The following is a 144179-nucleotide window of genomic DNA, read 5'->3' on the forward strand; positions in this document are numbered from 1 at the left end:
ATCGTATCTCTTAAATGTCCGTCTGAACTTGTCGCTTTCTAGCAACTCTCGCGGAAGTTTTGCATTTAAAAAGCTGATAAAATATTATGACTCAGGTTAATATTTTGTGTCTAATTATTTACTTATGTGGCAAGTAGCCGTGTAATAAGCGGGATAATGTACATCCAGCCGGTTGTTATCTCAGAATAAACCCAGACAGGGTGATCAGGACGGTCTTCAACACACTGTCGGGGTTTATTCTGAGATAACAACCGGCTGGAAGTACATTATCCCTTACTTAACAAATGAGACCTTACTGTAAAGTCACCCCCCACCAAAAAAACACAAATGTTTCAAACTAATTTTTTTATTTTTTAAATTACGAATTATTCTCAAATTACGTTGAGAAACTGACATAAAATGCATAAAAATATATATATTTTAGGTCTGTGCCGCTGCCTTTAACTATGATATATCCGGGTCAAATTGACCCGCAAACAATAATACCAATATTAATTCCGCAACCCATCAGAGTGACGTCATAGAGGGAACAGTTGTGATGGTTGACGGAGAGAGAGTTATGCTGAGGGAAAAAAAATATCAGTTATCAGTTGATTTCAGGAGAAGACACTCTGACAGGGATCAAGCATGACAGAGTGACGGAGACTCTGCAGACAGTCGAGAGGAACCCGAGCCTGAAGCCGTACGTCTGAAACCAGTAGAGCGTCAAGCACATACATGTGATGTGTGGATGTGTGTGTGATAGGATGATCTCCAGAGAAAAGAGCCAATATTTACTGCCCAAACGGATGGATTTGAAGACATAGGAGACAAAGGCTAGTATACTACACAGTATATACTGCCTAAACGCTTCAATAAACATTTCAAACGATAGTATGCTACATGCTCGTAATATTGTACTCAAACTTCAGATCAAGGAATTATCATACACTCTTAGAAGTACAGTTCCAGTGGAGTTCTATATAGAACTATTGACGTAATTTTTAAGAACTCTTAATGCCAAAAAGGTTCTATAAAATGTCTTAAAATAGTCAATAATTGTATCCCTTAAAACTCATTTTCAAGCACCAAAATGACAAATTTAAACATTTTTTCCTTGAAAAATTTTGTTCATACCTTAAAATATCTTGAATGTAACTCGACACCCTTGCCTCATTTAGTATGCACGGTTCTATGAATATGCAAACGAGCCCCGCCTCCACTCACTCACTCAGCTCAGAGATCCACTCGTTGACGATCACACATCTGATTGGTTACAAGGTAGTTGTGAAAATATCTTAATTTGTGTTCAGAAGATGAATGAAAGTCTTATGGTGTTGGAACAACATGAGGGTGAGTTATTACTGACAGAATGTTCATTTTTGGGTGAACTAACCCTTTAAGAGTGTAGTACAAAACCCCCTCCATTAAATGGGTAATCCAAGACATTTTTTGCATGCATTTACCGATCTACAATAAGAAAACACAGACAGTCAAAAAGACAAAAACGATGTATCATCTCATCAACGTTGGAAATGCATGCGTGCACAGAAGAAAGCTAAAGTGAAGGACGGCGGTATAAATAAACCCTCTTTCCAGGTAGTTATCAATCACTGCTGTGTGTTCACTGATCCCGGTCCGCACGATGACTCAGTGCTAGCGAGATCAGCGGTGTCCGTATCCCAGCAGTCACGGGTCACACACACACACACACGCTCCACTGAGCTCTCTGGATAGCAGGAAATGAGGCAGTCAATAGAACCAGGCCCAGGCTGTCGATAGGGGCTCGTGCTTTTCGAGTTTGTGCCCCGCTAAAGAGTCCAGGGCTAATGCGTGTGCCAGCTAATGGAGGGGTGATGTGACCTCTACCTCCACTGAGAAAGCACACACTGCAATGGGAAACCTATTATATACGTGGCTTTAATGCACCTGGTCACACTAGACTTCAAGCGTGCAAAGTGCTTTTGAACAACAGGATATTGTCACACTCTAAAGAACATCATTAGACTTTTTGTGTATCATTTCGAACGTTATTTTTGAAGCGTGCATGCAAGAATGACCTCATAAATTTACTAGGGCTGTGAAACGATTAATCGTGATTGATCACATCCCAAATAAAATGTGTATACTGTTTATTATCATTTTGTATATATAAATACACACACATGCATGTATATTTAAGAAATATTTGCATGTATATACTGTATATATTTATAATTTATATCATATATAAATATTTTATATATAAATAACACATTTTTCTTAAATATATACAAAACAATTATACAAAGTACACACACATATATTGTGCGATTAATCGTTTCACAGCCTAAAAATGTACGTCATTTTAAGCACGTCATTGCGAAATTAATGAAAATCATTCGTAAATATAGTTTTATGTTAGATCTTGAACTGAATGTGACACTTAAGATAAAAATGGTTTTAAAAGCAATTTAGAAATATAATTCGATTTTACGACCGCCATCTTTAAAAGAGGAGAAAAACGAATTCGGGTAAAACTTTCGTAACTGTTTACGCAAGAATAGTTGAGCGAACAACCATAAGAACATCATTCGAGTTTTTGTATATTATTTCGAATGTCATTTTTGAAACGTGCATGCAAGAATGACCTCCTAAATTACATGTGACTTTCTTTTATATTTATATATATTTCTTTCGTAAATATATTTTTATGTAATATCTTGAACTGAATGTGACAATTAAGATAAAAATGGTTTTACAAACAATTTAGAAATATAATTAGATTTCACGACCGCCGTCTATAAAAGAGGAGCAAAATGAATTTGGGTAAATCTATGTAATATTTCAACCTGATCTCACGGGAAAACGTACAAATTCTATGAGGTGGCTAATTCGTACGAATTCATACGACCTCACTCGTACGAATTAGTAATTTTTGCAAAATCGTACATATTTTACGAATTGCCCAATTCGTATGAATTCATACGAATGACCTACCCCTGACCCCGCCCCTAAACCTACCCATCACGTGGGTTTAGACAAATCGTACAAATTCGTACGAGTGAGGTCGTACGAATTCGTACGAATTAGCCACCTTTTTATCATTCGTACGAATTCGTACGAATTGGTCGTGAGATAGTGTTGAACATTTTCAGACTTACAGACTGTAAGTTGATGAGTTGATTTATCCGCGTTTTAATATGCTCTCGTTTACAAAGATTTTTAGATGGATACCGAGGCTTTTTAGGTGGAATCTGCAATCTCTGACCCAGTTTGTTTGCTGGCTGCAATACGCTGTGTTTCCCGCCAACTGGCTTCCCTGGTTGTCGAAATACTATTGGGTGAACTGGCAGTGGGCGGAGTCACACAGACCAAAACAACATCAGACATTCCGACATGGAAAGCACATTTCAAAGTAAAATAACTGGCTGGAGAAGTGTTTTTCAGAGAAACAAGTATGTGAACTCGGAATATTAACATATTATGGTATTTTTCTGCTTTAGTAGAGTGAAAAAGCATAGGCCTACATACCCTTTGCACCTTTGAAAACATCATTAGACTTTTTGGATATTATTTCGAAAGTCATTTTTGAAACGTGCATACAAGAATGACCTGCATATGAATAGACATATCTAAAATGATGCAACAGTATAAGTCTAGTGTGGAAAAACCACACTCTTTTTCTGGGATTTCCGGCTCAAAACTTTTGTTTATAGCTGAATAATTTTTCCAGAGACAGGTTCGCCCTTGCAAGGGCAGTCCTGACTTCGGGGGAAACTTTAAAAAGCTAATTATCTGCAAACTCCATGACGAATTGCTCAGATAACCTTATCCCTGGTGTGGGAAAGAAAAAAAAAGAAAAGTAAGGCCATCAGCAGTTCTTAAAAAGGGCTGCAGCTTCCTTTTTTTCGGGACGGGAACGGAGGAAAGCCAAACCATCCGTAATGTTTTGTCAACCTGGCAATTAGGAGAGATAATGTGCCTAACCAATGTCATCATCACCTGTGCTTTTGAGAGCAGGGAACGTGACTAAATGGACCATGGTTAAAGGAGGATCGGAGGCCAGGTGCTCGGCTGCAGGAACCTGTAATTTGGGCTTTATCCTCATCTTTTTATAGCCATAGGATTTCACAACGGTGGGAAGCGTCCCGTCAGGGCCACATCCTAGTGAAATCCGACTACTATCATATCCCACGGACATGAGAGCAAACAAAAAGCAATCTTTTTCATTCTGCCTCACATCGCAATATAATGGATTTTCAATCACGTTAGAAGTGAAAATTAAAAACGCGTTATTGGCATAACCAGCGGCTGTTGCTAGAAGACTGACAGGAAATAGTGCATCAGCAAGCAAACATCTCAAAAAATGCTTGATATTGAATAATCATCTGCGCTCACACGCAGAGGGAAAATGATTTAGATTCGTTTTATTGACCGAAAGACTGTTAACCGAACAAATTAAGGGCGGGAAAGAGCGCGCTTTGCCTCCCGGCTGCGGGGACTTCAATTACATTTGAGTGCGTGTTTGCAGAACTGTCTGCTGGATTTTTCCTCTTTCCATCTGAGTTTCCACAAATCAATTTGTCATATGCAGGAACATGTATGAGAAGCAATTTATTTTACACTCGCGTGAATTAGACGTTCCCCTATTCCTCTTGTTGACATTTGAGTTCTGGGAGTTAACAATACTCACAGCCTCAGCGTTGCGGGCGAGCGGGTAAAGGTCAATTAATTATCAAAAAATATATTTGAATATGAAAGAGGTAAAGCTCTCAGTTCATAATCTCTCGTGGTTGTTTACATGAAGCTTAGATGAGAGAATTGGTTGGGTATGTTAGTGCTCATGTAACGCCGTAAGCCAATAAGAGCCGTGCGTGTAAATCTCACTCCCCTGGCTTGGAGTGCGTTTCCCGAAATAGCCTAATCGTTAGCCAATTATGGTCGCAAGTCCGTCGTTATCAGCATAGTTCAACGAGTCTGTGTTACCCGAAAACGTAGTCCTAACGAACATTTGCAAACAGCATCGCAAAGTTGTGTGTTTGGAACGACGGTTCTCGACCTGTGATTAGAAGCAGAGTTTCTAGTTTGCATGACATGTGGACTCAATAAATCCTTATCTTGAGCAAAATAAGCAAACTGACATTCAGTACAACCCGTGTCATTTATTTAGAATACATACAAATGTCATTTACGTCTTTTAGTTTGTCAAGAGATTTAAAGCGTTGTTTTTGAAGAGTGCTCATGTGCGAACGTGCTCTAGTGTATAAGAACGAGTCTATGATTGAATCTGGAAATAAAGCAAAATAACTGAGAAAAATGAGAAATAGTCCTCAGATGTCATGTCTGTAATTTATAGCAAAACATCTAGCGTTAATTCGATTCAAATTGATTCATTAAAAGTAGTTGTTACTCCAACACCTGCGTGACATCATTAACCAACGTGGTTGAACGACCACTTTGGGACAATAGGTTTCGGGAAACAGTCGTGACTAGCTAGTTGGTTTCTTCAACGATGTTTGTATTACGGTAGTTAAGCAGCGAGTTACGGCGTTGTATGGGAAACGCACTCCAGAGCGGGTTGAGTAGGACCGGATACATTTGGTGCCGTGACCCGGATTGGGAGTGAGTTTTGGGGGGGAGCGGGTCGAGTAGGACCAGTTTCACTAACATTTTGAGTAGATTTTATTCATAGTGCCCAAATAGAGAAGTGCAGGTTTGACACATTTTTGTAGGCAAAAACACGGAAACAAGTAGCATTTTAGCATTTCCGGTTCTATCGTCCCAGAGTCAATGGGTTTTTTAATACGATTTTGGTTAAATTACCTGTGGTGAACACAAGCTCAAGACACGTACATGTTTTATTCTACAACATACATTTTGTTAAGCTGTTACGTGTCTTGAAAAAGGCGGTTGCTAACAAGTGGCTAAATGGGACTACAGAGGCTGTCGAGGAGATTAAACATCATCACGCCGAACAGATCAACTCTTAGATAAACGGTATTTCAGAGATTTTATTTCAGAGATTTAAGGTGTTGTGCTACTAATGTATTTAACGAGACATAAAGAAATGAATAATCAAACAGGTGACTGAGGTTAACAGCTAGCTAGTCCGTCAGTATCGTAGCTGCTGAGTTGAAATTGAATTTCCAGTGTAAAATAAGGTATAGTGATGTGACGGTGTGTTTGCAGCTTGTTTAAGCAAGCGCACACTATCCAACTGCAGAGCTTTATCACCTCTGATATGAGTGTGTGTGTGTGTGTGTGTGTGTGTATTAGTGCTTAGTGGCACCCCTCCGTATTCTGTGAAATGAAATAGATGGCAATAAGCCGGGATTAGGTTAGAGTCAGGTTTAATTCCAGTTTCCAGAATAACATCCGCCGCGAATCCATGGAGGTGATTGCACAAAGCCGGCACACACAGACTCGAGGTTTGACCACATCCTGAAAGTGTGCGTTTGTGTTCTGCTCATCCATTCACACAGATGGAAGAACAGAAATAAAAGTACTATGGTATTACTATGTCTTTTAATTTATTTTCTTATTGACTATATTTTATGATTTATACTTTTTCTACTTTTTTAATGTTATTCTTGTCTATATTTGTCTGTGTGCTTGGTTTAATGTGAATGAACCACTGAGGAGAAGCACAAACATTTCGTTGCACAGTTGTGCAATGCCAATAAAAGTATTCTATTCTATTCTATTCTATTCTATTCTATTCTATTCTATTCTATTCTATTCTATTCTAATATACCATGGTATATAAATTAATCTACCATGGTTTTTATATGGTGCTCCCAGGTAGTACCATTCTACAAATACCATGGCAGTAACATGGTACAATTAATGTCCAAAACATGGTAATACCATGTTTTTGATCACTTTTGGTATATCAGTACATCCACATTTAAAGTGATTGTTCACATAACCAAATGCATAAATACCATGGTAACACCATTTTTTTTATTAAGAAGTGCCATGCTATTTTAGAAATGATACCGTTAAATGTACTAAATGTAAGAATTTTCATCTATTAATGGCTTTTTTATTGATAATGTTTGAATAGCTTGTAAAAAATAAATAATAAGAGACCTTCCCCGACTTCCTAGGTTATCTATGAAAGCCTGTGAACTGATTTGTATGTGAAGGATTCGGGACGTTTTCCTGGGAAAATCAAAAAGATGTGACGCGCACTCCCAAGCGCATCTCTTCCGTTCAATGACACATGAAATAAATGTTTAAACAATGTTCAGTATAACACACAAAGATCTATTCTGTACTATACTGTCAATGTGTCATGCGGGATTATAGTCTTACATAGTCTAAATGGTCTCAAATATACTTTATAATCAAACTATAATAACTGCAATTTTAATGACCTCATCTGTCGTCATGATGCCGGTGAATTGCAGAGCTGGTGCAAACATATCCACATCTCTATAGATGCTTCATATAAACTTCACTCTCAGCAGCGTGGACGGTGTCGGGATGTTTGTTAAAAGTATATCCATGAATCACGTTCAGTGTGTTAGGAGTGCGAGCACGAGCAATACGTTTGGCTGCAGTTCACTTAATGGCCACATGTGTCGCTAATAACAAGGGTTTCTGAATTCTACATCGCCTTAAATATCATGTTAATACCATTAAATAAATACCATTAATACCATGGTTCATGAATGTGGTAAGTGCCTAAACCTATGTAAATACCGTGGTAAATTTAATTGTAACACCATGGTATACATAAAAACACTACTTTTTTTGGCATGGAATGCAGTTTCAGGCTCATTGGAAACATTAAATACACATTTGATAAATAATTATAAATAATTTATTTTGCTGTGTTTGAGCGCCGTCTCTCTGGGCAACTTTGGCTAAATGAAGGAAGCACTTTTTGCCTTTGAAGATATCCGGCTGGGAAGCAAATGCAGTTTTTTAAGTATAAATCTAATTCTTTTGATGTCTGACATGTTCTCGAGTTAATGTAGATCTTGGCTGCCCTCTCGTGAGAGGAGCGTAATACAGTGAGGCGTTCGGGTCCTGTCAGCCGTCGGAGCGGGGGCCCTTTCGAGAGCGGGGGGCCGACAGATGGAAGATAATAGCATTTCCAAACTTTCCATTTAGAGGATTAAAATGCAGCAGTGGCCACGACCCCCTTCACATTCAGACAGGAGGGACCGCTGAGGCCGGGAACATATGCCTGCTGTGGACAGCACAGCCAGAGGGCCAAAAACACGCGTCCTTCAGCACAATGACCCCGTAATCTCTCTGGCACCGTCCCTTGCTTCCCTCGGTCCCTTCCTCCATCTCTGCAAGCTGTTCGCCTGTAAGGAGAGCTCCAGACCAGCCTCAGAAACAATCATTCGCTTGTGCTCAGTGTTTTTTTTAACTTCTGAGGCCAGATTTTACATTGGAAATTTACAGTTAAAGGATAACTGTCGCCAAAATGCAACCTAGGGTATTTTTGGTAATCTACCCGAGGCAAACTTTCGTTTAAAAGCATAACTAGAATTGAAACGCCACTTTTAAGTTTAACCGTATTTTCGTTTTCGGTCAAATTGCCTTGTGAATGGGAGTGAATGGGGCACGACTATGTATACATCAGAAATCTTTATTTTTAAAACACTAAGAAGGCTCGACACAACATGAAACTGTGCTGGAAGTATCACCAGGGGCTCTACACATGAACTCCAGCATCGAGAACATTGTTTGTGTACACAGAGTTTACTAAAAAGAACGATTTTGAACAACTCACTGTCGCTGTGTCCGCCGACATTTTGACAGTCAAAAATAGTCGATCTCTGAATGCGAATGAACTGACTCTGAATTTATTGTTTCTTATATGAGGATCCTTTTTCAAATACAAGGTCAATATTGGTTTTCACTAACGACAAAACAACAAATTATCCGTGAATTTATATGGAACTAAGCTTTAGGAGCTTTCCATCTTTACTTTTTGACTGTTTTTTGACATTTTTTACGACTTTTTTCACTTCAGAAATAATCTGCCAGTCGTCTTTGAAAAGAGATCAAACTTAAGTCTGTGCTCTACAGCGTTCAATATTTACAACAGTTTAAGTTCAAAAAGTGAATACATGGATTTTAAATACAACATAAATATAATTTAGTACCATAAAATCCCCTAAAAATACAAAATATTAAATAAATAAAAATATTATCTAACTAAAATATAAAATTGAAATAAAAATCCTGTCATTTTTGAGTACCAAAGATGGGTATTTTGAAATACACTTTGTAAGGAAGACGTTTCGACCACAAATGTCACTGGATTAGTATCTAGTGATTGACAGCACATGATTATCAACTAATTCCAGAATGTTTGTATTCTTTAGGTTTTGCTCTAGAACTAAAACGATTAAAATCTTGAAGCTATTTAATATGCTGTCAAGCATTCACAGTTTCTATACACACATTCATCATTATCATAATTAACCCCTTCAGTTCTGAGAGATTTCTTGACCTGTTGTCGTGAATAGATTTGAATGAGGAGATATTTCAACACAACTGAAATGCCACTCCAACAGTTGATGTCCCCTCTAGGATATTCAGATTCATTAAGACGTTTACGAACTGCAACAAACAGAATTACATTAACGCTCTAGACGTCTGTTCCTAAAGAGGGCAAGGATTCGCACTTCATCCTTATCGCATTATTGCTTAATGGAGAATTATGTCAGAGCGTCGTGGCTTTAATTATCTGGCCAGCAAGTCCATTTATAATGTGGTGAGACCAGAAAGAGGCCGCAAAGCCGTAATGAATTTACAAGCCCCCTCGCAAAGCAGGGCTTAAAACACGATTAAGAGCGCTTGAAAATAAAGCAGAAGGAGGCGGGTGGTGTGTTCGTTTCCTTTCAATTAACAAGGAACATAATAAAAACACTCAAACTTTAGTCAAAGGAGATGAAAGTCTCAGTGTGATAACAGGAGAGGTGCAGAGAAAGCTATTTTGGTCAGGCTATTTGATTAGACGTTAATTTGAGGGGAAAAAAGCAAAATCAATGTCTATTGTAAGCAAGTGAAGCAGCTGATGGCATACGAACATCTTAGAGACGCCTATTTGATGTCTGCATCAAGACATATCTCCTGTCAGATGTCATATAGACATTTAGAAGATGTCTTTAAGGTGTTTATCGTTTAGAATGTATGTAAAACTGCTCTTTCTAAGATGTTTATCAGATGTATTTACACTGCAGATGTTTTCCAGATCTCTAGCAGACATCTTACAGACGTAGCTGTGTTATCTAAACTAACTAAAACGTTCACTGTTATTGCATGTGCACGCCACAAGAAAGCAGAATAAAACTCATTTCTCCCATTATAATCAACAAAAGGTGTCTACATTCTTAAGGCCTGTTCATACCAAGGACGATAACTATAACGATAAAGAATAGTTCTAAAAATCGTTCAAGAATAGCAGAGTCCACATCACAACTATAACAATAACAACACAGAGGAATGATATCGTTGGAATCAAATTTCAGAAAGATTTTTTTCCAGCTGATGAAAGATAAAACCATTAACAGCCAATCAGATCTTGACTTTAATGAGTTTGATCATTTAAAGCGGCAGATGAAAAAACTGCAGCACGCTTAGAATTGAAAAACCGAACTATATAGTTGGTGTGGGTCACTAATTGTTATAGTTATCCTTATAGTTATCAATCTTTGTGGGAATGGGCCAGTTCGTACTTGACAGGCGCTCTTGCTTTGGTTCTTTCGCTCTTGCTCAAGAGTTACATTATTATCGCTAACATTAAACTTTATTATTCGATTCAATTACTATTAACATATTGACCTAATGTAAGGGTTAGGCTACTTGTTCAGCAAGACTCACTTCAAACTGTTATTTATAAAAACTTGTTTCCGCCAATTGTGAGATTATAATTCGCAATTCAATTGCAACTGTCGCAAAAGTTTTCGCAGCAAACACATGGTATTAGCAGGTTACAACCTGACCTTAAGAAGACCTTATAATGCTAATGTTTAAAAAATACGCTGAATTGGCGCGTGAAAAATGTTTCGCGTCATAATCAACAGAACGATCCAAGTAAACAAGCGCTCCTAATCAAGATATCTTACCACACACTGGGCAGAATATTAAATTAGACGTTAATTTGAGGGGAACTGCTCGCAGGACATAAGCAGGCAGATGTCAAAGAAAGGCGAGGGGGCAGAGAGGGCTTATATTCCCGGAACAGAGTGAAAGATTTGTTCACACAGCAGCAGCAAATACAATTTTGCAGCCCCCTCCAGCTCCATGGCACCAAACAGGAGAAATATGTTTACTTGTTTTAATTTCTTTTTCATGTAATGTTGACCCTGAGGGCTGCAAATATTTCCCCTGCTCTCGCGCTCTCTACATGGTGATTAAATTCAATTTTATTCAAATGAAATCTCCCACTCCGCGCCGGCACACACACACACACACACACACACAGATAATTAAGGAGCGGAAGCGTTTTCTTGCCTTCCTCGCTCTTCTCTAATTACAATCCTGTGAGAAATACAGAAGGAAACTCAGCGAAACAGAGGTTTCCTCGGAGGGGAACGCGAGCTGACTGACACGCGCTATAATAACCGCGCGCGTGATTACAGTTATGATTACAATATGACCCACAGATACCAGGAATTAGATCATACGGCATATTTATCTACATGTCAGACTGTCATTGAGGTTTATCGCTGCATATCGCTAAAACTGAGGCCACGGCAAGAAAACCTGAGGGCTTTTCGTATCAGTGAAGATCTATCTATCTATCTATCTATCTATCTATCTATCTATCTATCCATCTATCCATCTATCTATCTATCTATCTATCTATCTATCTATCTATCTATCTATCTATCTATCTATCTATCTATCTATCTATCTATCTATCTATCATTTGCTTTCAGTCTTTCTAGCAGGAATCTGAACACCTATGCGAAGGCTAATCCTGTGTATGCAAGAACAGTTATGGCTAATCTCCTATACTGTCTTTTAAGCGCAGAACTAAATTAAATTAATGTGGAGTTTACAACGTTTGTCTTTCTCTTTAGCCTATTTCACAATAAAAAAAAAGACAAATGCAAGCTGAAGGGCGATGGTTTGCTACTTGCTATTGCTAGTCAGAGTATGTGTTATTTATGAGACTCATTCTTAATCATTTGTTAGCTGTTATTTTTGGTTCATTGGAAGACATTTTGTACATCTGCTGAAAGTTTGTTTCATCAACTTCAATGACCTCAAAGCTAATGCTAATAGACATGGACTAAAAGCCACAAAACTCCCATTTTGATTTCATGGGTCTTTCATGGCTTTTCACAGGTTAAAAGGCTAATTGTATCTGAAATGAGGTTTTAAGCAGCAGAATTAGTTGAGGTTGAAGGACACAGAGCCGGTCTGAGAACAGTTTCTCTGTCTGTTATAACTCCAGTCAAAAACAACCAGATGTCAATGGACAGAGTTTTACAGTACAGAAAAGTTTCAGTCTATCTCTGTTGGTTTGTATGGAAAGATTAAGGAATTAGCTGTTACCTAAAAATTAGCTTAACCATGACTTACTTAAAGACTTATGGGTTTTGTGTTAGATAGGCTACTGCAATTAGCTAAAAAAACATAGCTTAAGCATGATTAAAGACGTCTTTTAGGGTTTTGATTTGGTTACTGCAATTAGCTAAAACACTGTGCTTAAACACGATTTCCTCAAAGACTTCTTTTAGGGTTTTGTGTTAGCTACTGCAATTAACTTTATATATAAACAGAACAAATGGCCTCATTTAGATAGCTAAGCAAATGTGTGTGGCTAGCATTTCAGAGACGCTAATAAATTGAGCCGAGCTCGGCGTATCAGATCTCTCATCCACTTCTGGACTAATGGAGCGTTTAGGAGCGTTTGGAGGAGAGGAGCGATTAGTTTGTCGTCCCTGACTGGACAAAGATGCTTCATTAGCATGCCAGTAACTCACGACGCTGTTTTTCATTAAACTTAGAGGACAACTTATATGTCTCTCTCTCTCTCTCTCTCTCTCTGCCTGTCACACACACACACACACACACACACCCACCCACCCACCCAGACTCTTTAGAAAAGACATTTGTATTCAAACAGCGACTGAAAACAACATTCAAACTGTGTGTAACATTGCATACTAGTGCCATTTTTTGCAGTATGCAGGTATACTATGAAATAACACCACTTGAACATAAATTTTACATTCAATAAACTAAATGTTTAGCATTAAATAATGTGTTCTGTTTCACATACTATTAAAAATATAAAAGTTATAATATTGTATACAGTCAAACCAAAAATGATTCAGACACCTATATAATTTTTGATATTTTTTTACTATTGGGTGCAGGACACTATAGTTCATTTATGTAAGGGAGGAAAGCAAAATAAAGTAAACTGTGACATATTATACCCAAAAATTCTTCATTCAGTGACTACCAGTAACATTTATACAAATTTAAGACCAAAAATGATTCAGACACTTTGAGCTGATCGTGATTTGCTGAAGTGTTTTTTCTTTAATCGCTAATGCACTTTTTACGCACAGACTGAACAAAATGAAGCATTGCTTGGTGATTGGTTGAGCTAAACTGGTATTATCTAATTGTGTAGTTAAATTTAACAGCTGACCGATATTCAGCATAATTCATGTGTGAGACAGTCTAACAGAAGGATGGACAAAACCAGTCAAATATCAACTGAGTTCTTGTCATATTTCAATACCATTTTCTAAACTATAGCGAATAAACTGTTCAGTCACAGACGATCCACACTCCAGTCCAGAAGGGGGCGCGTGTGGTAATGCAACACTGTTTGCTAACCGCCACAACCGGAAAAAGAGCAGAAGAAGAAGAGATGATGTACGGATCAACCAAGGGGGTAATCTTTCTGCCGGAAACTGAAGCTTCCCGTGGGCGCCGCCATTGATTAGCGGACCTCCACCTGCTGTTAGCATTCCATAGACTCCCATTCATTTTGGCGTCACTTTGATGGCGAATAACTTCTCATCTGAGGCGTTTAAAGACTCCATTTGTCCATTATTTATTTCTAAAGAAACACGAAAATGTATACAAGGCTCCATTACCTTGTATCTTACGTTATGGCCCCGTAGAAGCAGTTTTTGTAAAAATAGGCTAATGATTGCGTCATAACCACACAACTCTCTGTCGCACAGTAGAGAGATTACCGTATGGACAGGAGGAGAAGCTCGCGGGCAATCGGGGGGACGTGGAGGCAAAATGACAAAATAATTAATCAGAATACTTAGCAAAAGTTTCTCCTGCTCCTAGCTCATGGACACCTCCCACTCACACTCTCCGTCTCTGCAAGTTTCGGAAGGGAATGATTCAGATTTCTCTCGGCACAGCTACTAGAAGACAGACGGTTTGCTCACGTCACATCTACGTCGTCAAGCTCAGTTTGAGTCTGCGCAGTCGCTCAGCCATCAGGAAGTGAGTGCTTCTAATTGACTTTTCTCCGTTGAATCCAATGGGGTCGCTGTGTCCATTTCTTTCACTGTCTATGGTGGTAATGCAACACTGTTTGCTAAGTTCAGATTGAGGCAAGAGCTTGCTAGCAGCCTAAACGCTGAGTTTCGATTCATTCTTGTGACGCGCTCCACAAACTTCACAGAAAGGAAACCGGCACCCTGTTTGTTTTCTTTATTTTACAAAAGCACAATGTTTTGTTTTTATCGTGATCGACACTAGTAGACTCTTTACAGTTTTGAATGATGTCTTACTCTCATCTGTATAACCATAAATGACAGAGTGTTTTAACTTGTTTCCGCCGTTTGGTATTGTGTGATTTGTGGGAGTCTCACTACAGTCCAGTGATGAAATATGCGTGTCCTGGAAATGGGAAAACTCGCCTTCTCCTTGTGGAAAGCTGAAGTCGGCTCTTTTTCTCCTTCTTCTCTGATATCTCGAAAAAGCGTAATCTTGAACTTTGTGCATCCGCCATTGTCACCGCAAAGAAAACTCTTTGCACAAGTTTTCATTTTCATTATCTTATTTATTTTGTATGCTTTTTAGTTTTGTTGCTGATTTTGACCCAATACCAAATATTTTAATCATCCCTTCAAAAAACGATGTGCTATGCAAGAGTGCGTTCTGTCTACTCTTAAGGAGGCTGTTCTGTACCAACGAGGGGACTAAATGCCGCTAGGTGGAACAAACTATAATCTGCTCTACTCTCTGTTCAATATGAGTGAAAAGAAAATTAGCATTGGGGATTTTTAGCTTTTTCCTGTTGAACTGTGGAAACATCACAAGATTACAAATCCAAAACATCCAACTTCAGCTGGTTTTCAGTATCCGCACTTGTAAATCAGCAAAGCTGTTCATTTCCTGTCACATGACAGGTGATCTCACTTGGCCGGCACTAAATTCTCTTTTAGTATTTCACTGCCCTGATACATAATATCAAAGCCTGCCTTGCCTTTCTCTAAATGCATTTTAATATCTGTAATTGCAAATCTGGCACGATCCCAGCGCCCTGTTCTGGACGTAAAGACACAAGTGGAATATCAATGCCGCCCGCCCTGAGAGAGAGAGAGAGAGAGAGAGAGAGAGAGAGAGAGAGAGAGAGAGAGAGACGGGTCAGACCGACACTGTCACTTGCGCTGGCAGAATTTGTCTCAGGCGGGGACTGTAATTAGGGGGGAGCGCGTTCACATCAAACAGCCCCAGGGTCACTAGGGTCACGCAGAAACCCGCGCTCGACACGCCGGCCCCCGTTTCATCTGCTGACTTCAAAAATACTTTCACCAGCATCAAAGATGAAGATCGAGATGCTGATCACGTCTCAGAGCAACACCAGAGAGAGAGAGAGAGAGAGAAAAAAAGAGAGAGAAAGATGGACAGACAGACGGCCGGATAGATAGACAGATAGATAGACGGAGAGATGGACCGATAGATAGATAGATAGATAGATAGATAGATAGATAGACGGAGAGATGGACGGATAGATAGATAGATAGATAGATAGATAGATAGATAGATAGATAGATAGATAGATAGATAGATAGATAGATAGATAGATAGATAGATAGATAGACGGAGAGACGGACGGATACATAGATAGATAGATAGATAGATAGATAGATAGATAGATAGATAGATAGATAGATAGATAGATAGATAGATAGATAGATAGATAGATAGACGGAGAGATGGACGGAGAGATGGACGGATAGATAGATAGATAGATAGATAGATAGATAGATAGATAGATAGATAGATAGATAGATAGACGGAGAGATGGACGGACAGATAGATAGATAGATAGATAGATAGATAGATAGATAGATAGATAGATAGATAGATAGATAGACAGAGAGATGGACGGATGGATAGATAGATAGATAGATAGATAGATAGATAGATAGATAGATAGATGGATGGATGTACGGAGAGATGTACGGATAGATAGATAGATAGATAGATAGATAGATAGATAGATAGATAGATAGATAGATAGATAGATAGATAGATAGATAGATAGATAGATGATAGATAGATGGACAGAACCGTGTGTAAGAAGAACAGACTAGATTGAATCTCAAGTTTACACAACACCATTTCAGCTAAAAATGCTACTTTTGTATGCGTTTTGGCCGATCGTTTAAACAACAACCGCAAATTGGTGTCCTAGAAACGCAAACGTTTGAAAACAGGTTATATGCAAGTTTTTGAAAACGATACCGTTATTATCTTTGTCACTTTTCTTTTATAAAGTGAGGTCGCCATCTACCGGCCTGGCAGCAGAATACAGTGTTTTTAAGCGTTTTCACGGATCCGTGTTGACAATGTTGTCATCTGTACAAGTAGGCCTACATGTTTGTCATGAAACGTTCCCTCAGTGACTCTCATGAATCACGGCGTGTCTTCCGAACAAGTCTATTTATGCAAAGCGGGTTACATGTCTTTAACAGCAGCTTTATTTCCCGCATCTCGGTCTATTATGAGTCGCAGCTGCACGTGTTTGATACACGTCGTGCTCCGTCGGGTTAAAGTCATCGGAGCGTGCTACCACACACACACACACACACTCACACGCAGCAGGTAATGAGCGCAGGTGTCATTTCACATTTCTTCAGTTTGGCCCCTACAGAGTCAGCTGTGTCTCGAAATATCTCCGAGCGTAAGAGGATTCATAACTTTATGAACAGAGTTTGTGTGCGACTGTCTAACCGCGGTGCATTATGGGATCTACAGTGGCGCCAAACAAATCCTGACTGACGTTTCATTTTAGTTGCACAAAACAATTAGACGCTATTTTAAAAGCCTAATTGTTTTTTAATCCGATAAAGGCACATTTAGAACAGCTAAATGTCAATGAAGGTCCAATTTGACAAAACAACTCTCGACCAGATTATTGTTTTTGCCTCGGATGATTCATGGCGTATTTTTCCCAGAGGTTTATTTTTAATAGCTCTGGTCTCCGAGAAAAGCTTTTAATCTGTTCGATTGTGATCATATGCAATTAATAAACAGCAATTTACTGACCTTCAGAAAAGTACTTGGGTGGAGTTTTCAGAAAGCAATTTATAAAAACTTAGCATTTTCAAGAGCAAAAGTGCATTTATGATTGACACCTCTACATGTGCATTATTTTTTCAGTCGTTTGTGATTAATAGATGAAGATGTGAAGAACCATTTTGATGACTAATCTGTGAACTGGTTCAACTGATTCATTACAAAGAACCATAACTCTCACAAATCAGACATCACTTCTTTTTTTGCTATACAAAACTTGCATGCAAGAGCCAAACCTAGTCAATTGAACACTAGAAACTTATTTTTGGTTTTATTCATTTATTATTATTAAATTTTTCATAGCTTTCCCAGGGAAATAAACAGTTGAACACAAAGCACAGTTTCACTTCACATTTTATTAGAATCTTTCCTAGACCTATTTCTGCACAGATAAACATTTGCCATCATCAGTATTCAAGCTGTGGTGGGTTATTATTTCATTAAACTTGCCTCTTGTGAAGTTTCTGTGTTAATGCAAAGCAGAAACCCCAGGAACAGAGGAGTACAAATGCCATCGACACACTGTGTCAAGCCTTAGAGCGGCCGTAGGCGTCACTGACAGGTGGGAAACAACAAACGGTGTCGAGTATCAGTCGTGAGACGAGAACAACGGTTGTCACATCAAACGGAAGGGGGGAAGATGTGCTCGCAACATCGTGAGAGGTTCAAACCTCAGTACGTACTTCGTCCCTATAAGTTCATGACCTTCAAGGTGTAGCTCGGATTAGAAAACATGTTCCAAACAGGTCAAAATGAAAGCAGGATGAAAAAGTAAAGAAAAAGAAGGGCTGTCAACACAATTAAATCACATTTTTTAAACGTCTATTTAATGTTCGACTCGTTAACCGCAATAATGTCTTAACTTGGGGAATTTATGCATTATTTATCCTGCATCTTGGACAATTCTCTGAAATCTTTGGCATGCTAAAGAGATTCTGTCTGGAAAGCGCCTCATCCGAGCGTTTGTTTCTAAATGAATCAGTCAAGTGGGCGAGCGTTAGAGCAAACTCTTAATGCTATCTGGACGACAAACCTCCGAGAACCGCCAATGGAGGCCTTCCAAAACAATAATAGCTCAAATCTACACATCACAAGACAAAACAACAAAAAGGAGAAAAGAAATCCGAAGCGACAACCAGACCCTTTATTTCAATGTGACATGGCATTGGGTAAGACTCTTGAAGATACACTGAAAAATGTTCAGTTTTGTGAGCAGGACGTCTAGTATGTACACCTCACCGTGGGTCACGTGACCCGGAGCGCCCCTCAGTAGTCTAAGACCTCTATAGCACCTTGAGAAGGCTGATTGCGTATCTGTTTAACATCACCTATGACTATATGCTTAAATGTACGCCACTTCAATCTCTTGAATAGAAAGGATAAATTCAACTTATTTATTTTTTCATCTTTCAACATTATGTTGCAAAGTTTCACCAAAATAAAAAATAAAAATCATAACAACAACAACGGTAATTATAATAAAAAAACAGACGAGGTGAATAGTTTCCCATATAAACGTCTACCAAGAATGCTACAAAAACAAATCCAATCATCCGGCGCTGAAAAACCTTTTATCGTTGGTTATAATCGATAGAAGAATACATGATGCACGAATCTATCATAACACGTACGTTTGCGCTAACTGAAAACTGTAGCTTCTGATGCTGTCATAATTGTGATTTTCTTTATACAAATATTAAATCTATATGTGACAAAAGACATTTAAATACTTGTTAAATCCCATGAGCCCTGCTAAAACTTCCTGTGACCCCCTCCCAAAACACTTGAGTACAGAGAAAAATACCTGAAACTGTACAGATTTAGACTGTGTTTTTGATCAGTGACCGGGTAAAGCATGACGTTTTGGCTTGAGTTAGAAAAATATTTTGCAGTCGTTTGAGAAAAAAAATCAGGTATAAAGTAAACAGCACAAACAGTAAATGATTATTTCATCTGAAAACTTTCCTTTAGCATGAGAGGCGGAGAGAGGGATCGTGGAAAGGGGTCCGAAGAATGCGGCGTCCCCCAAGGCTCTGTACTGGGTCCGTTTCAGTCTATAATGACACACATGCGTCCCACATGCACCGTACATGTGTGGGAGACTCAGATTAGCACGACAGCGAATAAATGAAACAAAGACATGCACTGGATGAATTTAAAGTAAGTTAAGCGTTGACGAATAGCTGGTAGCGCAAAGCGGCGCTTCAATACATCGGCTCAACGCCTTGTTCGTCCTCTTCTGGAGGAAAGTCCGTGTTGAGGAGAGACTCCATGTAGGCGATGTAGCTTGAGCTGTGGGTGTAACTCTCGCTGGGTTCTGGGACAGGAAGTGTGGGCGCTGAGACAGGAAGTGATGCGGGTGGCAAGCAAGGGGGGTTGCTGGTGTTCGGAGTAATACTAGCGGGCAAGAAAGTGGTGATTAATTCAGAAGGTAGCGCTGAGGGCTCGATGGCTAGCGTGGGTGGAGGTGTCGGCAGACGCGGGCGTTTTGCGGCCAGCGGTTCGTCTGCCGGTTGGGCCTGAGGTTGTTGTTGGTTCACAGATGCCTGTCGATAAAAAAACAATTATGTTTTATGTAGCTCTCAAAATAGCTGCATTGTTTGTAGGGCTGGGACAATAAATCGATGCATCGTGAATCGAGAAATGTTTCTGGATCGATTCCAATTTAAAAAACTAGCCTAGCGCGCCATCTGCTTTTAAAAACTAGCCTTAGAGCGCCATCTGCTGTTAAAAACTAGCTTTAGAACGACATCTGCTGTTAATAACTAGCCAAGAGCGCCATCTGCTGTTAAAAACTAGCCTTAGAGCGCCATCTGCTTTTAAAAACTAGCCTTAGAGCGCCATCTGCTGTTAAAAACTAGCTTTAGAACGACATCTGCTGTTAATAACTAGCCAAGAGCGCCATCTGCTGTTAAAAACTAGCCTTAGAGCGCCATCTGCTGTTAATAACTAGCCTAGAGCGCCATCTGCTGTTAAAAACTAGCCTTAGAGCGCCATCTGCTGTTAAAAACTAGCTTTAGAACGACATCTGCTGTTAATAACTAGCCTAGAGCGCCATCTGCTGTTAAAAACTAGCCTTAGAGCGCCATCTGCTGTTAAAAACTAGCCTTAGAGAGCCATCTGCTGTTAAAAACTAGCTTTAGAATGACATCTGCTGTAAATAACTAGCCTAGAGCGCCATCTGCTGTTAAAAACTAGCCTAGAGCGCCATCTGCTGTTAAAAACTAGCCTAGAGCGCCATCTGCTGTTCAAAACTAGCCTTAGAGCGCCATCTGCTGTTAAAAACTAGCCTAGAGCGCCAACTGCTGTTAAAAACTAGTCTAGAGCGCCATCTGCTGTTAAAAACTAGCCTTAGGGCGCCATCTGCTGTTAAAAACTAGCCTTAGGGCGCCATCTGCTGTTAAAAACTAGCCTTAGAGCGCCATCTGCTGTTAAAAACAAGCCTTAGGACGCCATCTGCTGTTAAAAACAAGCCTTAGGACGCCATCTGCTGTTAAAAACAAGCCTTAGAGCGCCATCTGCTGTTAAACACTAAGCTCAGAATCGATTCCCGACGCATTAGGAAAAAATTGGAATCAATCCACGAACTGCGATGCATCGATATATTGTCCCAGATCTAATTGTTAGCTTGAAAAACCTCAAGTTTGACAAACATGAAAGCATTTTAATTGTTAAACTTGCACTTTGACTTTAGGTTGATGAATTGTGTGTGCAGAAACATACGATACTCGGCCTGAAGCGAATTAAAACGCTTACCAGACGAGACAAGACCCTCTTGGGCAGCTCCTGGTTGAGAGAGTGAATCTCACTGCGTTTCAGTAAGATCTGCGTCTCGTCATGAAACTCCACCTGGAAAGAAATGCAGTCAGTTTAGATGCTCCAGATCCTTCACTGCTCTTGGAACCAAATTATATGATGCAATCCAAGCTTGTGTCTCAGCGGCCACCTTACTAACACCCTCGGGAAGCAGTTTTCCAGTTATACAAGTACAGCTCCATCTATGTAATAGAAAAATATCTAAATCTACAAACTGTTGGGCTTTTAGCACATTAAATTCAATAATAATTGTGATTTAGTTATGTTTCATCTTTCAGGAAGGGACATAACTGACAATACATAACTCCATGCACCAGGGCTGTCAAAATGGCTGAAAAGCTAAATTCGAATTTCTTTCTTAAATATTAGCAAAATTCGAATTATATTCAAATTCTAAAGGCAATACTTAATATTAGCGGAAAAAAGTACTGTACTGTCTCCTATGCCCACAAAAGGGAGCAAGTGAGCGCAATAAAATGAAGCATTGCATCTTTTATTGAACTTTTGAAACAATTGTTCTTAAATAAAATATAATTTCCTTAATGTGCATGCAAGGAAAATTAGGTTATAATAGTGCATAAAACTGTGTAAGTGCACCAGTAACCTGAGAAAACGCGCTTCAACAGACAGCGTAATGAACTACATTAACACAAAATAGCAAACTGCCATTCAGAAACAATCCATTTCTACTCACTACATTACATATTGTTCATTAAAAACACCAGAGCGAGTGCTGAGCGCTTTCTGTTGACAGTGTTTTCAGCTGATGAAAACACACTCAGCTCTGACCGAAGTGCAGGTTTGGTCAAGCATGTCATTGCACGATTTTTGCCACCAACTGAGAGGGTTTTCATCAGCAGGAAGCCTTTTCCCGCCATTTTTTTATTTAACGACGCTGTCGCACCATGCTATACTGGATAAGCTAACAGAAACAAACCGCGTCAGTTTCCAGCAAACAATTTTTCGTTTAAAAGACGTCTAATAGCCGTTCAAACTCAGCCCAGACGTCTAGGCTAAAACAAGGCCAATTATCAATTTAACAAAGAAATTAAATGAGTGAAGATATGAAATCAAACACCTTGTAATCACTGTTTACTGCTTACATGATGGAATATCACAAGTTATTTTGGCAAAAACGACATGAAACCAAATTCAAGGTTATTTTAGCTAGAAGTGTGTTTACTCATAGCCGGACTCTATCGGGTCTATAGTTAACCTAGACGGTGAAATGAATATTTAAATTTGACGAATATTCAAATTCCAATTTTTATTTGACAGCCCTACCACGCACAGAAATCACTTACGTAATGCTAAACCTAATACTATCACAGTTGAAAGAGCTGTAGAAACTGCATTTAACCCAGAATATTCCTTTACAACTCTTATTTTTGGAACAGAGGAGCAACCAACATAACAAGCTCTGAACTTTCAACCAGTCTGCAATCAACACCCTATTCCAGACCAATTCCCAACAGTTTCAAGACCTGTCAGACTTCCAGACATCCAGTAACAGATCGCCTGGGGTGGTTGGGAGATATTCGGAGCGTCTAGCAAAGGCTAAAGTGACGTCATGGAAGATATCTGTGGTTCTTATGGAGTGTCATGACTCACACGGATCTGATAAATAATGGAGTCTTGTGGCGGCGGAGAGAATCAAACGGTTCGTTAATGCTGACAGAGGAGTCTCTCAAGAGTTCAGCTGAGCAATGAAACACCGTATCATGTGTGTGTGTGTGTGTGTCTGGGTTTTAATGAGAAAGAATCTGACGTGAACCAAAACTAGTTCATCCAATGAGTCAAACAATGTGTTAACAGTCTAGTAAACCTCATTTTAGAAAATGATTTAGCTTTCTGGTAGTTTCGGAGTCACTTTTCCATTCAAATGTGACCCAAATGTAAGGGAAAAACATGGTCCCATCCCTGCACAAGAACACAAAAGCACTTCCTGTGACGGAGTGTCGTGTGTACAAGAAATAGCAGATGAATGGCGGTCTATTCTCGTAGTCTGCGGTCCATCACACCTCATAAGATTCATGTACAGACTCCATAAATCCCCAAAGCGGCACATATGCCTAGTCTTCTCATTTTCCCATTAATCTCTCCTCCCTTTTGCTCAAGACGTCAGCGGCTCCTCTGTGCACAAGGAAAGCGAACTTTACACCAAATGTGGACTCATGAAAGACTCGGAGAAGGGCGGGAATCAAGAGAAATTTAACCAAAAGATTTCGTTTCCTAACCTATAAACCGGGCGATACTGTGGTTATAAATGAATAACTATTTACATTATTTTATTAAAGTCCCCCTGAGGTGAAAATCCAGCTTTTAATGTTGTTTATGTGTCTATGTGGTGTTTTTAATACGCTTTAAGACAAACCATGTGTAAATTCATAAGTCGACTCCATTGCTGAGTATTTTCTCCTTAAAACTGCAGTGAACCAAAGACAGTCTCAAAAACACGCTTTGAAATCGCTGGTGTTTCTGACGTCACAAACTACCTTGTAACCAATCAGATCAACGTGTGATCGTCAACCAGTGGATCTCTGAGCTGAGTGAGTGAGTGAGTGGAGGCAGGGCTCATTTGCATATTCATAGAACCGCGCATACTAAATGGGGCACGGGTGTCGAGTTACATTCAAGATATTTTAAGGTATAAAAAAAAAAATTCACAGGAAAAAACTTTCAAATATGTTGTTTTGGTGATCAAAGATGAGTTTTAAGAGATAACATGATTGACTACAGGGGGACTTTAAATAACTTTACAAAAACCAAACATGAATTAACTGTATTTAAGTAGAAGACAAACTGATAAAACAAACAAACCAAATTCATTGGATAAATAAATACAAAAATAAATGTAAGACGTCACAGTTACCTGGTAGGATCGGTGGACGTGTTCCTTGACAAAAGACGCGTTGAGAATGCGTCCGTCGATTGTCTTGACCACCACAATTTCACCCTGTTCTGGAGGGCCGTTCCGCAGGCAGTCGTGACTCTGAGACAGAAATTAAAGAGACCATAGATCAAATCTGATTGGATGAGCCAAATTAATGCGCCTAACAACCTAGAATCAGATTTCAACCAATCAGGACCAGAACTTAAAGGCCCCCTGAAATCAAAATGTAAGTTTTTTTAACTTCCAGTATGAATATGTTAGCCTTAAGGTTATGAATAAGCCGGTGTGCTTCAAAACAATGACAAAATTCGCATTTAGGAGATATAAGCATTCAAAACGTACAGTCGCTCACTTCCGCTAAAATGGATCACAGATTTTTATGACATCACCGTGGACTTCAGCTTCTCATTACATCTTCTGTCCAATCAAAAGCTCTCTAGAATCTAAAGCTCCGCCCCCTCTGCTATAAGCACCACCTGGCCAAAGCGACCGTTATACAATGGCCGTTATAATAATTTGATCCAATGGACTTGCTGTGTACATTTATGTTTTTAGATTGTACTTATATTTTAATTGACAAACTTTATTTTAATTGACAAACGTAATTACACTGTTGCCACTTCCCTTTAACCAACCCATACCACCACACCTGTCCCTAACCTTACCGGTATCACACCTCAATAGCAGCAACATGAACACAATAAGTACATACATTTTTTATGTAAGTACATAGTACTTAAAGCCACTTAATATAATGTGAGACTATTTGTTGGTGTGTTTAGCTCACCAGCAGGTTCTCAGGGAAGACGTTATCACAGTAGGAGCCGTCGTCAAAGTTGACTTCGTAGTAGTTCTGCGTGCCGATGCCGGTGATGGTGCAGCGATAAAACCAACCGTTGCTGCTCCTCCCGATGACCTCCTGACCCAGAGACAACTCGCGTGAGCTGCTTTTGACCTGCAACAGAGACAAACCTTCAGTTTGAGGAACACACGGTCTCATTTAAAGGGACAGTTCACCCAAAAATGAAAATTAGCCCATGATTTACTCACCTTCAAGTCATCCTAGGTGTATATGACATTCTTCTTTCAGACGAATATAATCAGAGTTAGATTAAAAAATGTCTTGGCTCTTTCAAGCTTTATAATGGCAGTGAATGGCCGTTTCTGTCCATAAAAGTGCATCCATCCATCATAAAAGTGCTCCACACTGCTCTGGGGGGGTTAATAAAGGTCTTCTGAAGTGAAGTGATGCATTTGTGTAAGAAAAATATCCATATTTAAAACTTTAGAAAGTAAAATAATTAACTTCCGGCCAAACGAACATACGGATTCCACTTAAGTCTAAGCGTAACTTATGCGAGTAATGCGACGCACTGGTGATATTTACACTGGATGCACTTTTATGATGGATAGATGCACTTTTATGAAGAATGCACTTTTATGATGGATGCACTTTTATGATGGATAGATGCACTTTTATGATGGACAGATGCACTTTTATGAAGAATGCACTTTTATGATGGACAGATGCACTTTTATGATGGATGGATGCACTTTTATGATGGACAGATGCACTTTTATGATGGATAGATGCACTTTTATGATGGACAGATGCACTTTTATCATGGATAGATGCACTTTTATGATGGATAGATGCACTTTTATGATGGATAGATGCACTTTTATGATGGATGCACTTTTATGATGGATGGATGCACTTTTATGATGGATGCACTTTTATGATGGATGGATGCACTTTTATGATGGATGGATGCACTTTTATGATGGATGCACTTTTATGATGGATGGATGCACTTTTATGATGGATGCACTTTTATGATGGATGGATGCACTTTTATGATGGATGGATGCACTTTTATGATGGATGCACTTTTATGATGGACAGATGCACTTTTATGATGGACAGATGCACTTTTATGATGGACGGATGCACTTTTATGATGGACGGATGCACTTATGATGGACGGATGCACTTTTATGATGGACGGATGCACTTTTATCATGGACGGATGCACTTTTATCATGGACAGATGCACTTTTATGATGGACAGATGCACTTTTATGATGGACAGATGCACTTTTATGATGGACAGATGCACTTGTATGGACTTCAAAACAGATACAGCATTCACTGCCATTATAAAGCTTGGAAGAGCCAAGACATTTTTTAATATGACTCAGATTGCATTCGTCTGAAAGAAGAACGTCATATTCACCTAGGATGACTTGAAGGTGAGTAAACCATGGGAAATTTTCATTTTTGGGTGAACTATCCCTTTAAGTGTGTTATCAAGGCTACGCACCTTCTGATTGGTGTGTTTGTGTTTGTGGCAGGTGACGGACACCACGTACGGCCAATCGGCCGGCTTCATGGCGACTCCGGCGAGGAGGGCACAGGTGACGTGGAAAGATGTGGAGCAGTTGTCCGACGAGCACTGGATACACGCGCCGAAGATCTGCTTAGTCGTCTTGTGGCAGTAGACGCATTTCTGAAAATCGGAACGAGGAAATGTCAATATACAATGTCATTTGCATTACAAATTCCCAGGATAAATAGGATACTCAACTAGATAAAAAAAAGTTTGTCAAGACACAAACTTAGATGTTGGCTTGAGAAAGCCTGACCGGAAAGTGTGAAGAAGTTTGAAGGTTTTCAGGTTGAAGTAGTTTGAAGTTAAAAGTTGTTTTAAAGCTTAGAAATACAGTCCATCAGAAAACAGATAGATAATTGTTAGCATGATTTATCACATTGCTAACATGTGTCTAACCTGATTGAACACTTTGCTAGCAAATTTTAGCATGTTGTTAACATTTTCCTAACATGTATTAGCACAATATTTATGTGATTTAACACACTGTTAGCATGAATGGACACATTGCTAGCACATTTTAACATTGCTAGCATGTTTCTAACATGAATGAACACATTGCTAGTATTATTTAACATTGCTACTATGGTACTAGCATCAATTAACACATACCATCTTTTAACATGTTTGCTAACATAAATTAGCACATTTCTAACATGTTTTAACATGTTGCTTGTATGAATAAGCAAATTTAAATAATACATTGCTATCATGTTTAATAAAAAAGACAAACAAAATAAGGGTAAAAACAACCAAGAAATGAAAGTGAAACAAAAAAATTAAACAAGCAACAAGTAAATGAACCAAAACAAACAAAAAAAAAGTGCAAAAGTATAAACAACAAGGAAAATGTAAACATCAAAAGTCATTTACAACTCTATTAACTATTGTAACTTGACTAACTGCAGGGTTTTCAATGAGGAAAAGTGATTTTATCCATCAGAAAATGAAGCCTGAGGCGAATGCTAAGTCGATGCTAAACAGATATTTAGCTATTGGTTAGCATTATTTTCATGTGTCAGCTGAAAGCGAAAGTCATTTCAAGAGCGCAGCAGCTTACATTTCCATGAAAGATTAGGAAGAGGAACATTTATTACCAGTGAACAACAATAGAAACACCAGAAAGACAGTCGATTTTGACTCAAACACAGAAATAAGGGCTTATTTTGAGGCAAATGAAGTCAACGAGCAGCCGATTGTTTAAAACACTGTGTAATGCGAATATCCTCTGAATGGAAAACATTTCGGCTCATCTTTCCCTCTTTCTTTGTGTCCGTTCTTCCCCGTCTTTCTCCTCTTCTCCTCCCTTTCCACATAAACCACCTCCAAACACGCACACACACACGGCGCACGGACAAGGGGATATCGACGGGAATAAAAATTCTTTATTAAATTGTCAATACTTCATTTCAGCTCCCTGTGGCCAAGCGCTCGTAATGTACGACGGCCTTTCGATGCGGCGCCAGCTCGGAAATATTTCATCGGCGGGTGAAAGGCTCTGATTTATCATTCCTCAGGGAATGATCACAAGACAGGCCAACGGACAAGGGAAGGGAAAAAATATGTGATTTACAAGCATCAACCTCTCAGTTATTTATTCATACATCAAGCCCTGGCGTCCATTTTGTGTTGCAGTGAGCGAGAAGAGACTTTCTTTTAATCCACGAGAATAAATGTTTGATGTTCATATAAACATTTAAAACAAACTACTGACATCGATTTGCTCCAAAACTGCTCTTTTCCACAAGCTGATGTCAGACGTATGAACAGTACGAGAGGTTTATGAAAAGATAAAGTAGAAAAGAAACAAAAATGATGAAGACAAAATAAACTAAAACGGTAAAAACTGAAAAAAAAAGCACAAACAAAAAGTGAAAGGAATAAATAAAGAGAACAAACTGGTGAATGAGCAGCGGGGAAAAAAAATGGGACGAACAAAAGTAGAAGCCAAACAGAAAAAAAGAATGAAAAAACTAAAAGAAAAAGAATGAAAGAAAAAGTACAAAAGAAAAAGAAAGAGCGAACAAAAGAAACAAAACAGAAAAAAGTATAAAAGAAATGAAACAAACAGCAAACGAAACAAAGAATGAAAGAAAAACAAAAAGAGTGAACAAAAGAAACGAAACAAAAAAGTGGAAATAGAAAACAAACAGCAAAAGTTAAAGAATGAAACAAAAAAACAAAAGAAAGTGAACAACAGAAACAGAAAAAAGTAGAAAAGAACAAAAAAAGTACGAAAAACAGTAAAAAAAATCAAAAAAAGAAAGAGCGAACAAAAGAAACGAAACAAAAAAGATGAAATAGAAAACAAACAGCAAAAGTTAAAGAATGAAACAAAAAACTAAAGAAAGTGAACAACAGAAACAGAAAAAAGTAGAAAAGAACAAAAAAAGTACGAAAAACAGTAAAAAAACAAAAAAGAAAGAGCGAACAAAAGAAACAGAAATAACAAACAAAAGTAAAAGAAGAGCAAAAGAAACAAAGAATGCATGAAAAAAGCACAAACGAAAGAATGAAAGCTGGAACAAAATAAACCGAAACAGGAGGAGCACATATGAACGAGCGTTTTTTTGCCTCATCATGTGGTGAACGACACCAGAGGAGATGATGTCACTCATGGTTTGTGTCCTGTGATTGAGCAGCGCTGGTGTGTGTGTGTGTGTGTGTGTGTGTGTGTGTGTGTTCAGATGGAGAAACCTGCCTATATAATCAATGCACTTCATTTAGCACAGCAGAGGAACAACACCTGATTATTCAGCCGTTCCACATCATTAATAATGCATCACTCCCTCCGAGAAAGAGAGAGGAACAACTCAAGAACAAGACAACTGAACAAAAGAAACAAAAATACAATGAACAACACAAAAAGAAACAAAATAATGATCATAAGGGTAAAATAAAACAAAGCACAAATGAAAGAACAAACGAATAAGAAACAGAGAACAAACGTATGAGCAAATATGAATTAATGAAAAAAAAAACAAAAGTAGAAAAATACCAGTGAAAAAAGAAACAAAGAACAAACTAATAAGAAACTGAAAGAACAAACAAAAAAGCATTAATTAATTAAACTAAAACGTGAACAAAAAGAAAGAAAAACATTAAATGGAAGAAATAATGAAAGTAATATAAAGGCAAAAAAGCAAGAAATAAACACATTAGAAATGAAAAAAGAAAAAACGAAACAGTGAAGAGCAAAAAAGAAGGCAAAACAAACAAAAGTAAATGAAACAAGAATAAAATAAAAAATGTGAGAAAACAAACACAAACGAAAGGCCAATAAGAAACAGAAAGAATATCTGAAAACAACAGCAGAAAATGAATGAAACTAATATATGAACACAAATCGAACAAAAAAAAAGAAAAAGGCAAAAGCAAAACAGAATGAAAGAAACAGACAACAAACGAATGAGCGAAAAATTAAGTAAAATAAACAAAAGTAGAAGCCAATCAGAAAAAATACCAACGAAAGAATGAATGAAATAAACAATGAAAAAAAAAAGAAAAATACCAATGAATAAGAAACAAAAAAGTGGAAAATTAAACAAAAACAACGAAACAAAACTATCAGCAAAAGACTGAAAGAAACAATGTGAGAAAACAAACACAAACGAAAGGCCAATAAGAAACAGAAAGAAACGAAAACATCAGCAGAAAACGAATGAAACTAATATATGAACAAAAAATAAAAGAACAAAAACGAAAAATAAAAGCACAAATGTTAGAATGAAAAATCACGAATCAATGGATGCGCATCGAACGACAGAACGGAAGAGTACTAAACAAAGCAAAAAAGGAATTTGCCCCCGTGTGTTTATTTCCAGTGATCTGCACACTCACTCACCAGACTCTTCCTGGTGTCGGGGACAGAGGTCACGTCCACCGGCTCTCGCTCCACAGCGCTGACGAAACGAGCCTCGGCCACAGCCACAGCACAGATCACGTGAACCCACCTGACCACACGAGACAAACGTTCGTTTTACATCGACTGTTTGTTTAGAACATAAGCGTTAAAGGGTTAGTTCACCCAAAAATGAAAATTCTGTCAGTAATTACTCTCCCACGTTGTTCCAAGACTTTCGTTCATCTTCAGAACACAAATTAAGATATTTTCAAGTGGCAACCTCCCCGTCTCTCTCTTGAAACCAACACGGAAGTGAATTAAACCGCAGTTCATCGACTGGCCACTTGAGGCTGGCTGCAGAAGTGAGTCAAATCTGCATCTCCCCCATGTTAAAATACCCAACTTTACAGCAGAAAAACACATGTTTACAGTCTGGTGCAAAAAGTGGCTTTGGTCTATACAGCTAATTCTGCCCTTCATGACAACTGTGAGGGGGTGAATTTTTAATAACTCATCCGTTTACATTATATTAAAGGGATAGTTCACCCAAAAATGAAAATTCTGTCAGTAATTACTCACCCTCATGTTGTTCCAACCGCGTAAGACCTTCGTTCATCTTCGGAACACAAATTAAGATATTTTTGATGAAATCTGAGCCATGTCTCACTCCTCCATAGGCTGCTATGTGACCGAAACTTGCTGGCCCAGAAAAGTCATTAAAGAGATCGTTAATATAGTCCAAGTGACTCCAGTGGCTCAATCTTAAGTATATCAAGTGACGATAATACTTTTTGTGCGCAAAAACAAACAAAAATAACGACTTTATTCCACTATTCATTTCCTTCTCTCTGGACCTCTAGTTGGTTCGCGTAGTGTTTTTGCGCAGCGCGTCTGTGTTACACGTCACCACGTAGGCTCACTATTGGCCGACGCCAGTCATGTGTGTGATGCGTGATGACGTGCAACACAGACGCGCAGCGCAAAAACACTACGAGGCCCAGAGAGAAGGAAATGAAAAGTGGAATAAAGTCGTTATTTTTGTTTGTTTTTGCGCACAAAAAGTATTCTCGTCGCTTGATATACTTAAGATTGAGCCACTGGAGTCACTTGGACTATATTAACGATCTCTTTAATAACTTTTCTGGGCCAGCAAGTTTCGGTCACATAGCAGCCTATGGAGGAGTGAGACATGGCTCAGATTTCATCAAAAATATCTTAATTTGCGTTCCGAAGATGAACGAAGGTCTTACGCGGTTGGAACAACATGAGGGTGAGTAATTACTGACAGAATTTTCTTTTTTGGGTGAACTAACCCTTTAAGCCTTACATTTCTGCATAGTTAAGGGTGTCCACTTTTGAGTGACAGGTGGATTCCCGCTGCTGTGGTCATTAGTCATCATTAGCCGTTTGTCTATTAGCTGTCACGTTACCTCAGCTCAGCTCATTGTCTTACTGTTAAAAAATAAATCAAATTCGGGAGTGAAGCGCTGCCAAGATGGCGACGGTCGGCCACGCCCACTTTAGGCTTCAAAAACGGTCTTCAGAAACCAACGGGTGACGTCACGGACACTACGTCCATATTTTTTTACAGTCTATGGATATTTTTGATTAAATCTGAGAGCTGTCTCACTCCTTCATAGGCTTCTCTGTAATTGAAACTCGCCGGCCCAGAAAGTTAGTAAAGACAATGTTTAAAATAGTCCAAGTGACTACAGTGGCTCAACCTTAAGTTTATCAAGCGACGAGAATACTTTTTGTGAGCAAAAAAAATAAGACTTTATTCAGCTCTTCATGTTCTTCTGTGTGGGCCTCTGAGTGAGTTCACGAGTGTAACAGCGCAGCGCTTCTGGGTTGTACGGCAGAACACACAGAAGAAAATGAATAGTTGAATTAAGTTGTTATTTTTGGGGGGTTTTGCGCACAAAAAGTATTCTTGTTGCTTAATAAACTTAAGGTTGAGCCACTGTAGTCACTTGAACTATTTTAACGATGTCTTTACTAACTTTTTTGGGCCGGCGAGTTTCGATTACCTAAAAGCGTATGAAGGAGTGAGACAGCTCTCAGATTTAATAAAAAAATATCTTAATTTCTGTTCTGAAGATGAACGAAAAGTCTTACAGGGTTGGAACAACATGAGGGAGAGTAATTACCGACAGAATTTTTATTTTTTGGGTAAACTAACTCTTTAACAGATGCCTCGTAATAGAGTTTAAGATATTAGACCTGTCATCTGTGGTTTTCTTCAAAGCTCCTCCTCTTAAACTGCACAAACAGCAGGCCTGCAACCAAGAAAACAATAATCAACGCAACGTTTTAAAGCAACAATAAATGAGTGAAAAGTGTTCAACACTTACGGCTGTCCACTCCATCGAGGTACATCGAGAACACATCCAGCCTTCCTGTTTCGTCTCGGGATTCACTCCATAACAACCTGACGGAAAAGAAAACCGAAAGTTTATTTATTAAACTGTGCGATTCACCAGTGTACGTTACTTTCAAAGATACAACAGTTTCTGGAATTTTCCTATTAAAAAATATCTTTCTCCGACATAGTTTGATACAAAAAGAATGAACAAAGAGTTCAAATTAAGAACAAAAGACAGAAAAAAAGAAACGAACGTAAAAAATTGCCACAAAAAAAAAACAAATAGAAAAACAAAATTAAATAATCGACAAATGAAACTAGAAACAGACAGAACAAACAATTACACAAACTAAATAAGGTAAAAAAGAAATCGTGTGGCGGTCAAAAATGACTGAAATGTTTTATTTTAATGAAATGAATGCACTATATTTCAGTTCGACAGTGTTTTTTTATTTCATATTTTGTACTTTTAAGGGATTTTACAGTAATAAATTATATTTATGGAATAGTTATGATCCATTTATTACCTGTTAATCACCTTTTGCACAGAGACCTGAAACTTAAATTTCAAACTCTACATAATGCAAGTATATATTTAAGATATATTTGCATATATGTATATACTCTCTATATGTATTTAGATTAAATATACATATAAATATTCAATATATAAATAACACATTTTTCTAACATATATACATGCATGTGTGTGTATTTATATATCTACAAAATAATTCTACCAAACACAAACTTTTATACTGGATGCGATTAATCGCGATTAATCGTTGACCAGTACTACAAAAAACATCAAATTTAAACTTCACGTTGAAAAAACGTAATGCTTATGACCGCTATCACTGAACATTCAGCTGGAAATAAGTCATAAGAATGTGTTACGATGGACATTTCAAGTCTCTTTTACTCCTTTTACATTTCCAACCAATTACACAAGCTGTACGCAAACTGAAACCTTCCCATTTGAAACTGAAGGATGACGTTCACACGAGTAGCGTTGCCGTCTGAAGCTGTGTGTCGCCGCGCGGTGTTCAAGAACCCGCTGTTTCCTGTAATTACACCCTTCGATTGCAAGGCACAGGAATGGACTGTGATAGTGAGCGAGCGATCGCTTTAGAAGAAACGCTCCAGCTGGAGGTGAAAGCTCACACAAATGGAAAGCCCGTTTTGACATGCTGTCATTTCCCCCTCGTCCTCGTCTTATCGAAATCACCAGCTTTCAGCGGCTGTGCCCCCCTCATCCGCGCAGGTAAACACCAGCAGCGGGAAGCACGCGTTCAAGCCCAGCTCCAGCCATAATGGCCTCCGCCACGGCACACAGGACACAAACACAGCCTCCGGGCATTAGTTTAATATGCAACACGCACACACGCGCTTATACACGTTCAGGAAAGTCATTTTCATAACCGCTGGAGGAATGTTTGTGAGTTCAAGCGCTTACGAAACCAGGCTAGCAGAAAATAGCATCAAGAAATGAGGAGGCAACGACAGCACAACTAACAAGCTGTCTTTCACTTCACGAGCTGTTCAAGGCTTTGGAAAGCAAACAAGCTAGAGGTGTTGTTGTTGTTTTGTAGTCTTTTTCCCCCCTAGCACGGTTCAACCATTTTGGACGGCGGCTCGTTTCACTTCACGGCCTGTTCTTCGTGGCTTTGGAAGGCAAACAAGCTAGAGATGTTTAGGGCTGGGTATCGAGAACCGTGGATTCGATAAGACGAGCTTATCGTGTGCATTTTAATACGACTTTAAACCATTTAAGCACAAGAAGACCCGCGTGCTGTTTTTGTGTGCTGTGCTAACATCCAAAATGACGCGCGCACAGAAAGCCGCCTCTCATACTGAATAATTGGGCTGGGACGGTACACCTTTCTCCCGATTTGATACTATCACGAAACTTGTGTGCCGATACGATTTGCATTGCGATTTAATATTGCAATTTTTTTAACGCCAGACCATCGGGAAAAGTTAAATCATACACTTATACAGACTGAACATGATGTATAAGATGAGTCATATTTACAAAAACAAATCATTACATCTTTCTGAGTTTTATTTCAGAAGCATCATACAGTACTACATTCTCTTTAATAAATGATTCAATAACAAATACACTTTTTAATAGTCGCCACTTTGTCGTTAAGCGTCAAGTTTAACTACTTCTATTGTTCTCATTTGTAAGTCGCTTTGGATTAAAGCGTATAAATTTAATAACAATAAACAATACTTTCACTAAGTAACAGTAACTGTAGGACATTTTAAATAACTGATGCAGAAATATATACAGTATCACATATATCAGCCATTTCAATCAAACGTGGGTCATCAGGTGAGATTTACGAGGCAGAAATACCTGTTTTATAAGCTGTGCTTCTTTACAGAAAGCTTGAAAGGAGGTGACAGAAACGGTGTGTTTATGAACCAGCGACAGCTTTAATTAGTTTGACAGAGTGAAAACAGAGTGACGGTAAACTGATTAGTGCATCTAAAAGCAGACTAATATACGCCGGCTCATCCCAGAGCAATCACACGACTGCTTCACGCTCAGAGGAACCAACTTAAAACTTAAATACGAGCCGACATACGGCGAGTCGAACTTTCCAATCCGACGACTCTGGAAAGCATCCAAGCGAAACGCTTGAGTTATTTATAATAAATATAATTATATATCACGGCCGAATGCTTCAGGAAAACACAGAAACAAATCAAGCAAAAGTTGAAGTGAAATAGTTTCATCTCAACTGTCATTTTCGTTTAAACGGGCCAATCAGAGCGCGGCGTCGCTCACACACACACACATACATTCTAATTGGCTACGCGGCTTAGACTCGCGCCGAAGAGAAACAAACCACTTTTGGCGTGTGTGTTTTCCTCTTCTGGAGTTGTTTTTTGCCTCTCTAAATAAATAACAGCGCTGAAGTTCAGCCTGACTGACGGTAAATTGGCTGGAGTGACGTCCGGGTCTCCGTAAGAGGCTCTCGAGGGCCCGGCGACGAGATAAAGAGACAATCAAGGGCGTTTATTAGCACACACTCCTGACTGACAGACAGAAATATGTGGATGGGCGTGAAGGCTGAAGATACAAATGTGATTTTGAAGTGAAGTACTTCTTGTTTTAGGAGCATGGCTAAGAGAACAATGCAACACTATTATTATCTATCTGAAAATGTACTGTTCATTTATTAAAAATTATCTAGTGTACATTTCTTTCAGGGAAAAATGTGGTGATTTGACCCAAAAAATGTATTGCATCATAATATTGTAAAGTGTTGGATATATACAATATACACCTTGTTACAGAAAAACTGAAAGGTCCTTTTGACTATAAATATATATATAAAAAAAAAATATATATATATATATATATTACTGTGTTCTAAAAATAGATTAAATATAGATGTTTACTGGAATAGAACGAAAGGAAATTTTCACTCATCGAACAAAAAAAAAACCAATTACTCAAAAATAACAAATAATTTATATTATATTATATTATATTATATTATATTATATTATATTATATTATATTATATTATATTATATTATATATTTTACAGAATTTTATATTTGGCATTCATTTTTACAGGAAAATGTTTTGAATCTTTTGTATATATACATATTGTTATATGCAAGAAAAAAAAGGGTTTGTTTGAGTTGTCCAAAGAAGGACTATTTTTAATGAAAAGTTATTAACAAATAATAATAAATGCAAGTCATTATTATTATTATTATTATTATTCACATTACATACTTATATTTATATTCACATTATATAAATACATATATTTATTCTTAATGATAAATAAACAATAATTAAAAATATAAATAAGTTATTAATCTGCACGGCATCGCTTTTTGAAAACCAGCAAAGAAAATTTCTCTCTCTCTCTCTCTCTCTCTCTCTATATATATATAAAATAAATGGTTTTATTTAGTCCAGCGGTGGCTATTGTCCAACAAGCTTCTACTTAACAAATCCAAATCATATTTAATGCTTTTCAAAAAAAAATGCCCAATCCTTCATCTGAAAATTCACTCAAAATTCAATTTCTTGATCAAACTCCCATAAAACCTACTAGGCAGGTCAAGTATCTTGGCCTTTGGCTGGACTCTGATCTTTCTTTTAGCACTCATGTACATAATATAACTATTAAGCTCAACTGCTCACTTAGAATTTTATACCAATCAATTACCGTATTTTCCGCACTATAAGGCGCACCGGATTATAAGGCGCACCTTCAATGAATGGCCTATTTTAGAACTGTTTTCATATATAGGGCGCACCGAATAGAAGATACTGCAGTCAAACGTTTGACTGGGTTTGCGTTATGCAGTGGTCACCAAGCCTAAGATAACATCCAAATCCAAATGTAAACCAAGATCTACCACTTGCAAAAAATTATGAAAAAACAAGTGGCTGAGCTGTAAAACCTTGTTTATACTCGACGCGTCCGCATGAGCAGACGGATATTAGTACATCTCATCATCACCCAGTTTGCGCGTCTAAATCAGTTGTATGGTCTGGTGTTCAGTCTAAAACAAAACAGTTGCGTCAGGTATAAATGCCTCGTCTGTTTGGGGAGGTGCGCGCTCCAGTGCCAGGCGAAAGTATAAACAAGGTTTAAGTCAGCGGTTGTTTTACAGACATTAATATAAGGCGCCAGATCCATATATAAGGCGCTCCGGTTTACAAGGTCGTTTTTTGAAAAAATTAAAGGCTTTTAAAGGTGCATTAAGCAACTTTTCATGTTAAAAATACCCGTTTTTCTAACCCATACATGCTTAAACAATTGCCTGATGGGCTGAATGAGCCCTTCTCTGATCACTGAGATTCCCTCTATAATCCTGTACAGTAAAATAAATAAGAGGGATTCGGGACGGAGTCGACTGGGCGTGACGTCATGCGCGTTCGCGCTCACCTGGCTATGTCTGGCAGGTTTGTGTATTCGCCGCCATTATCCGCATCAGCGAAGACAACTCGAGCGACTTTGGCAAACGTAGAAGATGGATTCAAAGAGACCGGCTTCTAGTTCATCCCAAACCCCAACGCAAACTCCACGTAACCGCGTGCACAACTCTGGTTGCAGTTTCGCGTGTCGCCAGAAGGGGGCATAGTTCTGCAAAAACTCAGAGACTTGCGCAATGCACCTTTAAGTGCGCCTTATAGTGCGGAAAATACGGTAACTTGTTTATCAACTTTTATTGCCAATCTTGGACTATGCCGACACTGTATACCAAAATACTACAGCCTCCCGCCTTCAGTCTCTTAACACTGTCTACAATAGCCTGTGTAGATGTATCCTCCGCTGCCCCTACAGAACACACCATTGTGAAATGTACCATCAACTGTATTTTTAAATGTATTTATATGGACTATCCTTCCTATTTAAAACAATATCTAATTCCATTTAGATCATTTTATAACTTGCGACACAATAACCAAATCTATTTTCTCATTCCTCAAATCAATAAAGAAATAGGAAGATATGCATTTCAACATAAAGCACCGTATGAGTGAAATAACCTTTCCCATGTTTAAAAATGCCCTAGCTCAACATTTTCAGAATACATGCAATTGTTTTAAAAATTTTTTTTTTTTTTTGTGCTGGTTTGAGGGCACAGGTCAGGACAGACGCTGCATTATCGGTGGTCACTACTGCTTTACAGTGGTTACCACTGAAAGAGTTGATATCCTTAAAATGGATTAAATGGAACCTATTTTAAGCATGGTGCATTAATCCTTTACATGTATGTGTGCATGCGTGTTTACTGTTGTCTAGATGTGTGTTCAGTACATGTGTTTACTCTGTAGAGCGATGAGTGAGCAACCTTTGGAGAGTCTTGTATGAGTGAATGTCTTGTTTGTATGAGTTATGTATTATATATTTCTGCACTTACCATTATCATATTGTGTTTTCTGTTTAATTTGACTGCCGCTGTAAGGTCAATGTCAATTTTTGTACCTGGACTCGAAAACGAGATGGTTCATCTCAAGGGGTTATTCCTCTTCAATAAAATGTCAAATTTTGATTGATTTGATTGAGTTATTAACTTAGGGGGCCGCTAGCACGACACCGCTTAAACTGTCTGTTCTGCAGAGCGTTTGGATCATGAGAGAGATGCTGAACTCACTGGCGTGGACCTGAAGGCCACAGCTTTCACAGGACAGGAGAACGCTGGTGCCGTCGTCACCGATGTGGGAGTTCGCCGGCAGGGGTTCAGTGTTTTCGGCACCGGCGCTGAAGCACATCTCCGGAACCAGCGGACGGGTTCGACACCCGACCCGGGACGTGTCCGAGACGTGGAACGAGTCCTTTACCGGCTAAACACACAAAAAAACACACGAGAGAGATGAGCATGCTGAAGTGGACCTACAGTCAAACTAGGGCTGGGCGATTTTGCCTAAAAAAAAAATCTTCGATTTTTAAAGAAAAATTCGAGTTTCGATTCGATTTTCGATTTTTTTTTTTCAATAAACTTAAAAAATGACTGCAGACATCAGATATTGTGTGAAAAGTGCAACTTTATTGCTATGACTGTCCTCAAGAGTTAAAATGCGTAGAATCCCAAAACAAAAAGTAAATGAGGCTCTGTCATTTAACAATTTCAAGCTTTAACCACTGATCTATATAGAATGACATTATATAGATCAGTGGCTTTAACCCAGGTTTAAGCAAAAGTGCAACAACTTCACAGTAGCTTAAATTTTCTGTTCAAGAAATCAGATAATTACAAATTTTGTAACATATAACATTACAATTAAAAAAATAAACTCTTCTCAGTATAGTGTGAACTGTGAATATAAAAAATGAAACATGCATGTGGCAGACATAGCCTGCTCAAAGAGTGAACAAATGTAAACTTTTATCTATAACAACAAAACACCTTGCTTTTCGACAGAATAAATTGGCAGCATGTCTGTGGCAATATAAAACGTGATCGCCTCTGTAATCGCTTTCCATCGCGCTCCGTTCTTATAAGGCACACAGTTTGTAAAGCTCTCAGGTAGTGTAATTTGCTTTTAGCAGGTGTGTTAGAGGAGCCGTTTTCGCTACGGAGCCGGCTGCACTTCTCCCATTCTTCGCGATATTTATTCCTCAGGTGCCATGTTGTTTTGATTGTGTTACGCGCTTCTTTTAGTATCTATGGTTACGCGGGGCGGGGGCCGGCTGGCTCATATCGCGCTATGGTAACGCACAAGGACGAAACGCGGAAAAGTCCGAAAAAACTATTGTGGCAAAAAAACTCGAGTTTGCAAAATAAAAATCGTTTTACACTACAAAATCGATAAATCGATTAAATCGATTTTTTGCCCAGCCCTAAGTCAAACCAAAACTTATTCAGACATCTTCATTTCTCACATTATCACAGTTTATTCGCTATAGTTTAGAAAATGGTAATAAAACTCATTTCACTGGTTTTGTCCATCCTTCTGTCTCACACATGAATTATGTTGTTAAATTGAACTACACAATTAGATAATACCAGTTTAGCTCAAGCAATGCTTCATTTAGTTCAGTCTGTGTGTAAAAAGGTCGCATTTGTCAGCAAAACATGATCAGGTCAAAGTGTCTGAATCATTTTTGGTCCCAAATGTTTTTAAACATCACTGGTAGTCACTGTATGAAAAATATTTGGGTATAATATGTCACAGTTTACTTTATTTTGCTCTCCTCACTTACATAAATGAGCTTTTATCCTGCTTTAGTAAAAAATATCACAAATTATTGAATGCTCAAACAAACATGATTGATTTCTCATATTTGACCGTTGCAGCTCCTCTCTTCTCAGTCTGTCAGTAACGCTGGGTTTAGTTCCTGTGCTCTGATTGGCTGGCGGGAGCAGGGTGCTGTGATTGGTCGACAGAGAAGCGCTCCTCACCTGTGTGTAGGGGCAGAAGAGCGTGCACACGGCGCAGTGCGGCTCGATGGTCGCCATCGCTGCGTTGAACTGCTTCTCGGCGAGGAAGTTCGGCAAGCAGTTCTGCAACAGGTTCTGCCACAGATCCTTCTTGGTCTCCGGTACCGAGCCTCCGCTCGCTAGAAGTCCTGAGTACAGCTCTGCAGGAGCACAGAGAGACCACACACACACACACACACACACACACGTGAGATACACTGCAAACGAAACGCTTCAGAAGAGTAACACAGAAATAACACAGAAATAACACAGACAAAGAAATGAAACAAAGAAATTTGCGGGTGGGACGAGCTGTGTCTGTTCTGAAGTCCATAAAAGTGCATCTATCCATGAGATGTGTGTGTGTGTGTGTGTGTGTGGAGGTGTGTGTTTGTGTGTGTGTGTGTGTGTGTGTGGAGGTGTGTGTTTGTGGACATGTGTGTGTTTGTAGACATGTGTGTGTTTGTGAAGAAGTGCGTGTTTGTGGAGATGTGTGTTTCTGTGGAGATGTGTGTTTGTGGACATGTGTGTGTTTGTGAAGATGTGTGTGTTTGTGGAGATGTGTGTGTTTGTGGACGTGTGTTTGTGGACGTGTGTGTTTGTGGAGATGTGTGTGTTTGTGAAGATGTGTGTGTTTGTGGAGATGTGTGTTTGTGGAGATGTGTGTGTTTGTGGAGATGTGGAGGTGTGTGTTTGTGGACATGTGTGTGTTTGTGAAGATGTGTGTGTTTGTGGAGATGTGGAGGTGTGTGTTTGTGGAGATGTGGAGGTGTGTGTTTGTGGACATGTGTGTGTTTGTGAAGATGTGTGTGTTTGTGGAGATGTGTGTTTGTGGACGTGTGTTTGTGGACGTGTGTTTGTGGACGTGTGTTTGTGGACGTGTGTTTGTGGACGTGTGTTTGTGGAGATGTGTTTGTGGACGTGTGTTTGTGGAGATGTGTGTTAGTGGAGATGTGTGTTCGTGGAGATGTGTGTGTGTGGAGATGTGTGTGTTAGTGGATGTGTGTGTTTGTGGAGATGTGTGTGTTTCTGGAGATGTGTGTGTTAGTGGATGTGTGTGTTTGTGGAGATGTGTGTTTCTGAAGATGTGTGTTTCTGAAGATGTGTGTTTCTGAAGATGTGTGTGTTAGTGGAGGTGTGTGTGTGTGGAGATGTGTGTTTGTGGAGATGTGTGTGTTAGTGAAGGAGTGTGTTTGTGAGATGTGTGTTTGTGGAGATGTGTGTTTGTGGAGATGTGTGTTTGTGGAGATGTGTGTTTCTGAAGATGTGTGTTTCTGAAGATGTGTGTTTCTGAAGATGTGTGTGTTAGTGAAGGAGTGTGTTTGTGAGATGTGTGTTTGTGGAGATGTGTGTTTCTGGAGATGTGTGTGTTAGTGGATGTGTGTGTTTGTGGAGATGCGTGTTTCTGGAGATGTGTGTGTTAGTGGAGGTGTGTGTGTGTGGAGATGTCAAGTCAAGTCAAGTATATTTGTATAGCGCTTTTCACAATACAGATTGTATCAAAGCAGCTTCACAGTATTAAATCAAAATAATACAACAAGGTTTGTTTCTAGTGGAATTTATTGATTGATAAAATCAAATTAAATATCCCCAAATATCCCCAACTGAGCAAGCCAAAAGCAACAGTGGCAAGGAACCGAAAAACTCCATCAGGTGACCTAAAGGTGTCCTAAAACTCCATCAGGTGACCTAATGGTGTCCTAAAACTCCATCAGGTGACCTAATGGTGTCCTAAAACTCCATCAGGTGACCTAATGGAGAAAAAAAAACCTTGGGAGAACCCGGGCTCAGTCGGGGGCCAGTTCTCCTCTGGCGTTTATGAACTAGAGGTCGGATTTAACTGTAGGATTAAAAGTATTATATGAATGCCTGGCTGAAGAGATGCGTCTTTAATCTAGTTTTAAACTGGGAGAGCGAGTCTGAGCAACGAACAGTATCAGGAAGGCTATTCCAGAGTTTTGGAGCTAAATGTGAAAATGCTCTCCCTCCTTTGGTTGATCTGGATATCCTAGGTATGACCAAAAGCCTCGAATTTATTGATCTTAAAGAGCGCGATGGATTATAGGGCGATTATATGTGGAGAGTGTGTGTTTGTGTAATTATATTAGATGTGTGTTTGTGGAGGTGTGTGTAAGTGGATGTGTGTATTTGTGGAGGTGTGTGTTTGTGGAGGTGTGTGTGTGTGTGTGTGTGTGTGAGGGTTTGATGCCCCTCTGTCCTGTATTTTGCCCCCTACAGTGCCAGCGGGCGGTGCCGGTTTACAGCTGTCGCTCTGTTCATAACACACACACAGACAAATCAATAACCGTCTTTCAGCCGCTCCATTTTATGAAGCGCTTGTTGTTTGTGGCTGCTTTCTTTCATTCTTTATTGCTTTTGCTCTTTGTGCTCGCAAGAACAGGCTTTCACAGCAAACAAACAAACCCTCCACCAAACCAGAACACTCTGAAATGAAACGTGTTCTAGAAACATTCATATTGGAAAAACTAATCTAACTTTTAACAACTTTCTCCTCAGTGAAAAATTCACCATCAGACGTTTATCTAAGATGACAATATTTCTCGTATAACCAAAACGTTTATCTACAAAGAAACAAGCGCAACAGTTATGTTATTTATATAAGAACAGACATCCGAACAATTTTACCAAGATTGAATTTTACGAATGTCATTTATGAAACTAGCACAACAAATCAAGGTAAATTCTACATAAAACTATTCTAGTGCAGATTTCTGCAATCCAACAATTTATGAATGGTTTTACGAACATCATTAGATTTTACAGACAGTATTACCAACTGTATTTAAAAGACACAAGAAAGAAAAAATGTAATTTAAGAACAGCTTTACAAATATTTTAAAACTATAATTCGTTTTTATGAGCGCCATTGCTAACGCTGTATATAAAAGAGGAGCAATTCGGATAAATCTTTCGTAAAAGATATTACTACATAATTTACTGTAGTCAATTTAACATTTTACGCAAGAATGGTTGTACGAACAACGTTAAGAACATTAGATTTTTGCGCACAAAAAGTATTATCGTCGCTTGATATACTTAAGATTGAGCCACTGGAGTCACTTGGACTATATTAACGATCTTTTAAATAACTTTTCTGGGCCAGCAAGTTTCGGTCACATAGCAGCCTATGGAGGATTCAGACTTGGCTCTGATTTCATCAAAAATATCTTAATTTGTGTTCCGAAGATGAACGAAGGTCTTACGCGGTTGGAACAACATGAGGGTGAGTAATTACTGACAGAATTTTCATTTTTGGGTGAACTAACCCTTTAAGAATGGTTGTATGAATAACCTTAAGAACATCGTTAGACTTTTTGTATATTTCAAACATGATTTTTGAAACGTACAAGCAAGAATGAGTTCATCAATTTACATACGTCACTTTAAGCACGTCATTGCGAAATTCATGAAAATCTTTCGTAAATATATTTTTACGTAAGTTCTTGAACTGAATGTGACAATTAAGATAAAAAACGGTTTTACGAACAATTCTAAAATATAATCAAATTTTACGATCGTCACCTAAAAAAAATATGAACAAAACGAATTCGGGTAAATCTTTCATAACAGTTTACGCAAGAATGGTTGTATGAATAACCTTAAGAACACTTAAGACTGTTTGTATATTATTTGTATATTATATTGTCATTTTTTAAAAGTGTATACAAGAATGACCTCATTAATTTATGTGCATTATTTTAAGGACGTCATTCCGAAATCTATCAAATATATTCTTTCGTAAAACGCTGAATTTAATGTGACACATGAACGGTTTTTACAAACATAAATCTGCTTGTTTCATGAACGAGGACCGAAATATTAATAATACATTTTTCATACTGAGAGTATATTGTGCTTCTTGGTCGCGCTCTGATGATGTCATGAAAGCAGTACCCACCCTCATCGCTGGAGTTTTCCTGTTTGACTATGGAGTGAGGCGAACGCATGGGCGGCTTGCTGAGCGGATGCCTTCTGCTCTTCTTCACCTCAACCTTCTTCTTCAGCTTCGTGAAGGGACTCGGCTGAGAACAATACAAAATACACATTTGACAATCATTTACCTCAATTTTTAAAGTCTGTAGACCAGAATTAAAGGCTGTAAAAACTAGGGATGCATGATATATCGGCCGATATAAGTTAATTTTTAATGTTATCGGCCCGCTAAAAAAATTTGGCCGATATCTTAATGCCTGTAAATAATGTATTATTTCCTTCAGCTGAGACACTTCAGATGTGCACTGTTCACCATAATGGTTTTGCTTAAAATATGATTGGAATCACTTTGAAAATGAAAATTAGATTTAGATTTATCGGTCAATATATCGGTTATCGGCTTTCAAATATAAAGGATTATCGGTATCGGTTAGAATGTTGGTATCGGTGCATCTGTGGTAAAACCCTTGCGGATCAGAGAAACTGGCTCACCTGCAGGACGGACAGAGGGTCGGCTCCGTTATTCTGGGTTTGCATTTCGTTCACCGAAGCGAACTGCTCAAACGCCTGCTGGAAGGAGATCTCGTCGGGATGCTTCGGCTTCTTCTTTTTCCTCTTCTTCTTCTCTCCATTTTCCGGCGGAGGATCCTGCGAATCTGTTTTTCCATCTTCACCTGGTGAACGACAACAAAGATGAATGAATGAAGTCGATCCAATGGTATTTTTCTGCCCATTTTGTCATTCATCAGCTGAAAATCAACGTGAAAAATGCAGATGATCTAATAATTATAGGTTTCACTTTGTATTTATGATGTTATTGTAAGATTTGAGCACAATCAAGCTGTACAAAAGATGTTTTCCTTTCAAAAACTGTTGTTCTTTCCTTTCAAAATGCATCAGGGGCTTTCATCAAACTCAGAAAAAAGGTTGAAATCACTCACATTAAGATGCAAATGCATCTTTTTGCATTAGTATTCTTCTGCTGCGTGGGATTTAAAGGGATAGTTCACCCAAAAATGAAAATAAGCACATGATTTACTCACGTATATGACACGTATAAGAATGTATATGACATTCTTCTGTCAGACGAATACAATCAGAGTTATATTAAAAAAATGTCCTGGCTCTTCCAAGCTTTATAATGGCAGTGAATGACTGTTTCTGTTTTGAAGTCCATAAAAGTGCATCTGTCCATCATAAAAGTGCATCTATCCATCATAAAAGTGCATCTATCCATCTATCCATCATAAAAGTGCATCTATCCATCTATCCATCTATCCATCATAAAAGTGCATCTATCCATGATAAAAGTGCATCTATCATCATAAAAGTGCATCTATCCATCATAAAAGTGCATCTATCCGTCATAAAAGTGCCATCTATCCATCATAAAAGTGCATCTATCCGTCATAAAAGTGCATCTATCCATCATAAATGTGCATCTATCCATCATAAAAGTGCATCTATCCATCATAAAAGTGCATCTATCCATCATAAAAGTGCATCTATCCATGATAATAGTGCATCTATCCATCATAAAAGTGCATCTATCCATGATAAAAGTACATCCATCATAAAAGTGCATCTATCCATCATAAAAGTGCATCTATCCATGATAAAAGTGCATCTATCCATCATAAAAGTGCATCTATCCATCATAAAAGTGCATCTATCCATCATAAAAGTGCATCTATCCATCATAAAAGTGCATCTATCCATCATAAAAGTGCATCTATCCATGATAAAAGTGCATCTATCCATCATAAAAGTACATCCATCATAAAAGTGCATCTATCCATCATAAAAGTGCACCTATCCATGATAAAAGTGCATCTATCCATGATAAAAGTGCATCTATCCATCATAAAAGTGCATCTATCCATGATAAAAGTGCATCTATCCATGATAAAAGTGCTGACATGGCATTATATTATTATTATATTATTGCATAATAATGGGCTAATTTTCTTTTTTGGGTGAACTATCCCTTTAAAGGAGAACTCCGGTCAATTTTAACATTGAGCTCATTTTTTTGTACATTTGGAGTGCTGTCAATACAGAGAGAGAACAGGGTGCAAATTTTAAAAATAGAATAACTCGGTGTAGGCAACACCGATTTTTGTCGTTGTTCTCTGTATTGACAGCACTCCAAATGTACAAAAAAATGAGCTCAATGTTAAAATTGACCGGAGTTCTCCTTTAAGCTTTGAAGACCGTTTCAATGAAACATGTAAAGGTTGGTTAGTGTCACCTCCTCCCCGGAGCGCTGCTTCGGCCTCGGCCTGCTCCTGCTCTTCCCTCTCCAGCGCCTCCAGCGTGAGCATCGCCTCCTTCGCCATGCGCTCGTCCCGCTGCTGCCGCCGCTGCTCCTCACGCTCCTCCACCTTCCGCATGTACTCGCTCATGTCCAGCTCCACCCCCTCCTCCGCCAGCACCTTCACCTCCTCCAGCTTCAGGCGCCGGAACTGCTTCACCTTCGCCTGAGATCTACAGCAAACGATGCAAACGGAGAAAGAACTTTCAGTCTGAACCAAAGGTTTTCACACTAGTAATGTTATAGATAGTTTTATTATAGTTAGTATCTAAATCCAAAATCATAAAAATGAAAAAAATTCTGGTACATTATCGGAAATAAAATTTACTTTATTATATACTTATATAAATATCCAAGAATATATATGCTGGGCAACGCAATTAGTCGCATCCAAAATAAAAGTTTGTGTTTTCATAATATATGTGTACTGTACATACTTATTTTGCATATATAAATACACAAACATGCATGTATATATTTAAAAAATATTTGCATGCATATACTGTATATATATATTTATATATAATTTATATTATATATAAATATAATAATTTTATATATAAATAACACATTTTCCTTAAATATACATGCAAGTGTATTTATATACAAAATAAGTATATACAGTACACACACATATATTATGAAAACAAACTTTTATTTTGGATGCGATTAATCGTTGCCCAGAACTAACAAAAACAAAAAAGTAGTAAAAAATACTACTTTTAAATGCTATTGCGCAATTGACCCTTCGCATGGACTTTGATTGACAGGCGATCTGACCAATCATAATCCGCCATCCGCCATTTTTGTCCGACAAAGCAGATTAACATTGGAGGATTTGAACTTGAAAAACGGAGTGTACTGACGTCTTTCCGCGGTTAAAACAACACTCCTTCTTATGTTCATTCATGTTTATTTGATGCTATAAATGAACTAGAAGGAAGAGATGATCAGTTCACGAGCAGCTTTAACTGAGCGATCTGTCACAACACTTTAAAGAGCCACAAAACGGTAATTATTGTTTCAATTTCTTTAAAAAATGACCAAATTTGAAAGTTGAGACTTTGTTTCATACTAAAAGTAACCTGGTCTGTCAGCGCGTTGTATTCTTCACTGCGTGAGAACATGGTGTGGCGTGAGAGAGGCGTGGCTTGTCGGACATAGCAACAGTAACTAAAGGGGGCGGGGTCTTTGCGAACGGTCAATTTGACTCGTAAAAAGTGGAGGTTTGTTTTGTAAAAGTATTCGGCACCTGCGCAGGAGCTTCTCTCTGTACGTGACTCTGTTTTTCCTCCAGTGCTCCAGCTCAGGGCTGGTGAGGCTCGTGGGTTTCTGGTGGTCCAGGACCGTGACGTCCTTCCCCTGTTTCCACTGATCGTAGCGCTCGGGCTGCAGACAGCGCACAAACACGTCCATGGAGATCTTCACCATGTCCTTACGGCACGTGCACTGCGGAAGAACAAAGACGACTCTAAATAAACAATATCAACAGGTGTAAAACAGATGTGACACAATCTCAGCCAATCAGAATAGGTTACTTCACTGACACTGACACAGTGACACTTTGGACCAATGAGAGTCCACTGTGGGCGGGGCTAAACGACACAACAACGGATATTTTACACTGCTAATAAATAAATAGTTCTGATGATGTAAACAATACATTTGACAGCTTCAAAACTGGAGGCGAAAAACATAAATAAATAAAAATATTATACTAATTAATAAAATAAAAATAAATTAATAATATAAAGTAATATAAATAAATAAATGTATTGAAATATAATAATATAATTACATAAAAAAAATAATAATAATGTGAATTATAATACATAACATTTTAATTTAACTTGGTAGTGGAATATTTCTATAAAGAAAAAAAATGAAAATATATAAAAAAAAAATTCTAATACATATGCAAATTGCCTTTAAAAAAATTTGGGGATCAAAAAGTTTGTACAATCCTGCTAAAAATACACAAATTAAATAAAAAAAGAAATACAGTTGAAAAGTAGCAGAGTAGATTTAAAGTAAAATCGTAGTGAAATACTTCAATAATAATAATTAAATATATAATGCATTATTCTAATATGCAAATGACCTAAAAAAGCCCTTAAAAACTACGAAATATTGTGGTTGAAAAAGACGAAACGGTCCAGTTCAGCCGCACGTGTGAAAGCTCAGAGTCAGAGAGATGATGCTGGCGAGGAGAATGAAGGCAGACGTGATGATTAGATGAAACACGTCTTCATCATCCAGGTGTGCAGACGTGAGATTATTAAATCATCAGTGCTGACGACTGCGACGGGGAAGAAACAGGCTTTTAATCGCAGAGTTTGTGCTGAAGTGAAAAATGCAACATCTCTCAATCAACACCGCGAGTCGGAGAGAGAGAGAGAGAGAGACGGATGAGAAGAAAAGTCATTTTCCTGAGAGCTGGAGTCGGGTGTATTACATCTGGCCCTTATTTCCAGCGCTCGCTCGAGCTGCTGTTCAATTACCAGAAACATTCTGCAGCTGAAGAGAAGACAGGCTAACTCTAAGTGTGTGTGTGTGTGTGTGTGTGTGTGTGTGTGTAATAACGGCAACAAGCGCTATTCTTCACTCGCAAATGTCAACGACTCGCAGCAGAACTCCAGGGTCTGGCATATTATACTCAGAAATGCAATCGCAGCTCGACCGGAAGGATCCGAGTCCACCTGGAAAACTGCGGAGAACAAGCCTCTAACACTGGAGTATTGATGAGACTAACATCAGCAGTGTAACAAACACAGTCAAACCAAAAAAGAAATATAAATAAATATCATATTTTATATATATATATATATATATATATATATATATATATATATATATATATATATATATATATATATATATATATATATATATAGAAAAATCAAAAAATGAAAAAAAAAAAATTCTAATACATATGCAAATTACCTATATATATATATATATATATATATATATATATATATATATATATATATATATATATATATATATATATATATATTAGGGCTGTCAAATGATTAATCATGATTAATCACACCAAAATAAAAGTTTGTGTTCACATAATATATGTGTGTGTAGTGTGGATAATTATTTTGTATATATATATATATAAATACACACACATGCATCTATATATTTAAGAAATATTTGCTTAAATATACTGTATATATATTATATATAATTTGTATTAAAAATAAATATAAATATTTTATATATAAATAACAATTTTTTCTTAAATTTTTACATGCATGTGTGTGTATTTATATATACAAAATAATTATGCACAGTATACACACATATATTATGTGAACACAAACTTTTATTTTGGTGCGATTAATCGTGATTAATCATTTGACAGCCCTACTAGTATATATATATATATATATATATATATATATATATATATATATATATATATATATATATATATATATATATATATATATATATATATATATATAATAAATCTAAAATAATCACAATGCATGCAATATATATGATTTAGGTTTATTTTATATATATATATATATATATATATATATATAAAATCACAATCTCAATAAATATATATATATATATATATATATATATATATATATATATATATATATATATTTATTGAGATTGTGATTATTTTAGATTGTAACAATGAAAAATTAAACTGGAAAAAACAGGGAACAGATAAAATAAAAAAATAATAATAACCATATGCATTTAAAAAGTGGCAACATTTTTATATATATATAATTCAAAATTCAAATAACAGTTTTCTATTTGAATATTTTTGAAGATGTGATTTATGTGACGCAAAGCTGAATTTGTTCAAGATTCATTAAAGAATAAAACGTTATATAGAATCTTATATATAGTGTGTGTGTGTATATATTTATATATACACAGTATATAGCAAATTTTGGGTGTGTGTTTGTATACTAAACCAACACATTACAGATTATAACAATGAAAATATGAAACAACAAACAAATGATAATAGAAGACAAAATGCTACAGTGTAAAATGAAAAAAAAAAGAACAAATGATTATATCCACACTGGAGTCTCTGAGATCAGTGTCTTTTATTGCTTTATTCCTCACCGCTAAATGAATAAATGGAAACGGAGGAACCGATGAGTCGGCCCTGAAGAGAGCAGAGCGATGATGCTGCGCCTCACGTCTGAGAAACACGCTAATAACTCGCTCTCACGAGAGCCGTGTGGACGTGATGCAGGTGTGTGTTATCACTAGCATCTTCATTCGTTCAGCGGCTTCTCGGGATCTCAAACACACACTGACTACAAGAGATGGGCGAAATATTCACATTTCATTCACAATGCAGTCAAATTAAGCAATATCACAATACTTTTAAGGCGCTGTTTTACAGTCTGACTCGTATGTTTTAATAGCATTTGATTTAAATTTTAAAAAACAAAAATAGAGCCAGTAAACAACTCATTTCTGTGAATCAGTTCAGCTTTCTCTGATTCAGTGATTCGTTTGTGGCGCCACAATGTTAAAAATGTTAAAACATATGGTAAATATGTTCTATTTATGACTAAGGGTTGATATATCGGTGCATATAAACTACAATTTAATATAAATCATATATTTACACCATTTTTCTTTGTTCATTTAGTGAAAAATATGCAATAATGTCTTTTGAAAGTAAAAAAAACGACACAAACACACTTTTTTGCCATTTTAGATCAAATAATTCAATATTATTGTGATATATACTGAATATACTGAACATCACCAAAAGGGCTGGGGTATTTTATTTAATCAAATTTATGGGGCGTTTTATCATATTTAGGGTATTATTAGACGACAACAAAGTACTAAAAACGGAAATGATTTTACAACAACATTGTCAAAACGACTCGTTCACACAGATCCGCGAAAACGACAAAAAAACGCTGCATTCTCCTGCCAGGCCAGTAGATGGCGATGTAAAGAAACTACACGCTTATAGTGAGATGCGCATGACATCAGCGTTTTCACAAATCCTCTTTACATTGAGACGGTAACTGTACACATTTACAAGTTTTGCGGTTTCAGGCCCAAAACGCCATTGTCGTGTAAACGAACGACCAACGCGCATTAAACGTTTTCTGTTTAAAGTTGAAAATGGTGATGTGTAAATGGCCCTCCAGATGCATTATTGCTGTAGTCCACCATTTTCACACATAAAATATTCTACAACATGCTAAAAATCAGCATTTTGAGATGAACGTGCAGGTTTAACGACCTCTGACTAATGAGCTGCTCTATCAGAACTGAGCTAATGACGAGGACCGTGAGCAGATTCTCACTGAAGACGCTCTGCTGTTCGTGTTTAATTAGCGGATGTTGCGCGTGTGTCTCTGACCCTCTCGTTCTCACACACTCGCCACCGCCGAGCTCTCGTCTCTTCAGATCTCTACAGTCGCCACACAACATGCAAATCCACAGATGTTAAAGTTTAACGTGCTGAAGAAGCTTTACATGCCAGACAAGACAATGATCTGGAACATGTCTCTCGAATATAATTGAAATAAAATAATTGAAATAAAATGTCAGGTACATCATTTAGTTGTAAATTAAAAAAAATAATAATAATTATGTATATATATATATATATATATGAAGAGTTCAGATGCAAAAGCCTCTAAATGCCATCTGAAATTTTCTTATAGAATGATCATTTTTATCAAGCTTGTATATTTAAGTTCAGTAATTTCACTTAAATGACAATTAATAGGTAATCTTCATTGGCATTTAAGTGAAATTATTGAATTTAAATATACGAGCTTGATAAAAATGATCATTCTATATAAGAAAATTTCAGATGGCACTTAGAGGCTTTTGCATCTGAACTCTTCATATATATATATATATATATATATATATATATATATATATATACGCAAAATTTGAATCTTAATATTACGTTCATGTTAAAGAACAAAATGAAAGAATTAAAGAAAAATGATGTGAACGAATGAATAAACAAAAATGGAAAAAACAACATTTATTACTTTTATAACTTTTATTGTTTAATTAATACAAATTCAGGTATTAACTAAATGTTGTTAATTGAAAAGTCAATTAAATTAATGAAATTAGCATGTTTAATTAAAATTAAAATGTAGGTAAAAAGTAGTGTTTTGTTATTGTGAAAAAAAAAACTGATGAATAATATAGATAGACAAAAAAAATTGTTAAACCCATAAATACAATCACTTTCAATGACATAATTGCTTATTACTTTTGACCAATAGGTGGCGCTGACACCAAATTGACGTGGTGTGGTCAGTGTGAGGTGACAGTTACACGCACCAAGTTTGGTGCCAATATGCCAAAGCCTAGCAGAGATAAAGCCTCAGATGCAGTTTGGCATTACGTCATCAAATTCGTTGATGCGGTAAACAAAAACGTTTTCGTCTATTGACACGAAATCCATACATTTTTGTCGAATTCAAATTCGAAAAAGAATCAAGATGGCGGACAGGAAATTCAGCCAACTATGGCAAAATTGGTATAGATGTTCTCGGCACGATCCAAGGAATCTATCAAGACCAGTCTTATGATAATAGGCTAAACTAATCAAAAGCTATTGGCATTTTTGAAATTTCATTTTAACCAGAACATGGCACTGCCACAAAACCTTTTGAGTACCTTCAGGTCATTCTGTCGAAGACACATACCAAGTTTTGTAATGATATACCAATGCGTTCGTAAAAAATATAGCATTTTACGACAAAATTCAAAATGGCCAACACACAAAATGGCCGATATGGGAAAATTTGGTATTGTCCGACTCGTTGTGCCTCACCGAATCTAAAGAGACCAGTCTTGTTATTTTTGGCCAAACTATACAGAAGCAAAAAGAGCCGTTTTTCATATCTCCTGACCACTAGGTGGCAGAATGAATGAAGAACAATAAAACCTGAATGAACAAACAACAAGCAGCAAACAAGACTGAACTACTGAACAAACAAATGAAAGAAGCGAGAACGAAAGAATGAATTAAAGGTTGTGAAGAACTAATTAACGAGCTTAAGAACAAACAAACGAAGGATGAATAAAGAAAGGAGTGTGAGAGCGACGTCTGTGGTGTGAAACTCAAGCACGCTCACCTGCGTGGCCATCTTGCCGTAATCGATCCATCGTAGGGTTGCGAAGTTGGTGGATTCGGCGCAGTTGAATCCGTGGTTGAATCCGGCGTGATATCCGTACGGGAACGTGATCATGAACTCGCCCTCTTCTTGAGTGATCTACGAGTGAGAGAGAGTCTGAATCAATATGAGGAAGCCCACACAATTTACAATTTTCCACGTTATTTGTGATTATTACGTATTATCCTAATGTTGTTATTACACAATTTATTTAATAGTAAAATATGTTAAACTGAGAATATTACATTCTTACGGCAGTGTTGGTGTACTGTAAAAAATACACCATTTTGCTTTTGCAAAATAAAAATATGTGAACAAAAACTGGACAAAACTTTTTTTATTACTTTTACTATTTGAGAAAAGTAAAAAAATCAATAAAAAATAAACTAAATAAGAGGAAATTAGCTTATATTTAATTAATTAAAAAATTCCAGGTAAAAAGTCGTTTTTTTGTTTTGAAGAAAAAAAACTTAAAATAATATATGTGTGTGTGTGTGTGTGTGTGTGTGTGTGTGTGTGTGTGTGTGTGTGAGCGTGCGCGTGTGTATATACACACATATATACACACACATGCGAAAAAATTAAGAATGTGAAAGATCAAAACAATGATGTGAATGAGTAGAAAAGGAACAAACAAATAGTTTATTTTATTACTTTTATAACTTTTATTATTTAATTAATAAATTAATACTTACAAATAATTTAAAAGCCAAATAAATTAATGAAATTAGCTTACAATTAATTTTATTAAAATAAAACTTCAGGTAATAACCATAGAGCAAAAAAATAAAATAAATAATAATAATAAAAAAAAGAGTACAAAATATATATATTTTTATTTTTATGACTATTATTAATAAATTAATGTATTATTATATAAAATAATTAATAAAAAAGTCAATAAAATTTACTTTTAAAATGAATTACATTTAATTCAAATAAAAAGTTAGGTATTATGGTGTAAATGTGCATTCCAAAAAAAATCGAATAGTAAAAATTCCATATAGATTTATTAAAAACGCAAGACTTTTGGCTTTATGATGAATCGTGCATGTGTCCTGAATCTAATAATCCTGAACTTTTCAAAGCATCCTCACACGCGTCTCTGAAGATGGAAGTGGTGGATGTTTCATTTCTTCCAGCTATCGCTCCGTTACCCCACAACATATTATTAATTTCATCGAGCTCGCGAAGGCAACATTTAAAGCACTCAGTGAACTGTACTTTGATGAAAGAGCCAATAACCGGTGAATTAAACTGCAAACGACACATCAGAGGGGAAAACCCTGACGCGGGAAAATCAGCCGAGACTGAGAAACATGGCGGCATCCAGCGTTAATACCAGTGGCCATTAGCGGCTGATGGGAAGAGAGATCTTTCCCTCCCCTCTCATATACAACACACGTTTCCTCCCTCCATTCATCGTCTCCTTCAAATCTTCAGCTGCCGGCGGCCCAAAGGAAAAGCTATAAAGCCATTTTCAGGCTGTACAAGCGCAATTAAGGTGGAGCCACTGAGCATGGCGCGAGCTAGCCGGCCTTAGCTAATGAATATTTTCATTTCCCTCCAGTTTCTTGCTTTGCCGCGGCTGAAGCTTCAGCGTCACGATGGCGTCCATCAGGAGGAAAGTTAGATTCATTAACGGCATTCAGAGCGATATTTCACTTCTACGTGTCTGGTGAGTTCATAGAATTAGTTTACAATTAACAAAAAAAAAAAAAAGATTATTGCCTGTAGAGGGAACGATATATGGTGTGTCAATTGGTGTTAAATAAATAAATAAATATTTTAAATAAATAAAATGTACAATATAAAACGCATAAAGAAAAACAAAATGTATACTTTTAAAATAAAAAAATAAAAAAAAGGTAAAACATTTAAAGTAAATTTAAAACAAATACAATTTTTTTTTTAAAGGTATTTTTTACATAATAACAGTAAATTAAAATAAAAACATTTAAAGTAAATAAAAAATCACTACAAAAAACAAATGTAAAATAAATGAAAAATTAATTAATTAATTATTTAATCATTTAAAATTAAATAATTTAATAGAATTATAAATATTAGAATTATAAAATTATAAATAATTTACTTAAACATACTGATATAATTACACTAAGATCTAAAAAGTTTTAGAAAGTTTAAAACAAAATAAATATTAATTAAAATAAAACAATTATATACATATACATATATATATATGTGTATATATACATACATATACACACACACATATGAACCTTTATTCATATTTGATGAATGCTTTTATTCTTTGAGTAACAATATATATATTTAATAAAAACATTTTAAATGACTGAGCTCTGAACTGAAAAAACATCCTTGCAAAACATACAAAAAATTATCTCAACTTTAAAATTATCATGAAATATTTCACAACCAAGAAAAAAGTACATTAAAATGACATGTTGAATATGTTATTGTCCCTACTTTGAAACATATGTTGGCGTTATATATGGTGTTATGTTTCGTGATGGTTTTACAGGTCTTAAATGTCACCGGAACGGATGAGATTTAATATAATATTTTCCTTCCTCGATTCCACCTCACACTCGATGATGGTTCCCTAGCAGGAGTTTTGAGCTGGAAGCTCTAATAACGTCCCCAGACACACACAGAGAGAGAGAGAGAGAGAGAGAGAGAGAGAGAGAGAGAGAGAGAGAGAGAGAGACAGAGAGAGAGAGAGAGAGAGAGAGAGAGAGAGAGACAGAGAGAGAGAGAGAGAGAGAGAGACAGAGAGAGAGAGAGAGAGAGAGAGAGAGAGAGAGAGACAGAGAGAGAGAGACAGAGAGAGAGAGAGAGAGAGAGAGAGAGAGACAGAGAGAGAGAGAGACACAACGTATAGCGGCGTTGAACATCTAGCCTCATTAAAGAGATTTATTCCAGTTTTAATCTCCTGCCTGAAATCACCATGAGGGTCTCTGGCCGCTGATAATGGGAATTATCCATGGAGAAGAAAAACCAGCGCAGTGACTAATTTGCGCGGACAGAAATCGTCGGCAGAGTAAATTGAAATGTAATTCGTGGCTGGAGTAACCACTAAATAAATGTGTGTATACACAAAAAAAGTATGTGTGAGGGTCCCAGTCCTTTAGTTTAACACCCTCATCATGCGAAGCTAAGCGCTAACGCCACAATATCTGCCAACAGGCAGTCTGTGACATTAGCGCTCCAGGCTACATTAGCATTAGCATTCAAAACGCAGTGTGTGAAATAACCAAGCGCGCACATTCCAGGGTTGTTATCGTTAACTATTATATTATAGAAAATACAAAAAATGTAATTCTAGTGTAGCTACCAAAAAGTTAACGAAAACCGTTAGCAAAACACCTCATGCTTCATTAATAAGCTAATTAGCTTTATTAGCTTATTTTACTGGCATGCTAATGAAACAAGCAAAACCGTTCTAATGAAAATTTTCCCATTTATTCAAATAAATTAGCATTGGCATTTTGTCACACACTGTGGCCTACATATTGTGCGAAAGTGCAAAAAATTAGCGTAGCTAGCTAAAAGTTAACAAAAACCTTGTACAAAAAGTTAGCCAGTGAGTTAACGAAAACTGTGAAATACACACAAGAAAAAGTCTAAATTGTGTATGACGTTAGCAGGGTTAATATGTGCAGAACACAAACCTGAAATACGTAGAAACGGTTCGCTAGGTAAAAACCTGAAATGTTTGTCATCGTCCAAATCACAAGTTACCGAAATTACTTTTCCAAAGTGTTTGCGTAGATGAAAATCGTAAGAATGTTTTACCAACAATTTCACAACAGAAAATTCGCTTTACTCGTTTCATTAATAAGCTAATAAGAGAGGCTAATAAAATTAGCTTCATTAACTGGCATACTAATGAAGCGCAAGCAGGCAATGATGATAAACGCTAATGAATTAGCTTTACTCGCAACAAACATCGCAAGTTACTGAAATTGCACGTGCAAATGGTTTTACGAACAAATTATATAAAAAGTCATTATTAATATTATTAATGTTTTAAATGGAATAATAATAAAACACTAACAGACCGAAGCTGTGTAAACTGTACATTAAATTGAAAATTGTTGCATTCAATTCAATTAATTAGCATATTAATTAGCATAAGTGCTTCGACATTATGTCAAGCTAGCTAGGCTAGATAATTTCGACAAAAGGTTGATACGTTGTGCGCAAAAAGGCCTTCATTCATTAAATGCAAACAAAAGAAAAAACAAACTTTAGTCTTTATAAACATTTCTATATGAACTGTTAAGACTTTGTTTTTTTCATTTTGTTTTACATAAACTCTGCTATATTCAGATCATTACTGAATCAAACTGTGAGACATGAAGATTGAATCATGTTTCTGTAGAAACATTTCTCATATAAATTAGCATTTGTTGGATAAAATTATTATTTTGTTCCAGTTATTTCAAAAACTTAAGAAATTCTGAATTATATATTATATTATGGTTAGTAATAACTGTAATAAATTGACAAAGATTTTACCAAAGCGAAGCATAAAATGTTTAATTTGTTTAATGTTAAACTATAAATTAATTAATATAATAATATTAAATTGTAAATATTATTATGTGTTAATTTGCATAATCAGTTATGAATAAAAATATATTAAATAAAAATAAAACAAATCAATAATTATGTCCGTTTGTTTTTATTTATTTAATAGTAATAAAGATAAATTGTTATAGTTAATACATATTATTGTTTACTTATAATTTATTGTCAATAATTCTTTTTATATTTATAACATTATGCAAATTGTCACATGAAATTTAAAATCTAATAATAATAATAATAATGATAATAATAATAATAATAATAATATATTAGTATTGTTTATTACAATTATATAAAATATTAATAATATAATTGTTGTTTGTGTATTATTTGTGACGTGATGCCAGAGGAGACCACAGTGACAGGAAGTGATGTAATCATGAATAACTCAGACAGGAAGTGAAGTAATCATGAATAACTCAGACAGGAAGTGATGTAATCATGAATAACTCACTCTGTCGAACGGGATGCTGTACTTCTTCAGGATGGATGGAGAAATGAGGGTCATCTTGTGCCGGAGAAACGCGTCGCAGCCCTGAGAACTTCCCGGGAAGAAACCTGACGACAGGAGAGAGGGAGAACGGATTTAAACACTGACACACACAGACTGACGACCTTCAGAGTGAGAGATGACTGACCTGTCAGACTCGTCTAACGGTTTATGCAACCGGCCTAGAACGTGTGAGGTTAGAAATATAACTAATAATAATAAAAAAAAAAATGATAATAATAAACGTCATGTCATTTGTTTCATGTTATTATGTGATAATTTGCATAATAATAATAAATTATAAATATATTAAAACAATAATAATAAATAAAAATTATTTTAACAACAAAACAACTATTAATTAATTTTATATAATAATTATATTAATATATTGTGTCATATTATAATATACGTAAATGTATTATTAAATACAAAATACTAATAAATTATAAATAAAATACATTAAGAATATAAACAATGTATTAATATTATTTTATCAATATTATATAATTCTATTATAATATAATATTTTATTAATTTATTATTATTAAATTAAAAATAAAATAATACTAATAAATTATAAATGGAATTATATTAACAAAAACTACTATTTATTAATATTATATTTTTATAAAAATTATATTAATATAATATATAATTATATAATATAATATAATATATGTATTATAATATTAATTTATTATTATTATTATTCAATTAAAAATATTTTTAATATTAATAATTATAATAATAAACTATATATAAAATATATGAACAAAACAATATATAATTATATTATAATATTTATATTAATCTATTGTTAAAATAAAAAAACGAACACTAATATTTTTTATTAAGACTGCATGAAGTTAAGCAATTATTTATATTACACTTTATATAATAATTATATTGTTACTATTTCATATATTTATATTCTAATATAATATATGTATGCTTTTACTTATTGTTATTATAATAATAAAAATAAGATTATTAAGATTGCATGTTTCATATAAATATCAGATATAAATCCATTCTATATAAATTGCCATTTGTACAGATAAAGTTATTTATTTCAGTTATTACAAAGCAATAATAATATGAATGTATTTTGAAAAATCTTTACGGAATTCGTTTCATACTTCCACTACTTGTTGTTTTCACATTAAAAATTGATTAACCCAATATTACGGAGTATATTAATGAGTGCCTTCATTAGCTAATGCAAAACTCTTATTTGGAATCAATCAATCAATCAATTGATCGTGTCAGTCATATAGCAGTAACAGTCGAGGTTAGCATGCTGTCTATGTAGGCCATACACAGCGAGGCTTTAGTACAGAGCCAATGCAAAGCTATTACACTGAAATCATCATCTTTGGAGATCCAGACAAGAGCGGGTCGCGATTACGAGCGTAACGTATAATTGCCGGTTGGAGGTTATCGGTAAAAGCTCTGCGTGCGTCAGTCTGGTCCGGTCTGGTCCGGTCAGTACATCACACACACGCTCAATCACTCTGAAAGCCTTTAATTATTATAATCATCTCGTTCATTCCTGCCCAGACTACAATATGGGTCATTACGACACAGCCAAAACGTCTGACAATCGGCCCAACAGTGCAAACACAGCATGTGATTCATACGTGTCCTCTGCCATTACCACTGGTTTCTCAGCTTAAATAGGTCTGATATTGGTTCGTTTTCACTTACCGGAGCCTTTTTTTCCAAAGTTACCAACGTACAGCCATTTTTCCTTGGTTTTCCGCTCTATTGTTTCCAAGATACTGTATATGCGTCTGCACTCTTAAACATTGACTGCAAAACTTTAAAAGCCAAGAAAATGGCCAAATCTAGCTAGTTTACGAGACTTTTCTCCGGTTAGCACGTTGCCGTCGCGCATAATTGTTTTTTTTCCTGTCATGCGTACACCAGAAAGAGCAGCAACAAGGAACATGACATAAAAAGAAACCTCGCATTTTCAATACAATACAACTTTAAACATTAAACTGAGACGCGTCTTTTCCAAAGCACCGCAGACGAACGTTGCTAGTCACTGCGACTGATAAATTATCGTGTTGTCATTTGCTAACGCCATTGGAAACACAGCTCGGATTGACTCCCGAAGGTGTGGGAAGCTGATCGTGAGGTATGATTCCCGCGGCACACATCATTAATTTCTCGTAAAAAGCTGGGACTGGCTTTGTTTTGTCCTTTAAGGCAGATTTAACAGATGAAAAAGACGTTCTGATGGTAAAAACGAGGCGACTGACGCGATGGAGTGTGAATTCATGTGCTTTTATGCAAGGATGTGAAGTGCAGGAGTTTTGCATAAACCATTAGTGGGTGTCAAGCCTTGCATAACAGAAAGCTTTATCACACGAGAAGCCAGAGTGTGTGCAGTGCTGCTTTGACTCTCCTCAGGATGGTTTGTGTTCGATGCAAACCAAAAGAGGACCGGAATAAGACTTGATGCAGTCATGGCGTCAAAACCCCGCCGTCGCTATTTCAATACGACGTCTCAGCGATGATCAAAACCCTGCGTTGTGCCGTTCGTTTCAAGCACACATCGGCACTATTTGTGGGGTGTTTGTTTAAGTGGGACAGGACTGTGTATATAGGTTATGGTAGTTCCTCGCGCTGTAGTTTTGAAGTTCAACAGTGCACAGATGCTTTCACAGCCTCAGATCTCAGACAGGCACAAACACATCTTCACATCTCGTAATCCAAACAACCAGAGGGAGACGTGAGGGCTTTTCCTAGACGGCACGTCAACATTTCGAGAGGGTGCCAGCGCCGACTCGCACCTCATTCAGGATTATGCCGATGTTTTCGTCTACAGAATTTGGGGCCGAAAAAAACAAAAACCCACGGATCAGCAGTTTTCCTGTTTAAGGGATGACATAGTTCACCCAAAATTGACAACGCTGTCAATATTTACTCGCCCTCCAACCATTTTGACTGAGTGTCTTCAGTAAAACAAGAAATTTTCTCACTCAGATCTGTGTACGACTGCAAAAGAGCTGATTAAATAGAGTATGGCTCTTATGGACTGTATTATTGACACCTATTATCATTCTCAGTCAATATATGGAAGGCAGCTTGAATATTTAGGGAAATATCTTCATTTCTTGTTGCACTGATGAAAAAGTTTGGTGCAATAAGAGATTGAGGTTCCTACATGAACTATTCATGTTTTACGCTACTGTACCTTTAAGATTTCTACATGTAAATGAGCTTAAACTGCATCTATTCCCATTGTCTATCGATATATGGAAAGCAGCTTAAACATTTAGTGAAATATCTGCATTTCTTGTTGCACCAAAGAAAGTTGAGCAATAAGAGATCGAGGTTCCTACATGGACTATTCATGTTTTACGCTACTGTGCCTTTAAGATTTATATATGCAAATGAGCTTAAACTGCACCTATTACCCATTGTCTATCAATATATGGAAGGCAGCTTGAATATTTAGGGAAATATCTTCATTTCTTGTTGCTCTGAAGAAAGAAAGTTTGGTGCAATAAGAGATTGAGGTTCCTACATGAACTGTTCATGTTTTACGCTACTGTACCTTTAAGATTTCTACATGTAAATGAGCTTAAACTGAATCTATTCCCATTGTCTATCGATATATGGAAAGCAGCTTAAACATTTAGTGAAATATCTGCATTTCTTGTTGCACTGAAGAAAGTTTGGTGCAATAAGAGATTGAGGTTCCTACAGGAACTATTCCCGTTTCTGCTACTGTACCTTTAAGATTTATATATGCAGATGAGCTTAAACTGCACATATTCCCATTGTCTATCAATATATGGAAGGCAGCTTGAATATTTAGGGAAATATGTTCATTTCTTGTTGCTCTGACATGAACTATTCATGTTTTACGCTACTGTACCTTTAAGATTTATATATGCAAATGAATTTAAGCGCCACCTATTCCCATTCTGTCAATATATGCTTGAACATTTAGTAAATTATCTTCATTTCTTGTTCCACCGATGAAAGAAAGTTAGAACCAATAAGAAATCGAAGGGAATTCTTCTGTTTCTGCTACTGTACTTTTAAGATTTCTATATAAATAGCCTCTGATTTGACCAGCTAAGCTTGAAGACATGATAATGAACGGATGTGAGGTCTTACCTTGTGCCAGCCTCTCCAACCTCTTGCCGTGCTCGGGAGGAATCGCATACCTGCGGTGAAGAGGAAAAATCCGAGATCAATTAATGGGATCAATAGAAAAGACGAGAGAGAAAGACACTGGAGGAACGCACAGCGAGACGCCTCTGTGCGAATCAACCTCTGATCATCATACGCTTTTCTACAGCCCTCGAACACATGAAACGCGCACACAGAACATTTCACCCCATTTCACATTCACTAGTCACACGGTAGTTTAAAGACAAAGGTACTCAAATGTCACAAAGACAAAGCCTGGAAAATTACTGCACGAGGGCCAATTTATTTAGGCTAATCGGCTCAAACATGCGCAATAATAATATTCCCCCCGAAGCTACAGACTGTGCTGCTTAATTTGAAATTATTTTGCTGGAGATGGAAAGAGTACAATATATTCTGTGCTGCTAAAGGTTCAATTCGCTTGACGTGGTTATTGACATTGCCTGTATTAGCCTAATTATTTCCTCAAGTTTCCAGAGAGCCGAAACCCTCCCGAGGCCCTGAACGCACATGTAAATCCGGTGCATCACCCTGCCCTGGGCTCCAGCTTCAAATCACACATTCACAATGAGGAGAACATGAGTTTGGGAGGCTTTTGAGCTGCGTCGCACTGTCCTCTACTGGCAGCGGGAGACAAAACAGGGATTTTACAGGCAAGTGGCACTTTCAAGTTAAACACAGGCCAATTTCACAGCAGTGGTTTTCTCTACACAGATGGAGGATCATCTGAAAGTCAACTGAATACCAAGTGGACGGATTAAAAGGTTGTGTTTGTATGCAGCTGATGATGATGCCATAGTTAAGGAGCTCTATGCCTGTTGAACTCTATGAACGCTGCTCTTGATACCCTACTACACAACTACTAGCAAACTTTCACACAGGAGGTATTCTTGCATTCAAAAACATTGAGATACAATATACGTGGATCTCAAGAAATTAACAACTTTAAACTTTAATATAGTGTCTTAAATCTATGTTGCTCATGGCGCAAAACACTGCAAAGCAGCCAAAGATGTCCAAAGTAGACCCATAGTACAATTCAACCTGCAAACAAACATGGCTGCTACCCAGCAAGCAAATTGAGGCAAACTGACGTCTAAGAGCCGTCCAAACACAGCCCAGACATCTAGGCTAAAACGAGGTAATATGTGGGTTGTCAATGAAAATTGAATTGACGTCTAACTATAGCCCAAGAATAGACACACAGGCTACTACGCATAGAACATGTCAAAGAAATGAAATAAAGCACCTTGTAATCACTGTTGACTTTGCTTACATGATGGAATATCACACATCTCACAAGTTATTTTGGCAAAAACGACATGAAACCAAATTCAAGGTTATTTTGGCTAGTAAGTGTGTTACTCATAGCCGGACTCTATTGGGTCTATAGTTAACCTAGACGGTGAAATGACGCTATTGGTTGCTGGGTAATTTGTTGGATGTATTGATAACTGCCATGAAGCACCAAAGACGAAGCCATCAAGAAATCGAACGGCTGCCCACAAGTGCCCCAAACGCCAACAATTCTGAAGACATTGGCATTGGTCGTAGATTTAATTTGGTGTTTGAGGCGCCACCACAGATCAATAATAATTAGATGTGTCTAACTCTCCCTTTCTTGCAGATAAAAGCCAGATCTGATAGGTGGCTGTAATTAGGGTAGAAACGCTTCCTGCCAGCAGGAGTAGCTTTACACCCCACTAGCCCCACCAGATAAAGCTGACAGTAACTCTATCTGGCACCAATACAGCGGAAGCTCGATTCGATCGGGAACTGTCTGGGAAAAAAGGCAAGTATTGATGAAAATCACACCGGGGCACCAGAAATCAAGCCAAATCTAAGGGGTTTGACTTGGTGTGACTGGAAACGCCCACTTGGAGGAAGGCCTCTAGTCTCTTGTGGTTCCTCAAGTACCACCAGAACAAAGGAATTAACAAAAAACGCCCAATAAACAGATTTTGAGACAAGGGTACTTAGGAGCCCGGGCATATGTAAGGGACGTATCCCATTTACCTTGCTTACGGCCCATGAAACAATTCCATACTTCACTTCCCAAATGTGATATCTCTCCAATCCCATGCTGGCAACACAAAACCCCAACCGGCCAAACAGCACCGACGCAACCGGCAGCGTTAAGGTTTTATTTGTAATCATCTTGAAGAGGACAGGAACAAGAAAACAAGCAATAAGAATCAAGCTATCCCCTCGGCTGCGACAGTCCCTCTCCCAGCGATTATTTCCGGCAGCGTGCGCAACACTTTGGGCCGCTCCGCAATCTTTAAGAATCTGACACTAGATCTCAGGAGGCGGCGAGAATTATGACTTTGATGGGAGGAGAGTTGGAGGCGAATGAAGTTAATTTCACAGTGACTGAACAGAGGGTTAGGCAAACAGCCACCACACACACTTTAACATACTGTAATTACCAGAAAAGTAAAACGGATTCAATTTCAAAAAGCAGAAGGGGGTGTTTGGGTGGGGAGGACGAGAGCACACACATTAAGCCGAGTTGAAGAGTGAGTACATTTTCTCCTCTTTCCTTTTTTCCCCCTCCCCCCCTAAGCAAGAGTCTTGCTGTTCTCTGTTATGCAGAGAAGCGACGGAAAGTTAACTTGAGATAAGGCCTCCGGAGAGCTAGAGAAAGAGAGAATGCTTAGCTAGAGACATCAAGAGCTAACACTTCAGAGAGATATGAGGACACAGAAGAAATGGAGACGGAAAGATACTCAAGAGAGCAAGTAAGACTTATGCAAGACCTCTCAAAGAATCATGGTTTTGCACCCTTATCCATTTGGACACCTGTGCGTACCGGACCAGGAACCAAACACGCATTAAATGCATTAATGCATTAAACTCTACGTACACAAGCGTAAAGCAATAGCAGAAAATCTGGCCCTAATGCAACTTTAAATAAGGAATCCTTGATGTTACCTCTTGCATTTGCGTTCACTGTTTTAGGGATCCAACATCTTTTGATCAGGGATTTGAAGTTAAAGGGTTTCATTACAGTTTGTTATTAGGGGAAACAGTATTTTTACATCAGACTTTCAGGTTAAGAAGCATCTTTTCCAAATTGTAACTGGACAGAAATATATATATATATAAAAAAACATTTAACTTTCCTTAAAGGAACAATGCAGTTGTAACTTATGCATTGGGAAATAGTTTTTTTACATTCAGACTCTTAGGTTACAAGGCCTCTTTTCCAAATCATAACTGGACAGAACAAGATAAAAAAAAATAAAAAAAAAGGTAAACAGCACTCTTTTAAAGGAAAGTTAAAAGAGTGCTGTTTACCTTTTTTTTTATTTTTTTTATCTTGTTCTGTCCAGTTATGATTTGGAAAAGAGGCCTTGTAAACTAAGAGTCTGAATGTAAAAAAAACTATTTCCCAATGCATAAGTTACAACTTATGCATGTGTGAAACATTTGCTTACTGGTGTGTTTACGTACTTCTGACTTGATTTAGAGGATATGGGTGACTGATGCTTGATAGAAAAGCATCAGATAGAAAAAACAATTTGTTTTTGGTACAAAAAGCGCTAGTTGTCCATGACCTCTTAATTAAAAGGAAGTCATTCTGAAAGTTCACAAAAAAAACTTTCAGAATTAAATATGTTTTAAACACTTACCAGCATTACCACCAGTGCAGAGCATCATTAAATGATATTTTCTTGATCGTGGGAACCCTGTTGTTTACTGCGTCAACTTCCTACTTTCAACCCTAGTCTTAAAAACCTTCCTTTCGTAAAGCAATCTATTATGCATTTCACGTCACACACGGTGTTCGTGTTGAATCCCCTTTACAGTCCCCATGAAGATTGAACATTCACTCTTAGTGATTGACTAGTCTGATTGGCTACTGATTTCCAGCTTGAGGAAAAGACACGGGATGCACAGATGGATGAAATATCACTCCGTACAACAGCCCGAGATGCTGACAAAACAGCTGCGTCTAATGAATGCTCAGTTTGAGAGCAACAGTGGAGATGCAAGCCAAAGGCGTAAAGGACTAGTGTGCAAGTATGCAAAACACACATGCATCCTTCTCAAAAGCGTGGAAAAAAATGACAGGACACACCAGGGAGGAGATCAAACACGAAGAAAAGAAAAAGACAGAAATGTCTTTAGTGAGCTCACATGTGGAAAAAGGACACTAGAAGCTTGTTTATTTGAACTCTCTCCCAGCACGGGAAAGACATCAGGCTGGAAAATTGTGTATTCTGAACCTAAAAATACTGTTTTAAAGTCTCTCTCTGCAGGAAAGGAGAGTCAAATGAACTTCAGGGAAACAAAACAAAAGAATACCAAGTCATTTCAAAGGCATTTTGCTTTGGATTGAGGGATGTTATGCTTGGTTTACACATCTTTAAATCAGTACCTGTTGTCAACATCTCAATGTAATATTATCTAATGAATAAAAACATGGCAAATACTTCAACGTGTGCTGCATTTTTGGCTTACATTTATGTACATCTAATGCTCTAGAGAATTTACTTCACAACGAAGTGTCTGAAACGATTTGCTCTGCCGTAAAGAGCCTGTTGTGAGTTTAAATGCGGCAAGAGCGAGATACAGTGAGACAAAGCACACATGATTCATCTCTCTGGATGACATCATCCTGAACGTTCACAGCTGATGTGAATGACTACAGCGCCGCCATGTGGTCAAAAGCTGAACGACATTAAAGTTCCTTCATATTGTGCCCACAGATTATAGTACAGGAGGGTACTGTAAAATAAACATAAAATCTAGTTTTGTGAGACACGTATTGTCGCTCAAACAAACGGACCACCATTTTATCTTCACAAGACCTATACGTGGCAATTAGTTTTTTGGCAAAATGACTAAATATGAACATATTTAGCCACTTTAATCTAGTTTATGCATTCAAAATATGGCCTATAAACCCGTTTGAATATTTTGAACTCAACTAAATGCGAATGCATGGTGAATGTAGGATGCTCACCAGGACTTTGGTTGGCCGAAATGCAGGTAGTTGATGCTGTAGAGGTCCATGTCCTCCGTGTGCCACGCAAAGGTGGTTTTCCACATGCCGAAGTACAGGTACGGTGTGTTCACTCCCTCGATGACGATCCCACACTCCTGCTCCACCATGTCCAGAAGAGTGTTTAAATGGCCGATGTTCCACTCCGTAATCTCCTTTACGAGGAAAAAAACATTGTACGAACATTTATATGACTGATTGTACACAACATTTACAGCATGCACAAGCAAAGAATACCAAATATATCATCATAATTCAGATGCAATGACTGAAGGTTTTGTATAAACACTCCTGATATGGAAATATTTTAACAAAATGTTTTTGACTGCATTTGTGGCATAATATTGTTTAGCATATAGAAAATGGACCTTTTTCAAGATATACATGAGAACTAAATTTGATTTTTAATTTTTTTGATAAAAAAAAAATGTATTTAAAGTTTCACAAAGTCAACATTTAAAGACCTTACAAAATGATATAAAAATACCTTTAAATAAACTTAACTGGATGAAAAACAATTTGATTAAACATTTAAGTTTAAGGATCTATGGACAAAAATACAAGCTTCACAAAGTCAACATTTAAAGACCTTACAAAAATGATATAAAAATACCTTTAAATTAACTTAACTGGATGAAAAACAATTTGATTCAACATTTAAGTTTAAGGATCTATGGACAAAAATACAAGCTTCACAAATTCTACTTTTAACAACTTTGCAATAAATGATAAAATAAGTTGAATAAAACAAAATTTGGTCAAAAACAACTTAATGAAACAAAACATTTAAAGAAGTCCTGAACAAAAATACAACCTTACAATAATGCTACATAATACAAATAAAAAAAATCTTACAAATACCTTTAAAAAAACAACAACATTTGATCAAAAACTATTTAATAAAAAACTAAAATTGTAAAGGAGCCATGAACAAAAAGCTTTACAATTTCTACTTTTAGCGACCTTAAAATGATGCTATAAAAACACAAACATACCTTAAAAAGTCCCTTTAAATACACAAAATATGAACAAGAATGAAAGCTTCACAATTTCTACTTTTAACAACCTTAAAATTATGCTAGAAAAACATTTTTTACCAGTTAATATTTTATGTAAAATTACAAATATAGTCATTTTGCAATGGCTCTACACTGATAAACATCTAGTTATTCCTCACAGATGTAATTTCTGCTTAGATATTTCTATTTAAAAAGTTAACTTTTTTTATACATAAATGTTTCTATATATTCTTTCTTGCACCCTTGTGTGTCTTTTGGCAAAAAGTCACATGGCTTTACATGGCCAAGATAGGACTTAGGTCAAGGTAAGCAAACAATCAATCACATTCAAACTTATAACATGTTAATTTTTTTTTTGATATAACCATTTATATTTTATGCACTTATAACTTGTAAAAATTTAAGTGTGATATAGCTGTATTTTTAGTTTTAGAAAAGTCGACAAAAGTGTTTGTGCTGAAGACGTAACCGGATGTTTCGTGACTCACCGGGTCGTAGATCGAGCCACTGACATCGGCACCGTAAATGGGCGAGACAAACGTCAGGTTTTTCCAATACTTCCTCTCCAGGTCATCAAAGTCCTTGTGTTGAGGGGTGCAGTACCTGCGAAGCGGAAATGATGCTTGAAGGATCAAAGAAATACAGTTGTTATGCCCTGTTTGAGGCATAACTTGCATCTTAAATCTACATTGAAACTACATAATACTCATGAAAACATGTGCTTTTTACTAGCCAAACGGTGCATTTCAGTTCAGCTTTACTTACATTATTGACTGATAAGACGACAAAACTTTACAAAGAACCCGCATTATAAAAATTGGTTCTGATAAAACAAACCGTACTTTTTACTATTGGCCAGTTTGCGATATTCTCCGACCGTCATGGACTTCTTCTGGATGTTGTATTGAGTGAAGAGTCCCGACTGGCCGGTCACCACTTGCATGATGGGAGCGGGAATGACCATGTCTTCAATGGTATCGTAGGAACGCCGTGGCTTCCACTCTTTCGGTGGAATAACCTGAGCGTCGGAAGATGAGAAAAATAAAATGACCAATGTACTTTAATAAAGGTGATCAACAAATCTACATTTAGATTTTATTATTATCATTAGTCATTATGTTTGTTCAAGTCCTTAGAAGACAAATGACAATCTTGGTTTTACTCAAAGAATAAATGCATTCATCAAATATTAATCAAGGTTCATGTAAATTTATATATATATATATATAAAATAAAACAATTATATATATATATATATATATATATATATATATATATATATATATATATATATATATATATTGTTCATTGTCATTCATAACAAATCAATGTTTAAGTATATTAATGTTTACATTATACATTATAATAATTATGCATAATACATTCATGTTTATTTATGCAACTTGAAATGTTCTAAAATACATTAACCAAGATTAAAAATGTATAATTTAGGTGCATTCGTTCATTTTAATTTTTGGAGAAGATAGGTTGGATAAAAAGTTCAAATTTAACGAAGTAAAGGCTCTTAAATATTGTTCGATAAACAGTTTTTAATGGCCAACATCGATACGTATAAAAATAAATAAAAGTAAATTGCTAAATTTTGTGATTATTTTAATGACGTTGCATTTTTATGATACATAATTGTAATTATTAACAAAATTAGTACTGAACTGTATTTAAAATTTCTAAAAAAGCACTAAAACTTATTATTGCTATTGTCAGTTTTAGAAGTCAAAACTTTTCTACTATTTACTGAAATACGCATGAAATTACAATGAGTAATGTTTTATGCCATTTACTATAAATTAAATAACTAAATAACTAGTTAAATATAAATGAACATGAATCAACAATAGCATGTTTATAAATTAACATGAACCTAGATTGATAAATGCTTTTTAAATTAAAGTGTTGTTCATTGTCATTCATGATCCTTACAGCATTAATTGACTGTAGCCATCTTGCATACTGAAACTCTTTAAACTTAAAGTCCCCCTGTGGTGAAAATCCAGCTTTTAATGTTGTTTATGTGTCTATGTGGTGTTTTTAATGTGCTTTAAGACAAACCATGTGTAAATTCATAAGTCGACAGCATTGCTGAGTATTTTCTCCTTAAAACTGCAGTGAACCAAAGACAGTCTCAAAAACACGCTTTGACATCGCTGGTGTTTCTGACGTCATAAACTACCTTGTAACCAATCAGATCAACGTGTGATCGTCAACCAGTGGATCTCTGAGCTGAGTGAGTGAGTGGAGGCGGGGCTCATTTGCATATTCATAGAACTGCGTATACCTTTGCCAGACCCGCACGATGAGCTCCTTGAGTCTCGATGTAAGCCATGTACTTCCCGAAGTCCTTGAACTCCTCCATGGTGGGTCTGAAGGTCATGATCTTGTAGGAGGAGTTCGCCGCTGGAGGAGGAGCGGGATCTGGGATTCGAGGTTCTAGGATTGGTGGTTCTGGTGTGATTTCTGGTGCCGATGGTTCTGGCTTTATGTCGGGGGCCGGTTCTGTGGTCGGTTCCTGGGCCGGATCTGAAACCGGTTCCTCGCATGGCTGTGGATTCGAGTCCATGTCTGGTTCTACTGGCGAATCCTGAGCAGTTTCTGCTTGTGGAGTCATGTCTAAAGCGGGTTCGGGTTTTGCGAGGGCCTCGGGGTTCAGGTCTGGAGGTAAAGACCGGTCCATGACTGCAGGTCAGCTAATGCTGCGGACGGACATACAAAAACATCACAGATCAAAAATCAGCCTTATTCAATAACAACAGCACTATCCAAAACACTCATATTTTACAAGTGAAAACAATTAAAATGTTCAGAGAAAAGCTGAAAAATGTATTATAAGTATAAAACTAATCAATGAATTTTTTCTTCAATTCATTTAGGCTAATCAGAAATAATATCTGGTAGTTGAGGAATTTTACTCTAAATTTTAGATTTTCTAACATCAATATTTTAGGTTATATTAATTTAAAATAAGCCTGAATCAATGAACTTACAAATTTAAGAATAAAACTAATCTACAAATCAAACCCTTTTTTTCTTCAATTCATTCAATCAGAAATAATATCTCGTAGTTGAGGAATAACTTTACTGTAAATTTTAGATTTTCTAACATCAATATTTTAGGTTGCAATTTAAATTTATGTATATGAGAAAATGTGTCCTTAAAGACAAAATTATACAAAAAAAAAAGTTTTTAAAGGGCAAAAACATCCCCAATTCATATGTTACAGATGAAAACAATTAAAATGTTCAGAGAAAGCTGAAAAATGTATTATAAATATAAAACTAATCAATTAATTGATGTACAATAATTTTTATCTCATTTCAGTCAATCAGAAATATTATCTGGTAGTTGAGGAATAACTTTACTGTAATATTTTTACTTTCTTACATTAATATTTTAGGTTAGATACATTTAAAATAAGCTTGAACCAATGAACTTATAACTTAAGAATAAAACTAATCTACAAATCAAACCCTTTTTTCTTCAATTCATTCAATCAGAAATAATTTCTGGCAGTTGATGAATAACTTTACTGTAATTTTTTGATTTTATAACATCAATATTTTAGGTTACAATTTAAATAAATGTACATGAGAAAGTGTGTATATTTCATGCCCTTAAAGACATATATATATATATATATATATATATATATATATATATATATATATATATATATATATATATATATATATATATATATATATATATATATATATATATGAATTGTATATATAATATATAATATATATATAAAATGTTTTTAAAGGGTGACAAAAACATCCTCAATTCATATTTTATAAATGAAAACAATTAAAATGTTCAGAGAAAAGCTGAAAAATGTATTATAGTACATTGATTTATTGATTAGTTTTATACTTATAATTTTTTCTCGCATTTCATTCAATCAGAAATAATATCTGGTAGTTGAGGAATAACTTTACTGTAAATTTTTGATTTTCTAAAGTCAATATTTTAGGTTACAATTTAAATGAATGTATACAAAAACATCCTCAATTCATATTTTACAAATGAAAACATTTAAAATATTCAGAGAAAAACTGCTGAGATGAACTAACAAGCTGAAAAACAAATAAGTATAAAACTAGCCTAATCTATGAATCAATTTACTATAACTTTTTCTACAATTTAGTTAATTTAGTAGGTAGTTGAGGAATAACTTCTCTGTAATTTTTTGATTTTCTAACATTAATATTTTAGGTTTGGTCAATTCAAAATAAGCCTGAATCAATCAACGTATAATTTAGGAATACAACTACTATTCTATATTAATCAAAACTTATTTCCTCATTTCAGTCAATTAGAAATAATATCTGATAGTTGAAGAAGAAATTCTATGTAATTTTTTGATTTTCTAACATCAATATTTTTAGGTTAGGTTAATTTAAAATAAGCCTGAATCAATAAACCTATAATTTAAGAATAAAACTATTCTATATGAATCAAAACTTTTTTCCTCATTTGTCAAATAGATATAATATCTGGCAGTTGAGGAATAACTTCTGTGTACATTTTTTTTATTTTCTAACATTAATATTTTAGGTTTGGTCAATTCAAAATAACCCTGAATCAATCAACGTATAATTTAGGAATACAACTACTATTCTATATTAATCAAAACTTATTTCCTCATTTCAGTCAATTAGAAATAATATCTGATAGTTGAAGAAGAAATTCTATGTAATTTTTTGATTTTCTAACATCAATATTTTTAGGTTAGGTTAATTTAAAATAAGCCTGAATCAATAAACCTATAATTTAAGAATAAAACTATTCTATATGAATCAAAACTTTTTTCCTCATTTGTCAAATAGATATAATATCTGGCAGTTGAGGAATAACTTCTGTGTACATTTTTTTTATTTTCTAACATTAATATTTTAGGTTAGGTTAATTTACAATAAACCTGAAATCAATGAACTTACAAACTTAAGAATACAACTAATCTACGAATCAAAACCTTTTTTTTTCTTCAATTCAGTCCATCAAAAATATGTTAATTTAAAATAAGCCTAAATCAATGAATTATAACTTTGAAGAATTTTAAACAAATTTTCTGTAATTATTTTATTTTCCAAAATCAATATTTTGACTCAATAAACGTGAAGCGAATCTTTTCAAATTTTCGCAAAAACAACAACAACAAAAAACAAATGTGAATTAGGTGCGTTTTAGGGGTGGCAGATTGATCCTGAAATATCGATAATTTCAATACTGACGTGGTATCGAAAAGGATCGATCCTCGCATAAAAATATTGATCCAAATTTTTTTTTATGTCAGAAGTGAGCCTCCGTTCTGACGTACAACCCTGAAGCGCTGCGCTGTTACACTACGTGAACTCACTCAGAGAAACACAGAAGAAAGTCAATAGTTGCATAAAGTCGTTATTTTTGTCTTTTTTTTTTGCACAAAAAGTCGTTTGACGAACTTAAGGTTGAGCCACTGGAGTCACTTGGACTATTTTAACGATGTCTTTTTACTAACTTTCTGGGCCGGCAAGTTTCAATTACAGAGAAGCCTGAAGGAGTGAGACAGCTCTCAGATTTAATAAAAAATTTCTTAATTTGTGTTCTGAAGATGAACGAAAGTCTTACGGGGTTGGAACAACACAAGGGAGAGTAATCACTGACAGAATTTTCATTTTTGGGTGAACTAACCCTTTAACGCTTATTTTGCAAAAGTCAAAAAAAAACAAAAAAAACTCAAGCGAGCGCAAAAACTTGTTTTTTGCCGTTTCCATCACTAGCTTCTGATACTTCAAAATGCGCATAAAATCAGGGTGATGGAAACATAGCTAGTGAAAACATAAGTGTTGTGGGAGACAAAAACCTTTTTTTTTTTTTTAGATTTTTTTTACAAACTTACAAAAACAAACTATAATAAACTTAGGAATAAAACTGATCTATGAATCAAAACAGTTCAAAAAAGTTTTCTTCCGCTCAGTCAAACAGAAATTACAGTTATATTATATTATATCATTGAAACATATCATGAAACATTATATCTTTCATCCATTTAAATCTTCACTAATTCATTTCAAAGGCCCTGCGATGTGAGATTAATAATTAAAGTACAAATATTCCAGGGTGTCTCTTAATTAGGCTAATATAAAACTGCACGAATAAAAACGATTCAAGAATAGAAAAATGTTGTTTAAAGCACTTTTAGATTTTGGCTATAACACGTCACCTCTTAAATTTTAATTTAAAGTGCAAACTCGGATTTAATTACAAACCACAATCCATATGGAAATGCATTAAGAAAAATGATCAAAATGTATAAAATAAAAGCATAAAAACGTTTCAACACAGTCCAAGTACCAAAGCAAAACTCCCAGACTTGACTACTGTCACCGTACGGAAATCCTCGTCTGACCTGTTGCGCTGCACACACACACAACATGAGCCAAACAGCCCATGTTATAAAACATGTGGGCGAACAGGATCTTTGTGGACAAGTTTGAAATAAATGCACATCAATACAAAGCATAATTTCAATACGGATACATGCCATTACATTTACAATCTCTTCTGCCCTGAATTTGCATGTTTTAGCAAATGCAAATGTTACTTCTCATTATTCCTTAAGGCACACTTTGAACAACAAAGATGCTATTTTAAAGCACAATAGTAGTACAAATGCAAAATTAATTCTGTATTATACTTTATATAATAATTTCATCATCAATTTTGAAGTCGCCAACCAGGATAGCATTATAAAATAGTCAACTAAACTAAAATAGCTCAAATTAAAAAACAGCCTGACAAGCATGAAGCTTTGCATGATATTTTCTTATGCACAAGACAGTGGATTTAAATATCAGGTGGCTTGATTTAAATGACATGCAAATAGCAACTATCTATGACTAAATTATAATATTATCAATAATAGCTAGAAGTTTCCCTTTGCTTGAGACAGAAACAGACTGATTTCATGCTCTCTCTGGACAGCCACACAGATAAAACTTTAAATCACCATCTTATATTGGATTATATTTTAACAACTACACAAGATTATACATGCATGAAATAAATATTCATCCCAGCTCACATATCAAACCAAGTAGACAGCTTTATTTAACTGTTACTTTGATTAGATATTAATACTCATGCCATCGCTGCTTTTTACAACAGAGAATATTTCATGCATAACTGATATAAATCAATAACATCATTCAAAACTCAATTAAAATAAAATGTATTTGCCTTTCACTGAATGTATGGTATTTATTTATATATTTAATGATTTTGCATTTAATAGTACGATAAACCAAATGGATGGATTTCCATTGCTCATACATACATAAACATATGGACTATATGTATTAGCATAAATGCATTGAAATAAAAATATATAATAATAACTACACTCAAAACACAGCCCAGCTCAAGAACAAAACAAATGCTTTTCCATGACAGCTTTCTTTTAACGTCTTGCTTAATTTGATTACATACTATTAATCACACTACGATCTGAGCAACCATATATATTATGCATGCATTCAACAAATAATCAATAAATGTATGCAAAAAATGTGTCTCAGCTCAAATACACACCAATTGTTTTATAACATTCGCTTCCTATATTTTATTAGCCACAAAAACAATGTAAAATTGCCAGTGTTCATCTCAGCTCAAGTTCAAACAGCATTAGATATGGAGGGGGTTTAAATGGCCTTTGTGTAGCTAAATGCATCATGGCTACTATGGCAAAATGCATTCAAAAATCACACCTAAACTATTAAGCCAGTGCATATACATCACATAATGTGACCTATGGTATAAATGCACGCCTGTATTTACGAGCAATAGCTTTAGTGTGCTCATATTTCTCATTAGTAGCGTTTATGCTGCTGGTTTGACAAGCTTATCAACACAGCTGCTCTGTAGCATCTCAAATAACAATAAAAACTCATCCATTGCCCGCGGGTTCGACCCGAAACCATTACATCAACGGTATCTATCGCTTTACCTCCTGCTCGGGCTCGTTTCTCGCTCTTTTATCGCTGTTTTCTTCTCGATTCTGTCCGTTTTCTGGTTTCGAAAGGCTCGATAGTGTTACAGCAGCGCTGGGCCGCGGCTCCGCCCACTGCAGCGCGACGTGTGCTGTGATTGGCCGGAGCGCCGTATCGCGTAGTCGCCCATTGGCTGGGGTGTTTGATTGATGGCTCAACTGGCCTATCGCCTTGTGTTTGTGCATTCTACTAACACGGAAAACACGTACCTCACGAAATAACAAGTGTCTTCCGGTATGACATATCTGATCATACGCTTACGTTTGATGTCTGTAGAAATATCCTGTATATATACACCGTTTATATACCACGTTCTTCCTATTTCAAGCACAATACATCACAAATATTAGAAAAACTCGATGAAATTGATCGGAAATATGTCCAGAGCATTTAGACACAAATAGACACACAAATAACAGATGTTATGCTCTTTGGGTGTACAGTAATACACAGTCGTTCATTCATTATAACAGCTTGTTTCACAATAAAGGCCTTTAGGATTACAAGACATAGTGGTTTCAGGTTCTTTGCTATGACTTAACTTGTGCTCTTGGTTATTACTCAATTCAAGTAGGTTGAAAACTCAAAAAAATTGAGTTTTATACCAAAGAGGTGCGCAATTAAACTCGCATTTCACCTTTAAGGCTGTATTGAGTGTCTTAATTGCTGGCAAAACATTAAGTTAATGACTATACAAACTTCTATGAGTGATTGGAATGCATTAAACACAACAGCGTTTTATTAGGAAAAGAAGAGCTCTCTTACACACAGTGGGTTTATATAAAAGATCAATACAGTTTATTGAAAAATAAAGCACTCATCCCAGTGCAAAAAAATCTATGCACCAACCACTACATAAAATGGCTAAATACAAGTGCTAAAAATATACAATTTTCATTTTTTTTAGAATATACAGCTCCAGTCTACGCAAATATTAGAAATAGTTGAGGTATAACTAAGAAAAAAAAAAAAAAAAATTATCTGCAGCCTCAGGCATTTATTTAGCAAATGCTATAATAACTCTTACAACAAGCAAAGAACATCAATAGGCGAAAAAAGACGATACACTTAAATACTTCCTGAATGAGAAACTGTCAGGGTTTGTGCGGAAAACAGTTCACGGATTAACCTCGAAAACCTTCGAAAAAAAGTCAAGGTAGACTAGGAGCGCTTAAAACCGGATCCGGCTGAAAACTGCAGATCGTTTTTATGCGCATGACCACTGTTTGCATAACGGCAGAAGTTAGTAATAAAAAGACACTTCATTTGTAAAGCACATACAGCAGTTAAACAGCTAAGCAAATAAACAAAACGGAAAAAAATGAGGGATAGTAACTATTAATTTCAGAGCGTATTTTAGTCGCTTACCAAAATGGACGAGAAAGAGTTCAGTTTTTATGCAAATTAATATTAGCTTAAAATGAATAAATTTAGTTAGTTACCAATAACGTCAGTACGACTGAAATTGCTTTTTAATAAATTCAAAAAAAAAAAATTTATTCATACAAGAATTTAGCATTCATACAAAGGGTTGTTAAAACCGGATGGTTTTAACGGGATGATTAACGAACATCGTATTGGTATTTGTGCGCTAGTAAAGCTACGGCAACTTGGACTTAACAGCATTCGTACGAAGGCTTTTTAACGTCTCAAATTACAAAATATCACAGGCCAAAAAGTTAATTAGTTCATTTAAATGTATTTAACGCTAACGTTTTAAAACTGATATTGCGGGATCGTTTTAAAGGGATTCTAGAACCAGCACTTTCGTACAAATCCTCACTACTGTGTGCGAAATTGATTAACGAACATTGTATTTGTGCGCTAGTAAAGCTATGGCAATTTTCATAAAAAAAATTAGCTTGCGAAAAATTATTAACGAACATCGCATTGGTATTTGTGCGCTAGTAAAGCTACGGCAACTTAGACTTGGCGGTCTTCATAGCATTCGTACGAAGGCTTGTTAACATCTCAAATTACGAAATATTGCAGGCAGTTAATTAGTTCATTTAAATGTGTTTAACGCTAACGATGGTACAGTAAAAACACACACTGTACATCATTTTAAAGGGATTCTACAACCAGTGTTTTCGTACAAATCATCGTTACTGCTTGCGAAAAAAGACTAACGAACATTTAATTTGTTTTTGCGTGCTAATAAAGCTCTGGCAACTTAATCTTAGCATTCATAAGAAAGCCTGTGACATCACAAGTGACAAAATATTGAAGGCAAAAAAAAAAAAAGTTAAGAGATTAGCGTAGCAAACATCACAACAATGCATTGCTAATTTAATAAAAATGTTAGTGCTAATGATGGCACAGTAAAAACATGAAACGCACTGATTCGATGGGATTGTTTTAAAGGGATTCTAGAACCAGCGCTTTCGTACAAATCATCGTTACTGCTTGCGATATTAACCAACATCGTTTTTGTGCGCTAGTAAAGCTACAGCAATTTAAACTCACGGATCTTGCTAGCATTCATGCAAAGGCTTGTTAACGTCACAAATGACGAAAGACCGCTGGCAAAAAAGAGTTTTTAGATTAACATCGCAAACGTCACAATGCATAGCTAGTTTATTAAAATGTATTTAGGGCTAACAATGGTGCATTAAAAACGTCAAACGCACTTGACGGGCTCGTTTTTAACAAGTTACAATGGCTGGTGCTTTTGATACAAATCATTGTAATGAAAAACTACAGTGAAAAAGTGTTTAAGGAACATGGTAATTGTGCATAGCTACAGTTCATTGTGCTGGTTTAGGGTACAGGAAGCATCTATAGCTAAAACACAACTACATCGCTAGAATCACATTTCCTCGTAAACACTTGTAAGGGTGCGAAGTTTAGTGGATAGACAAGAGGCAGATCACAAAACAGGGCCAAATCAAGTAGGCGGAGGTGTTTCGATCAATCCTACAACCTGATGCATTTGTTAAATATATTAAAAAAAACGAAATCCATTTTTCGTTCGTGGAATTGTCGCGTCAACACCGGCCGCTGCTGTATCCGGGGAAGAGCTGAGTGAGGATGGCTTGGAGAGGTTTGTTCACCGTCATCTGGTAGTTTTTGCCCAGATCGTGTCGGCAAGCCGGACAGGTGTAGACCTCGGCTTTGAAAGATCTCTGAAGGCACTCCTGTGAAGAGAAGAAAATCCTGTTAGTCTTACAAAAAAAAATATATAGGCATGACATAGGCTTTGAGTTTCACATGCTGCCATAAACCCTAAAAGTTGACAGCTAATTGAATTGGCTGCCAACAAAAAAAAAGGAGGCCATGATAGAAGCTGAATCAAGCTAATTTGTGTATTATTTTATCTTAATTTAAAAAAAAAAAAATAATGTAATTGGGCTCATATATCGCATGAGTGTGAGCCCAATTACATTTTTGGTTTGGAAGGAGGGAAGGAAGGAAGGAAAAAAGAAAGGAAGGACGGAAGGAAGGAAGGAGGGAAGGAAGGAATGAATGAAGAAAGGAAAAAAGGAAGGAAGGAAGGAAGGAAGGAAAAGGAGGAAGGAAGAAAGGAAGGAAGGAAGGAAGGAAGGAAAAAAGGAAGGAAGGAAGGAAGGAAGGAAGGAAGGAAGGAAAAAAAGGAAGGAAGAAAGGAAAAGGAGGAAGGAAGAAAGGAAAAAAGGAAGGAAGGAAGGAGGGAAGAAAGGAAAAGGAGGAAGGAAGAAAGGAAAAGGAGGAAGGAAGAAAGGAAGGAAGGAAAAAAGAAAAGGAAAAGGAAGGAAGGAAGGAAGGAAGGAAGGAAGGAAGGAAGGAAGGAAGGAAGGAAAAGGAGGAAGGAAGGAAGGAAAAAAGAAAAGGAAAAAGGAAGGAAAAAAGAAAGGAAAAAAGAAAGGAAAAAAGAAAGGAAGGAAGGAAGAAAGGAAGGAAGGAAGGAAGGAAGGAAGGAAGGAAGGAAGGAAGGAAGGAAGGAAGGGAGGAAGGGAAAAAGGAAGGAAGGAAAAAAAGAAAGGAAGGAAGGAAGGAAGGAAGGGAAAAAGGAAGGAAGGAAGGAAAAAAGAAAGGAAGGAAGGAAGGAAGGAAGGAAAAAAGGAAGGAAGGAAGGAAGGAAGGAAGGAAAAAAGAAAGAAAAAGGAAGGAAGGAAGGAAGGAAGGAAGGAAGGAAGGAAGGAAGGAAGGAAGGAAGGAAGGAAGGAAGGAAGGGAAAAAAGGAAAAAAGGAAGGGGGAAAAAAAAGGAAGGAAGGAAGGATGGAAAAAAGAAAGGATGGATGGAAAATAAAATAAAAAACACATGAAATTAAAAGAATAATTAAAACAAATAAAAGTTTTAATTATCAGGCCCATCTGATAAGTGAAAGTGACGCTCAGTGACTGCACAGAGCGCTCGTCTGGTCTCTCACCCGGCAGACGTTGTGTTGGCACTCTGTGGTGATGGGCTGATAGACGACCTCTTGGCAGCAGATGCACAGGAAAACTTCCTCCACTTTATTCAGGAAGCGCTACAGTGCGAGATGAAGACATCAGACTCACAATAATAATCCTCCCAGCAGCTTAAAAGACAGGCTAAACAATGAGTACGTACAGGTCCGAGGCTCAGAGACTGCATGGCCTCATCCCAAAACTTCTTGTTCAGCTCGTCGTCCTTGATCAAGGCCTTCTGCTCTTTGCTCAGCTTGTACGCCTCCACCTTCATCTTCTTGGGCGTGCCTTTGGCCGGAGAGCTCTTCTCGTCCGCTACGATCAGGGAAACGAGGATGTTACGGATGTAAACAGAAAGATCTTTAGGCCTGGTGAGACTCACACCGGGACGCTTTCACCTACCGGTCTGGGATTTCCGCTTTCTCTTGCCCTTGGTGGGCGTTTCTTCAACTTCCTCTTCCATTTTGTTCTCTTTCTCCTTTTCTTTCGCAGCCACGGCTTCCAGATAACCCTCAGGATACTGCAGGCCGAGAGAACCAGGGTTAAAGGGATAGTTCACCCAAAAATTAAAATTAGCTCATGATTTACTCGCCCTCAAGCCATCACAGGTGTTAGAGATGCGCGGTTGGCGGTTACGGCGGCGGAGACGAGAAATAATATTTTAATTAAATTCGGGTGGGTGGCGGTTGAACCAATCAAATGATTGTTAATTAGCCTATAATGTGAATGACTTATTTTATTCGAGCTTTGAAAATTGGTCAAAAAAACAATGCGGATGGATGGCGGACGGATGATGAGTTTTGTGATGCGGTAGCCCATCCGCGCATCTCTACTAGGTGTATATGACTCTCTTCTTTCAGACGAATACAGTTTGGGGTTGAAACGTGACGGTACCTGCATGGTGAGCCCCAGTTTCTTAATGCGCTCTTTTCCGTCGCGGGTCCACGGCGCCGGTTCGTCATCGTTTCGTTTCAGCAAGTATCTCCAAACGAGGAAGCCGGACTTGCCCTTCTCTGGCCAGTACTTCACCACCTAATTAAATATAAATAACTGAATGAACATATACAGGCCATATACACATTTATAATTAATAAATGTAATAAAATTAATAAATTACAGAAATTAAATAAAATACAAGCCAATGAATGAATGAATGAATGCCAAGAAAGGGAGAAGGAAAGGAAATATAGGCATGTGAAAGAATAAATGCTTGCTTGTTTGTTTGTTTGTTTGTATTCATTCATTCATTCTAATGTCATGGGAGTAATAGAATAAACCAAGTGAATACATGAATAAATAAATCCTAAAATAAATAAAGGACTGTAAATGAATAAATATGAAAAAATATTTATAAATAAATAAAAGCCAAGAAAGGAAAGGAGGAAGAAGGGAAGGAATAACTAAATAAAATGAATAAAGGCCTGGAAATGAATGAATAAATATAAATAAATCCTAAATAAAATAAACACAGGATTGTGAATGAATGAATAAATATAAATAAATAAAAAATAATAAAATTCAGGCGAATAAAAAAGGACTTGAATAAAAAAAAACAGGCATGTGAATGTATGAATATTAAAAAATAAACACAGGCCTAGGAATAAAAGAGCGGCCCATCACTGGTAAATGGCTCACCTTGTAAATGCCGTCGTATCGGTTTCCGTCTTCAGGACTGAATTTGCTGTGTTTGCGTCCCTTGGAGCTGCGCACGACTCTCACAGGTTTCCCAGCCTTCCAGTCTTTAGCCTCCGCGCCTTCCTTCTCGTTCACCGCCGCGTTACAGTTCAGAGCAAGAGCCCTACAATAGCAAATCACATTTACACACACACACACACAATATGTAACTTGTATTTATTTCATAAACTTTTCTGCTGATGCAATTAAGGCCAAAAAGGGAAGAGATACTGATGTGTTGTATATATCATATCAATGCAATAGTTTATTGAGCATTTTCTTTTAACAGTTTTAAATTTCAGTTACTGTGAAAAAAAATATATAGGAAAAAGAAAGTTGCACGAACAGCAATAAACGCCATTTTATGCAAAACCATGGACCTTTATCTACAGAACAAGTATAATAGGAAGCGACCGCTACACACAGTTTAAATGCTGAATGACTGACATCCGCAGCTGAGGGAAGCGTTTACGGGAACTTGAATTTAACAACTTCAATATTCATCTCCATGTCACATTAACCCCTTAAACCCGAAGTGTGTAAAAAAGAAAAGAAAGAAATCATAATCCAATTACTAAGCAACCACTGAATGGAACAAAACAAAATAGGTGTCATTTTAAAGCTTAGAAACTCAGCTCTTTTTTTTTTATTTGAAATGTTTTCTATTAAGCTGCGTTCACACTACAAGCGACTTTGTCGCTGCATGTCGCCAGTGGCTTGCGGTGAGGTCGCTAGTGGGCGTTCCCATTACTGGTTGCCTAGTAGTGTTTGTGAGTGACATTCACGGATGTTACTCCATGTTGTAGACAACAAATCCGTTTTTTTGCTGCTACAAAAAAACGTTTTGTAAGGAAAAGTCTAAATTTAAATGAAATTAGTACATTAAATGCATAATATTAAAGATGAACGAGAAACAGCGAGTGCTCTTTGCCACCGCGGCTATTTAACTGCAGCAAACGGGCAAATGCCGGTCTATCTGGGTTCACGAAACCATTCGGTTTCGGAGTCAGCATGACGAGTACCAGTACCATGTACACAGAGACCATACATTATAGGACCGTTTCTGATTCAACTCAGCACTGAAGAGTGACGGATCACGTGTGCTCCACTGACTTCACTCCTATTGGTTGTCGCTCCCCAAAGTTGCTCTTCATTTGCATAAAGTTGAACAGGGGTGCGTTTCCCGAAAGCATCGTTGGCCAACTATGGTCGCAAATTCATCGCAATGTCCATTGAACTCTATTGGTAACGACGGAACTTGCAACCATAGTTGGCCAACGATGCTTTCGGGAAACGCACCCCAGATCTCAACTTTGACGCGTCGCCAGACACGCCCCATCCGGTCGCTGTCGCGCGTGTCGCCGGAAATCGCCCGCTCCCCATTGAAATGAATGTTATCGTGTCGCTTTGTCGCTAGTAGTGTGAACGGGGTTTTAAACGATACCTACCTTTTGGTGCTCTTGGCTGTAGTTTTGGAGTTATGAGTCTTTACTTTTGTGTGTGTCACTCAAAAAACAACAACTCTTGAGTGGTTAAACTATGGAATGGCTTTATACAATTATACAATTATAATATAGTGCAGTAATATAGAAAAGTTGATGCTTTATAGTGTTTTTGTGCCTTTAGTGGGGCGTAACAATAATACAATAGTGTAAAAAATCGGATTTGGATCGGCCCCGCCCGATCAGGCAAAGAACGGCGTTTTGTCGTTATAACCCCTAGTCGTTACGATCGTCGTTTTGAACATGCAGAGTTGTGTTTCTGACCTGTTCATGTTGGTGAGCTTCTGATCGCAGGACTGCTCTGCCGTTCTCTTGTTCCCTGAGAGGTCGCGACCCCCGGAGCCCGTGTACGTGAACTCGTTACCATCGTCCTGGAATGAAGAAAACGTCACAGGTGAACGAGGAAGGGAAGGACTACCTGAGGGATGGTTTAGGGCGAGTGTTCGCAGACATACCACGTCATCTTCGTAGCCTCCGGCGAGCACCAGAGAGTAAGCGCCGTCGTTACTTCTGCCGTGAATCCCAGCGACGTGAGGCCTGTGGACGCCAGATTCACTCACCTGACCAACACAAACACAAATCACGTTAATATTGCCAGGTATCCCTAAACTCTTAAAAACCTTATCTTCTTTTGTTTTACTTGTTAATGAGACATTTGTACCAGTCACAATGAGACATTTCAAATGATACTAAATATGTATAACGATGCTAATCATTCACATTAAACCATATATTCTTGGGTGAGTTTTGGTGATCTTCGCATGAAGGAGAAGGAGAGGGGGATGTGGGATTATCCCGAGCGATTCAAAGTTTACTTCAGGATGTCAGTGCCTATGTTTACATGCAACCAAATAATCCATTAGTAATCAGATTGACGGCTTAATCGGACTGAAAAGCCTTCGTATAAACACCTTGAGCTCGATCCGAATTAAAGGGATAGTACACTCTGAAAATAAATTTTGGTATGTTTTAGCTTACCTCAAGGGCATCCAAGATGTAGGTGTCTTTGTTTCCGCAGTAGTTTCAATTTTGATATTTTTAGGTCAAATCGTTCTTGTCTGTCAGTCATTTCATGCAGGTCTGTGGTCACTGTCTCAAAGAGCATGCACAGAGTCCAAATTAAAACAATTCCCCATCATCCAAATTAAACAATTCCCCATCGTAAGTACACATTGATGGCCTAAGACACGAAACGAGCGGTTTGTGTGAGAAAACGAACAGTATTTATATCGTTGTTACCTCTTGAAAACAGCACACGTCTAAGTGATCTGACGGCGCGGGCGGGTATAGATGTATACATAGATGTCGCCTTGGCTACTGCAGTTCATTGGAACGAAACCGTAGCCAAGGCGACATCTATGTATACAGCTATACCCGCCCGCACCCTCAGATCATTTGGACGTGTGCTGTGTTCAAGAGGTAACAACGATATAAATACTGTTCGTTTTCTCACACAAACCGCTCGTTTCGTGTCTTAGGCCATCAATGTGTATTTACGATGGGGAATTGTTTAATTTGGATGATGGGGAATTGTTTTAATTTGGACTCTGTGCATGCTCTTTGAGACAGTGACCATAGACCTGCATGAAATGACTGACAGACAAGAACGGTTTGACCTAAAAATATCCAAATTGAAACTACTGCGGAAAAAAAGACACCTACATCTTGGATGCCCTTGAGGTAAGCTAAAACATATAAAAAATTAATTTTCAAAGTGAACGATCCCTTTAAATAGGGTGGTTTATTCCTTTTCTTATCCGATTGAGAGGACAAGTAAACACTTGATCGGATTGAAAATGAGTGCAATGACATAGAAATAGCGTAATGACGTATGAAGAAAAGGACTTCAGAGGGTGAAAAGCAACGGTCCTAGTACTGAGCCTTGAGGTACTCCATACTGTCCACATAAGAGGCCTAAACATTAAATAAATATGTATCAATCAGCCCACCTGCACTCTGAACTTCCAGAGCGTTCCCACTGGAACTCCAGGAACGGGCCCGTGATGGTTGGAGGGAACGATGGTGCACTGTTTGGTGCGGCCGACACACGCCATTCCCTGCAAAACAAGACACCAGGCTCATAAATACATCATCTGAACGACTCCATTTGCAAACCTGTTGGGCTGAAACGCACCTTCCCCCAGTCCCTCTGACTGGAAGAGCTCGCAGACGCCATCTTGGCCTTCTTCTTGCTTTCCTTCAGCTTCTCTCCAGCCAGAACCACCTCGCTGGCGTCGTTACGGCATTCTGGACAATACCTGCGAGAACAAAGACATTTATAGTTAGGGTTGGGAAATCAAAAATCTTGAGATCAGGAATCGGATACTTGTTATAAATTTAAAATTTCGATTCATCTAATCGATTCCTTTGTGAGCATTTCAACATGACTTTAAACACTTCGAGAGACGACTCGCGCGCTGTTATCAGTTCTGCAGGAGTGTGTATCAGTATATTGGATCTGTGCAGCTCTTAAAGTGACAGTAGCCTAATATTTCTGACGCCGTCTCTATAGTAACTCTAATCAAACAACAAAAGACAAAGAGAAAATTCACTCGTTCTTGAATGAATAACTTTGCACTTTAAGTATAGTTAGTGTAATTTTACATTTGATGACAGTTCCTGTACCTGAACACCTAAAAATCTTAACACTTAATTTCAATCGTATCTTTGTTCAGTTGTATCTATTTGCTGTGATTTAAAAAAGAACAAATAAATTTGCAATTACTGAGTGTTTACTCGTCTTTAATAATGCTTGAAATGTGTATTAGACTAGTTGTTTTTCTATGGTATTTTTATTTTTAAACTCAAAAGTTCCTTGTGTAAGTGTTCGTTAGCCTGTGGATCAATTAAATGTTTTTTTCAAAGACTAAATGTGAATGATATCCAAGTTTTTTTTTTTTACCTTACTGGAATTGAAATTAGGAATCGATAAGCAGAATCGAAATCATTAAAATTCAAACGATACTCAACCCTATATATAGTGGAATTGACTATTTTTATTCGATTTGCAGTTAGTGACGGTAAACTCATTCACCAGTCCTCGTCGGCGGGGATTTTGGTGAGCGGTGGGTTCAGGCAGTAGATGTGAAACGCCATGTCGCATTCGTCGCACAGCAGCTGTTTGTCGGGGTCCTGCTTCACGCCGCACACGTGACAGTTGCACACGCGGCAGTTCTTCTTCAGGTCGTCTTTGCACACCTTGCATTCGGGTCCGTTTGACCCTGATTTGACAAAAACAAGGCACTTTAAAGCGTTAGTTCACCCAAAAATGGTGTATTATCCCATAACAAGCCATCCTATGACTTTCTTCATCTCATTTTTGGGTGACTTAACCCTTTAACATTTGCACCCGTACATATTGAGACTGAATTGTATGAATTTGGTAAAATCAGTGCAGTACTAAAGCCAAACTCACTCTTGAGAGGGCTGTCGGAAGAGGCTCCTGGACCATCTGAACATCCTGGCTCTTCAATCTTGTAGATTTCAGTCACGAACATGATGCGACAGTCGTTGAGAGAATCACCGGCGTCCCTGTAGAAATTGCGGACAAACTTCGTGATCAAACCAACAAAATGGCCAGCAAGACATTTATAGTGAAATGGACACTTTTTATTTTGATTTTCCCATCACAACAAATTTACACCAGTTCAATCATGTTATGTTTTTATTTGCTTTTTGAAGGCGACTTTTTGCACGAGAATGGTTTCATGAGCAATTAACGCAAATTTATTCTGCTAAATGAATGCAAAACTTTGCATAAAAAGTGATTTTACAAACATTTTACAAATTTGTTCTCGTGCAAGAATGAATTTGAACAATTTACACGAGAGATTTACACAAATTCAGTGATTTACAAATTATTTAAGATCTTAGTATAACTAATCTATATAATTGTTTATATTACTATATTGTGTTTACTATAATGAAATGTATTTGTTTGTAATTAATTTTTAATTTAAGAGGAACTTTGTGAGCAAACCAACAAAAAGAAAATGGCAGCAAGAAGTTTACTAATAATTTTGTAATTTTATTTACTTATTAAAATGCGGCAATTTGCGCAAGAATGGTTTCACAAGCAATTAACGCAATTTTTTTTCTGAAAGCCGATAACTGTTCATAAAAACATTTTTAATTCACATTTGAATTTAGAGCCTGGAGCAACAACAACATTTTTTTTTAAATACATTTAATTTTTTAAATATTACATAAACAAAATTGCATCATAACTTACAAAGTTAATTATAATGGACACTTTTTATTTTTATTTGATTTGCCCATCACGACAAATTTACACCAATTCAATTATTTACTAATGTTTTTATTTGATTTTTGAAAGCAAACTTTGTTTATAGACATTAAAATCCTTAAATGCTAAACTATTCAAATATAAAAATAAACAACTTGAACAAACCAACAGAGAAAAAAAATAAAGACTTTAGCAGAAAACTTGTTTATATAGAAATTTTACGAACAATTTTAGAGCCTAGTGTAACTAAAAATGTATATATTTTTTTAAATAGCCTTTAAAGCTAACATTAAGGAAAAAAATTTTTTTTAAAACTGCACGATAAAAAAAAATTACGAAGAACTTTATATACTTTATATTATATATGAATAATGGTTTAAATATAAAATGTCCAGCAAGACATTTACAGTAGAACCGAGGCATTTTTTTTTTGCTCAATGAACGTGACAATTTGTGCAAGAATTGTTTCATGCGCAGTCAACGCACATTTGTTATACACAAAAAGTGGAATTTTACAAATTCATTCTTGCATTTATGAACGCTTTATGAACGATTCACATGAATTCGACAACGTACAAACTGACCATTTGTCTGCAAGCTCTGGCCAAAAGCTTGGCTCTCAGGAAGCACAAGCAAAGTTGTCTTTAAAGGCTAAAACGTCCCCCTACCCGAGCAGGATCTTGCCGAACACCTCGCGCTGGGTGCGCGTCTCCCTCTTCCTCTGGATCTGGGCGTCGTACCAGTAGCCGCGCTCCTTGGGCTCGTCCGGGTTGTAGTTGACCATCACGATCATGCCCTGCTCCAGCTGGTGCCACTGGTACACGGTTCGCGCTCGCGGACGAACGTCTTTCCCGCGCAGCTGCACCACGCCGTTCTCAGGGTAACTGCACAGAGCACAGGCGCGCGTGATTAGCATTCAGACGGTGTGGGACGCTTAAACAGACGGCCTTTGATCAACAGTTTAAAACACAGATGAAAGGAAGGACTGAAACTTGATGTTAACAGGTGCATGAATCTGTTAGAATTGGAGGGAAAACAAATTGTAGACAATTTCTTCCTGTTTGGAAAAGACAAGTCAAACTTTTATTCATCTTACAGTTTAAGTCAATTCAACCTTACAAATGGGCATAATTACGCTACATACTATTTTCTACGGCTGCACGATATTGAAGAAAAATTAGATATGTGATTCGATTATGCTTTAAGTGCGTAAAATAAACTTAAATTATCTTTAAAATATATTTAAAATTATATAACCTACACGTTTCACATTTTTTTTGTGGGTTTCAGGTTATCCTACATTAGGATTATTTAACAACAGAAACTGAATAATCAAGTGTAAAACAAAACATTGCTTAGTTTTCACTGTATGATTGAAATATAAACCGATTCTTATTAAAGCTACGGAAGTTATTCAGCCAAAAGCAGTGAGTGATTTTCTCTGTCTTTTGTTCATGACCACAGTTATTGCAAGCCGTTGCGATATGCATATCACGATATATACATATGCGATATTTCGATAAGATGTATTGTGCAGCTCTACTATTTTCTGTAAAAACATTTGACTAAAAATCAAACGAATCAGTTGTTGGATTTATGGATTTATTGTTGGATTTATGATTTAACGCCATATCAGCGGCAGTGGCTATATTCATAGCAATCAAAAATAAAGAAAAACCGCACTCTCAGGTTATATTTTCATAAATTTATTATTACTATGTCCTCACAGACGCGTTTCGGCCTAAGCCATCATCAGTGTGTACATCAGTGTCTGTGAGGACATAGTAATAATAAATTTATGAAAATATAACCTGAGAGTGCGGTTTTTCATCTTTATTTTTGATAAACGTTTTTATTACTCGCACCCATAAATTATTTTGCGAGTTGAGCGCGCCTGCTCTTAATATATTCATGGCAATCAACCGTGTTTCAATTAAAAAAATAATTATGATTACAATCAATTCCTTACATTGTTTACAATAATTTAACAATAGTATACCAACAGTAACAACATTTACATAGAATCTTTCAATTTAATATTTGTTAGAAATTCTAAAATTATTCCAGGAGAAAATGTCCATTAATATATTTTCTGAATAAAAACATTGTCTAATAGTTGTTGGATTGATTTAAATTAACTGGCTTGCGAGTTTGTAACTCATGCATCATTTGAACTGTTCGTAACTCGTTCACTGCGTATCAGTTAAAGATTTCTAGATTGGATTCTGATTCACTATCGTTTTTTTTTAATGAATCGGCTCATAAGAGTCATTCGTCTGTGAATCAGACTACACTAGTTTTTACGTGCAGCCCACCAAAGGTTTCTTGCCATTATTTTGTTTTAAAAAATGTTTTTATTGTTTTATTTAATTTTATTTGTATTATTTTGCAGTGGATTCATGATCAGGATCAGTGTTATATTCTTTAACTCCAAAATACAGACTTACTCTTCGTATTTGACATGATAAATAATCTCCTCTTCCCCATCAGTTCCTCCATCTTCCTCTGAAGCCTTGGCTGTTTTCGTAACGTTGACGATCTGCGCCTCGAACCAGGCGCCCATGTTCAAGTCTCGAGCATCTACAAATTCATTTATCTGAATAAAAAAAAAAATACGTTCAAATGTTACGTTTCAAACATCCAACAGAAAGAAAAAGGCCAGCAAGACATTCAGTGGAACCAACAAGATTCTGATTTGCTTGAATAGTTTCCTGAGCAAATAGCAAATCTGTCGTTTCTGTTCTGTTAAACGAATTATACATCTTGCGTTAAAAAAAGGGATTTTACAAACATCACGCATTAGTTCTTGCGTTTTACGATCAATTTGATTTAGATTTAGATTAGATTTACACAATTTTAGAGACTAGTGTAACAAAACATTGAGTAAATATCTTTTATAAATTTACATGAAACATGTTAACTATTGTAATATAAAAACAAATTGTTAAAGGTATAGCGGAGGATTTTTTACTTCCGGGTGGATCACCTATACTATTGGTCCTCCTAATTGTCAATCATTCTGGTGAATCAATCAAACTTTTCAAAAAGTGGAGAGGGCGGGTCTTATCTAAAATTCGGAAAGATCCTCCGCTATACCTTTAAATAAAATGAACATTTTGTCATTATGCAATTAAAATAATTATGTTTGTAGATCATACATTTAAATATACAGAAGACAAACTTTGCGAAAGAAACAAAGAAAATGGCCCAACGAGATGTTTAGCCTGTAGTGGAATTGACACGATTTTTAATTTGAGTTACTTAACAAATGTGCCAGTTTGCGCAAGAATAGTTTCATAAGCAAATTCGTTGTTAACTTGAATAAAAAGTACTTTCACAAACATCACACATTAGTTGCATGGATTTATGAATGCTTTACGGCCGATAACACAACTTTGACCATTTCCAAAAGAAAAGTAATAATACGAGTTACTCATCGAACGCAACAATTTGCGCAAGAACAATTTGATGAGAAAATTAAGCAAATTTGTTCTGGTAAAGAAATGCGTCGTTTACAAACATTACACGTTAGTTTTTAACCAAAGAATGGTTATGAACAATTTACGATTATACAAATTTTAACTTTATTCGTTATACAATCAAAATCATTAAGTTTGAAGATAAATACTTAAAATATGTGAGAAACTTTATGAGCGAAACAACAGAAAGAAAACGGCCAATGAGACATTTATAGTGGAATCAACCATTTTAAAATTTGATTTGATTATCGGATGCAACAATTTGCGCAAGAATGGCTTTGACTTATTAGAAGCTCATTTTCCTGCCCATCTCACCTTGTAAAACCCAAAGCCCGGGTCGACGAGGTCCGGTGCGTCGGTCTGGACTGAGGTTCCAGCGTTCTGGCCGTCGCTCTCGCCATGCGTGGATCCTTTATCGGACTCGCTCTGGGCCGATCCGCAGCCGGAGTCCGAGTCGGAGAGTTCGGCCTCCTTGTCCTTCGGGAGCGCCGCCGCCGACGGGAGCGCCTGCCGTACCAGAAGCTGAACGATATCGTTCAAGCCCACGTTATAGTCGAAGAGGGTGTGACCGTCTTCCATCTATCGTGGCCAACGAAGAAGTGGACGAGTTAAATTAATGTTAAAACAACGTTATGACAGTGCAAATGTGTAAAATATGAACGATTTACACAGATTCGACATTTTACAAATGATTTCAGAGCATAACGTAACAAAAAAAATACTTAAAACTACTTCAAACTTAAAGAAATACCTCAGAAATACACCTCAAACTTAAAGAAATACTTCAAACTTAAAGAAATATCTCAGAAATACACCTCAAACTTAAAGAAATACTTCAAACTTAAAGAAATACCTCAGAAATACACCTCAAACTTAAAGAAATACTTCAAACTTAAAGAAATACCTCAGAAATACACCTCAAACTTAAAGAAATACTTCAAACTTAAAGAAATACCTCAGAAATACACCTCAAACTAAAAGAAATACCTCAGAAATACACCTCAAACTTAAAGAAATACTTAAAACTTAAAGAAATATCTCAGAAATACACCTCAAACTTAAAGAAATACCTCAGAAATACACCTCAAACTTAAAGAAATACTTCAAACTAAAAGAAATACCTCAGAAATACACCTCAAACTTAAAGAAATACTTAAAACTTAAAGAAATCTCAAACTTTATAAGATACTTTCTCAAGCCAACATAAAGTTAGTCTTGACAAACTTTTTAATCTTATTAAATCTAATCTTTAATCTTGTTTTGAATATTAAAAAGTTGTATGGTAAGGACTTTGTTCATTATAAAATTAAACTCATTGTGTATAATGATTTAAACATACTAGAGACAAATTTAGCGAAGTAACCAAAAGATACGATACGTTTACTGTAGAATCAAGGCAATTTTTGAACTCTGGTTTGCTTAGTGAATTTGACAATTTGCGCAAGAATTATTTTACAAGCAATCAACGCAAATTTGCTTTACTTGCGTAAAAATGTGGTTTAACAAGTTTTACCCATTCGCTCTTGTGAATGTGTTTAAGAACACACAAAATAATGGTTAATTTTTCACCATCCAATCAATTTGACAGATAAAACCAAGCCACGCCCATTTTTCACCCAAGTTTCTCCAAGTCAATTCAACCTCACAATTGGGCCTAATTATGCAAAATAACCAATATGATTTCTCCAAAAACATTTATTGACTGAAAATGACTGATTTAAACAAATTCGTCACTGTATGGAAGTAAAACGGCTTGCGAATGGCACATGTCACCTGTTTGCCCCTGTAAAAGAGTCGTTGCCTATCGGGTTCGACGTTGAAGAGTTCGGTGATCTTCACTCGCAGCTCGTCCACCTTGGTGAGCTTGGACAGGGAGTCGACCCGATGGGTGTCCTTGCCATCCATAGTGCGCACCTGGATCCACATGGCGGCAAACCTGGGACAAGTGACATCAGAAAGTGAGATTGTTTCCACACCTTCCTTTTTATAGCTCAGACAATGGCTTGAAGCCAGGAGCTTCAAACGAGCAGGAAAAAGGTGTTCGTTTCACAGTGACGTGAACAACACGGGCAGCTTTTTCCTCGTTCGGCTCCTCTGGCGGTTTTACAACTGCTGCTTTGAAACAGTCTACATTTCTTTAAGACTAGGCTATATTTGGAGTCCTGTTACACTTACAAAACAGGCGTTAACTTGGTAAAGTGATGCTACTGAAAGGTAAAATCCAAGGTTCTTTGATTTATGAGCATTCCCACACCATTTCACTAATATTTCCCGTAAGTTTTCCAATTTACAATCATCATTTTTAAAAACCACACTACGCATATATTATAATACTAAATGATTACACTTACAATATTCATATGCAATGGTATTACAAAGATACGCCAAAGACTACCGATGGAAAAACGGTATTACCATGGTGAATTGCCAAAAAAAACATGGTATTACCATAGTACATGCCCCCAAATAATATGGTATTACCATTGTAGATACCCCAAAAACATGGTATTACCAAAACAATTGCCCAAAAAACATGGTATTACCACGGTAAATGCCCCAAAAAATGGTTTTAACATGGTAATTGTCCAAAAACATGGTATTACCAAGGTGCATGCCCCCCCCAAAAAAAACATGGTAATACCATGGTACCTTTCCAGATTCAATTTAAAATGGATGGGAAAGATTATTTTCCATTCTACGTGTGCAAGCTTAAATAATAGCTTTAGAAAACCTTGTTGACATCAAACCTCGCCTGTTGTTGGCGGAAATGGCGGAAACGCCCCCTACCTGTCACTCACAGGTACTGCATCGGGTCAAATAACATCTTTATTTTGTCGACTTAAAAACAAAACAGGAAGTTGGAATGATACCTAAACTTCATATACAAGTCTAGCTATAATGTGTATTTGCAGAAATCAATCCGTTTAAACGGGGATTAGATAGTGCGAATCGAGTTCATTTAAATGAGGGGTTGTGTGCTGGCCATGATGTGGGTGGTCTTGTATCAAAAACAGACCCCTAAATGTCAAATCTAAACTAAGAATTACAGAATGTGTCAAATTATTACACATTTATCATTTTAAATGGTATAAAATTGGTTAATGCATCAGTAACGTTACCCCATTCTTAAGTCCTGCATTACTCGAGTTAGACTTTCACAAACACTTTCCTGGCTTGTTTTGGTTTGTTATGGTTACTTATTTCAACATACAAGACAACAAGTAACATTTTGACTTATTTAATTGCAAAAACCCAACTGACCACAGAAATTAAGGATATTTAGACTTCATTTGGGGTCTGAGTATGATAACAAATAAATTATAGTAGTATGCAATGACAGAAACATTTTAAAACGCTATAGGTTATATAAATATTAACATGCACGAAATAAATATGCAAATTTCTTATTATTTATACAGTAAAATAAGGCGCGTGCGCACGGTTTAACAGACAATACATTTAAATATAGACCGAAAGAGATTTTAAATGCGGCTCTTTACCTGTAATCTTCTTCTTGGAAACAGAAGACGTGCTTTTAATTCAATAAATGTGATAAAAGTGTGAAAATGTTGCACTTTTGTTACAGTTTAATCCTGCCGCGAAACGCACTGAAACTGGGACTCGAATCAATAAAAGTGTTCAACAACGTGTTTTCCCTCCTGTCGCGGGCACGGCGCGCTCCTGATTGGGGGAGAGGAGTTCTGATCCTTTCGCTGATTGGTTGGGCTGCACGTCACGTTCGCGCGTAGGCTCAGCGCGCGAAACCCTGTTCTCGTTATCCCGCATGCTTGGCTCCTTGGCTTCTGCTGTAATCTCGCGCAATTTGGTAGAATATTATATATAATAAGAGCATACTTAAGATAAATTTCTTATTCATAATTAATGTACAATTAACATTGAACTGCTGATTTGTTTATGTATTTACAGGTAAAATAAATAATAAATACATTTACATTTAACGTAATAATTGGGTCTTGTGAATACTTACTATTGAATCTTGACAAAATGTTTTGTTGTTCAAATATGGATATTAAATATGATCATGTTAGTAAGGCATGATAATACGCAATCAGTACTTAATACATAAAAAATACATAGAAATACAATACAATTCTTCATACAAGAACAAATCAAAATATAAAAGCCTCTTCTTAAATTCAAATAAAAGGGACTTTTATAATCTATGAGTCATACATATTTTAAAATGTATGTTAAATAAAATATAAGTATGTTCATTAGACTAGATCAACAGATGTTTTATTCAACACCATCAGTGTCAATTTACCCAGTAATTTTTACTGCCATCTTTTGGTCATCTTCAACTGCTAGTTGCCCTACAAAGTCCACACGGTGTTTACCTTCTTCCGCATTTCACGAGAAAGGGAAAAGTAAAACATTCAGTCTTAAAACCAGTGTCACAAAATGCTTTAGATATAAAACAACCGGGAAATAACCGTTTTTGTGTTTTACAATCAATCAAGTTCAGCAGATTCGCTGTTTCTTCTGCGAAGGTGTAAGTTTTGTTGGCCAGTTCCTGCTTCTGAATTAACGCATAACTATTACAAAGGTAAGTCACACGTTGTTTGTGTTTCATTATAATATTTATGATATGAATTACCCAGCTGACAAAAATATGTTCAAAGAACTAGTGTTCAGAAAAAACGTCATTTCTGAATTTTCTGTGAGCGTTCAGTTTTACATTTTCGTGGTAATGCGAACGTTAAGGTTACATTAAATTTTATCACTCTTCAAACATTACTTTTAAGTTCAGTAGTAACGTTTACAACGGTATGAACGTCCACCTAAAACGTTTCAGGTGATAATAATGTTCCATGAACAATGTATTTAATGTTTTGTAGGCTACTAAAGTTTTGATAACATTATTAAAGACCAGATATTAACTTGCTGGACGTTACTGGAAGAACATTTGTTTATAATTTCGAGAGAATTCGTTCGCTAAAGTTCTGAAAACGTTCCCTGTTTCCTGGGTATGTAGTTCTTATTTATGAATTATTATGTCAACGTCACGGCTAATAGCCATTGTAAAGACTCGATGAGTCATAATATTAGGATTATTTTTGGGTCTTAAAGCCTATTCATACCAAGGACAATCACTAAAGATAACGATAAAGACAAAGTTCTAAACATCATTTTTAATATTAAAGAATAGCAGAGTCCACACACCACAGCTATACCACAGATAATTAATATCGTTGGAATCACTTTCATAATGATTTTATCTAGCTAATGAATGATAAACTTAAACAACAACTGATTAGAATCAATCCTGCTATAACGGGCTCGAGGATTTACAGGACAGAGAGTAATATAGTCATCTTGAATTTTTTCTTTAATATTTTATTTTATTGTACATCATTAATTATACTTTTGGTGCTTGAAAGTGTTGAAATATGTTGATAGTCTATGAAATATTGATATTGAAATATTCAGATTCACTCATAATCAACAACTTTTACTTTGTCTTTCAGCATTCAGAAGCTCATGCTCGCCTAAGTGACTTCAAATTGAATGGAATGACTTGAACATGCCATATGAGTGCATATATTCACATATGATCGCCAGTTCTTGCGTAAACAATGGCAGAAGATGGAGTACAGCTTATGGACAGAGGATTCGCGAATCTCGCCAAGGCGTTTGAGGTCCTCTCCCAAGCTGGGCAGGAGCGATGGTTCAGCCTGACCTTCAAAATGGGTCGCGAACGGCCCGAGAACGGCCACAAACAGCCTGAGGAGCTGGTGCACGCTATGTGCTTGATTCTCCTAAAGCGGAATTTCGATGCGCATGCTAAGCTAACAGCTAACGCCGACAGCAGCATTGGAAGCTACTTGGGTGAAATGCACAAACTACACGGAGAACGTTTGAACGTCGGCCATATTGCTGGTTTTGAGGCTACAGATGCCAAAACGTTACTGGATATCGCAAGAATTTTCGCTATTTTGGTGCAGGAGAGATTGTGCGACGAGTCGCTACGAGATCAAGCGTACCGTGCGGCTCTTGCGTCGAGCAGAACGGCTGGATTGAGTTCTTTAGACATCGAGGAGGAAGTTAAGCAAGTCTGCGGTCCTGATGCTATCGATCAATCCGCCACCGAACTTACTACTTACCAACTGACGTCCCCAGACGCATCTAAGCAAAGCGGTAGCCATTTGGTGACTCAGCAATTAAGTTCGGGCTGCAGTTCGTATAGTCTCGAAATTAGCTCGCCAACTGCTTCGGAATCCAATATGGCCAATAAGCCGTTGAGTTTGCGCACGCCAACAAATAGCGAAAGTACAACCAATCAAGACCAACTACGACGACCAACTACGAATATTCACACGAACAACCAACTACAGACAGCAGAAGTCAATCACGCGACAAATTCAACACAGTGTCTAGACCAAACTGGAAGCTCCCAACTTGTGACATCCCAAAACCCCAATATTGTATTTTCGTCCGGACCAAACAATGCTAACGCTAACGATCGCAAACCACCAATTCAAGCTAACAGTTTTTGCTCTCCATTAGCAAGCCAAAGCGACGTAGAAGAAACATTTTACGCCTTTGTGATCCTCCACGAAGCTGAAGACGCGGACGAGGCGCGAAGACTACGAGACAAACTCGAACTTATAATCTCTGCGTCTGGTGCGACATTTTACGACGACTTCGCCCAACCGGGAAGGTCGACGTTAGGATGCATTGAGGACGCCATCGAGAACTCTGCCTTTACGCTGCTGCTGCTCACGCAGAACTTCCAATCCAACCTCAGCGCGACCACCGCCGATTCAGCAATGGTGAATTCGCTGGAAAACCATCACAAATTGAACTCTGTTATTCCGTTGCTACCTCGCGAGAACAGTTTGCCGCGCAAAAATTTTCCGTTGGTGCTTCGGACTAAGTACCCTCTCGAGGAAAGCAGCAGGATGTTTGAACGCAACGCCTTGAGGGCCATCGCACCAGACAAAGTGGAAAAACAAAGGAAGGTTTGGCTAATCGAACAGCGTAAGAAGAAACTACACGAGGAACGAAAGAGACTGAAAGAGGAGAACGACAGAAATGCGGAACTACAACGAGAGGCTGAAAAATTTGCGCGACTGAAGCTAGAAAGCGAAATGCGGCAGAATAACACGTTTTATGCACCAACTCCGTTGAATGCAGCAATGTATCAGCAACACGGCTCTTGGCAGCCACAATCGTCATGCATCCACATTGAGAACGCGCAGAACGTTATGATCGGAAATAACTCATCTATGAACATTGATCATGTTAAAAACTCAGCTGATGAGTTTGGCTTATAAAGCTGCTGCAGTTTAAAGGGATTTTTTTTTTTCACTAAAGTTAATGAAAAGTCTCTGTGACGGAATTCTTGCTTAAGCCAATCACAACACTCTCTGCCTGTCAGTCTTTTGCATGCTCACATACGGTTGGCTGATATGCTTTTGGAGGCGGGGTTTGGAGAAGGCCTGTTGTTTGAACTTTGCAACATTAATACAAGTGTAATTCATTCATAATTAGGGCTATTGGTATGTCCCATGGTGGTTTATGGTTCTAGATTATTGTATTATTATTATTATTTGAGTCTACATTTACATGCATTTGGCAGACATTGCATTTTAAGGTTTACATTTTACATTCTTAGCAGTTCTCAGTGCTTGCTTTCCCTGCTAATCGAACCCATGACCTTGGTGTTGCAAGCGCCAGCGCTCTACTGTTTGAGCTACAGGAAAGCTGATTTACAATTTGTATGTTGTTAATCACAGTCAAGATTTGCTTTTAAAACTTTAAAGTTGATACAAAATAGGTAAACTGAAAACAAAGTGTCTATAGTGTTACTGTGCGGTAAAGAGGTGTTTTAATAAAATTAATAAAATCATTAATACTACATGACTGTTGTATCATTTACAATTATGTTTTCTCATGACAAACTCTGATAAATGATTCTGTATTCCTGTGCCTGAGGGCTCATTCCTAAATTTCTGAATAAAAACTAAACATTTATATACATATTTTATGTATTTTAATGGGAAAATACAAAAGAAGAAATATCCATCTTGGCTTCACAGACAGTTATAAATGAATGTAAACAAAACATTTAATATGTCAAGATCATGTTTAAGTTCACACAAATAATCAATAATTGGACTGATGGCTAAGTTGGATTGCAAAACCTTTCTGTACACACTTCAATGGATCCAAAAGAAATTTAGATTGGATGGCGTAGATCTAAAATAACCCGATCAAAAGGTAGAAATCTAAGCATGTACACTTGAATCTGATGAATTTTCACAATCGGATTCAAAAATACCATGCGTACACGTAGAGTCCTGTGATGTGTTTATGTTCACATGAATTTGTAAGTGGAGGAGACTCTTGAGTTAAAATTATTTTATTATGTGAGGCATTACATTGCAATCACATCACCTGTTTTGGTCTTATTAGATTACTGTAGTACAACAAATCAAATTTAATTAAATGAAAAAAAAAAAAAAATATATATATATATATATATATATATATATATATATATATATATATATATATATGTAATATTAAAATATATACTTTGTGAGACGTCAGATAACAGGCGTCTGTTGATTGGCTGCTCCCTGACGTGGCTCCTCCCCCGGAATTGCGTCGCAAGGTCAGCAGCCAAACGGGTCACTCGCAGCGCTTCCAAGATGGCGGCCTCCTTGTGTCAGTGTTACCAGGTGAGTTTCTCATTTTAACCTTTTAATAAGCGGTTATCAACGGCGCGATCAATATCTTCACGATTAGCGTACGGTTCGCTATTAAAGCAACACGAGCGCGCGTTTGATTCTCTAGAACTATCATGTGTTTAGTGTAGAAATGTAAAAAGATTATCTAGTCATGCTGATGAAACATGATTCTGGCCTTGATGGAGCATTAAATATCATAACATAACTAATAAAACTTTCTAAAATAACATTATTTATGTGTAAATCACTAAAAAGCACCAATCAGGTATTCATTATTGTGTTTATACCCCTTAACAATAAAATCCCATAGTATCACCATGGTTTTTGGTCATGTACTATGGAAATACCATGGTGTTCTGTGGAGTGCCATCTGAAATATGAATAATGCATGTATAACATCTTGTTTGTAAGTGACATCAGCATCAGATAACACACCTGAGCATGTCTTTCTGGCGTTTTTTCTTCATAATTATGTAATGACTTTATTATTATGCATGTTTTTGTGCTCAGCTTTGTGTCAGGAGAAGTCCTGCACTGTTAGTCACTCGTCAGTATGCAGCGTTATACGACAGAGCTCACACGTATAGGATATGTGGCCCGGCGGCCAGTACGGCACAGGTGAGTGTGGCATGGCAGTGGGGTTTTTTAGGGGAGATTTGGGGGTTTTCCATGTTTTTCACACGCGCGTGTGATGATGTGCAGGCCAGGTTTATGTCCAGCGGCGGTCGGAAGGGCTTCCTAGGAGAGTTTCTGGACAATCTCAAGCAGGAACTGGGCAAGAACACTGAGATGAAGGAGAACATCAAGAAGTTTCGCGAGGAGGCCAAAAAGCTAGAAGAATCTGAAGCCCTCAAGCAAGCCAGGAGGAAATATGTGCGTATATGAGTGTTTTATGTTGCATGTTAATTAACTAGGGCTGTCAATATATTAAAACACGTATCGTGAAATTGAGCATACACCATTTATCTGGTTTAACACATTTATTTTGTCATCATTTGCTATATCCAGCAAAAATCAACCATCAGATTGAAGGGCGATTCACACAAAACTGTATTTTCTGCAAGGTTTTTGTTAGTTTTTTTAGGTAAATTTAGGTGTTTTCCAAAAAAGGACACTTTAATAACCAAATGATATAAGGAGTCCATATAATTCATTCATTTATGCACCCATGAAAACAAAAAAACATTACAGAATTCACAGTGTATAGACCTTATGTCTTTTGACTTCCGGTCTGTATTTTCAAAGCGATCTTGCGTATTTATGAATGAACGGCTCGTTTTAAAATCTTCCCGGTCTACTGACATGTCATCTGCTTTAAACAGTACAATCCTCATGATAACTTTCGTTAACTTTACATTAAGTAAATCCACTTAAAAAGCTAATTACTCCTGGACAGCAGCGCCATTGAAATATACAGAGCGACCGCAAAAACGGACGTTCAAAGACAATATTCTAAAGATGGCGGCGCCCTCGTTTCTCTGGCGCATAAGGTCTATAGTATGCGTACAGTGCAAAAGCAGAGCTGGTTTACATTTTAGACAAAAAAAAAACCTAAACCAACCACCTGGACATGACCTAGCATTACTAAACACAGCAACATACACACGAGTCATGACAAATAAGAACATTATCCTCAATAGTGTTGTCAGAAATATTGATAATTCGATGTGTACCGATACTGAAATATCTGAAACGGTTCCAATACTCCTTTTCTGCAGTATCAATACACCGATTCCAGCTGCGTGTTCACTCTCTCTTCTCTCCGACGGCGAACTGACACACACCCGCCTCCTCTCACTCACTCGTCTCATTCGCTCCGGTTAAATGGTGCTTGTATTGCGCATTATTTTAGTCATTCTCGCAGGTTTCACACTCACACCGAAACTGATCTATATAAGTGTCGCTCTCATAAAGCCGCCTCTCAAACAACTCGTGAGAACCAAAATTACTTTTTTTTTTTTTCATGGCTTATTCAGGTAAATACAGTGAATTTTGTAACTGGAATAGTTGAGTAGTAGTAGTTCACCCAAAAATGAAATTTCTGTCATTAATTACTCAACCTCATGTCGTTCCAAACCCGTAAGACATTCGTTCATCTTCATAACACAGATGAAGATATTATTGATGAAATCTGAGAGGTTTCTGATCCCAGATTGGCAGCAACGTCATTGCAACTTTAAAGGTCCAGAAAGTTAGTAAAGACATCGTTAAAATAGTCCAAGTGACTACAGTGGTTCAACCTTAATGTTATGAAGCGACGAGAATACTTTTTGTGTGCAAAAAAACCCCCCAAAATAAGACTTTATTCAACAATTTCTTCTCTTCCACAACATTCTCTTACGCTGTTGACATTATGTGTGTGCCTCCTGGTTCTACGCCAGAACGCCAGCTCACTATTGGCCAACGCTGGTCACATGGGCACTGGCTGAATAATTTTTGTAACTTTAAATGTATGTTAATTTTTACAATATAAACGGTCCAGAGTTATTTTACATTTGATCACTTTCACCTGAATAGTACTGTTAGACCCACCTGAAAAACTTAAAACGATGCTTATTTCATTTGTCGCTTTATTCTACTGCGTTTATTTGTGCTGTCGTTTGCAATTACTTCATTTGTTCTTATTTTATTACTGACTGTTAACTTGTATTTTTTGTGCTGTGCTATATGTAATGTTACAATTAAAATTACCCAAATTATCAACAAAAAAAATGAGTTATGATAACAAATTATCTGAATGGCGTTATGTATATGGCAGTTTTCCTCATGGTATCGAAAATGGTATCGAATATCTATTATATCGAGGAAATTCAACACTAATCACGGTTTGTTTGCGCATCAATATGGACTCGCGCGCGCTAACTGTACGTCACCGCAATCGTCTTTACCTTGATTACAATCTGCATCCATCACAACTTTACTAGCAAAGTAAAGAAGTTTGAAATCAAAAAAAAAAAAAAAAAGGTTTTCGTATTATCTGGTTTCCATTCAGCGATGTTCGGTTCAGTCTGTATTTCACACAGCGCGATGGGCGAGGACTCGCGCTCTTCAGAAACAACGACAGAGCTCGTGTTTTAAAGGTAAACACACACTTGAAATGAATAATTCACTGAAAACTGGCTGAGAGTCGCTGTTCTCTCGATCATATCTGATGTAATCAGCCTGGGATTCTTTACATTGTCGCTGATTGTTTGAATGAATTCACTTACTGGATCGTTGAACTGAAAGCTTTCCCGGGGTTTAGTGGCTTAAACTGCGTGACGTGAATTATGTAAATGAGGCAATTATGCATTTTATTCAGTTTAGCGGCTTAAAATCTGATCGCTGATTACTGACTTAAAATGTAATTTTTCCATTTCCATGTATTCATTCTTATAGCGCAGTTTAATGCAACATAAGTTGTCCAAAGTGTTTCTTAATAAAAAATAAATAAAAATAAACACATAGAGATAAAAACATATAGAACCATATGAAACAGACACAGTTGCAATCGAAACCCCTTCATGACTTCTAAGATCATCTAACTGCGTGATGTGAATTATGTTAATGACGCAATTATGTATTAACATTGACAGCCCTAATATTAACATTACTGTGGTTATAAAACAGCTGAATGTCCCCTTGTGAAATTGTGCTGAATTGTGTTTTTGTTGCTTCTTCCAGAAAACCATCGAATCTGAAACAGTCAAAACCTCTGAAGTGTTGAAGAAAACTCTGGGGACGCTATCAGAGACAGTGAAGGAGGTGTGTGGGAATTACTGCCGTTTCCAGAACATCTTGACATGCACTTTGTCTCATTTCAGAGGACATTTATATATTTATATTTAGTGTTTTCATTTGCATAAGTGCTGAATGTTACATTTCTGCAGAGTGTTTACGCTGCAGAATTGCGATGTTCTGCGAAGGATGACATTTTGTTCTGATTTTGTGTGGAAAACACTTTTTTTTAAACTGCAGTGACTTGCATAACTGCTCAGAGTATGCTAGTAATGTGATGAATGTTGGGTTATTGTGCTGTCAAACCAAAATTTATTCAGACACCTTCAACATTTCTTACATTATCACAGTTTATTCGCTATAGTTTATAAAATGGTAATAAAATATGACAAGAACTCAGTTGATATTTGACTGGTTTTGTCTATCCTTCTGTTAGACTGTCTCACACATGAATTATGTTGAAAATCTGACAGCTGTTAAATTTAACTACACAATTAGATAATACCAGTTTAGCTCAAGCAATGCTTCATTCTGTTCAGTCTGTGTGTTAAAAGAGCATTAGCAATTAAAGAAAAAACACTTCAGCAAAACATGATCAGGTCAAAGTGTCTGAATCATTTTTGGTCTTAAATGTTTACTGGTAGTCACTGTATGAAGAACATTTGGGTATAATATGTCACAGTTTACTTATTTTGCTATCCTCACATAAATGAACTATAGTGTCCTGCACACACTAGTAAAAAGTATATCTGGTGTCTGAATAATTTTTAGTTTGACTGTAGTTCATATTTGTAACGCAGGGATTAACTGGACATATTTCTCTTACAAAATGCATTCTGATTGTGTGCGTTTCTCCTCAGGGTCTGGAAGAAGTGGGTCGCTCGGACATCGGAAAGAAGATCAAGGAAGGCATGGAGGAGGCTGCTAAAACAGCCAAACACTCGGCAGAGACGGTGTCTAAGGGCGGGGAAAAACTGGGAAAGACCGGAGCGTTTCGGGCGATCTCACAGGTCCCTACAGCCACGAGTCTTGGGTTTCTGTCAATTGAGATGCACCGATACTAAATTTCCCACCGATTATTCAGAATGATCTCGCATGATGGTTTGATTTTTCTTAAAGAAACGAAATCTCTCCCAAATAATGCTGCAAACCAAACAGGGAACCCTCTCATTTGGTACACTGTAATATTAGAGATTACAATCAACAACAGAGCTATTAATATTCAACTGCTATTTATTTCCAGATATAATATTTACACTCTAATTAAGCTGAAATGTTTGAATACAACTCGGGTAGTTTTTATTACACTTTTTCATGGCAAATTTATTCAAACATACATATATAATTAACAGTAAATAAGCTCTTCTCTAGTGTTTTTATAGATAACTAACAAACTATGAACACTGGATAACTCTCCTGAGGTGAATGCAACATTTAGTGATATTGTTCTCAAGCTGTTTTATTGACATCTTTCTGCGGTTGAAACACAGATTGAGTGATTAAATGAGACACAATACAGATTTTGGTAAGTTATTCTGTATCTTTCAACATACCTTCTGATGTTCATGCATGTTTTTCTAGATATAACTTGTATTAAAGTGGAAGAAAAGACTCTTGAACTGAAGCGCTATAGCGATCTAACGCCACATTTAGGAAGCGTCAAAACACCATTTATTGTGTGAATTTCGTGATAAAATGGTGAGAATGTAAAAGCTGATATTTAGTTTCTTATTAGAAGTAACAGAACACAAGCTTTTTGTGATTATTGGACGAGAGGAGCTAAAAATAATGTTTGATGTGGGGAAAAAACGTAGATCTGGCAACCCTTGGCTTGAACTACGGATGATTCAGAGGGTCAAATAAAGCCTGCATTAACGTCGCTATTTTTACTCTATTAAAGCGTTATTGTCGTGTTAACCTAAATTCAACACACGAGAGATCTTCTTCACACACGTTTCACACCCTTTTGATTGACAGGATATAATCGGCACTGATCATCGTCTGTTTTTAAACAATCGGCCGATAAAAAAAATAACAGGCCTAGCTTTTATCGCTCGATACCGATTATTGGCCGATTCATCGGTGCATCTCTAGTTGTCAAATCAAATGCTGTTTATGAGTTTTCTGATGTTTCTATGTTGTGAAAGTGGATGAAATGCACCCTTTCTGAATATGTCGATAGTTTCAGCTCTCACGCCTCTTGATCTTCGCTGTGTTCAGGGTGTGGAGAGCGTGAAGAAAGAGATCGGTGAACTCGGACAGAGCGGCCCGTACCGGCCGCCCAGCAGACTGAGGAAGAGGAGCGATTTCTCATCCAAGACAGCCGGCGCTGAAGACAGAGTCTTCGAGGCCAACGAGTAGGTCTAGTATGACGTCAAGATGTTTATTTTAAGAAGAATGTATGTTGTATATCAATGTCAAGTGTAACATGTATACATCAAGTGTATAACTCTAGATAATTTAAATGACTTTTTTAGTGTTTTGTCCATGTCTTTCTTTCTTCAGTCGAAAAGAAATTAAGGTTTTTGAGGAAAACATTCCAGGATTTTTCTCCATATAGTGTCTTCAATGGGGTCCAACGGGTCAAAGGTCCAGATGTGAGTTTCAGTGAAGCTTCAAAGTCTCGACACGATCCAGCCGAGGAATAAGAGTCTTATCTAGACAAACCAGCGGACATTTTTTATAACAAACATAAACATTTATATACTTTTTAACCACAAATGCTCGTCTCGCATGTCCACGACTTCACACACAACATAATCACGTTGGAAAGTTCAGACGGTAACCGGATGTAGGCAGAAAATGTAGAGCGAAAAACTTTCCCTTTCAACTTCAAAATCATCCGACATCGTTGCTTTACCTTTTATTTTTCTTTTGTAAATGCCGTTTGACTTTGCACATTCGCTTTATAAACACTAGGTCGGTTCTTTCTCCTACGTCACGCTTGACCTTTCAACATGATTACGTAATGTGTGACGCATCGTAGAGCTAGTGCAAGACCAGCATTTGTGGTTACAAAGTATATAAATGTTCATTTGTTATAAAATGTCCGCTGGTTTGTCTAGATAAAACTCTTATTCCTCGGCTGGATCGTGTCGAGACTTTGAAGCTTCACTGAAACTCACATTTGGACCTTCGACCCGTTGGACCCCATTGAAGACACTATATGGAGAAAAATCCTGGAATGTTTTCCTCAAAAACCTTCATTTCTTTTCTACTGAAAGAAAGACATGAACATCTTGGATGACGTGGGGTGAGTATTTACTCAGGAAATTTTAACTCTGAACTGAACCAATCCTTTAATAACATCCTAACGTAGTGGTTTTCTCTTGAAGGGAGGCGATGGGTGTCGTGCTTCACAAGGACTCTAAATGGTATCAGCAGTGGAAGGACTTCAAGGACAACAATGTGGTTTTTAACAGTGAGTTGATCTGCAGTGCACATGATTGACCAATAGATGGCGCAGAGATCTGCATGTTCACTTCTGTTCTGGAGCGGCTCTGGATGTTAGATGGTAATTGAAGAGTTCACTGCATCAATTAGAGCCTTGTTAAGCGCAGTGATAATGAGGCTCAGTAACGAGCACCGTCGGCTCCCGCTCCCTTCATGATCAATGTTTTCCAGAGGAAAGGCTGCGTGTTGCTCACACCATGATGTGAGATGTTTGCTTTAGCGTGGGGTGGTTGTGCTGACAGTGTGTGCTGTTATTGAGCTGAATCTGTGCTTTTCTCCTCTCAGGGTTCTTTGAGATGAAGATGAAGTACGATGAGAGTGACAACGCCTTCGTCAGAGCGTCACGCGCCGTCACTGACAAGATGACCGACATCATCGGTAGAGACACCACTGCATTTATGCTTACTCTTCCTTATAGATGGATGGATGGATGGATAGATAGATAGATAGATAGATAGATAGATAGATAGATAGATAGATAGATAGATAGATAGATAGATAGATAGATAGATAGACGGACAGACAGGTAGAGATGGATGGATGGATGGATGGATGGATAGATAGATAGATAGATAGATAGATAGATAGATAGATAGATAGATAGATAGATAGATAGATAGATAGATAGATAGACGGACAGACAGGTAGATGGGTGGATGGATGGATGGATGGATGGATGGATGGATGGATGGATGGATGGATGGATGGATGGATGGACAGACAGGTAGACAGATGGACGGATGGATAAATGGATGGATGGATGGATGGATGGATGGATAGATGGATGGATGGATAGATAGATAGATGGATGGATGAATAGACAGACAATTGGATGGATGGATGGATGGATGGATGGATGGATGGATGGATGGATGGATGGATGGATGGATGGATGGATGGATGGATGATGGATGGATAGATGGACAGATAGACGGACAGACAGTTAGACGGATGGATGGAAGGATGGATGGATGGATAGATGGATAAATGGATGGATGGATAGATAGATAGATAGATAGATAGATAGATAGATAGATAGATAGACGGACAGACAGTTAGACGGATGGATGGATGGACGGATGGACGGACGGACGGACGGACGGATGGATGGATGGATGGATAGATAGATAGACGGACAGACAGTTAGATGAATAGATGAATGGATGGATGAATCTCCCTCATCATAACCGTCCTCTGCTCTTCTCAGGCGGTTTGTTCTCCAAAACCGAGATGTCGGAGGTTCTGACTGAGATCCTGAAGGTAGATCCGAATTTCGACAAGGATTCCTTCCTCAAGCTGTGCGAGAGAGACATCATTCCCAACATCCTAGAGGTGAGGGACAAAAATCCCAGCTTACATCGCTCCGAAAACATTGAAAGAATATTCATGATGAACATTCGCTCTGTTTGTAGGCCATGATCCAGGGAGAACTGGACGTGCTGAAAGACTGGTGCTACGAGGCCGTGAGTGTCCCGGGAAAAAACATCCCTGCTGTTTTCTAGACGTGATTTGGCTCTTAAAGGGATAGTTCACCCAAAAATGAAAATTAGCCCATGATTTACTCACCCTCAAGACATCCTAGGTGTATATGACATTCTTCTTTCAGACGAATACAATCAGAGTTATATTAAAAAATGTCCTGGCTCTTCCAAGCTTTATAATGGCAGTGAATGGGTGTTTCTGTTTTGATGTCCATTAAAGCGCATCTGTCCATCATAAAAGTGCATATATGATGGACAGATGCACTTTTATGCTGGACAGATGCACTTTTATGCTGGATAGATGCACTTTTATGATGGATAGATGCACTTTTATGATGGATAGATGCACTTTTATGATGGATAGATGCACTTTTATGATGGACAGATGCACTTTTATGATGGACAGATGCACTTTAATGATGGACAGATGCCCTTTTATGATGGATAGATGCACTTTTATCATGGATAGATGCCCTTTTATGATGGATAGATGCACTTTTATGATGGACAGATGCACTTTTATCATGGATAGATGCACTTTTATGATGGACAGATGCACTTTTATCATGGATAGATGCACTTTTATGATGGATAGATGCCCTTTTATGATGGATAGATGCACTTTTATGATGGATAGATGCACTTTTATGATGGACAGATGCACTTTTATCATGGATAGATGCACATTTATGATGGATAGATGCACTTTTATGATGGACAGATGCACTTTTATCATGGATAGATGCACTTTTATGATGGACAGATGCACTTTTATGATGGACAGATGCACTTTTATCATGGATAGATGCACTTTTATGATGGATAGATGCACTTTTATGATGGACAGATGCACTTTTATCATGGATAGATGCACTTTTATGATGGATAGATGCACTTTTATGATGGACAAGATGCCCTTTTATGATGGATAGATGCCCTTTTATGATGGATAGATGCACTTTTATGATGGATACATGCACTTTTATCATGGATAGATGCACTTTTATCATGGATAGATGCACTTTTATGATGGATAGATGCACTTTTATCATGGATAGATGCACTTTTATGATGGATAGATGCACTTTTATGATGGATAGATGCACTTTTATCATGGATAGATGCACTTTTATGATGGATAGATGCACTTTTATCATGGATAGATGCACTTTTATCATGGATAGATGCACTTTTATCATGGATAGATGCACTTTTATGATGGACAGATGTACTTTTATCATGGATAGATGCACTTTTATGATGATAGATGCACTTTTATGATGGATAGATGCATTTTTATGGACATCAAAACAGAAACAGCCATTCACTGCCATTATAAAGCTTGGAAGAGCCAGGAAATTTTTTAATATAACTCTGATTGTATTCGTCTGACAGAAGAAAGTCATATACACCTAGGATGACTGGAGGGTGAGTTAATCATGGGGTAATTTTCATTTTTTGGGTGAACAATCCCTTTAAACTTGACTCTCTAACACTGGTTCTGGTTTCAGACGTACAGTCAGCTGGCTCACCCCATCCAGCAGGCCAAAGCCATGGGCCTCCAGTTTCACTCCAAGATCCTGGACATTGATAACATTGATGTGAGTACCGAAGGAAAAAAGACACATGATATTCGTCTGCTGCATCTTAATGGCTCAGTAACTCCATCAGAGCGTCCGGATGGACGTATAATGCAGAATCATCAGACGTGAGAGCATCTGATTCCATTATGACATATAGTCAAACCAAAATGTATTCAGACACCTTCAACATGTCTCACGTTATTACAGTTTATTCGCTATAGTTTAGAAAATGGTAATAAAACATGACAAGAACTCAGTGGATATTTGACTGGTTTTGTCCATCCTTCTGTTAGACTGTCTCACACATGAATGATGTTGAATATCTGTCAGCTGTTAAATTTAACTACACAATTAGATAATACCAGTTTAGCTCAACCAATCACCAAGCAATGCTTCATTTTGTTCAGTCTGTGGTTGTAAAAAGGTCGCATTAGCAATTAAAGAAAAAACACTTCAGCAAAACATGGTCAGGTCAAAGTGTCTGAATCATTTTTGGTTTATAAATGTCACTGGTAGTCACTGTATGAAGAATTTCTGGGTATAATATGTCACAGTTTACTTTATTTTGCTCTCCTCACTTACATAAATGAACTATACTGTCCTGCTTTAAATAAAAAAATCATAAATTATATCTAGTGTCTGACTAATTTTTGGTTTTAATGTATAAAAACTCCTGTTTTGTTTTCTCTGAAGCTGGCGATGGGGAAGATGATGGAACAAGGTCCCGTTCTCATCATCACCTTCCAGGCTCAGCTCGTGATGGTCATCCGTAACATGAAGGGTGAAGTCGTGGAGGGAGACCCGGTGAGTAAGCGACTCCTAGACATTAGTGCATTCGAAGGTTGTGATTCACCTCCTATGATCTCACTCTGGGCCGTCGTGACTGTACAGTTCTCAGGGTATAAATCTGTTAAAAGGCCGACTGAAACGGCACACCAGGGATGTTTTCACATTAGAAGCTTGTGGTTAATTATGGCAGTCCGCTGCCCTCGAGCCATTGAGTTCAGACAGTCGTGGATATTAGAAACGCTCTTTTATTTCCAACGCTGAAGAAGACGGCTTTAACCCTTTCACACGTAAGCCTAAAATATTCTAGCTGACCCCCCAGTGTGAGTTTTTCAAGGCGAACGTTATTTAGAAAGTGGCACTTTATTGGGGATAAATGGTGACGCGCCATTGCTTGTCACGTGACACACCGCAGCCACAATAGTGCATAATCTGCTTTTATGTAATTTTTACCTTTTTTATTCAAAATATTCACAAATTTGTTAGCTATAGCATGAAATATTCCGATTGTCAAATATGTGCAAGTTGATGTGTTTTGTTGTTCACACATCTTTATAACGATCGCGTTAGTTGAGCTGTATATGCGTTAGTTTGTGCCGTGTTCAGAGAATCAGATCAGTTGGATTTATAACACGTCAATACATCCACTTCTCCCGAAATGCATGAAAGTAAGTGGCCGGTGAACTGGGAGAAGAATAGAGTTAATTTTAAAGTTACTTACACAATGTGTATCTGATATGAATAAAACATGTCGTCCTATTATAATGGAAAGGATTATTATTGCCGCCTCTATAGACATCCGTGTGTATTTTACAAACTCAAATTCATTGTTTTGCGTGTACTTATGTGTATTTAAATGTCTGAAACCTAAAATAAACATTGTGTTGTTGAAAACACTGAATAGTTGTGATATATGACAAGCGCTGAGTTGAATTCAGCGGTTGATCACGTGATGCACTGACCGTTCTGATCACACCGGTGGGTTAATGAAGTTCATCCATTCATTGCATTTGCCTGTTTCACAGGATAAGGTCCTGAGGATGATGTACGTTTGGGCGTTGTGTCGAGATCAGGACGAGTTGAACCCCTACGCCGCTTGGAGACTCTTAGACATCTCTGCATCCAGTACTGAGCAGATCCTGTAAAGATGGTTGTACAGAGGGAACTCAGGGGGCGGGGCCTAGCCAGGGGGCGGAGCCACACACATCCACTTGTTTTACATAACTCCGCCCCTGTGTTCTTCCAGAGCCCTTTCACAAACCCTGACTCGACCGTGGGGTTGTTCGAGTTTGAGACAAAATGGCCGACGTTTGGACTCGCGCCATTGGACCGAAACCCCATCAGTCTGAAAGACTGATAGACTCATTTTTTTTGTTTGTGTGTACTGTTTGTCTAACTGTTCTGGAAGATTATGTCGAGTGGTTATCAAGTGCCATTCTACACAGCTATTAGTAACAATGTTCAATAATAATTATAATAAAAGTACTTTATTTATATTGGATTGAATCTGAAGATAACCAGACCTCCCCACCGACTTGAAACCCACTGGCTGCCAATAGCAGTTCAACATATTTATTAATGATTTGTTCCTGATAGCCAGTTTGTGTAGTTTTATCAATTGCAGACTATATCTTTAAGGTCGGAAGAGTTTGGAAGAGTTCAACGGATTTATTAAGCCATCAAATAGTCTTTTATTAATTTCCGCCTCATGTGGGGCTAAAATAGCAGCTCGTCTTTAAAAAAATTACAGTATGTCGAGTATCGTATATAAAGGAGTCGCTGGTTGATGTAGAGCTTGATTATCTGGATCAAAAACATGAAATGTATATTATTAAAATTATTCCATGCTTCACCACTCACCATGAAAGATGTGCTGATATGTTGATTTATTTCAATCAGGTGTGTAGCTTCTTACAAAAATTAGCTTTACTGAAATTTAAGTGATTGCTACTTACAAAAACTAGCTAGCTGAAATTAAAGTGTATATCGCTACCTACAAAAAATAGCAAACTGAAATGAAGGTAAATAGCTACTTACTAAAACTAGATAACTAAAATTAAAGTGTATATCGCTACTTACAAAAATTAGCTATCTGAAATTAAGGTGTATAGCTAGGCCTAGTTTTTGTTTGTAGCATTATTGCAGTTAGCACGTTTGTGTAAGTCACTTTGAAGTGTGACTAACTACTGTTTAAAAGGTTGCTTGACTCTATTTAAACTACTGTTAATCGAGTAGATTGTAGTTCGACAAGTTATAATTTGAAATCTGACAATTAGTGTTAAAGTTTGTTAACAGTATGTAGCCTAAACTTACATTGGACTAGAATGTACACTGCTAATTCACTTTAGCGGCTAATTTAGCTGGCAGTATTTGGCTATTTAGAGTGAGAAAATGCTGTTATGTAATGTGTTTCAGAGAATTGTTCTCTTCAGGTTTCTGTGGGTTGATTCTCACCAACGTGCCGCGCTTGTCCATGAACGTGGGCGCGCCGTTTCGACGCGGTCAGATTTATTGCCTGGGCTCTGGAAACGCGGAGAAAGCCTGATAAACAGGTTTTCCTATTCGTTCATCCATTCATTCATGCTGTGACAACCGCATCTGTTTCGTGATGGATCTCCTTTGCTTGAGGAGACCGCTGAGGTGTGCACTTGTCCTGAAGTTTTCCTACATCTGCAGATGGATAGTATGTTCTGACCCGTCAAGCCTACAGATATACAATATCCACCTCAGAACATGATATTTATTATGAGTTGAGTATGAACATGAGTATTATTCTAAAATATATAAGACTATATGCAAAATTTGTTTAAATACTGGTTCAGAACGGCATTCTAGCTATTCTTTTCATAGGCTACTATAGGCCTACTTGCTGTAAACTTGTATAGTAGGCCTACAAATACTGTGACCTGCCATTTTTAACTTTGTTTAAAAACGTCTTGATTTTCTTGCAGTATTTAGTATGTATAGTACAAATACTGTGACGTGCCATTTTTAAGAAATCTTGTTTACTATTTTGACTTTTGGTTGTGTTTAAGAATAGCATACTACCATAATATTATGTATACTGTGACTAGTACTGCTGTATATACTAATCTTTCAGTATGTAGTATGTATACTGTGACATGCCATTTTTAAGCAATTTTGTCAATTTAAGAATAGCATACTACCATAATATTATGTATACTGTGACTAGTACTGCTGTACATACTAATCTTTTAGTATGTAGTATGCATACTGCGACCTGCCATTTTTAAGCAATTTTTAAGCAATTTTGTCAATTTAAGAATAGCATACTACCATAATATTATGTATACTGTGACTAGTTCTGCTGTACATACTAATCTTTTAGCATGCATACTGCGACCTGCCATTTTTAAGCTAATTTTATTTAAAAATGTCTTGACCTTTGGCTGTTTGTTTAAATGCTGTTTCAGAATAGCATTATACCATACTACAGTATTATGTATACTGTGACAAATACTACATACTATTCTTTCATTATAGGGTATGTAAAGTTCAAATACTGTGACGTGCCATTTTTAAGCAAATATTGTTTGTTAATGTCTTGACTTTTGGCTGTTTGTTTAGATACTGGTTCAGAATAGCATTCTATACTATTATTTTCATACTTTACTTGCAGTATACTTGTATGTATAGTACAAATACTGTGACCTGCCATTTTTAACTTTGTTTAAAAACGTCTTGATTTTTGTCAGTACGAATAAATACAGGTTCAGAATAGCGTTCTAGAATACTGTGACTAGAACTACATACTATTCTTGCAGTATTTATTATGTATAGTACATATACTGTGACGTGCCATTTTTAAGCAATTTTGTTTACTATTTTGACTTATGGTTGTGTTTAAGAATAGCATACTACCATAATATTATGTATACTGTAACTAGTACTGCTGTACATACTAATCTTTTAGTATGTAGTATGCATACTGCGACCTGCCATTTTTAAGCTAATTTTATTTTAAAATGTCTTGACCTTTTAGCCTGACTACGTCAGACTTCGTACTTCCGCTCAATTTCAGTTTGCTTCTGTACTCAGTCTGAGATAGCGACCTTTCTTCCCGCTTTCCTCCGGCCTCAAAACAGCCGGCCAATCAACAAACAGAGGGCGGGCTGAGAGCTGTGACGTAGACGCTGATTGTACCGTGGATGCGTAGATTTACTTCACATAATCTGCAAAAGTCATTCACAGCCATGTTCACTCCGGTATTTCGCTCGATGGTTTTGTTTTCGCATCATATGTGTTTACAGTGGAAGTTAGATGCGGCTGAGCCTGCGCATAAAACACGCCATAACCAAACATTATGTGATTGGCTTACGGGTAACCAATGATTTTAAACTTCAGACAAGTGCCCCCGCGAGAAAGAAAACGCTTTTCAATTATGCACCTCCAGACTCTGTCTACGAAGCAAAGCGAGGTAGCAGAGTTTGGTATTACCAGGCTATTGACCTTTGGCTGTTTGTTTAAATGCTGTTTCAGAATAGCATTATACCATACTACAGTATTATGTATACTGTGACAAATACTACATACTATTCTTTCATTATAGGGTATGTACAGTTCAAATACTGTGACCTGCCATTTTTAAGCAAATTTTTTTTTTAATGTCTTGACTTTTGGCTGTTTGTTTAGATACTGGTTCAGAATAGCATTCTAGCATACTATTATTTTCATACTTTACTTGAGGTATACTCAAGGTATACAAATACTGTGACCTGCCATTTTGAACTTTGTATAAAAACTTCTTGATTTTTGTCTGTACGAATAAATACAGGTTCAGAATAGCATTCTAGAAAACAGCGACTGTTTTGCAGTATTTAGTATGTAGCAATAGCAAAAGCAACTTTATTTATATAGCACAGTTAAACACAACACAAGTTGACCAAAGTGCTTTACATTGTATCACATAGCACAAAAAGAGGAGAAAATCTACTCTACAAAGACAGCATCATATAGGCAACACATGTAGCAAAAAAGTCACTGATTAAAAGCTATTGAAAACAGATATGTTTTAAGTTGTCCTTTGAAAACCTGCACCGTATCGGCGTCTCTAATATGTATAGGCAAGCTATTCCACAGTTTAGGCGCCGCTACAGCAAAGGCGCAATCTCCTTTTTTTCGGAGTGTCCTGGGTATTTTAAGTAGTTTCTGACTCTCTGATCTCAGACTTCGTCCGGTCTGATTTTCAGTTAAGAGATCTGACAGATAGGCCGGTGCCAGTCCATGAAGGGATTTGTAAACCAATAACAAAAGTTTAAAATTAATCCTAAAATAATAAACATTACAATAGTCAAGTCTGGATGTTATCAAAGCGTGGATCGCGGTTTCAAGGCCTTTAAACGTCAAGCATGATTTCATCTTTGCTAAATTGTGTAAATGAAAGAAACTTGACTTTACCACCGAATTTATGTGTTTATCTAGTTTTAAAGAGCTGTCAATATTTACACCTAGATTACGAATACATGTTTTAACATGAGGTGACAAAGGGCCGAAGTCCAATTTAGTTGTACTCCTGGCTCCACTCGAGCTGCAAACTAAAATCTCAGTCTTACTTTCATTTAGATGTAAAAAATTCGCGGTCAACCATTTTTTGAGATCTAAAAGACAGGCCATAAGAGGTTCTAAACCATTTCCATGTGACAGTGGCAGGTACACTTGTACATCATCAGCGTAACAGTGAAACTTGACATTATATTTCCTGAAGATATTTCCCAAAGGAATCATATATAGCGAGAATAAAATAGGAGCAAGAATAGAACCTTGCGGCACTCCACACATGATTGGTGTTGATCTGGATGAGCATGTCCCGATCTTCACTACCATACTTCTATCAGTCAGATAGGATTTAAACCACTCCTGAACCCCCACATACTCCTCCAGACGTGAGATCATCACTGAGTGATCAATTGTGTCAAAAGCGGCGGTTAAATCTAATAAAACTAATACAGCAGATTTTCCAGCATCAACAAATCATTAAAGACTTTAACAAGAGCTGTCTCAGTCGAGTGATGTTTCTTGAAACCGGACTGCTACACTTCACTGATCTTGTGTTCTTCTAAAAATTATTTAATTGATAAAAAACAATTTTAGATAAAAATGAAAGATGAGATACCAGTCTGAAATTAGCCAAACCCGTCGGGTCCAGATTTGGTTTCTTTAATAGAGGCTGCACAAATGCTTGTTTCAACATGTTTGGAAATGTCCCAGCTAAGCTTTTATTTACAATTTGCAGGGTAGCAGGCCCAATCACCTCAATATTTTCTTTAAAAAACCATGGTGGGACCATATCTCCTTCTGAGACTGTAGGTTTTAATTTACTTACCACCTCTTGTAACCACTGAAATGTTACCAATTCAAATTGATTAAAAACTGCAGTATGCCGAACTGGACTGGATTGTTTGTAAGTCATCGGTGAGAAATCCACTCTAATTGCCTCAATCTTAGAAATAAAGTAATCAAGAAAGTTCTCACATAAAGTCAGGGACGGAGTTAAATTTACCTTAGCGGGAGGGTTTACTACAGTATTAATAATATTAAAAAGTGTTTTCGGATTATTCTGAAAAGTTCTGAAAAATATCTAGATTTAGCTGCATTTTACAGCTCTCTGAAATGCTGTTAGAGTTTCCTTAAAGATATTATAGACAATTTGAAGTTTACTCTTTTTCCATTTTCTTTCCGCCTGCCTGCAAGCTTGTCTACAGCGCCGTATCTCATCATCATTCAACCAGGGATCAGACCTATGTTTACGATGTTTACTTTTTACAGGAGCCACTGCATCCAACACATCTCGACAGTTAAAGTGTAGCAGTTGAAGGTGTTCATCCACTCCCATGTCCTGAACACCATTGTCTGACATATTGTAAACCTCCTTGAACATTATAGTAAATTCTGCACAGGTTGTAGGTGTGAATTTGCGGAAATACTGTAAAGATTTTAGAGGATTGTTAAAATGGCAAAAAACAGGGATAGTAAACAAAACAGGTTTATGATCCGAAATACTATAATCACTTAATTCTAAGTCCTCAACAAGACAGATATACTGTACGTTTATAGTACATATACTGTGACGTGCCATTTTTAAGCAATTTTGTTTACTGTTTTGACTTTTGGTTGTGTTTAAGAATAGCATACTACCGTATATACTGTGACTAGTACATACTAATCTTTCAGTATGTAGTAATATACTGCGACCTGCCATTTTTGAGCAAATTTTGTTTAAAAATGCATTGGCCTTTGCCTGTAAATGCTGATTCAGAATAGCACTCAACCACACTATTATGTAAACCACACTATTATGTAAACTGTTACTGGTACTACATACTATTCTTGCAGTATATAGTATGTATACTACAAATATTGTGAACTGCCTTTGTTAAGCAAATTTGGTTTGTTAATGTCTTGACTTTTGCCTGTATGTTTAAATGCTGGTTCAGAATAGCAAACTACTATACTATGTACACTGTGACTAGTTTTACATACTATTCTTGCTTTATGTACTGCAACCTTCCATTTTTGTTAATTTATTGACTTTTGACTGTACAGTTCCAGTTAAATACGGGTTCAAAATTGCATACTACAATACTATTTTTCAGGTATGTATACTGTGTCATGCCATTTCCAGTGCAACAAATGAACCCGAAGCAGTATTAAATGTGATTTCAACTTCTTTTTGACATAATATTGGATTGGACCAGCAAAAGTTATATTTTTACACATACATTTTCCTTTTGTAAGATCAAGCGCACTGCATTGTAGGATACAGTATTCACACAGTGTGCTCTGGTTGTATTGCTGCACACGTTCCAAACAAACCCAATGTCTCTTCACAGACCTGTCAGGAACATACACTCGCAAACGCACATATGCAAATGAGCTGCAGCATTAGCATTCAGTTAGCGGCTTGCTAATGAGACCCCTCCAGTGCTCATTTATTAGACCTTCGGGAGTCCTTTTGCATATTGCAGAAAGCAAATAATTACTTTTGATGGCATGCAAAGACTCAAATCATGTGTCTTATTGTTACTTTTCCAAGCAATTAGTCTAATTTAAGTTTATTTAAGGAAGGTCAAAGGTCAAGGAGGCCTGCAATTACTCAAAGACAACAAATTAGTGGCAAATCGACGGGTATTTCAGCAGTTTTCACTGTGAATCGGCATAAAATCTCCTCATGAGCAGGTCGTCTAGGGCTGCGTTGGCGTATCCTCGCTCGAAATGAAATGAACGATCGCCCCATCCCAGCGGCAGATTCTTTATGAGGATCTATGGATGTGTTTTGGAGGACGAAAACAATGGCAAATCCGGTTTCTATTGATCAGTAGGTCCTCTGCCTGCGGTTCTCCTGTTAGTGGCTTTCAGGATGGCAATTTGTCACGAGTTTAATGCGGAGGACGACTGGTTTCTGTCAGGGCTTTAGACTGGGGGCGATTTCTGCTGGTGTAAATTCAAGCTCAACCTTGAAACCACGCAAATAACTTCTTAGGTTGTCGAAACTGTCGTCAGCATGGGAACACTTCCTCAAGACAATCACAGATTGATGTTTTACTTTCTTTAGTTTCTTCAGTACATACACACTTATCTCAGGAAATGTTTGCTAAGCAAGATTTATTATCATAAAATGTAGGAACTTTGACTCATAAAGGCATTTTGTTTTCTTAAAATCCCCCTGTAGTCAATCATTTTATCCCTTAAACTCATCTTTGATCACTAAGATGACATATTTAAACGTATTTTTCCTTGGGAAAAAAAAAATTCTTCATGCCTTAAAATATATTTTAACATTGAAATCAAGATTTCATTTTTACACAATGTAGTAATTGAGCTTTTGTTAACTACAAACTCTTAAAACAAGAGGGAAAATATGGGCTTATTAATGTAAATAATAAACTAATCATGTTGGCAACATGCTAAAACATGTTAGCAATGAGCTAAATCACGCTAGAAACATTCTTGCAATGTGATAATTCTAGAAACATACTAGTAACATACTAAATCATGCTAGCAACATGTTTGAACATGCTGTAAACATGCTAGCAACGTGCTAAATCATACTAGCAAAAACGTTAATACATCATCAGTGCGTTAAATAAAGCTAGATACATGTTAACACCATACTAGATCATGTTAGCAACATGTTAAAACATGCTAGCATTGTAAAAAAAAAAAATCTACTGAGAATAATGGTGTAGAAATGTTTATAAGAATATAGTTTTACTGTAATATTGATAGTTTTAAAGAATGTTCTCAAAACGTTAGCACAAAAACATTATTAAAACATCGTTCATGAAATGTTCGTTTAACCTTTTTTAAATGTTACTACTTTTTTCAAAATGTTTAGAAATCATTCCAAATTAACGTTCCCATAATGTTTGAAGAATGGTGGAATAGAATGTTTGCATAACCGTACGTTTAAAAAAATTTTTTTTTTAAGTTTTGAACGTTAAGAGAAACAAAGTTTTCATAACTTAACAGGAACGTTAGTAGAACATATTTTTGCGAGCTGGGTTAGTAAGCTACACTGTAAGCTAAGCTACGAGTCAAAAACTAGATAACTAAAATGAAGTTACATAGCAACTCAATTTAAAGTAGTTTAAAGTTAAAGTTAGCAACTATGGGTGGTGTGTGAGCATTTTGTGTAGCCTGTTCTGAAAATCCCCTTAGGAACTCTGAGATTGGATTAGACAACTCCAGGAAAAGCCTGATCCAAGAAACCAACAAGAGACGGGAAATTAGGCTTGAGTGTCTGGAAAACAAGCCTAATGGGGTGGCAAACCTTGTGGGAAGTGGGTGTAGATGTGAGCATGCCCAGTCCAGCCCTATATATATCTTCCCATTTACCCACAGGGCAGTTACTCACGCCCTCTCAGGCGTTTGTTTGCTCTGTGGAAGTGACAGCTAATCTATGGGTGTAAATCAGAAGATCGGAGGTTGGGGAAACAGTTACAGAAGAGTCTCTCTTGGCTGTTACCCGGCTATAATAATTGACTTTATTTTTATGACTAATCTCCAGGTTACATTAAATCAAGATGTGGTTCATTGAACAAGCAAGTGTTTATCGACATGGACGAGAACATTGAGAAGATGAAAAGAGAATGAAGATGTTTTCATCTATCTATCAATCTATCAACTTATCTATTTATCAACATATCAACCTATCTATCTATCTATCTATCTATCTATCTATCTATCTATCTATCTATCAAGCCACATGCAAAAACATGGCAAAAATGTGTTAAATCATGCTAGCAATATGTTAAACCATGCTAAAAACAGGTCAGATATGTGCTAAAAAGTTGCCAAAACATACTGGCAAATGTGTTAAACCATAGAAACATGTTAGCAATGTGCTAAATCATGCTAAAAAATTGCCAAAACATGCTGGCAATGTGTTAACTATGTTAGAAGAAACATGTTAGCAACGTGCTAAATCATGCTAAAACCTTGTCAAAACATGCTGGCAATTGTGTTAAGCCATGTTAGAAACATGTTAGCAATGTGTTAAATCATGCTAGCAACATGTTTGAACATGCTAGCAATGTGCTAAATCTTGCTTTAAGCATGCTAGCAACAGGCTAAAATGTCAGCAATATGCTATACATGTTAACACCATACTAAATCATGATAGTAATATGTTAGCAATGTGTTAATTATTCTAGGAACATGTTAACATTTTTCCTTTGTCACTTACTTTTTCCTTTTTCCTTTAAATCCTCGCTTATCGGGCTTATGCTCTGAACAATGCCTGATCTTCGTATTTTGAGCACTTGCGTTGTTTCTTGCCTCGTCACGATGACTCGCTTAATTTAGTCGCTTTGGACAAAAGCATCTGCTAAATGACTAAATGCAAATGTTAACACCGTACAAAATCATGCTAGCAACATACTAAGAAATGCTAGCAATACGTTAAACCATGCTAGCAATGTGCTAAATCATTCTAAAACATGTTAATAACTTGTTGAAACATGTTAACAATGTGTTAGAACATGTTAACTTTTTATTTACTTTGAAAAGCTATTTCAAGACTTATCAAGCCAACCTCAAAGTTCGTCTCCAAACTATACTTAGTTACTGGAATGGAAACAGTTTTGTCAAGGCCGGCACTAAGCATAATAAATCATCCATTTAAAAGCTGCTTCCTCATATTTGAATATTTGCATTACAGTAACCTAATTTAAAGTAGGTTTTTTGAGGTTTTTATTAGTAGCCTACCTAATAAAACTGCTGAAAACAAACATTCCCAGGTGTTTGACATCTAAAGCCGCTATGCACATCTTCAGTCGTAAAGAGACACTTGAGGAGCAGCAGCGATTAACCTGAAGCTTTCGCCTGAACACAAACCCAATGCCAATAGTACAGATTACTAGATGTTTACAGTTAAGTAAAGTCAACTAAAAACTGTAAGAACAGGGGCCGGTTGCATAAACCTCTAAGACTAGTCTTACAAGTTAGACATCAATTTATTTTCTTTAAGATGGTATATATGAACAGCTATAGCTAAAGCTATAGCTTTTTTAAATCAGTTACATAAAAACGTAGATAACCCTACTTTGATAACGAAAACTATTGCCCCTGACTATCTGCTAGTAGGTCATACTAGAACTTAAGACACTGTCTAACCATTATGGCTATGTTTATGCAACCGGCCACAGGTTACAGTGTATAGCCTATGCACTGCCCTCCGTTACTCCAACTGACGCTCACTCTTGAGGCGTAAATGTATCAGGACTTTATGAATATCTACTGAGTCTGTGCATGTGTTCGCGCGCCTCTGTAATGAATAGGCTGACGATCGCGCAACGGCGCGTCTGTTGGGATAAATATTCGCATTAGAGTCGCTGCAGCCCGAGATGAGCATCACTACTGGCCTATGAAATCTGCAAGGTCCTACCCTACATGATAAATGAGCTCAAATCTGCCGTAGCCTAAAGCATATTAAAGTCATATCGCATGATAGATACCAAGACGGAGAAGAGGAGGGGGAGAACTTAGCAAGCCAGAGGAAATGTTGCCTAAAACCCAGACAAAAATATTAAACTCAACCCTCTCTCTTTATTTATAACTCTCTCTCTCATTTTAATCTTTAATGCCTAACGTCCAGGTTATTTCTGCTAATTATTTGCAATCTTAAAATCGCTCTGAACTTTTGTTCGGGAGATCCTAACGTGTCCTTTAAACAAGGGATTCCGTGGCCACGACACTCTCAAGAACAAAAGTCAATAATCAGTCAATCAAATCCATAAGTGAGTTCGCGGGAAATTCACATAGGCTACGCGAGCGACACGTTCGTTCATTATTTATAATGCTCTCAGTGACGGTAATAATGAAGAAAATGTCATTGAATTAATTCACTGGACTGTGTGAAGTTTGCAGAGTAAAAACGCCTTTAGATGTTTTTAATCAAGTCGTGACACAAACGTGTCTGATATCGAGGGACCCAAAAATTGAAAGATATGGCTACGTTAAACTTTTGCGTAATGCAAGTACCTAATTAAATTTTTACATATTACAAACCTCGTACCAAGCAATTTTTTTTTGTTAACGCTGGTACGGATCGACTGTTTGCGTCCATTAAGCATTCATGCAATATTAATAATATTATGCATATTCGATGGAGCCGGGCTTCGAAACGAGCGCCTTGTTTTCGTTCTCCGGCTCAACGCATAAATCTCCCAAACTCAATTCCCAAGGTCATTGAGAGACATAATGTGTTTATCGCCTGGCTGTTTCGCTCATAATAAAACCATTCCCATTGGAATATTGGGATTGATGGATGTCTATGGGATATTGATCGATACCTGCTGGCCTTCTGGAAACGGGGAAATGAGTGACCATTAGTCCAACTCAATTCAGCGAGCTCAGAGCTGAGACTCTGTTTCACACAGCTCAAGACACCGCAGGACGCTCTGGATATGAAACCCCTGCGTTAGAAACGTTAAAGATGTTCAGATGCGCTGCAGGTGCCGTGAAGAGCGAATTTGCAAAAACAAAGATTGGATTTTCTCTACAAAATCTTGGTTGGTTGTATTTTCAGTTAGGCTAGACAAACTCACATATTGGGCCAATGTCAAACTGACATAACAGCTTGAAGAGGAATGGTCATTCGACGAGTTAGCATGCTAGTCACATAGCCTAGGTAGTTAGTTTTGTGTTTATTATAGTTTCACTACAAATCCATAAAGCTCTTGCTGTAAAACCTTGTTAGTTTCTTTGTTTTTTTCTACAAAATCACCGTTAAACCAGTTACTGTAGTAAAACCATGCTAATTTTCTAAGTGCAGCCCAGCTAACAGGGAATATTCCCATAACTTTCACTATTGTTCTTTAAAAGTAATGTAAATGTTAGGACAAAACGTTAAAATAATGTTTATGGAAGGTTCTTATAAAGTTAAGTAAGGGATTATCTCAGACTAAACCCCCGACAGGGTGATCAGGATCAGGTCTAGCATCAGGGGTTTATTAACAACTGGCTGGATGTACATATCCCACATAAATAATTATGGAGATAAGAGATATTGATTTGAGATGAAACTGATTTAAAATCGTACCTGTTTGTTGTCTTATAATCCAGCAATGTACAAAACAATAATCACAATCTTGATTATCACAATCGTAGTCCACGATACTGGATGAAAAAAATAAATAACTGTACACAAAATATTGATTTGACTGATTTTTAAAAATGTGTGAGCTCGCCAAAATACAAAACTTCCACGAAGAAAAGCCGTTTCTAGCAATACTGCTGACTTCAGTAACCCGGATGAGCCTGTGTTTCTGTTTTCAGCGGGTGGCTGGCTCTCGTAAAGTTGAGAAAAAATATTCTTAGAACAATATTCTTGGAACGTCCTTGTTATTATTTGCTGAATGTTTTCATAATGTTATCAAAATGGAATCACTTTGGAATCATTCTTGGAATGTCACGATGTAATTTGTACTTGATGAATGTTCTCGTAAATGTTGAGAGAAAACATTCTTAGAACAAAATTCTTGGAACGTCCTTATACTTTTAATAATATTTGCTGAATGTTCTTGTAATGTTTGCATAAAACATTTAAAAAAAAACATCCTTAGTGTCAAATTTGACACATTTTTTGCATAACCAAGAAAATCATCTTAGAACATGAAGAAACTGGACGTTTTGAACGTTCAGAAAAAATATATTTCATAACATTTTCAAGATAATAGAATGGAATGTTCATCTAACGTTCACATGGGCTAAACCAGGATAACCTGTTCTTACTTTAAAAAAACTGGACGTTTTGAATGTTCATAAGACATTCGCAAATAATGTTTTCATAACCTAATGGAAAGGTTAGCAAAACATTCTAAGATGATATTTATGTTAGCTGAGTCATGGGTCAAACTTAAAAGCTTTTGTTAACACATTTTGAAAGGGCGAGGCTGTCAAATGTCTAAGTAAAATAACAAAGAAGAAACAGAGGTGATTGAGTTGTTTATTGTTCATTATTGCTCACACGCAGAGGAAGTGACCCTTTGAGAGACTTCCTTCTCCTGTCAACATGTTCTGGTCCAGCCCTCATCATCTGAACAGTGAGAGTCACAGAGCGATATGGCTGACAGTTTACGGACTGACTTTTGATTTTAGATTTGTGTAATCTAACTGTAGGCCTACAGGAGAAACAACTGTCTGAGATATGACCTTTCTTTCCATTTAACGGATTCCCCCTTCTTAAAGAAATAAACCCAGGTACTGTGCATATGTAACTGTAAACTGTAAAGGTTAATGAGGCGTGTTTTTCGCTCGTTATGGAAGAAGAGGCATGTGCGGTAATGACGCCCCACGGATCTCATTATGGAGATTATTGATTCGATCGGCTCGCATGCTTTCACCCGACACTCCGCTTTCTCTTTTTAACGAGCAACACGCTGAAGTGTTTCCTCCGAGGGACGGTCCGTCACACACATTCTGTTTAGAAACCTAACGAGGCATCATTTTAAAGGGATAGTTCACGCAAAAATTCTGTGATATCTTCATGTGGTTCCATGTGTTGCGTGAATTGATTGCGTGAATAGAAGATTGATATTTTGTAAATAAATTGGTAAATTGTGCTTTTTTTTGTTCAAACAAAGGTCCTGTCACTGAGGTTAAACCACTGGAGTCACGTGGGTTTCTCGTATGATGCTTTTACCTTTAAATGGATTGAAACTGGTAGTTGCGTAACTGTCAATGGAGGGACTCTCAGATTTCATTAAAAAGATCTTCATTTGTGTTATAAAAATGAAATTCTTACAGGTTGGAGTAGTTACCCTGCTGAAAAAAAAATCATTAAAAAATGTTTAATGGTTATAATGGGAATTGAATTGGTTTTAATGGAAACTGTAATGGTCTCTGTGGTTCTCTACTGGTAATTTTATTGGTGGCATGTTAAAACCATTAAAGTCCCCCTGTGGTGAACATCCAGCATTTAATGTTGTTTATGTGTCTATGTGGTGTTTTTAATATGCTTTAAGGCAAACCATGTGTAAATTCATAAGTCGACACCATTTCTGTATTTACAGTATTTTCTCTTTAGAACTGCAGTGAACCAAAGACATACGGTGCTTCTCAATATCCCTCCTCGTTTCCTCACTCCTCCGTCCTCCATCCTAAGACCCGGAAACCGATCGAGCTCAGCCATCTTGAAGGGCATCTCAATTCTCTAATTGCACCTCGAGGATCGAGGAGTTAGGGATCAGGGAAGGAGTCGTGAGCGAGGATGCACAGGTGTATCCTATGCCAGGGGCGGAGTGGCAATCGGGAGAGTCGGGACTTTTCCCGGTGGGCCGGTAGTGTTTTGAGGCCGCGGAGGGCCGGTCTGATAATAGTTATACATTGCGAGTTATTTTAGCAACACCCGTCTGGCGGCCTGATGTGCGGCCGCTTCTCGCTGGTCAAACTGTGCAGCCTCTCTGCTCAACACAGTATATAAAAGTGCTCAACCCGTTCGGCAGGTCCAACCATGTCTATAGGATTTTCAAAAACATAGGGGGGTCAGTGAGCGGCCCCTCCCAAAATCGGGTCGGCCTTTGATGTAAAAAGCCGCCGAACACCTCTTTTTCCTCGTCACGTCTTGGAAGTCTAACGTCCGTAAGAGTGAGTTAAATGATGGAAAGGCAAAAAAGAAAACTTATCTTGTTATTTCGAGATATTAAGACGTTATTTCAACATAATATCTCGTTATTTCGACATAATAAGTCGTTATTTCGACATAATAAGGGGGCATTCTAATCTGCATTAAGCTAGCCTACATTAAGCGTTCTTAGGCCTAATGGTTTTCTATGGGAGGAAATTGCTTAACGTGTAATTAAACGTTGCGTTCATATTAGTGATGCGCGGGTCGTCTCATAACCCGCGGGCCCCGCGGGTAGCCCGCGGGTCGGGTTGGGGCGGGTAAAGAAATTGTCACTTTATTTGCGGGGCGGGTTGGGGCGGGTCATTAAAAACAAAATAAAATAAAAATCCATATATGTTGCATGCAATGTCCAGCCCATATTAAATATTTGGGAATATCAATCTAATCATATTTTTTAGTAGGTTCTTTGATAACGCCGTAGCAATGCAACTTGCGTGATTTCCCCAAACCTTTGGCGTCACGTGACACAGCTCGCGCAAAGCAGCTCGCGCCAAGCAGCTCCCGCCGCCAGCCACAACAACAAAGACGGAGAAATAAAAGTGAAGATGGAAGATGAGGTGCGGGAGAAATTGAGGTCGGGATTTTACATAATTAAAAGAAAAAAAGGTGAATGATGAATTAGATGAATACAAACGCTGCTTTGTAAATATTGAAAATGTTTAAATCATTATCTTATTAATATGACCTGATTTATGGTTCATATTCAGAATCGCCTGTTATTGCCAGTTGGCGATGTTTCCAAGCACTTTCAGGCTGAAATAAAGGCTGTTTTCATTTACATTACAATGCCTAATATGTCTATTTAATGTTCGCGGGTGCGGGGCGGGGCGGGTTGTAAAAATAGATACAGTAGTGCGGGGCGGGCTGGGGCGGGCCAAATAATTTCATAAAAGCGGGACCCGCGGGTTGGAAAAAAAGCCGACCCGCGCATCACTAGTTCATATTCTGGGCTCATCTGATTTTTAGTAGGCTACATAGCATTTTTATGATTTTAGTATCATAATGATTAATAAATGCACGCACAATTATCCGTGAACTTGATTTGAACAAACGCCTTTCAACTTGTGCAAAATTCAGAATTAAATGAATGTGCAGCAATTTGCACAAATAGAGAGTCTGTAGGCCTATTGTAGCCATTAAATAAGCGCATTTAGTTTCATATTTGTTAAAATATATAATGTCATTTCTTTTCCATTTATGTTTATTTATGAAAAGTGAACAGCACGAATAAGATATGATGCCTATCAAGAGACAGAGGGTCAGACAGACATGATTTTGACCATTTCATTCAGTTTTGTTTTGTAGAAAACCTTTCATTAAAGTGAATTTCGTTTTGTATAAATTGTATCTTAATTTTAATCATTTTTTAAATAATAATAAGCAAATATAACAAACAGACAATATAGCCTAATCATGGAGGCGCCCGCGCGGTCAATTGCATTGCACGTTAACTGAGCGCATCTCATCCGAACTAAGTTAACGAAACTCAGTGTATGCCTCACACAGACATGCGAAACACATCAAATACACAAAGCTTGAAATAACTTTAAACGAAATAATTCAAAACGAAAAGAAAAAGGCTTGCCTACTCTCTGATTACGTAATCATGCATTTCTCTAGGCGCGTTCACTATATATGGCGATCGTCAACTTCATCTTTGCAGCCGACACCCGACACTGTCAGAAAACACTAATTTATTACTAAAAATCAATGCACGCGTTACCGGATTTACAAATGCACATCTTGCTTGTTGCACGCACATAAATGTTGAAATAACGAAATATTATGTTGAAATAACCTTATTAATAAGCTACTAATAGCCTACATCTTTTAGAATATTTGATTGAATGCTGAATGTTGCGCTTGTTCAATTTAATAAAATTAAAACTTTAATTGTGATCATTAAAATAATTGAATATTAAATATTTAGTGGCCAAGTTTTGCTCAATTATTATTTGTATAACTGCGCAGCTCCCCCGTCAATGATCTAGCACCCCTCAGCACAAGCGTTAAAAAATCTGGCGCTGAGAAGGTCAGACTCAAAAATTATGGAGGAGGAGGCAGTGAAATGCTCCAAAATAACAGACATGTTCCGGGCATCAACAAGCAAAGATACTACAGGTGAAATAAACTGAAGCACATGTTGTCAAAGCTAGGCACAGATGGGAATTAGCACCAGCTATGCAGCCAGCCAGCCAAAAGCTTGTGTAATTTGAAAGTAGCAGTGGTAAATATGAGACAAATAAAAAGTTTACTATTGAGTGACTATCTAGGCTACTAGTGGCAGATTTCCTAGTTTTAAAACGAGTAACCTCCCTTGGCTGCTGCTGCTATGTTAAGTGTATACAGATTATGTTAACACTAGCAGAAGCTAACGAGCAAGGTGTCGTGTCACCGTGAAAATGCCATAGACCCTTTTCAACAGGGTGATGATGACACGTTTTAACGGTCATCATCCGCATAAATCCTGGAAAGTTTTTTTTAATATTTTCAATTGAAAAAAATATGTATTTACATTTAACACTATTTTATATTATATTACCTTTAATAAAATTACAAAAAAAAAAACGAGTTAATGCTGCTGTGAGGGTTTCTAATGCTGCGTCTGTGGGAGTGATGACAAAGTGACTTATATTTCTCTCTTCTGAGTTCTTCTGACTGCCGTTATCCATCTCTCGCAATTTTTTTACTCTTTTAGAAAGTTGTGAAAAAACTATAGAGGAACAAAAAAAATCTATTTAATATTCTCTCATTCACTGCTATATTTCTTAGCAAAGGTTTTTTTTTTTTTTTTTTTTTTTACCACCGAGGGCCGGTGGTCTACGAAATTTCCCGGTAGATTTTTTGGCCCCACTCCGCCCCTGTCCTATGCGGAAGTGTTTTATTGACTAATCGTGACGCACGTATAAATTCTCCTCCCCCTTCACATTGGTCACAATAATTTTAAATTATACTTTACCTTTGCAGCTTAAATAAACCACACATCTTGCATATTTCAACGGGGTATCTTGCTTTATTATTATAGCCTATATTATGAATTTCTCAAATAACCAAACTTTAACAACATAAGGGCAGATCCTTTGAGTACTGCTGATGACGATATGAAGAACAACAAGGCTCTCAATGTTGTAATTTGAGAGCCTTGTTGTTACCAAGTCAAATTCCTAGTTTGTCTCCGCAAACCAATAAAGCTGATTCTGATGAAGTGACGCTCGAGCAGGGGCGGAGTGGCAATCGGGAGAGTCGGGACTTTTCCCGGTGGGCCGGTAGTGTTTTGAGGCCGCGGAGGGCCGGTCTGATAATAGTTATACATTGCGAGTTATTTTAGCAACACCCGTCTGGCGGCCTGATGTGCGGCCGCTTCTCGCTGGTCAAACTGTGCAGCCTCTCTGCTCAACACAGTATATAAAAGTGCTCAACCCGTTCGGCAGGTCCAACCATGTCTATAGGATTTTCAAAAACATAGGGGGGTCAGTGAGCGGCCCCTCCCAAAATCGGGTCGGCCTTTGATGTAAAAAGCCGCCGAACACCTCTTTTTCCTCGTCACGTCTTGGAAGTCTAACGTCCGTAAGAGTGAGTTAAATGATGGAAAGGCAAAAAAGAAAACTTATCTTGTTATTTCGAGATATTAAGACGTTATTTCAACATAATATCTCGTTATTTCGACATAATAAGTCGTTATTTCGACATAATAAGGGGGCATTCTAATCTGCATTAAGCTAGCCTACATTAAGCGTTCTTAGGCCTAATGGTTTTCTATGGGAGGAAATTGCTTAACGTGTAATTAAACGTTGCGTTCATATTCTGGGCTCATCTGATTTTTAGTAGGCTACATAGCATTTTTATGATTTTAGTATCATAATGATTAATAAATGCACGCACAATTATCCGTGAACTTGATTTGAACAAACGCCTTTCAACTTGTGCAAAATTCAGAATTAAATGAATGTGCAGCAATTTGCACAAATAGAGAGTCTGTAGGCCTATTGTAGCCATTAAATAAGCGCATTTAGTTTCATATGTTAAAATATATAATGTCATTTCTTTTCCATTTATGTTTATTTATGAAAAGTGAACAGCACGAATAAGATATGATGCCTATCAAGAGACAGAGGGTCAGACAGACATGATTTTGACCATTTCATTCAGTTTTGTTTTGTAGAAAACCTTTCATTAAGGTGAATTTCGTTTTGTATAAATTGTATCTTAATTTTAATCATTTTTTAAATAATAATAAGCAAATATAACAAACAGACAATATAGCCTAATCATGGAGGCGCCCGCGCGGTCAATTGCATTGCACGTTAACTGAGCGCATCTCATCCGAACTAAGTTAACGAAACTCGGTGTATGCCTCACACAGACATGCGAAACACATCAAATACACAAAGCTTGAAATAACTTTAAACGAAATAATTCAAAACGAAAAGAAAAAGGCTTGCCTACTCTCTGATTACGTAATCATGCATTTCTCTAGGCGCGTTCACTATATATGGCGATCGTCAACTTCATCTTTGCAGCCGACACCCGACACTGTCAGAAAACACTAATTTATTACTAAAAATCAATGCACGCGTTACCGGATTTACAAATGCACATCTTGCTTGTTGCACGCACATAAATGTTGAAATAACGAAATATTATGTTGAAATAACCTTATTAATAAGCTACTAATAGCCTACATCTTTTAGAATATTTGATTGAATGCTGAATGTTGCGCTTGTTCAATTTAATAAAATTAAAACTTTAATTGTGATCATTAAAATAATTGAATATTAAATATTTAGTGGCCAAGTTTTGCTCAATTATTATTTGTATAACTGCGCAGCTCCCCCGTCAATGATCTAGCACCCCTCAGCACAAGCGTTAAAAAATCTGGCGCTGAGAAGGTCAGACTCAAAAATTATGGAGGAGGAGGCAGTGAAATGCTCCAAAATAACAGACATGTTCCGGGCATCAACAAGCAAAGATACTACAGGTGAAATAAACTGAAGCACATGTTGTCAAAGCTAGGCACAGATGGGAATTAGCACCAGCTATGCAGCCAGCCAGCCAAAAGCTTGTGTAATTTGAAAGTAGCAGTGGTAAATATGAGACAAATAAAAAGTTTACTATTGAGTGACTATCTAGGCTACTGCAGATTTCCTAGTTTTAAAACGAGTAACCTCCCTTGGCTGCTGCTGCTATGTTAAGTGTATACAGATTATGTTAACACTAGCAGAAGCTAACGAGCAAGGTGTCGTGTCACCGTGAAAATGCCATAGACCCTTTTCAACAGGGTGATGATGACACGTTTTAACGGTCATCATCCGCATAAATCCTGGAAAGTTTTTTTTTAATATTTTCAATTGAAAAAAATATGTATTTACATTTAACACTATTTTATATTATATTACCTTTAATAAAATTACAAAAAAAAACGAGTTAATGCTGCTGTGAGGGTTTCTAATGCTGCGTCTGTGGGAGTGATGACAAAGTGACTTATATTTCTCTCTTCTGAGTTCTTCTGACTGCCGTTATCCATCTCTCGCAATTTTTTTACTCTTTTAGAAAGTTGTGAAAAAACTATAGAGGAACAAAAAAAAATCTATTTAATATTCTCTCATTCACTGCTATATTTTTTAGCAAAGGTTTTTTTTTTTTTTTTTTTTTTTTTTTTTTACCACCGAGGGCCGGTGGTCTACGAAATTTCCCGGTAGATTTTTTGGTCCCACTCCGCCCCTGCGCTCGAGTGATCAAGTATTCCAACGTATAAAAAAGCTTTAATGTGTCCTCATTTTCTTTCCTTGCATCCTTCCCATGCGTCCTACAGTGGGCAGAGCTGAGACACGAGGAAAGGAAACAAGGATGCAAAAATAAGACTTGAGAAGCACCCAGTCTCAAAAACACGCTTCGAAATCGCTGCTGTTTCTGACGTCACAAACTACCTTGTATCAGATCAACGTGTGATCGTCAACCAGTGGATCTCTGAGCTGAGTGAGTGAGTGGAGGCGGGGCTCATTTGCATATTCATAGAACCGCATATGCTAAATGAGGCAAGGGTGTCAAGTTACATTCGAGATATTTTAAAGCATGAAGACGGGTTTTTTTCAAGGAAAAAAAATTAAAATATGTAATTTTGGTGATCAAAGATGCGTTTTACAGGGATGCTCCACTTTTTTTGGAAATAGGCTCATTTTACAACTCCCCCAGAGTTTTACCGTTTTCGAATCCATTCAGCCGATCTCCGGGTCTGGCGGTGTAGCATAGCTTAGTATAGATCATTGAATCGGACAAGACCATTAGCATCTCTGTCAAAAAAATGACCAAAGAGTTTCAATATTTTTTCTTTTTAAAACTTGACTCTTCTGTAGTTACATCGTGTACTAAGACCGACGGAAAATGAAAAATTGCAATTTTCTAGGCTGATATGGCCAGGACCTATACTCTCATTCCTGCGTAATAATCAAGAAACTTTGCTGCTGTACCATGAGTCCAGCAGGCGTAATGATATGACGCAGCGCCTGAAAATAGTCCCCAGCTCGGTAGACTCTGGGTAGACTATTAGATTATTGCCCAAAGCACATTTCAGGACAGGGTTGCCATTAATCGCAGCTTTATTAGGGTAATCCACAATTGTAGTCCAAATACAGGGGATTCTCAATAACATCCCTTATGGATTTCGTACACCACTACAAACGTCTGTCCCCTCCAAAAGTGCTCTATTTAGGGCGATATCAGACAAAGCCAATGAATGGGTGAATATAAACGACGAATTTAGACGTCGAGTGCGGTGCTCACAGTGCATGCAAACCATTATTGAGGTGCATTATGGGATTGAATGACTGCAATTGATGGTTTAAGACACCACTACAAACGGCTGTCCACTCAAATAGTGCACTAGTGCACGCTTTTTCCTTATATTATTACAAGAGCAAGTGTATTTTTTAGTGTGATTGTGGTATATGTTCAAAACACCATGGAATTGTCTTTGTACATGTCTGAAAAGTTTTTTTTAGTTGGATTTTGACCCAGCAGAAGTAAAATGTTAAATCATAGGCTATGCATAATGAATCAATTCCGAACTGGCTTGTCAGCAACTTTCAATGCAGAACATTCTGATCTCTCCTCAGAAAAAAAACAACACACACAAGCTTACATGACAGGTAGGGAAGATTTATGAGAAACTGTTAATTAGCGCTGGAGTATTTTGTGTTTTCAACGGTATCAGAGAAAAATTAATGACAAGACAAACTGACAAGTTGATTTAAGGAGATTAGTCGCGAGCTTGCCAATACACCTCATTATAGATGGTTTCAGCGAGGGTTTCAGAGTCAGATCACTCTGTCTGCGGACACGGTGACCCGCGGGAGAGCCAGTGTTCACACTGGCACAAGTCAGGGCTGGCAGAGTGTGTTGTAGCACAGATGGTCGAGTCGCCACCTTCGGTTGGATGATTCGCTGTGTTCTGGAAGGTTAAGACCTATAGATTCAAAGGGCTTTCGGTCAGACTGGAAACCTGAGGAAAATTCGACACACTCTCTTAAAAATAAAGGTTCTTTATTGGCATCGATGTTTCCATGAAGAACCTTTAAAATCCATGGAATCTTTCCAAAAAAAGAGATTTTTTAAAGGTGCAGTAAGCGATTTCTGAGAAATTCTGTTGAAAGTGTATCGGACTCAGCACCAGGACACACTTGTAGCCAATCAACAGTAAGGGGGCGTGTCCACTCGTGTGTCGCATACAACGGTGACTTAAACTGCAATTCATTGACTGGCCACTAGAGACAGGCTGAAAAAGAGAATCAATCCCATAGACTCACATGTTAAAATGCCCAAATTTACAGCAGAAAAAAATGTGTTTACAGCCTGGTGCAAAAAGTGGTTTTGGTCTATATAGCTAATTTTGCCCTTCATGACAACTGTGAGGGGGGTGAATTTTTTATTTTTTTTATAACTCATCCATTTAAATTATATTAAGCCTTATTGTGCATAATTAAGGGAGTGACAGGTGGATTGCCTCTGTCACTACTAGCCATTTTGTCTGCTGTCTGTTAGCCATCACGTCACCGCAGCTAATCCCGCCTCTTTGCCCAATTTGTTAACCGGGAGTGACACGCTACCAAGATGGCGACGGCCTGCTCCACCCTTTAGGCTTCAAAAATGCTCTTCAGAAACACTACGGGTGACGTCACGGACACTGCGCCCATATATTTTTACAGTCTATGGTTGCATAGCATGTTTGTAAATTTGGGGGCGGAGCTATTAAGATAGGGGCGTGATCCTTTTTGGTAGACGCATGTTTGTTTTGGTGATTTCAAATATTTACCTTTCTTAGAAATCACTTACTAAGTAGCAGGCCTAACATATTAATGCTACTAATTTACATGTTTTTTTTTTCCTAACTAGCATCATATTTGTTTCAATTTAGTCATTTGGGAAAGATCCATGTTATGTAATCGGGCGAATGTGGTTTATTGTTGGCAGCAGATGGCCGATGCTGTCATGAACAGATGGGGGGCCACACTGATCACAGAGGGATGTGTTATGTTGTTATTTCTGAGCAGTCAAAACATAATTTTTATGACACTTCACATAAACCCCTGATGCCGGTGACTCTTTAAATAAAAACTCACGTTTAGTTAATAGTTTTTCTTTTGTTTTGATGTTAAAAAACATTACATTTGTGGTTGAAACTGTCACAATACCAGAAAAACTAAAAATAAAACATATTAAATATTACACATATTATATTTCTATATAGAAGCTGCTATTTCTCTCTATATAATATGTTGTATTTATGTTAAACTATTATTTGTTATTAATATAGGCCTGTAAAAATAATTATTTATTCCGATTATTTTACTAATCTTAATTAAAAAAATATTTAAAATTATTTTTAAATAAACCGATTATTTTATTAATTATTTTATTAACTAAAGTAAATAAAATTGTCCTTGTTAATCATTCTATTTGTTCATGATTTATTATTGATTAGGTATTTATAAAATAGTAGGCTACCACATTCACCCTGCTAGATACAAGTCAAACTCTGTAAATAAATAATAATGAAAGAAATCCCTCTTTTCCTCTGTGATTGGTTTCTGTGGTGTGTGCGGGTTCTTTAAGAGCAGGTCGCGCGCCTGCTCGCGCGCTATCAGTTGGAGCGGCAGCGTGAACGCGCAGTGGCTAAACGCGCCCAAGTTTCGCGCCAGACGCAGATGAGGCGATTCTCCTCACAGATTAGACTTAAGACCATACAGGTGAGTTTTCACATTTTAAATGTCATTTTAATCTGTATTAATAAATATCTGAGGGGGATGTAGATGTGTAAAGCGTTTTGAACGGCATATACGAGAGTAAAGATGAAATTTCAGTTATTTTACGCAGAATACGAACTAAACATATTAGAAGAAATATGAGAAACTTTAATTTATTCGGTCATGTAGAGCCTAAAAATTGAATCTAAACTTAAGGCAGGCAATATTACTGGATGTATTTGCTTAAAGCTGGTCGATATAACGTAGGTTTTAACAGGAAAGTAGTAAAAAGTACCATGTTTGTTGGACATTTACTATGGTAGTACCTTGTTCTCTTTGAAGTACTTATAGTACTTTATGTATGTTTTTGTACGTACCATATATTACCTTGTTTTTTTGTTGCTCATGAATACCGTTCAGTACCATGTACAAAATTGCCATGGGCGCATGGTGTTACCATCCCATATCTTCTAGTTATCATTATTATCACCTTACTATGGTGATCATATTAGTAATATAATATATAAAACTACCATATTTTTCTGGGCATGTACTATAGCAGTACCATAGTATTTTTCCCCACTTTGGAGTACCATGGTTAGCATGTTTCCACCATCAACGTTCAGTTCCATGATCATATTTCTTTTGCATTAATACAAATACTATGCCATTTTCAATACAATTAAATCAAGGTAATATCTAATTTCAGGGTATTTCTACATTTTAAAGGCACAATTGATGGCACATTTCTACATTTGATGATAATGCACTTCATCAAAAATTTACATCTTTTCTCACACCATACACATTATGATTATATATTAAAAACCTTGAGATATAATCAGTATATTATGAAATTCAGCCTACATGCAGCTCTATATCAAACCTAAATTGATGAATTATAAAGTATGGCTTGGAACCAAGTATAAAAAGTCTTCTAAAACAATGCATTAATGTGCTTTTAATGAAATAGGACTATAAAACATAAGCCTAGTTGATATAATGGAGATATTATGGCTCAGATACTTCACTCTGATCTAGGATCATTTTTCACATTATGGAAACTTTTGCTGCTGATCTGCTCCTATTCAATTAGGTCCGTCTCCCATATCCATAAAGCATTGCTGTAAAGTTCAGCGTTATTAATCTTAGTCAGCAAGTACATGGCAGAAACAATTCATGAGGTTTTTGGTGCAAAAATAGTACACGCTTCATTCGAAATTAATTACAGCGTCAGGCAATTACACTCGAAAATTAGCTTGATGTGACGGATGGGGCGTAGCCGTATGATAATGCACATCTTTAGGCCTGATCAGACGAGCGATGTGAATTTAATCACATTTGAATACTTTTTCATTAGTTAATGCACTTATATTCACATTTCCATTTGCGTATTACAGCTGGCAGTGGTTTGCAGAGTTCAGATGAAGACATTTATCACCGGCAACTCTGAAAGCGTTTGATAATCCACACAGGACTGGGATTGATTATTTCAGTTTGTTTAGGTTATAATTTACATTTATGCATTTAACAGATGCTTTTTATCCAAAGCAACTTACAAAAGAGGAACAAACGCCTATTCTTACAATGGCAGGCAGGATTATTAGAAGACTTAGATTAGGACGCAAACTACTCAGTTAACGTAACGTTCTCAGAACGTTCTCTCAGAGTTATGAACAAACGTTCTTCCTGTAATGTCAATAGAATATTCGCTTAAAGTTATCTGGTCTTTAATAATGTTCTCAAAACGTTATTTATATGGTCATTTATCTGTTTTGCAACTTTTTATTTGGATATTCGTCTAACATTTTTCAAATGCTACTACTTGTTTCAGAATGTTCAGAAAACATTCAAAAGCATCAATCCCATAATGTTCGCAAAATTTAGAGCTGCACGATTCTGCATAAATTTAGAATCATGTTTTTTTTTTTGGGTTTCAAAACTACTACAACTAAACAAAATGACATGTAATTTACTAGAGGTTCTGACAAAATTATAATTGCCACAGTCTATTTAAAATATTTATAATATCTGGATGAATTATTTAAAGCCCCCCTGCAGTCAATAATTTTATCCCTTAAAACTCATCTTTGATCACCAATATGACATTTAAACATCTTTTCCTTGAAAAAATGTCTTCATACATTGAATGTAACTCGACACCCGTGCCTCATTTAGTATATGTGGTTCTATGAATATGCAAATGAGCCCCGCCTCCACTCACTCACTCAGCTCAGAGATCCACTGGTTGACTGGTTGCGTGTTTTTGAGACTGTCTTTGGTTCACTGCAGTTTTAAGGAGAAAATACTCAGCAATGGTGTCGACTTATGAATTTACACATGGTTTGTCTTATTAAAAACACCATATAGATGCATAAACAACATTAAAAGCTGGATTTTCTCCACAGGGGGACTTTTAAGAAATTGGTTTTAATGACACTCTCATAAATACTTCATTGTTTCATTACTGAATGAATCAGGGTTTTTTGAACGAGACTCTTGAATGATTCAATGATAAATGCATGTTTTTAACAGTAACTTGTCGCCACCTACTGGTGTAACAGCGTAATTGATACAATCATTATTTGAAGCGCCAAGTTGCTTTCAAAAGATGTTGATCGTAACCGTAGACATCAGTGTTTATATCTGAACTAAAAACTTTTATCCCAGTTCTTCTGTGTTAATATGAATATTTGTAACACAAAAATAACAATACTGTGTGGTTGAGAAGACTTTATGTGAAGCAGTTTCATACTTGTACTATACATGACTCTCTCTGGATCAAACGCAGATCTGAATATTCCGGTTGTGAATAGACACAAGAGAATCATTGTCATTTAGGAATAAGATCGAGTGGGAGTTTGAATCGGGATCGCCATCTTTTAACGAATAATTATATAAGAAATAATGTTTTCATAACGTAATATGAACATTGGCAAAACATTTTGTTATTATAATGGTTTTCAAGTCAGTCCTGTATATGTTCCACCAGACATTTGTTTAGTTTGGGATATATTGGTGAGGCAAAAGGATTTGGGAAAGCTGGATATTAGTTTTAACCTTGTCCTGTTCTTTGCCCCCAGCGCTGGCGCCTCTTTCTCCAGCTTTTTTTTGCCTCTGTTGAAAGATGAATTTGAGCTTTCAGGGCGCTGGCAAAGTGATTGTTGCGTTTGCCTGGAATCAGCATTTTCTTTTCCATCTGTGGTGATTTAATAATCCGTTCTTAATAGCTGTGCTCCTGTACATCTGCGCTGGGATCTCCCATTGTCAAGATTTGCCTGGAATCGTTTTTATCTCCTCCGGCGCCTCCATCTTGCCCTCCCGACGGCGTCACACACTTTTCATCTCATATTTGCTGATGTCTCTCCCCGCGGAGCGAGTGCTGTTCAGTATTCAGTTGCGTGCGCTTGTTTGTCAGCTCACCTCAGGCGACTCTGTCCCACAATCTGCCCTGTGACCTCTGACCCTGCTGGAAAAAGAACTACACACTGGATTTCCAGATTGCGTTCTGTTCGAATTTGATTCGGTTCTAGAGTATTTATTGAATTTGCATGCCAATTTTGCATTTATATGAAAAGGTGTCTCCTTGCTAATGCTGTTGCTTATACTAGGAAACCTTTAGACTTGGTACATTACAGAAATATACATTTTTACATAATTAGCTTTTGATTCAATTGTTCAATTATTATACAAACGTTAACCTGTGAGCTTGAGATTATTTTTTATTGACTCGTTTAAAGGACCGGCTCAAAAAAGTAAATTGTTTTAGAATTGAACACTGAATGCACTGTATGTGTTGATTCACTAAAAAGAACTGATTTAAGTGACTCATTTTTGTGTGAATCGTACTACACTGTATGTGTTGATTCACTAAAAAGAACCAATTTAAATGACTAATTTTGTGTGAATTGTACAGTACTACACTGTATGTGCTGATTCACTAAAAAGAACTGGTTTAAATTACTCATTTTGTGTGAATCGTACATTGATTCACTAAAAATAACCGATTTAAATGACTCATTTTGTGTGAATCGTATGTTGATTCACTAAAAATAACCGATTTAAATGACTCATTTTGTGTGAATCGTACAGTACTACACTGTATGTGCTGATTCACTAAAAAGAACTGGTTTAAATGACTCATTTTGTGTGAATCGTACGTTGATTCACTAAAAATGACCGATTTAAATGACTCATTTTGTGTGAATCGTATGTTGATTCACTAAAAATAAGCGATTTAAATGACTCATTTTGTGTGAATCATACTTCACTGATTGCACTGTATATTTTGATTCACTAAAAAGAACCGATTTAAATGACTAATTTTGTGTGAATCGTACAGTACTACACTGTATGTGCTGATTCACTAAAAAGAACTGGTTTAAATTACTCATTTTGTGTGAATCGTACATTGATTCACTAAAAATAACCGATTTAAATGACTCACTTTTGTGTGAATCGAACTACACTGAATGTGTTGATTCACTAAAAAGAACCGGTTTAAATGACTAATTTTGTGTGAATCGTACAGTACTACACTGTATGTGTTGATTCACTAAGAAGAACCGATTTAAATGACTCATTTTGTGTGAATCGTATGTTGATTCACTAAAAAGAACTGATTTAAATGACTCACTTTTGTGTGAATCGTACGTTGATTCACTAAAAATAAGCGATTTAAATGACTCATTTTGCGTGAATCATACTTCACTGATTGCACTGTATATTTTGATTCACTAAAAATAACCGATTTAAATGACTAATTTTGCGTGAATCGTACAGTACTACACTGTGCTGATTCACTCAAAAGAACTGGTTTAAATGACTCATTTTGTGTGAATTGCACATTAATTCACTAAAAAGAACCGATTTAAATGACTCATTTTGTGTGAATTGTACGATGATTCACTAAAAAGAACCGGTTTAAATGACTCGTTTTGTGTGAATCGTACTACACTGATTGCACTGTATGTTTTGATTCACTTAAAAGAACCGGTTTAAATGAGTTATTTGTTTGTAAATGATAACGTGCTGGTTGCATTGCATGCATTTGATTCACATCACTAAAAGAACTAGTTTAAATGACACATTTTTTGTGTGTGTGTGAATCACACCAGAGTGATTGTGCTGTATTTTTCGATATACCAAAAATAATCAGTTTAAAAGAGTGTTCGTTCATGAAACAAATTATTTTCCTTGCCATTATTTTGTGGTGCACATCTTTCTTTATTTTATTAAAGTACTTTAAAAAATACCTTTAGTCGCTGTTCATCACTGTGTTTTTGATTTAAGCGTGTAGTTTTATTAGTAGCATTTACTGTAAATATAAGTTTATGTAGTAAAGTAGTTCAAAAGTTTTTGTTTCCACAGTTCGCCCTCGTTTGTTCAGGTCCACTAAGGCCCAGCGCTGTCCGACCCGCTCACTCACTGCCATTCCCTCCGTCCATCATCCGCTCCGGCGGCTCAATAATTCATGCTTTGATTTGGGATGTGAATTAAAGACGTCAGGAGTGCTGACACCAACTCCTCTGTCATCCCGTCTAATGCTTTACTGATGTAGACTGATCTAGATCCAGCACTCCTTACAAAGTTTTACTTCACGATACTCCATATGCAAGATTTTTATCTAAATGTCAGTATTTTCACAGAATTATGTTTAAACATGTATATTTTTGAGAAGAAAATACCCACATATATTTTTATTAACATTTTGGGAGTGTGCAATTCAATGGCTCGCTCACTTATTTAATTTTTAAACACTTGTTTGAACGAATTAGTTGAGTGAATGATTCACTGACTCACATTCATAAAGGCAGCGACTTGTTTCGTTGCTAAATAAATCAGTGCTTTTGAACTAATCATTTGAAATAATGATTCAGTCACTCCTTTCCATATATATATATATATATATATATATATATATATTATATAAAAAGTTCATCAAAGTTGTCCTAACTGTGCGTTCACACAGGACGCGAATAGCGCGTCAAATTTGCGCCTGCCGCGTCTAGTTATACGCTTGACCACTTTGTGTTAATACAAAAGTTTGAAGCGAAATTTACGCGCGTCAGAGGTGAAAGTTTCGAAACCCGTTGGCGGCCATCTTTTTTAGATGTTTATCGAGCATTAGCATTAGCATTAATCGAGAGAGTCACCGCTCGTATATGCTCTGGAGATTTTACTGTAAAACAAAATTTAATTTAAACACTAAATTGTGTTTGTTGTCTTTACATTAGATTAATAATGTTTCATATAATCTAGAATAGATATGGAATAAATAGCATTCAATACAA

General features: G+C 36.9%; 4 protein-coding genes across 6 annotated transcripts; 2 read left to right on the plus strand and 2 right to left on the minus strand.

Annotated features, from left to right (window-relative positions):
- Window positions 1–17778: 17778 nt before the first annotated feature.
- On the minus strand, window positions 17779–77606 carry kdm4b (lysine (K)-specific demethylase 4B). 2 transcript variants are annotated; one of them, XM_081385139.1, is made up of 22 exons: window positions 77451–77574; window positions 71741–72155; window positions 70287–70462; window positions 69933–70047; window positions 68387–68580; window positions 63379–63428; window positions 59203–59306; window positions 54132–54269; window positions 48251–48447; window positions 46936–47171; window positions 45177–45358; window positions 44650–44773; window positions 40713–40891; window positions 38964–39153; window positions 32809–32885; window positions 32678–32733; window positions 30455–30563; window positions 26545–26730; window positions 25008–25175; window positions 24200–24319; window positions 21268–21360; window positions 17779–20057 (listed from the first exon to the last, which is right to left on the minus strand). In XM_081385139.1, the coding sequence occupies exons 2-22, from the start codon at window positions 72134–72136 to the stop codon at window positions 19716–19718; spliced, it is 3432 nt and encodes a 1143-aa protein (XP_081241265.1). In that variant the 5' UTR covers window positions 72137–72155; window positions 77451–77574; the 3' UTR covers window positions 17779–19715. The 2 variants fall into 2 exon arrangements, with proteins under 2 accessions (XP_081241265.1, XP_081241266.1); XM_081385140.1 differs by lacking the exons at window positions 17779–20057; window positions 21268–21360; window positions 24200–24319; ... (9 more) ...; window positions 46936–47171; window positions 48251–48447 and adding an exon at window positions 51112–51308 and having other exon boundaries at window positions 77451–77606.
- A 594-nt stretch (window positions 77607–78200) lies between these two features.
- On the minus strand, window positions 78201–96429 carry uhrf1 (ubiquitin-like with PHD and ring finger domains 1). The gene is made up of 17 exons (XM_081383849.1): window positions 96264–96429; window positions 94537–94699; window positions 93079–93342; window positions 91732–91880; window positions 89953–90168; window positions 88454–88569; window positions 88073–88259; window positions 87173–87296; window positions 86988–87095; window positions 85494–85598; window positions 85303–85409; window positions 83498–83660; window positions 82757–82894; window positions 82265–82382; window positions 82026–82177; window positions 81844–81942; window positions 78201–80630 (listed from the first exon to the last, which is right to left on the minus strand). The coding sequence occupies exons 2-17, from the start codon at window positions 94687–94689 to the stop codon at window positions 80481–80483; spliced, it is 2349 nt and encodes a 782-aa protein (XP_081239975.1). The 5' UTR covers window positions 94690–94699; window positions 96264–96429; the 3' UTR covers window positions 78201–80480.
- A 700-nt stretch (window positions 96430–97129) lies between these two features.
- On the plus strand, window positions 97130–100644 carry ticam1 (TIR domain containing adaptor molecule 1). Its single transcript, XM_081384186.1, has 2 exons — window positions 97130–97330; window positions 98253–100644. The coding sequence occupies exon 2, from the start codon at window positions 98361–98363 to the stop codon at window positions 100059–100061; it is 1701 nt and encodes a 566-aa protein (XP_081240312.1). The 5' UTR covers window positions 97130–97330; window positions 98253–98360; the 3' UTR covers window positions 100062–100644.
- A 785-nt stretch (window positions 100645–101429) lies between these two features.
- Window positions 101430–114364, plus strand: timm44 (translocase of inner mitochondrial membrane 44 homolog (yeast)). Of its 2 annotated transcripts, XM_081383884.1 has the most exons (13): window positions 101430–101471; window positions 101991–102098; window positions 102183–102353; window positions 105144–105224; window positions 106058–106207; window positions 107418–107554; window positions 108533–108618; window positions 108936–109028; window positions 109858–109982; window positions 110063–110113; window positions 111643–111732; window positions 112408–112518; window positions 113526–114364. In XM_081383884.1, exons 1-13 carry the CDS (start codon window positions 101442–101444, stop codon window positions 113643–113645), a joined length of 1353 nt encoding a protein of 450 aa, XP_081240010.1. In that variant the 5' UTR covers window positions 101430–101441; the 3' UTR covers window positions 113646–114364. The 2 variants fall into 2 exon arrangements, with proteins under 2 accessions (XP_081240010.1, XP_081240009.1); XM_081383883.1 differs by having other exon boundaries at window positions 101436–101471; window positions 101991–102353.
- The last annotated feature ends 29815 nt before the right edge of the window (window positions 114365–144179 follow it).

Source organism: Scardinius erythrophthalmus (assembly GCF_964197995.2).
Source record: "Scardinius erythrophthalmus genome assembly, chromosome: 14".
NCBI classification, from domain to species: Eukaryota; Metazoa; Chordata; class Actinopteri; order Cypriniformes; family Leuciscidae; genus Scardinius; species Scardinius erythrophthalmus.

Bases quoted from the DNA above. Each gene is read 5' to 3' on its own strand.
- kdm4b (XM_081385139.1), bottom strand. From the start codon at position 72,136: ATGGACCGGTCTTTACCTCCAGACCTGAACCCCGAGGCCCTCGCAAAA. The intron at 63,429-68,386 runs GTGAGCATCCTA...TCTTCACCGCAG, and splicing joins TTCGGCCAACCAAAGTCCTG to GTATGCGATTCCTCCCGAGC. The intron at 59,307-63,378 runs GTAAGACCTCAC...TCCTGTCGTCAG, and splicing joins GTTGGAGAGGCTGGCACAAG to GTTTCTTCCCGGGAAGTTCT.
- uhrf1 (XM_081383849.1), bottom strand. From the start codon at position 94,689: ATGTGGATCCAGGTGCGCACTATGGATGGCAAGGACACCCATCGGGTC. The intron at 85,599-86,987 runs GTGGGCTGATTG...TGTGTTGGTCAG, and splicing joins TCTGGAAGTTCAGAGTGCAG to GTGAGTGAATCTGGCGTCCA. The intron at 80,631-81,843 runs GTGAGAGACCAG...TTCTCTTCACAG, and splicing joins GCCAACACAACGTCTGCCGG to GAGTGCCTTCAGAGATCTTT.
- ticam1 (XM_081384186.1), top strand. From the start codon at position 98,361: ATGGCAGAAGATGGAGTACAGCTTATGGACAGAGGATTCGCGAATCTC.
- timm44 (XM_081383883.1), top strand. From the start codon at position 101,442: ATGGCGGCCTCCTTGTGTCAGTGTTACCAG. The intron at 105,225-106,057 runs GTGTGTGGGAAT...GTTTCTCCTCAG, and splicing joins TATCAGAGACAGTGAAGGAG to GGTCTGGAAGAAGTGGGTCG. The intron at 108,619-108,935 runs GTGAGTTGATCT...TTCTCCTCTCAG, and splicing joins CAACAATGTGGTTTTTAACA to GGTTCTTTGAGATGAAGATG.